Source organism: Manduca sexta, chromosome 22, assembly GCF_014839805.1.
Source record: "Manduca sexta isolate Smith_Timp_Sample1 chromosome 22, JHU_Msex_v1.0, whole genome shotgun sequence".
In the NCBI taxonomy this organism is placed as follows: domain Eukaryota; kingdom Metazoa; phylum Arthropoda; class Insecta; order Lepidoptera; family Sphingidae; genus Manduca; species Manduca sexta.
In genome coordinates this window covers 12,808,112-12,952,290 of record NC_051136.1, presented here as the reverse complement: position 1 = coordinate 12,952,290, position 144,179 = coordinate 12,808,112, and the positions used below count along the sequence as shown (strand labels likewise).

The following is a 144,179-nucleotide window of genomic DNA, read 5'->3' as shown; positions in this document are numbered from 1 at the left end:
CAATTATGTTCCCAGCACGGCGACGGACAATCTATTGTGATTTTGCCTTAGAAGACCCGCAGCGGTGAGACGGCAGATAAGTGAAATTGAAAAAGCGATCATCTTTAACCACTCGCCGAGTCGGGAATATTGTACGTTGTAAAATTATAGTAAAATTAATGCTGAAGCTTGCTTGAGTGGCAATTTTGCATAAAAAGTATGAAGTTTTAGATACAGATTAGTGCTAGTTATAACCCTAAGTTCGACTCTTAATATTGAGCTAACTAATTAACAGTGGAGAAGCGTCCACACAACCTGATTCCTACCGGCTTCCCTTTTAGGTTCATTATCGTTTGTCTTAGTTTTTGTTTTTCTATTAAATTGGCCGCGATATGTAAACTAAGGATCTTTTTGGGCTCGAGTTACCTTTTGAACAATTACACTCTTTGCCACTGCTACTTAAAGATACTTTTTCAATGCATCATTTTTACAGTCCTTAATTTAAAAATTCAAATATTCGATTTATTTATTAGCATACCTTATTGAAATCTTTCTATATCATCCGAATATATTATAGGTCAGTCGAACTATCAAGCAATACCTTGACCTATAAACCTCAGTTGACACCTCTCGGAAGTATTACGGGGTCCTACATACTTAACGATCGTTAAACTGGGACATTAGATGAATTTATATAAACGCCAATTATTATTCTCAAGGCTCCTTCACGATATCTTAGGAAACGCCAATCGAGGGATATAATATAGAATAACCAAATACAAAAGTCATACTCCCAATAATTGGTAAACAGAAGAGTATGCATTAACTGCTTTAAAACTGTTAAAAGCCTTTAAACAATCGTAAATCTCAATCTTCAATCCGAATACTAATCCGAATATAAACGAACCAATCAAATAACTCATTTGTAAGCATGTCAAAATACTATGTTCTGATTGGTCCATTTTTGACATAGATCGAAAAGCAATTGAGATCGTTTATTAAAAATAGCGGTTATACGTTAACTGGCAGAAATCATTGACTTAAACATCATGAAATAGGCTCGATTACCCGTTAACTGGCGGAAGTAATTTACTTACTCAACTTCATAAAACATGCTCTCAATACATTATCATTCAAACAACATACAACAGTTACAAATAAAGAGCACATACCGGTTTAAAGGTGAAATTTTCCGCAAGGGAAGTCGACACAAAATGTAGGCACGGATATTAATTATAGTTAAATTTTAGCCCACTATACTATAAATATATCTTTTTTATTTGTTAATAATATAATTTATTTTAATAGTTTTATAAAATATCTTATGTTTTTATTTATTTGGCAACAAACAGTCACGTACATTCATCTTACATTTATAAGAACCTAGGTTACTTATACTTATATAAATCTAATGATATTACCTCTAGTACCGAAAAGAAGTTAAAACTTATAAAAGAGAAGCCGGTATCAATCTGGTTATATGTACCCCTTGGCACAGCTACAAACTCAACAAACTCTCGCATTCAATATACCATGGTATTGATGTTTAAAAAAGGATATTGTTCTCCATAGTCAGGCAATAAAAACGACATTGCGTGTACGTACGGATCACTAAATCTCTGGTTTTCTATCAAACACAAAAATTCCTGCAACAAAACGGACTGAAAAAAAATATTGTTCCGATTTTAGTGGCCGCTATTCTAAAATTACCAGTGTGATAGGAAATAAGGCTGGGTTCCGTATGGCAAAATAATGTGTTTCTAGTTATTACTTGTGGCTTTTTTTACGTGAAAGACCATAAAAGCCCCACTTTGTTCTTTTTTGAAATAAAATATAGCTTATATGTTAATCGCGAACATGGCATATTTATATGTAAAATTTTATCTAAGTCGGTACATTGGATTTGCTTTTTACTTATAACAAACACAACCAGCTACATTTGCACTTATAATATTAATAATATTTCATCCGAATTCGTAGGGTTATTGTGTTTACTCATAACTTCTAACCACGTTCACAAACCTTTCATTAAAATTTGTAGTATGAGTAAAAGATCAAAATCTCATTATTTACTTCACGTAAACTACAAAACAATGGTTCATACCTTCGGAACCCTAAAATATAACATTCAAATGAAAACACGCTGTAAGCTACGGAATAACACGCCGTCAAAACTCGCGTGCTGACAATATGTCGCATTGGACTCTGTCGACTACATCCAATCGTTTCGCCATCGTTCCTAGTAAATGTTCTATATTTCAGTTGATGTTTTATTGACCGATATTTAGTCTATATTCTTTTAATATTGGCACGACAATGTGACCTCACAGCACCTGATAAATGGAGTACGATTTGTGACCCATTGATAAATGAAGTTTGTGTACACAGTATTGACTGAAGGGAGATGTTTATCACTCACCAGTCGACATAATTATACCGGCCTGTTTGAAATAGGTACGCAGGCTGATCCTGGATCGCGACGCACTTAGGTGGGTGTCTATGGCGGGTTTTATACTTTGTGATATGTCGATGACGATGGTCGCTTTGGAAAGATATAAATAGTAAACAATTTTGAATATTTATTTGTACAATGCGATTTCATCGCTCCTTTTTACCGCGTACGTGTAAACTTTGGAATAAATTCCCTGCATCGGTGTTCCCCGAGTGCTGTTACTTGTCCTTCTTTAAGCGAGGCTTAACAAGAGTGTTGACCTCTAGGTAGGCTTGCTATTTCTCTGGCATAACAATGTCAATGGGTGGCGGATGCTACTTTCCATCAAGCGAATCACTTGTTCGTTTGCCTATAAAGGTATTTAAAAAAACTGCTTAACTCGCCACGCAGATGGCGGTACCACGTTGCAATCTGAGGTTCCTCATAGGTTTTCACAGATTATGATACTGACAGTTGCTTTACTTAAATTGCTTATTACGCCCAAGAAATCACAGTTTATTCCACACACATATACGCCTACACACATATATCCCAGAAGGGCTAGGCAGAGGCGTTACAAGTACACCCACTTTTCACCATGACTGTTGAGTAACATCATGGTGATACATATTATGTGGGTACATAATATGTATCGCATTATGGGCACAAATCCGAGACTCAGGACTGATAGCCAAAATAACCAATATCAATGCTCGACGCGGCATTCAAACCCGCGACTTCAGAGCGGTAGCTTTACCGCCTCTGCAATACCGCTTGCCACCGAAGCAGTTTTCTTCAAAACTTCAACAATGCAATCCTCCCCAAAATTCGAACCCATACTACACCACCATAGACCCAAACATAACCGAACCATAAGTCATTACATTACGTTCATTAAAACCGCCCGAAGCCGCAGCGTACGAAAAAAGAAAGGTCCGAAAATCACACCGTTAATTAAATTATTCCCAGAACAGAATGCTTAGAACCCTGTGCTGAATTAACTAAAAATAAATTAATTTAATTAAAGGCTGATTTGAGCAGTGTAAGGTCCAAAAAGATGATCAATTTATTTAATTCTTCAAAGTTTAGGATTCAAGAGGCAGTCATTAGGTTTTCATATTTTTTGTCCTAAACAAAGCTAGGCACAAATTGGCTCTTAAAGCTCTACTATTACTAAAGAAAATGTATAATTAGTATACTAGAAATATGAAACTAGTCGTAAGTTAACATATGAGAAGCCTTTAGTTATCATAAACTAAATTAGCAATAGAAATGAAGTTGTTGATAGGATATGATATGATAGGATATGGTGGTAGGATATATTTTATATCCGCCCGGATAGCGACAACCGTACACAAGGTATCAACTCACCATAGTGGCCCACGTAAGTGTGTCGCGTTCCGGGATGAGCCTGTATATATCCGGATCCAACATGCCGGCATAATTATATCGACTGTTGAGGGATAATCATCTCTCGTCAGTCGATATTCTATTAGACCCAACTCCACTTACCATCAGGTGCAGGATCACTTTTCCGTACATACATATAAAAAAAACACAATCGATCTGTATTAAATTTTAGTCCAGGCCCAATAAAATACCAATTGATCATCCGCCCATCGATAAAAGATAGATAAGAAATAAAGATACATCACGGTATCTTGATATCGATCCTACGAAATATTTTCAAAATATTGATACAACAGTCTGAATAAAGCGTTCACGTCTTACGCGGAAATTGGATTTTTGTATGTGACATGAAAACTTGCCATTTGAATACATTGTACATACCAAGTGTGGCGGACAGAATATTCAGTGTATTTTGTTCATAAAATGTGAAACGCGAATTATCACCTCACTGAGAGAGTTATGACGAGATGAGATAGCTCGTCTATGATGGGTTATTGTCACGACGAGGCAGCCGTAATTGTGTCTAAGGGATAATTTCTTTCTATTTATACATCTACTTACCATGCATTGGAGCCAAAAAGATGAATATTTATTTATTCACTATGTTAAAACAATATCACGATATTTAAATATATAGGAATTTTCACAATATGAAATGTCTTTATAAATATATACAACATTTAAACGTTTCAGAACAAGAGTTAGAAAAAGTGCAAATAAATTGCACGATAAAAGTATACAAATACTTAACATTATAAACAATTAAACTGTCCATTAACTTTACCAACACCACAATCTAATTTCATACAAAAAACGCCTTTTAAAGCAATTTTAGTCACCATGTTATTCGCCAACGTAAAAAAAAAGCAAAATTCAAGCGTATAAATGTAGATAAAGTTTTATTTTATTTAGCAACAGTCCCCGACGGAGTCCACCTACGAAATCTTCGCTTTGGCTTGCTTAAAACAATTTCCTGCTATCAAAGTTGAACGAGTAGTTTTTAGTTGTTCGCGTCACGTAGGCCCGTCCCTTGAGTTGTTTGCTGTTAGTGACGCTGTAAGCGAATTTACTGCCAGTTTTAGTGCTGCTAAAATGTTCCTCTTTGCCGTTCTTGATCAGGATTAAATGTCAAGTTTTGAGTGATTCAAGGAACACGAAAGTTTTTCAAGGTTTAAATATATGGAGATTGTACTATCCAATATTACCAAAAAAAATGTAGAAGACGAAATAAAGATTTTTAGTCAGTGACTTTCATTCATTCACAGTTATTATGACACCGATTTCCAGGATTAATTTCACCAGGCATGGCATCATCCATTTATTAGAGGTTTGCTTACTTATTTATGTTCATATTTTAAAAATAAAACGGAAATCTGAATAACTTCGCTTGCAAACACCTTTAAAATCTATTATAAAATTTATATTCTACAAAAATATCTCGATTCCAAATACTCTACGTTACATTTTTCTAATCATACGTAATCTACACTTTATAACCTGCCTAAAAAAATAAGAAAAATCCTTTGGGTATCGTCACTTTTTAATTTAAAGATAACGCTGTCAAGAACAAATAAATTATAATATATTTGACCTCAATGACTTTTTTTCTGTTCACGCTATACACTATATTATACTAAAAAATAAACGCCGTACGTTTCTACGCTCCGTCTTAGCCCCGCTGCGTGGCGCGTGCGATCCCGAGAGACCGGCGGCGTCCACCGATCACGTCCCGGCACATACTCTGTTTATTGTTACCTAATACATGTTATTATAATATGCTGTTAGGTGCCTATAGTTGTGCAAATCAGGAGAATGTTTTAGTAGTCGTATCCATTATAATAGATGATTGGTAAAGGGTAGATTCAGCTGGCTTGCAAAACGATTCAGTAAATACATAGCCCTGGCTTTTCTAAAATTATGTGTGTATTCTTTGTGAATTATCGCTTGCTTTAACGGTAAAGGAAAGACCATAAGGAAACCTGAATACCTGAGAAGTTCTCTATAAGAAGACCTGTGAATTCTATATTCACATACCCTCAAAATTGTTATAAAGATCTTTTCATATATGCTAACTAGACCAGCGTGGTAGACTAAGGCCTAATCCCTCTCACTAGTAGAAGAGTCCCGTGCCCAGCAGTACTACTATTTAGAATACATGGCTGATATTATTATCATATTAAATCGTTGTTTAAGCCAGCCTTAGTCTCCGGAGATTTATAGAGACTCGTTTATATAAGCTATGACTAGCCTCTGTTCGCAGATTCGCAGTTTAGTAACTTGAGACAGTCGACAATAATCCAACCTTCTATTTTTTCTGAAAGGATTTGAGAATGAGTAAACCCCTAAAATTAAAGAGTTTATACCGCTTTAATTTCTCATGAAGCTTATGTTATGAGACCTCATTCATTACATTAATATCCCTTTGTCAGACATGAATTGAATTTGTTCGCAAAACGTTTAACAAAAGCAAGTGAGGCAAACAACCAAGCACTTAAGACAAAATGCAAGTCAGCCGCCAACTAACCCGCAACAAATGGAAGGCGCCGGCTCCTGCAGCCCTGTGTGGGGCTACCTGGGTAAAGCCCAGGGTACACTGTAGTTTCTTTGATTTATTTTGTTATACGGGGTCATTTTGACAATGCGTTACTAAATGAAACCACAAACTTATCTACTTGGAAACAACATTTTATAATAAGTTACTGGAGCTGTAGATGTAAAATAAAAAGGTATATGTTTCGAACAAAATAAATAATAATATAAAGTAATTTTAATTTTACGCGCCGAATGCCACTACTACTAATTTAAGAAAATTCGTAGCAGCGGCGACATCATACTTTCAGTCAGAAATACACTCACATAAACGCCAAATTCGCAATAAACTACAAAATGCTCAATAAATTTAAAAACAAACACCATGATTTTTGGTGAAAATATATGTCATTTGTGGATGATTTTTGACACAATGTCAGCAAAGATGAGTCGTGTTGCAGTAAAAATTCCTGACTCTGAACTGATAGTAGAAAATGTCACATTAACAGGGAAGGAAAACATGAAATTTTAGCACGGCAGTCGCACGGGCACGGGGAAGCCTTCTTAAACTTTTCTCCACTAATGAATATAAATAGCTAAATAAGAACCGGTGTGTACCTCGCCTTACCCGATGCCCACAATGATAGATCACGGGCGGAAACACATGCCCCGGATGGTGATGGAAGGTAGACCTGCCTCACACCACACATCTTTTCACTGCTTACTGAATACGCGGTCTTGTCTTGAGGGTTGGGTTGTGAATCGAGAAATGTTGATTCTAATGACCATGTATCAAGGTTCAAATTAAATTAATTTCATATTTACGTGGTAATATTTTTTATATACACTCACGCCATAAACCCCGAAGGAGTAAACAGAGGCGCAACTAGTGCACTCAATTTTTGCTGTGTATATTCCATCTCATGATACAATAGGAGGCGAGCCTATCGCCATATTAGGCCTTACTCCTGGTGACTGAGGTGATACTGAGCAGAAAAATCCAACTACATTTTACCCGACCCGGGATTCGAAACCAAGACCTCCGAGCAGTAGTCGTTCCGCACGCTATACAACTACGCCACCGAGGCAATCTTTTCTCAAGAATATTAAAAATGTCCTTATAACAAAAATAATATCTATGCATGCTCATTGTAATCTAGTATTGTCATTTTAAAATATTAAAATGTCGCAAACCAAGTTTAGCCTTTAAAAATAAAAAAAATAATATCAGCCCTGTATTATATACTTGCCCACTGCTGAGCACGGGCCTCCTCTACTACTGAGAGGGATTAGGCCTTATTCCACCACGCTGGCCTAGTGCGGATTGGTAGACTTCACACACCTTCGAAATTCCTATAGAGAACTTCTCAGATGTGCAGGTTTCCTCACGATGTTTTCCTTCACCGTTAAAGCGAACGATAAATTCACAAAGAATACACACATAATTTTTAAGAAAAGTCAGAGCTGTGTGCCCTTGGTTATTTAAACCTGCGGACATTCGTCTCGGCAGTCCGTTCCACACCCAACTAGGCTATCGCCGCTTTTAGCGATAGTTTAGCCTTTACATCAAGCCAAAAACCTAGCTTCAAACCGATTTCGATCATGAGATCTCTATCAAATCATGAAAAAAAAAGCTATTCGACATAGGAATCGCAACCTTAACCACCCTGTTCTACGCTACTAGACCTAAGGTCCAGTTTTTACTTATATTATGTAAAAAATACAATAAATCACCAAAGAACCTCAGTTACTCCCTCACAGCAAACTGACCCACTCGAGGTCCAGATTCGACTGACGAGAGTTGATTATCCCTCGCACGATTATGCCGGCCTGTTTAACCCGTAAATATACAAATCCAAATCGCGACACACATGAGACACTATGGCGGGCTTTATATCTCTGTATAGTCGCAATGTGGGCGAATACCTACTACCAACCAATACTTAATACACTACTCAATATTTATACAATAGCTCTAAATATTGTGGTAAATGGATTGTGATAATTAGACCTTAATAACCACTCATAAGGATTAGCAACTGTAAGGCATCATTCAGTTGTCAACTTAGTATATTAAGTAAACTGATTGAGGCTTTGTTAGCCTATAATTAGTGCTACTTAAATACTTAAGAGTAGGGGCTTAAGAGTTATTTATGTCGTCAAATGTAAAAGTAAAAACTAAATTAAAAACTTTAGAAGTTGTCGCAACAAAAACATGATAATTTTGTCAAAAAAAACAAAAACATTGTTATTGTCGTATTGCTGGTAATAAGATTTATTTTATTTTTCCAAAATGGAGTTTCTTTGATTACCTGGTGCTTTGGTCTCTGCTTTTGTATCTGCTATTATTACTCGACATTGGCAATATCACGGATAAATATACGGTGGCAGCCATAATATAAAAGAAGAAGGATAGGATCCAATATGATAATCGTTTCATCAATAAATGCAAGAAATCATGTCGATCCGCTTGAAGCATGAAAGGAGGTCGCAGCCGCGTGTCAAACCTAGTGCATGTATGAAGCATGGTACATATCGATAGAGTCCGGTCCGAGCAGTTGATAGCGTTTGATTTACATCCCGACTGAGTGATGCATGGTACACACTACGCTTACTGTAAGCAATATACATAATTGTTATACTGGCAATAGCTCAATAATGAGTTACTTCCTGTGATGTTAAGTTATAAAGCGCTGGTTGGTTTAAAAGCGAATGCAAATATTTAAAACGATTATCAAAGAGAATCAAAAAAATTTTTTACATTATATTTTTATTCAATACTAGCTTTTGCCCGCGGCTCCGCTCGCGTTATAAAGTTTTTCAGGCAAAAGTTTTCCGTTATAAAAGTCACGCTGTATAATTTCCTGGGAGCCTATGTTCTTCCCAGGGTCTCAAACTGTCTCCATACCAAATGTCATCTTAATACGTTGGGTAGTTTTTGAGTTTAACACGTTCAGGCAGACAGATGCAGCGGGGGACTTTGGTTTATAATATATTTTTGTAGAACTTTTTAAGAGGAACAATCCCGTCATACATTATTGTTGAATTACTTTAACCGTTTACGCAGCGCACGCAGCGGATGCTCTAAAAACTAATTAATACATTTTCCCCGTTTTTGCAACATGTTTCATTACTGCTACGCTCCTATTGGTCATAGCGTCATGATATATAGCCTATAGCACTCTAGAAACAAAGGTCTATCCAACACAAAAATATTTTTTCAGTTCAAACCGGTTGTTCCTGAGATTAGCCATTACTGCTCCGCTCCTATTAGTCATAGCGTGATGATATATAGCCTATAGCACTCCACAAATAAAGGGCTATTCAACACAAAAATATTTTTTCAGTTCGAACCGGTAGTTCCTGAGATTAGCTACCACTGCTTCGCTCCCATTGGGTATAGCGTGATGATATATAGCCTATAGCACTCCATGACCAAAGGGCTATCCAACACAAAAAGAATTTTTCAATTTGAACCGGTAGTTCCTGAGATTAGCTATTACTGCTCCGCTCCCATTGGGTATAGCGTGATGATATATAGCCTATAGCACTCCACGACCAAAGGGTTATCCAACACAAAAAGAATTTTTCAATTTGAACCGGTAGTTCCTGAGATTAGCTATTACTGCTCCGCTCCCATTGGGTATAGCGTGATGATATATAGCCTATAGCACTCCACGACTAAAGGGTTATCCAACACAAAAAGAATTTTTCAATTTGAACCGGTAGTTCCTGAGATTAGCTATTACTGCTCCGCTCCCATTGGTTATAGCGTGATGATATATAGCCTATAGCACTCCACGACCAAAGGGCTATCCAACACAAAAGAATTTTTCAATTTGAACCGGTAGTTCCTGAGATTAGCTATTACTGCTCCGCTCCCATTGGGTATAGCGTGATGATATATAGCCTATAGCACTCCACGAACATAGGGCTATCCAACGCAAAAAGAATTTTTCAGTTTGGACCGGTAGTTCCTGAGATTAGCGCGTTCAAACAAACAAACAAACAAACAAACAAACAAACTCTTCAGCTTTATATAATAGTATAGATTCTTTTTGTAATTGGGAATGTAGAGAATATCTCCCCACATACCCATATACTCCATATCTATATTATATTATTATGTAATATATCGAATCTAATAAATACCTTAATTCCTTTCGTAGAACAATAACTCACCCACAACGCAGTAAATAACATTTAGAGCAAAACAACCGCCAAAAATAATGCAATTACACACACAGTCATCAATCGAAAGAGGGGGTGGGAACGACGACGGACCTCGCAATTTGTCATCGGCCCCGATGACAGACGGACGGACGATTTTCATGATTTATTAAATGCATAGCTCTGACGTATTGCATTCTGCCCACGCTGGCGGCTTATTCTGTCGCAATGAATATTAATTCACTAGGATCCAGTGTAGTTTGTAGTTACAGTAAATATTTTATTGGATTCAAGTTATTGATTAGACGAGCGAGTCACTCGCTTGGATTAACTCAAACATGTAATACATTAACAGAAATAAACCAAAAACAATGAATTCGAAGTACAGGAGCCATGGTATCTATTCTACAAGTAATTTTGACAGTGCATTACAAGCACGTAACGCACCGCATCGCGTTTAAGACAATTAAATGTGCATACAGAATTCTATTTCCCGCTAATTTCACGAAGATAACGTGTTAAGAGTCTTCGAAAATAACGCCCCTGTATGTTTCTGCACCACCTTTGGTACTCCTAGATGTTAGATACAAACAGAATACCCGGTAAGTAATTATATTATACCAATTGTATTTCATCCAAACAGTTTATATCGCTTCTTATTGATACTTTATTAGCATCTCGTATAAAGTCCACTTCTTAAAGCTAGCAATTGGCTGTTCATTGTCTAGTTAGTAAGTGTAAGGAAAATTCGGAGGTAAATTTATAACTATTGAAGACAAGTTTATAACTCTTCTATGTTTATAACCTTACAACAATTTTCAAAACACACCATTCCCGACATAACCTAAAACTGTAACGCCCATAACTATCCAACCCTCACAAATTAACACGCATTCCTCGTATCTTGAATACGACTTCGGTTTAATCGCGGCATTCGGAATCGGGCTGCGGCTGGTTTATGCAAATGTTCAGGGAGCACCTTGTGGATTCCACTGTTCCTATTGCCGTCTGTTACGCTGCAATTTTTCACGTTTGGACAGCGGTTAGGTTCACGCTGATCTTGTTAGGTTTGCATTTTGATTATTATTTGACGGATTAATGAGTAGTTAATTTTGGATATTTTTGAAACATACGATTTGAATTTTGCCTTAATTTACTGCAATTATTTTAGAAATAATTTAATATTTTTTATAAAGATAGAATTGAACTCTGCCGGTTAATGACTAGTATACTTTTTTTCTATGAACAAGGCAAAGTAACTCCACTACATCTGATGGTAAGTGAAGCAATGTTCAGATTGACTCAAGAAAGGATTATTATTTGTTAGTAGATTTTCATAGACTGATCCCAGAACATCCTCTGCCATTACAACGGATGTAACGCCTTGTGTACTATGGTTCCTATCCGAGCTAATAAAAAATATTATAACACCGATCTTTTTCATCATTACCAATCGCCCACGGAAGCCAAGAAATCCATCCAAACCAAAGTTATTATACGCAACATAAAAATCTACCAGGATACCATAAGCGTTTAACATCTTTTATATAAAGACAATACATTCAAGCAATAAGCGATACCATTCAAACAAAAGGTCTGAATAAAACACTAGCGGACTGCCGGTTAAATATGCACGGGAGCCGGTTCGTTGTCCACAATGACTGTAATCGTATGTCAACACTTGAAAGACAACGTTGCTTAGCATAAGCCGCGGACGATCTAAATTTGTTGTTACTATATACCAAGTGTTCATTAACTGAACGATTTTGTTTTAGTAAGTGTCTATTTCTTGCTAATCGGATAGTTTCCCATGTTTTATTTCGTACATTATTTTATATGGAATGAAAATACGAAAAACATCTTTTTCTGTGTAATAGAAATTGGTATAAATAAAGCAGTTATTCATATTTGGAATAGTGTTGTGAGCAAATTATGGGCGTGGTGGGGTTATCATGCCGTTTCTTTCTCATGCACGCAGCGATATACCCGGTGACACTCGATGACGTCACAGTTTGCTGCTACTATTATTTGACAGCTACCCCTTCCATCAAATTTTAAAACTTTATAACTTATTTATTATTATGTGGATTTTCAAAATCCTTTTTCCGTTATGCAGTTATAACGGCTGAAGGATGAACGGCTTAAAACAGTTCACTTCTGTATCTCTTCACCATCCTAAAAAATCCCTTTCGCTATACCAAATCCATGTATTCTTCCTCTGCAAAAGTTTTCAATATCAAATCCTCTAGCGACATTACCATATACATTGCCATGACATAAGCGATATGTATTTTATATACTTGCTACTTTTAAATTATAATTCTAGACAATTTTTTGTGAAACGAGTTCCTAGTTAATATTTCGTAGTAGACATAAAACATACACTTGATGCGATGTGCAAACTATAATATTCACTTGCAACCTAAACAGATTATTCATATGAATACTGGACCTCGGACAGGCGGTTAAATTATGCACACGCTGAAGGTTTTCACAATAACTATAATCGAATGTCAACACGCGCCAACCCGTATAAAATCGGAATAACAAATTTTGGATAAGTCAAAAAAAATCGCTTAACCTTTCTCCCACGGTGTTTCGTATATATCTTCTTCTATACCGTTTTCTACATGACTGAAAGTCGTGGGCCTTTGATAGGCCTTGGTGGTGGCGCTGACGAGCTGCTTCTACTCCACCCTGTCTTCTCCCTGCCGTAGAGCATAACATGGTCTTCAAACGAGGTTTATAAAAGATTTTTCACGGTAGCCATCGGCTTGGCTGTCCCTTGACATGGTCGACGTCCATTGGCGACAGTGATCACTTACCCTTAGGTAGGTCAGCTCGTCTGTCTTTATGGGCAATAACAAAAATAGTAATATAAGTATGGGATATTCCTCACAATGCCTATTGTGTGATCGGGTGCATTGGCATCTTGCTGTGGCGTATAAAAATGTACAACCGAGTCAAAGTTATTATTGTGATTTGTTAAATGAACTGTCATGTAAAGGTATAAATATGATAAACAATTCAAATGAGTACAGTTTAAGCATGAAATATAAAACCTGTTATGAATAAATGATTTGGATATATCCAAACTGCCGCAACAGGCCGCATTAAAAAATACAATATTTTTACATGCTTTCTAGGTTTTAAAAAGTGAGTGGCCCTGAATAATACAAAAGCATTGCAGAAATGAAACCTAAGTCATAAATTAAAAAAAATACACGCTGATACAACATTTGAAACTTCGCCAAAGCCCCTACGACGTGGACTCGCATAATATAGCGAATTAACATGATTCGCTGAATACTGCAGTAATAAAATGTTAAATATAATCCCCACTTGAAGGAATATGTAGCTACTGAATTCGATTCTCAGACAGAACATTTACAAACAAAATCATAACGCAATTGTCTATGGCGCAAAATAATATTATTTCAAATAGACAACAATTTTGTTTATTGGCCTCTCTAGAAATCGACCTTAAAAGTCGGATCACGACTCTACGTAAAAAACTTTTTTTTCACCTACTTCTTCCCCACTTAAATAGAGATGCGACGCGGTACGTTTTTCCTAGATTATTGTTGATAACACTTAGTACTTATTTCTTGTTTCACCAGAGCAAACGCTAAACGTTAAATATAATATAAGGCGATCAAATACAAAAGTCAGACTCCCGAATATGGTAATAAATATGGTATTGAAAAGAATACTATACGCATTAATTGTTTCATACATTAACTGGTAGGTAACATTTATTTGAACAATATGAAAGAAGCCTTTAATGATACAAATGAATAAAACTGGACACGAAGACTCGTAGTAATGACGAACAAACAAATAAAACAGCACGCGACAGATATTGTCGAATGTTCGACCAAAGGCGACAGAATCGCTGGTGGTAGAATACATTTTATATCCCGGATAGCGACTACCTTACACATTACGACACCTTTCCAAACAGACCCCATATGAAAAGCCAACTGAATATTACAAGGATGCTTCTAACTCTATAAAAGTAACGGCCAATTAAATTACTTGTATGTTCACGGCTTAGCAAAACCTCAAACTAAATAAGGCACGTTACACCGACGCGGGAATTCCAAGTAAATTAAACTAAGACAATCCAGCGAACCTTGAACAGTTCAAAGGCACAAAATTGTAATTCAATTCGCATTACCCAATTAATTAGACGCAATTATGCTGGTCTGTTTGGTTACGTTTGATCGTGAAATCGTGTTGTATAAACATTTTGTTCCGTCTATGTATAGATTTGACGGTTTAAATCTTCTCTGTATAAACTGTGAAATTTAGCCGTCATGTCGTAAAACACTTTAACTATGAATTACATATAAGTGATTCTAAATACCAAGTTATCAGGATCTACCCAATGACGTCAAATAAAATAATTATGAGCGACGAACGGAAAAGTAGACTCTACAAATATAACCATACGACAATCCTACTAATATTATAAATGCGAAAGTTTGTGATGATGGATTGTACATATGGGTGTATGCTAGTTCCTATTTCACCAAAAAAATACTGATCGGATTTATATGAAACTTTACAGTAATATTGGTTATACATCAAAATAACACATAGGTTACAATTTATAATGATTTTGTGTAATTTGGTCATAATATAACGATACATATCAAGTAAGTAGGAAAAAAAATATCCTGGACAACTCTTTCACGCCAGCGAAGCTGCAAGCAAAGGCTAGTCAATTATAATGGTAAATTCTGATACTACAGCTATTCTTTGTGTGAAAGTACCTAGAAGCATTTCCAGACAGATACGTCCTAACGACCTTCAAAGAAATAACGTATTCCCACATAAAAGACAACAGTGCATCTCTATGCCCTCAGGTATTGCAAATGTTCATGGACGGTACCACTTACCATCTGGTGGACCGTATGCTTATTTACCTTGTATAAAAAAAACCTATGAGTTTTATTTTGTAAACGACTGGATATCGACCACAGTACTTATGTTGCAAATCCTAAGTAAATGGTTCTAACGAATTGTGTTACAGTCGATGTGTTTTGTACGGCAAGTTGATATTCTAGCAACCTATGAAGAACGAATCTTTCTTCAGTTATTATAATTGGATCACATTTTTCTATATGAACTTTGCCCTGACAAGATAATGCTGAGTGTATCATATATATAACCAGTGATCCAATTTACAATTCAAGTATAAATAAAACCTTTAAATAAAGTAAACAATAAAAAATAATACCAACACACCCAAGTTCAAAACAGAAAAGAAAAAACGGCAAACAAATAAAAAACCGCTTAGAGGTACAAGGGAATGCAATAAAAAATCAAAAGTAACCGAAAAGACCCCTGAATAATATATACAGGTGCGGGATAGAAGGGAGAGCGTTGCCACCTTCTGTCAGAACTCAAAACGCCTAAAATCTGGATTAAGGTCACTTCAAATATTTAATGTTTCGTTATTGTTGTCAATATGTATTGCGTTTGAAAATAGATTGTACGAATAAACAGAACTAAGCGATTATGTAAGTGGCGTTGTGGAACCACAATTGGCTATTTATAGTTATGCAATGGGGGCGAATAACAATATTGGACATTAATTTCTTACTTCGGGATCTTGTATATGAATATTAAACAATTACCTAGAAATCCAACACACCTAACGAGATATCATCCTAGATTGCCATTATAACAATGGCATGATGATGATGATATTATGAATAATAAACAACTTACTGATTTTAAAATCAAACTCACCTAAGAAGATTCTCATCCTAGACTGCTATTATATTAATGTCCAAAGTGTCTTATTTCCCATCGGCAGAGATTTCTAAAATCATTTTTTAAATACAAAGTTCTTTTTAACTTAAGCACGTCACTTACACGTCTCATACAAACATATTTTATAAATCGTCTTCACAATCCTTCAGGCTCTGAAATAAAAACAGAGGATCGTTACACATGAGAGGGAAGGCACTAATATTTACAAGTTACCTCTGGCACTGTTGTATATTTGATGATATTGTTCGTGTGAGTACAACGGAACCCTCCCTTAAGGCACTAGCTCAGAACATAAGAAAAGAATACGTGTTTATTTCTCGAGCGTTCCTTTTTTATTCAATTGTTTGTTACATGAATGCTGACGAGCTATTCTTTACATGTAGTCAAGTTACTGCACTGCGCAGTAATTATATTGACTCTCAATACATTTAAACCGAACAAAACAGTTGCACTCAACTGCTTGCTGATAGAAATATACAATTAGTAATATGAATATTCAGGGTAATTTCTTAGATATGATTTATATCTTTCTTGCTTTTCAGCTTCGACCGTGTGACTCAGCTTTTCTGGCATCTCAAACTATCTCAATACCAAATTTCGTCGAAATACGTTGGGTAATCTTTGAGATTGTCGCGTTTAGACGCGGCGATGGACTTTGTTTTTTAATATGTATGAATTCGTAAGGCTAAGGAGCGTATATAATTATAATATAATATCAACCCGTATCATTACAGGTATACTGTTTATATACTCTATATACTGTCCCACTGCTGGGCACGGGCCTCCTCTACTACTGAGAGGGATAAGGCTTTAGTCCACTACGCTGGCCTAGCGCGAATTAATAGACTTCACACACCCTCAAAATTCCTCTAGAGAAGTTCTCAGATGTGCAGGTTTCCTCACGATGTTTTCCTTCGCCGTTAAAGCGAACGATAATTCACAAAAAAATACACACAAGATTTTAGAAAAGTCAGAAGTGTGAGTTCTTGGGATTTGAACCTGCGGACATTAGTCTCGGCAGTCCGTTCCACACCCTGAGGAACGAAAAGCATAATATTTCAAATACTTCAATACCTCCAAGATGTAGAGTATTTACATTTTATTTATCATAAAGCTAAATAAATCCTCCCTTCAATTTAAGTACGATACCTTCACATGACAGTATTGATCGACATTTTCTGTGAACCAACATCAATATCACTTTCAAAAGTAAATATTTTTTAATTATACACACGAATTCAATCAGTTTCAAACTAGTTTAGGATTTTTTTTATATACAGATACTTTCAATTATTTACACACGTCTGATACCTGAAATATTTGAAAATAAATTGGATTCAAATTTGCCGTCTCTGTTTACATGGAGCCTTTTTTATATTCATAAGTTATTTAAATAACGGCATGCGTTTGTGAATAGTTAAAATGCATTGAAAAATGTTTGGAACAGGCCACTCGCATTAGATAAAAGGACAAAGGACGGTATATTTATAAATAAAATGTTTAGATGCATCTTTATTAAATTGTCGCTGCATAAATCAATGTACATTATAGGGGTGTTTGTGTTTACATACGAATAGGATAAATTTATGTATAAGTTTTATTTTCGACGGTATACCAAAAGGGCCTCACGACACCTAATGGTAGGACCATGTCCAAAAACATGTCGACCGCCAAAAGATAAACATCCCCGGAAGATCTAAAGATCTTCCGGGGTTGTTTATCGTTTGGCGTTTACAATTATGTCGGCCTGCTTAATTGCTTCTTCATGCTTTGCTTGAAGGATCTCTAGTTGTAGGAGAGAGGGGATACGTATGCTGGCAATCTGTTCCACAACTTATTGACCACATGAAAGTTATATTATATTCTAAATAAAATAATATAATATAACTTTACTTACCGCGTAGGCGGACAAAGTCGCACTTATGATACGTCAAAACAATTTATAATAATAATTACTATTATTTCTAAATAACACTTAAGTTCACTTATATACCGATATTTTAATTAAATTCATGCGTATATCATTAAATACTTTACTTCCCAAATTAACAGTAGCCGGCAAATTCCAGAGCCCAGAACATGGTCTCTCCGTGTACAAAATTTTATCCAAATCCGTTCAGTAACTATTCCGTTTACTATTATCGTGTAAAATTTGAATTCCCAAAATATTACCTTGGATTATATTTATTAAGTTAGATTTTCTCAGCGATGACTTTCCCTCTTTATATAATGCGCTAAAATGTAAGTCAGGAAACATTAGAATTTTTACAGCAATAACAAACAATGAAACTTTTTCATAAAGCGTTTGTTGACGAAGCAATGAACACGGGGTTAAATATTTTCTTACGTTCTACATGGTTGGAGCTATGCTTGCCTTGCTATAGATACTGATAGACTATAATCGGGAAGAATTTTTTTTTCATTATGGCTTTACTAACCAGCTTTTGCCCATGCCACTGTCTGCAAGAAAAAGTATTTCCAGGATGATAGATAAGAAGTACCCTATAGACTCAAGAATAATGTAGCTTCCTAGAAGTGAAAAACAAATCTAAATCGGTTCAATAGTTACAGAGGTTTGCCCCTATAAACCTACAAACAAACAAACTATATTAATATAAACAATACAACTGGCTTGTGGTTAAATTATTGCTGAAAAATATTATTACATATCAATTGTACATACATAATTAACACTTCATAAAAAATACTTTATTAAATTCATATAATGCACTCAATATGGAAATGCTACACACATTTCACCTGCAAACAAGCGAATCGTAAAATAAAAAATATTTATGTAGCTAATAAATAAATATAATACTAAACAGAATCATGAAATAGAAGAACTTTCGGAAAATTGTATTTTATTGCTACGGCATATTAAAGCGTATTTTAGTATAGCATAGCTTTATACGTGCAGACAATATGGAAACTTTTCAACTGTTGTTTCTCCGAGGAAACGAAGGGCTATTTAAAAGTAAATTCGCAAAACAGTCGGTTTCAATTGTGCGACGTGCGGACAGGGCTTCATGTCACTTCAGGGCTTGCTTTACAAAAAGTTGTGTTTGTGAGACGATTCCGAAAATATATATTTTATATAATAATAAGTTTTTTTTTATAAAATAATGTATTATGAACACGTTTACTTTTTAATTAATAACATGATTTATTACATGATAATTACCTCCTTCGACTGCCTGCGTGGGTGTATTGCGCGCGATACCACTACCGAGCTGAGTATCAGGGTTCGATTCCCCGATCGGAGAAAGTGATATTGGGTTTTTTCGCTCAGTCAATACTGAACTGAAATTTGTGCCCAGTATGGTTAGAAACTCGCCCTCTTTCACACTGAAACACACATTGCGAAAACGTCCCAGTTGCATATTCTTTAATATGTGTGTATTTATTATTGTGCAACCAGGATAATTCGCAAAAAATACACATACATGTTTTATTAAGTCAGAGGTGTGTGAACTTGGTATGTGAACCTGCGGACATTCGTCTCGACAGCGTTCCACAACCAACTAAGCTTTCTTCGCTTAACTTTATCAGTATGAAAAAAATAAACAATATAATTAAATATAAGTACCTAACAGTATTTTTAGTATTACTGTCAATTAAGCAACTGACCGTTACTAATACAAATATAGCCATGCTATTTAAATAACACAAACAATAGATATTTCTTTGGGAATTTGGCATTTCCCTCCACTGCAGCGTCAATTAAACTGTTCTAAGTTCCGCTTTGAGTTGTCTTGTTTTAAATCATTAATTAATATAGCTCGGTCGGTCAATATTGTTTAAAAAATAAACAGAGTTTATTATTCTTCGAGTCACTTGATGATAAATGCAGAGATCATTAAATGACACGTCAAACACTTTACGAGTTGAAAAAAATAAAATTTTAAGCATAAAAATAATTAATGTGAATTAAAAGTTAATAATAGCTTTTGTTTTTCAGTAGTTTTTAAGTATACCAATTACAATCATACAAATCCATCCTCTATCTAAATATGAATAAAAAATATATAAAATATTTTAATTCAAATGCATTTTTGTATAATGTAATTAATAATTCAACGTAACTACTGTCCAGTTTATTGCCATGATATTAATTCTTTGTTTACATTTTCTCAATAGCTTGTTGCTGCTAACTATAGGGCCTAATGCCCTCTGGCTGTTTAATAGGGCGGTTAAGAGATCCGTCAAATTAATAGCCACAATTTTGGACTTAGTACGCCGTTTTAATTAGTGATATTTTTTTTCAATCTCACTTTATTGTGTTTTCTGGTAATTTAGTTGATTTGTTTCGTTTAAAATGTTGGGGGAAATAATTACGGGCTATTGAAGTATCGGTGAACCGCATCATTTAAGAGAATACGCTTTAGAGGGTCCCAGGGTCGCCTTTGAGGCTCAGCTGATAGTAGGGATTTTTAAAATATACAGGGTCATTTTGACTAAATGAAACCACATACTTATCTACTTGGAAATAATACTTTACAATAAGTTACATGAGCCGTAAATGTAAAATAAAATTGTAAGTCTGGAACAAAATAAATATTAATAAAAAGTAAATTTAATCTGACGCGCCTCAAGCCACTACTACTATTCTAAGAGAATTCGTCGCAGCGGCCACAACATACTTTCCGTCAGAAATACACTTACGCATACGCCATATTCGCATTAAACTACAAAATGATCAAAAAATCAGAAAACTAAAACCAAGATTTTGGTGAAAATATTCGTTATTAATGGATGATTTTAATAATAATTTTTAATATCAGCAAAGGTGAAAAAGAATACGTGGTTTCATTTAGTAACACAATGTCAAAATGACCCTGTATTGGCTACACATGGCTTTGAATGTATTTCCACAAAAAAATCGCAACATTTTTACCCTTAGTTAAAGTCCGCAAACGATTTCCAAGGCGTAAGATCGTGAGGAGCATAGCATCTGCTCCAAAAAACCGACGAAATGACGAAAATGACGACCAAGACCACTGTTAAGAGTGTAACGACCAAGAAGATTCCAAGGGTAGCAATGTTTGTGATACATTTTCCAAAGTGGTAAATGGGAAATATTAAGGACTTACAATTACCATGAGATCATTAGTTTGATTCCCAAGCCTCTATTAAAAAATCCAAAATCTATATCGCACCGGACATAGGGCCTCAAGAATAGTTGACAACAAATAAACAAAAACATATTTTACATTCTGTAAAAAATCTTATTTTTCACATTAAAAAGTAAAAATATATAATTTAAAGTAATAGAAACTAAAGGTAAATAAAAGATTAAAAATAGGAATAGGATTGCCATAAAAATATTCTAGTAACATAATATATTAAAATCATATTCTAACATAATAAGCAATATGATAAATTCTTACTATGTATTAGGTATTTCCTTCTATACGAGGCTCCGTCCGTGTAGGTCCGCAAAGTCCATTTCTACCGCAAAGCAACAGTGTACAAATACTGTTGCATACCAATTTGTAGTCACTGTAATCATTTCGTATTATATGACATCTTCTAATGTATCAGGGAACGAGCGCAAGTGAGGAATCATACAACGCCTTGTAATTCAAAGTTCTAGATGATTCTGCTCCTTCGTGATCGTATGGCTCGCCTCATTACTAAGCTGTTCATTAAAAAAACATTAATCTACTAGCTATTTTAGCAAAAACTACAGCAATTAGAACGCAAAAAACAATGATTAAACACGTTTGTAAACAAACATGGCGGCCAAAATCGAAATTCGAACTCGGCAGACTGGCAAAAACTTTGCACGGTCACGTCGCTTGCGGCCAGTAATTACATTTTCATCATAAAAATTATTTTAAATTTCGCTTTGTCAACTTTTATTACTTCGATGTGTTTTTTGTTTTTTTATAGGCTGGAATTCCAAAAATCGAAAATAGTTTCTGTTTTTATGAAAACCGCTGCTGGTTTTGTGTACTATATTCAAATTAATTAATTTTATGACAAACAAATATGTATATGTATAATGATTAAAATGAAAAAAAAAATGACACGAGAGTCGGCATCGCTTTATTGTGATTGGTCAAGAGACAACATGTGATTCACGCGATTGTCTCTCGACCAATTATAGACCCAATCAAACAACACGCACTTTCGTGTCGTGTTTGTTTTGCCACATTCTAAGGAGGCTGGTATCGACCAGCTTACAGAATACCGATGTTTTTCCCAAGTTAACGATCGTAAAATTACCTCCAGCTTTGTTTTGTCCTTGCAACGATAATTTTCAAATGACTTGCCAGTTCTTATTTACTAAAATCCTTATTCGAATTATTTCGTAGAAGAAGTCCCAAAACGCTATTCTTTCAAGTCGACCGATTCTAGTTTAAGTCTATGTTTATACAACACAATGTCAGAGGTCATAGGAGTCCATTTAACCGGGAGTTCAGCCGTCTGGTAGGTTCACTGAAATTCAAAACATGTTTCAGATATTTTATTTAATTTTGTATGTAGACCACAACTTACTTATTTCGAGGCCCAGGTCGAGCAAAACTTAAGGTTTTTAACACAATTTGCCCGGGACTGGGTACCTCGAAGGAAGATTTGACGTCAGGCAGGCGGCCGGCAAAACCAAACCAAAACGTTTTCGTAAAATGTCTTGAGCCGACTCCAAATTGTTATAGGATGCCCTTATCCTTATAACAGCAGATAGTACAAGTCCTAATCTGGTGAAAGGTATCCTTTCGTCAGTCAACATTCTATATGGACCCTACTTCACCGCCACTCAGCTTACCATCAGGTGCAGTGGGACCACTTTACCTTGCCCGTTTAAAAAAAATATACCGGTATCTTTACATACATATGTCCAAGGTGACAATGACTACTTATAGAGCCATCCTCTCGTTCAAAGGCCACGAAAATAGTTTGCGAATTCCTTTGGCCGTCCTCCCACGCGCCGCAAAGTTCGCGTGCTCGCTTTGACCAATGCAATTAAAAGTTGCCCACGAAATAACCCCAAACTCCATATGACATGGAAAAGTTTTTATTTACTTGACGAATATCCGAGTTACATGGATGTCTTGAACGCCGCCGACAAACTGCGTTGTATGTTATTTATAACTAGCTCCGGCGCGGTTCAATCCACATGGGATTTAGAGAGAGAGTTTTATATAGCCTGCTATTTAGTCCAGGTGATTTTCTAACCTCTATGTTACATTTCATCCATATTTATTAAACGCATTTGGTGTAATTGACTTACAAACATTCAAACATCTTCGCAATTTCACCATTATGATAGGTATCCTACTTAGTGTAACTACTGGACATAATGAGACTTAACATCTCATGTCTCAGGATGGCGAGCGCAGTCGAAGTGGAGTGGATGAATACCAAATAATACTTTGTAATTCAAGGTGTTGGATGGTGTTTCTACTGTTTATGGGCGGTCGTATCGCTTACCATAAGGCGACCGCCAGCTCATCTCGTCATTCAAAACAATAAAAAAAATTTACCTAAATCAGCACTGGTAGTTACTTCAGTATCTAATTGGTTAATGACTACGCGTCAACTAGTATTTCCAAATCGTATCAATCTATTGAATAACTTATAGATATTCCAACTCGATCTTATCATTTGATTAATTTTGCTGCGGGTTTTAGACAGATTAATGTTCCTGGACACTTGCTGAGATTCTGCACCGGGACAGAAAAATACTGGGGCAGAATGAGACCGGCATAACATAAATATTTCGAAAATATTATTAGTCAATTTAATGTTTTCAAATTTGATGTAAAGAATAAAGTGACCAAAAAAGAAGAAAACTCTGATGCTTTTTTTTTTTGAAAATTGGTTTTCAAGATTCCATTAACTATTAAAACTTTGATTTTTTTTTTGGAATGACTATACGTTTGTTAGCCTGGCAGGGCCGGTTTTTACAAACACACCGGACTTTCGGGTGAATGCTTTAGGCACTCGAACCCTTAAATTAAGTGACCATGCTGAGGGCGACCCTCTAAAGGGTCACGGCCTCGGCTCAAGATGGTCACTCGGAGATGATGTTTGGGGACATCAGCGATTAGGACAATTAAAACTTATCTAAACAGATAGTTTTATACTTTTTTTATGTCAAAAAGTGACCATTAAAACAAATATCTTTTTATAGCTAGACCAACAAGAAAAAGCACTTTTATAATACCGACGTAGAAAGAACATAAACATTAATATCGAAATTTCGTGGTAAATCTCTTAAAGCAACAATAACTACATGAATCGTATTCCCCGAAATACCCATCAATTAACCTCAAATCCGCACAGACGCAACGGAAACCAAAATACCCCGGATATCGCTTCAAAATCCAAACTAACTTGCAAGCACCAGGAAATCATAGCTTGCCGCTAGTCACAAATGCAGTGTCTAATTGAAAGCAAACACTGGCCGGGCTGGCGAACAAAGGCGCGTGTGGAGAATCGCCTGAACTGTTAAATAGCTTCGCACAACGTCTGCTCGCCTAATACTTGGTAATGCAACGTGCGCGTAAATACGCAAATTCTGTTTTCGTATGGTATTGCCGTTTGACGCCTTTGATCCGGCTGGATGCATCTCGATTATGCCTGACGTTAAAGTCATTGCAGGCTTGCTTGTTAAATAGATTCACACGAAGTCTGCACGCCTGGTACTTGGTAATACAATGTGTACGCAAATAAACGTCTAGTTTCACATGGTATTTTCGTTGTGGCGACTTTGATGCGGTTGAATGCGTTTTGGTTAGGTCTGGCTTTGTTGGATTTAAATTATACTAACTAATTGACTGGTTAAAATAGAATATAGCTTCAAATATCGGCCGTGAGCCTGGTACTTGTGAATGCAACAATACCCGCAAACTGGTTTAACAATTCACACTTAATTTGTTGAATTTTTTACCAACTAGGGTGGAATAGTTTATACAAAGTTTAATAATATTTATATTTCTATACCGGTCAAGAGATTGGTAGTTCGGTAGTAGTTATAAATCGGTAGCAACCAAGGAAATCTAGGCTCGGCTATTTGTATGCTATCTTATTTTATAATAAATAATAAAGACATATGTCCGAACATTAGCTTTCAGTTGCGTTTTTTTTATACGGGCACAGCAGAATGATTCCATTACACCTGATGGTAAGTGAAGTGGGCTCCAATTGAATGTCGACTGACGAGCGGTGATTACCCCTTGACAGTTGCCATAATTATGTCTTTTGGAATCGGATATACACAGGCCAATCCAGGAACGCAACACACTTACACGGGCCACTATGGCTGGTTTTAACTCGTTACTTACGATGGTTGCTATCCAGGCGGATACAAAATATATCCTACCACCAGCAAAGTGTAGTGTGTTGAAGCCAGTGAGATTTTGTAAAGCCAACATTTAGTTCTGTAATCCTCATATCTAATTCCTTTGTTTTAACGCTCAGCTCCAGCTGAGCCGTTAGCAACGCGTCTATAATTCTTATGATACGACAGGCATTTTGTATTTTTTTTTTTAATCTTTATTTAAGGAGCTTGGTCGTTATTTCACGACTATATCGCTCCGTACGTCCACTTTTATCCATGCCTACTATTTTTTTATAAAATCAAAATATTTTTTTAGTAAACCCTTAGCCTTTTCCGATACTGGAATGGACAAAAAGCTATTTATGCTGCCCACATTAAAGCTCAAACTATGAGGCCCACTCCGCACACACTCCGACAAAACATGAATTACGTCATCTCTTACTCCACAGTCAGAGCAGTTTGGGGAGTTTGACGCCTGCATAAGATGCTTAAACATATTTGTCGGAATATGCCCAGAGCGGAGCCTCATTACTGCCACTAGCTCTTGTCTGCTCAAAGCACAATCAGTAATCCTTGGAGATTGTAACGGCTCAGGTTGAATCGTGCGGTACCATATGCATTTTGTATTACTGCCTAGAAACAGTTCATTTAACATAAAATGACTCTCGCAGAGAAAACGTTACAAAACCTTGCAAGAAACATATATTATTCTAACTAAATCCATCAATTGTGTCCAACGATTGTAAATTAAATTACGACGCCCTATTTTTCTTAACAATTTATGCATTCATTAAAGAAGGGACATAAAAGTGGATAGTGTTTTTTTGCAACGGCGCCTCGGGGACGAGAACGTTCGCGCAATAATACTGAATAAAACGCCCATCACAAGATGTCGGTAATAAAATGAGCGGGCACACTTAATCGGTCTGAGTGGTTGTTACAAATGCGGCACGTTCCTCTGGTAAACAGGTGAGTTTGTTTGCCTTTTTTTAACATTAAGTTAGTGGAACGGATAATTTTAAATGTAATAATTATAAATGTATTTGGAACTCTTAAATGCCAAATTAAAAAGTTTAAGGGCCTGATTCACAATCTGAGTAAATCCTACTCGTCACAGAAGTGTATAAGTCGACCAAATACACGAGTCACGCTCTTATCTCAGCTCCGAAGTAAAAGGTAACAAAATGATTACTATCATTTATACATTAGTATTAGTTGTTTAATACGATAATGTCAAATTAAAAACTTGAAACTTATGAAACAGGGCCTACAATTCTGTTTCGATTGTACGCACCACTTTAAAAGCTTTAAGTATATGTCAAGACGTATAAAATTAATCATGCAAAATTCTTTTAAATAGCTTGTATGACGATCTATTTAATAGCAATATTAAATAGGTTCGTTCCCTAATAAAACACTATGAGCAAAATTGAAATTTATAGCTTAAATTTTAAACCTATAACCCACTAAATACAAAAGTGATTAAAATCCTCAGACGTTTCAAATTTCACCAAAACCACAAACAGCAAACCCAGTAATTAAAACTTAAATTATATACGTTAAATCATTCGAATATTGAGAGTTAATACTGCAACGTTCTCGAACGCTTAGAAGCCTTCAAAACACGGACAGACAAGTATAGATGCATTAGCAGATTAGTTCCCTCGTGTGCAAAGAACGAATGCACACCTCATAAATATTCACTGGATGTGGCACGCTCGAGTTGTGGATGTTTCTGGAAAGACGCTGAGTAATACTGCCAGCGCTTTTATAATGGATTGAAGGCATGTCCAGGTGACGTAACATGATGTGGTTTCGGGAAATTTAATTCATAATTTAAAGTGGTTAGTCAAAAATTTTACTGGAGTAACATTTTTTATGAAGTTGATAGATTATTTAAGTGCTTCAGATTGTGTAAATTGTTTGTTTGGTTTGAATAATATTGCAGCCAGTGTAACTACTGGACATAATAAGACTTAACACCTCATGTCGCAGGATGGCGATCGCAGTGGAATACCAAACAATACTTTGTAATTCAAGGTGTTGGATGGTGTTTCAACTGTTTCTGGGCGGTCGTATCGCTTACCGTCAGGCGAACGGAAGGCTCGTCTCATCATTCAAAGCAAGGAAACAAATTGATCGTCTCCAATAGCTTATGTTTATTTTATAGCACACGTCAACAAATTATCTTCACTGAGTATATATCAAAATAATCATGAATATATGCGCATAAGTTTCATGTCTTATTATCATAAAAAACAAAACATAACATCAAGGTTTTTTCCTTTTCCAAATGTAAGCATCAATTATTATTATTATTATTATGTTAGGTCCCAAGTAAGAAGCGTTCAATATTATTATAAGATTTAGCATAAAACAAAATGTAAATGTCAATTCTAGTCATTCTAAATCCATGTAACCTGTTAGATATGGGACATTGAATGCAAAGCATCGAACCGGTTACATTTAGATTTCAGATTTAACAACGTTTAAATGCAAAGTTAACATTCGTTTTAACTTTGTACATTACGTTGGACGTGTTATTTAAAACTTTCTACGTGTTTTCTCAACTATATTAAACTGAAAATATGTGGGTATTATGTATACGTGCTAAGATAACATTTATGGAGTTCGATAGATAGAAATCATGTAGTAAGTTCTTTTGTATATATATACATATTTTCATCACAGAAAAAATTACCTGCTCTTTGGTCTTGAAGTCTTGAGTTTTTGATTGGGATGAACTTGGTTTAGCTGCAGTCGACTAATACTTTCTCAGGGATTTTTATCAAAAATTGCTCATGTTTTGCGTGATTCAGTGCTGTGTAAGATTCGTTTTTATATTTCTCTCCTATAAAGACCTTCATCTTATGGATTCTTACTATGCTTGCTCATGAGTGGTAACCTATACATAATATTATAAAAGAAAGTCCCTTTATCAGTCTGTCTATGTTATCGATTTTCTCAAAATCTAATGAACGGATTTTTATGAAATTTGGTATAGAGATAGTTTAAGACCCTAAAGATAGGCTACTTTCTATCCCGGGAAAATATATATCTGGACTTTGATCCCGAAAAACTCCTCCACGTGGACAAAATCGCGAGCTAGTTTATTATAATTTTACGTATTTGCTCATAAATTATGTTCGCCATTCATCACTTACCATTAACTCTCACCAATCAAAATAAATCTAATTCTAACACCTACTCCACACCCTTAAACAAACCAACACTCATCGAATCTGCACCGTACTCGAATCCGCTGGGGTCCGTAGTTATGTCGAAACTAATTAAATTCCCACACTGGGTTTATTATAGATAAAGCTAAACAGTTTCGTACTATTACACTGTTATTAAACTAAGGCACGGAGCTCACCCCGTTATTGCATTTTCGGGTTTGGAATTTAGTTATTATCTTAGAGGCTAAAGGTGTTCGAAGTTGACTTTGTTCAGTGGTTTGGCGAATATCGCAAGAAGGTTGGGAATTGAATTTTTTTGTATCCAAAAATGGCAAGTTGCACAGATAAACTACGTATCGTCTTGATTTTTAGTGTCGTTTGTATTAAGAAATGTAACTAATTATTTAATTTTATCACATGTTACTTAAAAGAACTATTGCAGTAGGTGTATGAAACCACAACACAGTGATTTTTAATTTCTGCTCTAACTCAAATTCATTTTTTTTTACCTTAGCAGCATTGGACTCTGGCATAATTTTGAACTATTTTTATGCTGCAGCTAGAAAAGACCATTTATAATTCAGTTGTTTAAAATCGACGTGAAAATATAAATACAATTAACTGATTGTTCTTCTATATAAACTATAATCATTAAATTACTTTTGCTAAGCCATACTAGTTTCATCATTAAAGTTTCTTCCACCTTTTCAACATTTTACATGAATATCTTTACTTATAGCTGCATATAGCCCTTTACACGTAGTTAATCAGCCAGCACTTGTCACTGGCAGGAATGGATCCCTGAGGTGACACGTTCCCCCTCCATCCTCGTGTGTAATTAAAATGAATTTGTATGCTGCAGAATTAGTCGTCTTTTTATTCTGTGGCAATTGTGTGGGGTCCTTGGGGAATATGAGGATGGTTTTTTATTTGGAAGGGTTGTGGAGTCTAAAGTACGACTTTTGAATAGACTGTTCTTATAAATTTTGTAATGCAATGGAAACATATTTTTTTATTTATTCATCGTAAAAGTATTCTCGATCTCGAGCAATATTTTTTTCTTATAAAGTGAATAAACAACATGTTAAGGGTGTCTCAAATATTATTCAGTCAGAGATCACCATAAATATACTGGACTAAATGTTTGTATGACGAAAATATACTTGATGTATTTTGACTGGACTATCTGAGTTAGCACTCTTAAATACTGTAGTAAATTAAGTCATTTGTAAGAGACAGAGAAAAAATTAGGTACAGTTAAAGTTTGAATAGCACATTTTAGCACATATTGCGGAAATTTTAAGGAGATCAACTTAAAATGGTCTTCAAATCTACAACTTTCAACATAGTGCGGAGAGTTTTAAACCAATTTATACACGACTGCAGCTCAGACAGGAGGTAATGAATTTATCAGGAGTTAGAAGGCAGGTAGGTCTACAGACCTACGTACACGTCCGTATATAATAGCTCGTCAAACTTCCAGGGAGCCTCTAGCAAGTAGTGACGTACCTTTCAATTATGACGTTTAGATTAGAGACGGTTTTATTAAACGATGGGCAAACTATGATAAGATTGTAGGTAATCCTTGCTGATGATATTTTAGCGGCGTAAAGGTTAACGCCACTGTAGAGGAACAGATGGTTACTTTCCTCTATGGAAGGGGAAGATTCCCAGTCAGGCAGATGTTGCTTGTGACCGGCCGCGGCCCCTCCGACAGTTCTTATTCGGAGGAGGTATATATGCTGCACGTCGCGCAAATTGTGCAAGCGTGATTCAGGATAGATGTCGCCATCTATCGTGATTGCTGTGTGATTATCACTCCAGTTGTGCATGCATCGATCGTCTTGCAGTTCCGGCGATGTTGACAAGATGGCGGTATATGCACTAACTGTACCGCCACAATATTATCAGAATCATGAATCACATTTATTTGTCAAACATAGGTACATATTACAGATCTTAAATCAATTAATTACAGCTCTATTATAATTCAAATGAGAAAACCAAAGTACCCATTACATAACTTTCAGTATCTTTGAACGTTTCTATTAGACGATGGGGAAAACAATGATTACCCGTTTATTGGTGATTCCTACTCATGATGATGATAGCATCATCATGATCGTCAGCAGTAGCCACAGGATATTCACAGTTCCATATACGCGTTTGTCGAATATTTACGTGTTGCTATAAAAACTTGCCTGAGATTTTACGGTCAGCCGCCTGCCTGACGTGCATTTTCAGATGATAATAATAATTAGCCCTGTATTATTGTTATATACATTATTATATACTGTCCCACTGCTGGACATAGGCCTCCTCTACTAATTAGTGTGATTAGGTCTCAGTACACCGCGCTAGCCTAGTGCGGATTGGCAGACTTCACTCACTCCTTAAAATTCCTATAGAAAACTTCTCAGATATGTAGGTTTCCTAACAATGTTTTCCTTCACCGTTAAAGCAAGCGATAATTCACAAAGAATACACACATATTTAAAAAAAAATGTCAGACGTGTGTGCCTTTTGAGATTTGAACCTGCATACATTCGTCTCGGTCCGTTCTTCAACCATCGCTATCGTCAGGTAGGTATTTTCAGATAAAGACAGTAAAAACATACTAGCTAGTACAGAAATAATTGTATTAATTATTCAACTTATAACTTCGAGTTAGAAGCACTCACGAACTAGAATCTATCAACACAGTTATATTACGAAGAATGGTCCACTCAAACTGTGTACTGTCATCTCCAATATCTATTAATTTTTTACTTTAAATGGAACATTTATTATTCCTATGCTAGGTTTTACAATACTTCGCAACTTCTCACCATGGTCCATGCAATCATACTTGTTGCTTCAGGTTGATTTCTTGCAAGTATAGGGTAGGCATACTGAATATCTAACCAGACATATTATGGTGGGTGTACCACGATTTTAACTACTCGTATAATAGTTGCCTTCCAATCATTTTCTATTTAATCGAACTTTTATTATAAACCAACTTAATGTGAAAATCTATTACGTTTCGTGATGAATATCCTTGTTGATTCCTTACTAGCTTTTGCTCGCGACTTCGGGACGTTTTCCAGGATGTAAGTCTCGCTTTATATTTCACGGGATAAAAAATAGCCTATAGCATTCAGGAGTAATGTAAACTCCTATTAGTGAAAAACAAATCATAATCGGTTTATTATTTCCAGAGATAACCGCGTTCAAAAAAACTCATCAGCTTTATATATTAGCATAGATTCTTTTCTATAAAGCCGGCATTTACTATTCCTCTAATAATGTACATGTTATCAGGTAACCCACTTGTCTATCTGCCGGCATATGCCTTAAAACACGTGTTAAAACCACAATGCCCTTTGTCTGCGACTGTAAACACGCGGCATTGTTAACAAAGTCCACAAGCCGCTGGTTTGCAAGTTCTGTCCGGTTAACTTCGCATCTCTAACTTGTTTACAATAACTATACGTTAGCTCCCATTCGATGTTTGAGTGTTAAAATTAAACTAGTTTTCGATCTAGATTTTGTTTTAGATAGTGTTCGAATGGGCTATGATACAGTATAATGTACCTTTCTAATATTATACATGCGTAAGTTTGCAAACCTACTTTAGAGGTTTTGGTGTTTGTTCGAAATAAAATATGACTTTTTGAATCTAAATACAAACTTAGTATAGTGATAAAAAGAAATCTGAACTAGTAATTGATACCAGTACTTCACACACGGCAGTTTGTAAAGAGTACAATCCATTTGATACGCTACACTCCTTTAGTGAATTCAACGAGCTTCAGTACTAGGAAAATTTATGTTATATTTTTTTAACTATGGAGTTTGTAAATCAACATCAATTAAACCATAAAGTCTTAACTCTTACGGTGCACATTTAAATGATGATGAAGATAGCAATTATTAGGCATAACGCAGACGCAACCAACTTGTTGGCGCGAAACACTACAATACTTTAACAATTGCTGTAGCATCTTCAGTATTTCTTACAGCGTACACGTCGCACCTAAAATATTAACTCAATCTATTCAAAAATGCACCAAATAAATGTCCATTGAAAACACTTAATCAAACCATCTCGACTTTATCTTTTCAATTCTGCAAAGCCAACAAAAAATTCCAATAGTCAAAATGACAAAACGGTCCACTTACAACCGCGTTGCTTCCAATACGCACTCAATAACCCGCCGCGGTGGGGTTAGAATATAATGCAGTTATTTGCTATCGCTGTAATAGTGTGACATAAACTTTGAGGTTATGTGCGACTTTAAATTATGATTACAAAAATATAAGTTATATTTTAAGTATTACACCGTTATAAAAATATTGTAAAACTGAAACAGTACTAATAAACATTAAACGTACATGCCTTGAGTGGTTTTTAAGTAAATTTTTAAATAAATTAAATTCACACTGATGTTTAGTTTTTTTTATGCAAAACGATGTAACATACGATCTATAATAACTACAGAACGGTAATAAGTGGTGTGGAAACTGAAATTTCCTACATAGAAATGAAACTATTTTTCGAATTTGATTGCGGTATTTTATAATTTTCTCCTGACGTTTCGAAGAACTTGCAGCCTTCATAGTCATGAAGCGGACTGAGGTGTTGGTCATCCGAAAAGTCAGTTGAAATATCTACCTACAATTTACAATACAACATTTTTAAATTGTTTTGGCTATTGACGGTCCGATCTACGCAGAATGAGCTCAATATCTTTTTGTTATACTAAATTAACCGTAATAATATTCAGTGCACTCAATGCCAATATTTGTAGTTTTAGTTTCTTTTGAACCATTGTACTCAGACAGACTAATTAAAATTCTAAGTATTTATTTTAATATTCAACTTTTAAGATTTAAGTCTACTGTGAATCCCTAACTACATTATTTGAAGTTATAAACGTAACAATTTTGTTGAACATTAAACTTGATATTTATTTTATGTTAATAGTATAGTTAACGGTCAAATACGCATATAAAGTGTTTATTTTCGCGCCATATTTCTTTTTAACGTCAGCAGAATAATCAAAAATGCAAAAGCACTATTTGCAATATGCATAAAATTTTTAAAGCTATGACCATAATATTCTTTATTGTTTTGTCAAAATGTTACTTTCTGTACTGATGATAGGGGCCTGTTTCACAAGTTTCAAATATTTTTTATTTAACAGTTATCGAATTAAACGGCTAATGTAAATAGTATTCATTTTTTTACCATTTATTTAGGAGGATAGATGACAGTGTGATTTTTGTATTTGGTAGACTTATACATTTATGTGACGAGTAGCATTTACTCAAAAGGTGAGAAACTAGGCCCAAAGGTATGATATTCTAATAACTTTAGCGATTAAATAGAAATATATACTACGCACTTAGCAGCTTAACGCAATCGATTCTTGCACCAGACATACACAAAATGGCGATGCGCTGGTCAATATTACTTTAAAATATAATTTGTTCGAAACTGGTAGTGGCAACTGAATAGAAAAATAATTTAGTTGATGCAAATGCTAACTAAAGATCGTAACGTAATAATAGTTTATTCTATGGTTGCAAAATTTTGTTATATGTTGGCCACATTCAACAGGGCGGTCTGGAAATCTTAGGGGGTGCCTGAATTCAGTAGTGGATTATAACTAAAGACGATTATGATTATGATTAAATGCCAACTAATTTTTCGACAGATTTATGCATAGTTATGTTATAGCTTATAGTTTTTTATGTGTGGTTTATTTCGCTGATTTTTGGTATATCATAAAGAAATATAAAATATTTTTCTCCCTTTCTTTCCATTAAGCAATTTTTATTTTCTCACAAACGAAAACTAATATTTCGTTGGATTGCAATAGGGTATACTCTAACCCGTCGCCCCTGTGATAGAGGAGACTATTTCGTTATTCGATCGGCCCATCAGTCAGACATGGTACATTGCGCGTCAGCGCGCAGTCTACGTTGATGTATGTTTGGAAGCACGCGCGGTGTAATACGTAACGTTGGACCGATTGATGTCGGACCACGGAACGGTTTACGACAATTTAGGTGCCGTTTGGCTTGATAGGTTTGAGGTGTAACAATTTTTGGTTTTGCCAGGATTTCTATTGAAGAGCCTAAGTCGCTGTTTCACACTTTCTACCTTCGGCAACGAACATATGTCATGAAATCATTAAGGGCACAGGAAATATTTTGGAAAAGTGTCCACAATTATATACAGCTCGTTCCCTTGTTATCCAGTGAACAGCAAATAAGACAGGCCTACATAATTCCAACTTTCAAGGTTGCAACAGCCAATATACCTCTAATGATGATTGGAATTCCGTTTCAACTACCCTGTACTACGGTTAAGGTAGTAACTTTATATTTCAAGATAAAAACGTCTTTTCTCAATCTTTATTGTTTCCTAATAAATTTCAATCCATATCATCAATTACAATCTAAGATTTTCAAAGTCATTAAGCCAAGTCATTGTAGATTTAGGATAGTCATTACCTGACCTTCCTTTGTCGAGTCATCTGCCATTCTTACAGGGATAATGCGTGAATCTATTTACCTGCTTCGTCACTTTACTTTTTGCTTCTCTGTGGCCAGCAACTGAAAAATATTTTATGATTTCTTGTTACATGAAGGCTAGATATTGAAATTATTTTTTATATTCTGACCATGAAGACTGCAAAGTCTTTGAAATATCGAGAGCAAATTATAATAAAAACTGGTGGTAGGTCTCTTATATGTAAAAGTCCGCCAGGGTATGTCTATTTCTGCCGCAATGTCTATTTCTATCGCCAAGCAGCAGTGTGTAGTCACTGTTGTGTTCCGGTTTAAAGGTCATCGTAGCCAGTGTAACTACTGGACATAATCGGACTTCACAACTCATGTCTCAGGATGTCGAGCGCAGTGGAACAGCAAACAACACTTTATAATTTAAGGTGTTGGATGGTGATTCTACAATTTATGGGCGGTCGTATCGCTTACCATCAGGTGAACGGCAAGCTCGTCTCGTCATTCAAAACAATAAAAAAAAACTGCGATAAAATCCGTAAAAATTGCTTTTGTATCATGAATAGTGATTGATACTTGGATATCCTTTTTAATTTCTCGTGACAGTGGATTACGATAGGTAATGCGTTGTCTAGTTTTACCCTCAGGTTTTACAAATCAAAATTCATTTATATTCTCGGGAATTGAAGTCAATCACTAGGAATTATCCAACTTACAGATGTCAGGTTGACAAGCGGAGAGCACTATGTAGTCATTTATAATTCATACTACATTTTAGGTCATCATTGCTCTTATCATGGATTACTACGCCTACGAGCGATTTGATCTCATCTAGTTGCAGCAACATATATAAACGCTCTTTAATCTTACTTATATAGGGTCATTGTGACATTGTGTTAATAAATTAACCCACAAACACTTCTTTACCTTTGTTAATATTGTGTCAAAAATCATCCTTGAATAACGAACATTACACTGAAAATTCCAGTTACTTTTCTGATTTCTTCACCATTACGTAGTTTAGACCGTATGGCGTAACCGTGAGTGTATTTTTGACTGTGTATGATGTTACCGCTACGATGAATTCTCTTGGAGTAATAATATTGACTTTAGGTTGTGTAAAATTATTTTTTTATTGATAATTATATTGTTAAAAACTAAAACTTTTTTATTTTAATGTACGGAGACACTAACTATTCTAAAGAGTTATTTTCAAGAACATAATTTCATTTAGTAACGCAATATCACAATGACTCTTTATAACAATCCAGCACAAAAAGATAAAACTGAGCGACCAAATATAAAAGTCATACTAAAGTACTGCAAACTCCAAACATGGTATAGATAATGAATTAGTGGTGTAATTGTCCCACAAGGGCTACATCACCTGGGGCCACGCCCCTTTCATGTTACAACGCCTCTCGTACGATCAAATGTGCTTCATTTCAACGCTTCTACATTGCATTGCATCTTTTACTCTCGCTGGGAATTTAAGAGCTGCTGAATTTGCTGGTGGTAGGATATATTTTATATCCACCCAGTAACCATCGTACACAAGGTTTTAAGACCCACGTAAGTGCTTCGCGTTTGTATATCCGGTTCCATCAGGCCGACATAATTGTGTCGGCTGTCGACGGGTAATCATCTTATCGTCAGTCGAAATTCTATTGGACCTCACTCCACTTATCACCATTCATATCATATCACCAAAACCTTAAACCGATACCATTTTTTTAAGGTTACGATTAAACACAAAGGAATATTCATTCGGAAATAATATTCAATAGGACTGTGACCGGTAAAAGACAGTCACACGAGTCGCGTCAAAAGCAAAAACTAGTCAGATTATATTAGACTGGTCTCTGATAGATAAGAACGAATCAATTAAACAAAACAAGATCAAGACCAGGCTATTCCAGTCAAAATTAAACACAAACGATACAAATATCAATTAACGTTACAAAGTCACTGGGCATCATTGTGCCTACGAGATATCTCCAACTATTCCCCAGCGGCCATCAATCAGCAGTGTCCGGCCTGTCATAACTGCGGCCTATTTGATTAATTTTGACCCATAAACAAATCCAAATTAAAGCGTGTGCGTCAGCGATAGCTATGGATTTTGAAATTCGAACGGTTCTCTTGACATTTGAGAGCATAGACAATCATGGCACTGGCAAAGCGTGATAAATTTGAAAATAGAACCTAGCTTGTTATTTATACACAAAAACATCACGCCTTTGTTACTCTCGGGTTAGGCGGAAGTGCAACCAGGACACCCACTTTTCCCCAAGTGTGTCCCGTCGTATGATGTGATAGGGGGCGAGTCTATGACCATATCAGGTTCAAAGGCCAAAAAAAAACAAATATCACTTTGCCCCACACGGGATTCGAAGTTGAGGCGTCAGTGCAGTGGTCATCTAGCTCACGTCAGTTAGCTGCACGAAATTTGTTCACAATATGGCTCTCGCCTTTATTGTTCGTTTTGAAGTCTAAATGAAGGCAAATACAAAAATTTACTGGTGATAGGTTTTGTCATATATTATATGAGAGTCCACCTGAATAGGTACCACCGCAATGTCTATTTATACCACCAAGCAGCAGTGTGTAGTCACTGATGTGTTCCGGTTTAAAACATAATAAGACTTAAAACCTCATGTCTCAGGTTGGCGAGCGCAGTGGAATACCAAATAATACTTTGTAATTCAAGGTGTTGGATGGTGTTTCTACTGTTTATGGGCGGCCGTATCACTTACCATCAGGCGAACGGTAAGCTCGCCTCGTCATTCAAACCAAAAAATAAAAAATAAAGTTGGTAAGTATCTTATCGTAAACTGACTTCACTGTAAAATTACACTTCATACACGTTCAAAAGTAAATTGCATTACAGGTCTTGACACCTTTATAGCAGCGATCGGCGATTCAGTGCAAGGTATTTCAAAACGTCTATAAACGTAAAAGTATTAGCAAGAAACGCTTGAATTCTTTTTGGTTCTTGAGAGTATGGAATATAAAAAACATTGGTTTTGTGATCCTTGATATTACCTGAGGATATTACAATATTTTCAGTGGCGTAATTAATATAAGGTTTATATATTATGACATTTATTCTTGTGAATATTTTTAAATTTTTTTGGTAGTAGGTATGGGCGTTTTTTTAAAGTACACAGAAACATTTTATTTTCGAAAATAGTTTTTATCTGATCGTAGCTGTGAACTAGTGATTTATAAGTTTCTAAAACAACGAGAATTTCGGTTGCAATATGATCAGCGATCAGCAATCCGGCTACATAAATACTAAATCGCATTGTGGAGATTTCCAGCGCTGAATCGCTGTATCGGAACGCTGTTTTAGCTGCTACGTTGCTGCATTGCGTCTTAACAATTCGTTTAAGCATTGTATCGCATTCCATACTCCGAGATACTAAGGTCTAAACTTTCAAACCATTTGTGAATGTTAAAGAGCTGATGACTGTTCAAGAATTCGACAGAATTTATTTTTACTAGCGACCAGACCCGGCGTCCCACGAGTAGCAGAGCATAGAGCATTTATTCCCAAAGTGGTCCAGCTGGACCCTAAGGGGCCCACGGGAGATTTGACGAGAGTCTACGTTAGCATGACCAAAGAAATGTATCTGGGGGTCCACGAAAATGTATCTGGTTTAATACTAAAATACTTAAATGTTGGCTTAACTTTACCTATCAATGCAAAATTTTGAAAGGGGTCTATGAGAAAAAACGTTTGGTAACCTCTGGCCTATAAGGTCATCTTGACATAACTTCACTAAATGAAACCACACACTTATCTGCTTAGAAATAACACTTTAAAATAATTCACTCGAACCGTAACGTAAAATAAAAAGTATAAGTTACTATAGTTTAGTAATTTTAATTTTATACGCCTTAGTGCCGCTCAGACTTTTCGTTGCAGCGGCAACATCACACTTTTAGTTAGAAACACACTCACGCACACGCCATATTCGCAATAAACTACAAAATGATAAAAAAAATCAGAAAAGTAAAACCGGGATTTTTTACGAAAATATTTTTAGTATTTTTGGTACAATGTTAGCCTTGTGGTTTTGTTTATTAACGCAATATCTATACCTACCTACATTTTCAATTGTACAAAACATGAATGAATTGCACATAAACCATACTCGTCAATCACTACGTCTTTCCAATGTAAAACTCCAAAAACCGTATGAAAATACGTTCGGTAGTGAATTTATTGCATTCAGACAGACGCATCCGGGGACTTTGTTTTATTTATAAGGATACTGACAATAGAACAGAGAAGGTTGATAGCATTTTGTCGTGGTAAGATATATTTTTTCCGCTCGGATAGCGAACACCGTACAAGGTGTTAAAACCAGCTATTATAAGTTTTTCGATTTCCGGGATCAGTCTGTGTATATCCAGTCCCATCAGGCTAGCATAATTGTGTCAACTGTCGATGTGTAATCATATTTCGTCAGTCGACATTGTATTGGACCCCACTTATCATCAGGTACAGTCATGCCCATATATAAAAAAGCATGTGATATTTTTTTATGTCCATTACTTTTACCAATCATTAAGTTTGCAATCCTTTCGGATCAATAATAAATGGCCAATTGCTGATAGTAGAATTCTATGCGCTGCGCATAAAATCTCTGCGCGTTAAATCGCATACCTCACTTCAAAATTGTAATCAAAGTCCCAATCTCCACCGAAATCATCTACATGTAACATTAATATCCAAACGGATCAGATATTACAATCCGGAGTTGTGAACTGACATTAGACGAACCCTTCGATTAACCCGCTGTCTGCAAGTTTGATGCCTGTCGCAGGTGACACCCAAACTATTCCAAATGAACGGGTGTAAAATAGTTTGCATTTGAGGGTTGGGAGTTGATTTTTTTGACTTCTGTTGCATATAGCGTCAGTCTTTTCCCGGATATTTTTATTAGTGTGTCTCATAGGGAATGCAATCTCGTGATGTAATATGGCCGAGATCTCGATCTCGCGAGAGTCTCGTACATTTTTCTTACGAGATCTCGCGAGATTGCGAGATTGAACGAGGCAACATGTTGTCGGCTGTGAGATGAAATACTGGTGGTAGGTCTCTCATATGTGAGAGCCCGCCTGGGTAGGTACCACCGCAATATCTATTTCTGCCGCCAGTAGTAGTGTTTAGTCACTGTTGTGTTCCGGTTTGAAGCACATTGTAGTCAGTGTAACTACTGGGCATGATATGACTTAACATCTCATGTCTCAGAGTAGCGAGCGCAGTGGAATACCAACCAATACTTTGTAATTCAAGGTGTTGGATGGTGTTTCTACTGTGTATAGGCAGTCGTAATACTTACCAACAGGCGAACGGCAATGTCGTGTCATCATTCAAAACGAATAAATATCTCGTGCTTCAACATTATTGAGTTTTATAATGTGCATTTTATCCAACTTCAGTCGGCAGGTTATTTATATTCCGGAATGCGCCAACACGTCTGAATCTTCTCAAACTGACATAAGTATGATTAGTCTAATTAATTGAACCGAACCTAATAAACCTGAGAAACACTAAATATTTTTTTTTATATTCAGTAAATACTTTAAAAATATTACGAATTTATAGTTTCTTTGTTAAATAAGTTTACGTACATAGAAATCTGTAATGATATTTAAATACAAATCTAGAAATTAAATAAGTTGTATAGAATTTTCTAGAAATGTTTGTAAAGATAGCGAATACTCTTATATCTCCCACTGGACCGCTACTCATCTCCAAATTCCATTTTCCAGTAAAGTTGATTTGTCATTTGTGACTCGTTAACAAGACGCTGGACATTTGACGCGCAACATTAATTTATTAACTTGCTTGGAGGAATTAATCTTGCCGCTGAAATTGAACAACTGTATTGGAGAAGGATGAATAAAATTTTTGTCGTCCGTTACCCATTGAGTAATGGGTTAAATAAATTCTGATTAATATTAGTAATAAACGATGAAGGAATACATCGTGAAGAAACCTGCATACATGAGAAATTCTCTATAGAAATATTAAGGGCGAATAAAGTCTAACAATCCGCACTAGTCCCTTTCAGGTCCGTGCCCAGTGCGTCACGATATTATACAAGGCTGATAATATTATTATTATTTAATATTACTAGTAGACTGCTTCACTGGTAAAGGTATAGCGTGCGCGATAGGACTATCGCGGTAATGGCTTCGAATCCAAAGTCTTTCAAAGTAATTAATTAATAATTGGATTTTCTATTCAGTATTAGCAGGGAGTCTGGAATTTGTGCCCAACCTGGCGGTTCGTTCGTATCACATCTGTTCCGGAACACACAGGGCGAAAAGTGATCGCCCTGGTTGTACCTCTGTCTATCCCTTCAGGGATAATTAAGCCACACGCCAGAAAACGCTATAGTTTTTTTGCATGTTTATATTTCCTTACAATACAAAGATAAACTGATGTTTATTATTTTTTCAAAGATATCTATATTCATTTCAAAATTAAATACTACTCTTCTATCATCCATGTTAGATCATCCATAAACCCATATACACACCGACGACACAGCGTGAATATAAACGCGCGTGTTCAACTTTAAACGTCATGTGGAAACGTCTTTACACATTATCAACTAACAAATAGCTAAACCTAACCCCAAACCAGCGTACACACAAAGTCAATACACTAAAACTGTTAAACTAAATCGCGCACACCAATGTTTTAACCCCAACAAGCGCCGAAGTGTTTTAAACAATTTGCCGAATCAAAATAAATAAGCGACCATCAGGTAAATGTAATAAGTTAAACAAAAGCCGCAGAACATAAGCACATTATATAAAACTAGAATTTGTGCTTAAATATTTTGAACTCTGTTTGTGGGGACGTAGTTGGGTAGTGTTTGGGGGTCAGTTTCATTACTGTCACATTTTTGTGTATGTAATAATTACCATAATCTATAATTATGTTTACTGGTGGTAGGTCTTTCATATGTGAGAGTCCGCCTGGGTAGGTACAGTCAGCAACAGAAGTCGTTGAACATAATTTGTTTCCAATATTTCCTAATCATTATAATTTACCATAAGTTACTGATTAATTTAAATTCAAAACAACTTGTCATAATTGAACTACAAAAGTAGCTGAACGCCGTCAAACCATTAACTGCTAAACATTACTAGCGACAATTTTTATGATCTGTAATAAATACAAATGTGGCTGAAATTAGCAAATTCTTTGTTTCATATACAAGCTTTTTTCCTATTCGTTAAATTGAACCCATCAAGCTTCAAGACACCCATCTCGCGAAGCGCAGAGCACCACGTTTTTTACTATCAAAACATTGCCGAATAAATACAACAGTCCAGAATATCAATTAAATTGTTATTTTATAACATACTAGCTTTGGCTCGCTACTCCGCCCGCGTGAAAAAGTTTTTCAAGGACAAAAGTTCTGCTTTATATTGATAAATATTACTTTAAATAGAAGAAATCAGAAATTTATATAGGTAATGCGAAATAAAATACGTCTTGTCAATACAAGACAATAGACCAGAGAGTCAGTACATTTTATTTTTTATAATTTTGACATTACATATAAAATATATGATCTAACATCCTCCCCAAAACGTAGTCCCATTTCTCGAACACATTCTTGGAATTTAATGCGTGTTGTAGGTTTAGTAAGTATGTCAGCCACCATTCTTTCGGTACCCATGTACATAATTTTTATTTCCTTTTTAGAAACCTTTTCACGCAGAAAATGATATCTTATATCAATATGTTTGCTGCGGGCACAGTACGACTCTGTACCTGCAAATTTAATTGTGCTTTGATTATCACAATAAATAATGGACGGCGAAATTCCGACATCATGTTGTTGACATGACTGCAGTTCAAGTTCTAAATTTCTTAACCAAATTGCTTCTTGAGTGGCGGTTGCGAGTGACATATACTCTGCTTCCATGGTTGATAAAGCAACGGTATTTTGTCGTCTTGAACACCATGAAATTGCAGCACCCTGAAACAAAAAAATGTAGCCAGAGCAGGATCTCCGACTATTAATGTCTGCAGCCCAATCAGAATCACAATACCCAAATATACATTTTTCTTCTTCATTTTGTTTAAATATCAACTTGTAATCCATGGTCCCTTTTAAATAGCGTAATACTCTTTTAAGTGCTTGCCAGTGTTGCTGTTCTGGTTTATTATTAAAACTGCTCAGTTTATTAACTATATAACATATATCAGGCCTCGTTCCCTGAGATAAATATAACAAGCTTCCAATCGCCTCTTGATATGGTATGTTTGTTAAAATATTTCTTTCATCTTCTGAACTGATTAATTTAACACCAGACTCACATGGCAAATTAACTGGATTACAATCATTCATCTTGAATCTTTCTAAAATTAATTTTATATAATTAGTCTGATCAATATAAATCTCATCTCTCGATAAGTTTTGCTGAATTTTCCAACCAATAAAATAATGCACAGGACCAAGTTCTTTCATTTCAAATTTACTTTTCAATTGTTGTTTCATTTCCTTTCCCACTTGTTCATTATTATAAAATAATAATAAGTCATCAACGTAAATAATAATTATCACAATATTTTTATCATTAGTGTTGTAATATATACATGGATCCACAGTAATACTTTTCAAGCCCAATTCTTTTAATACAGACGTTAGTTTCAAATTCCATTGTCGACTCGCCTGTTTAAGTCCATAAATGGCTTTATTTAACTTACAAACTTTATCTCCTTGTTCATAAGACGGTGGTTGTTCCATATATATTTCAGTGTCAATATCCCCTTGTAAGAACGCCGTAACTGCATCCATCTGTTCAATGAATAAGTTGTATTTTACAGCCAATGCCAATAAATACCTGATTGAAGTAAGACGAACTACCGGGGCAAATACTTCATTATATTCTACTCCCTTCTTTTGAATAAAACCTTTAATGACTAATCTTGCTTTGTACCGTACAATTTCTCCATTAGCACCAGTCTTCATTTTGTAGATCCACTTACATGGAATTGCTCTCTTATTTTCTGGTAAAGTTACTAATGACCACGTATTATTTTTCAGGAGTGACTCATATTCACTGTTCATGGCATCCTTCCATTCTTTTGCATTTGGACCCAAAAAGAGCTTTTTCTGCAGAATCGGGCTCATTGGCTAATAAGGCTATTAATTGCTCAGAATTATCCAAACTTTCACATAAGTAGGTACTCTGTTTATTTTTATTTCTCGGCCTCAATACTATTTTACTAGGTGTAACTTCAGTTATTTTTCTATCTGGCACATACTCAACGTCAGCAGTATCAGTGTGGTAGCTATCATCGCTTTCCAATACTTCCTCTTTATCAGTACTCTTATTCACAGTTGAACTTGGAACTTTTGGTGTATCACAAAGCGAATTGTCTGATATATCCACAGTTTGTGACAAGTTTTCAATTTCCTTATTTTGTAACTCTGATAAAGGCATAATAACACAATTATTAGTAACTGCATGCTCAAGAAAAATAGCATCTCTACTTTTGTATATTTGTTTCTGTTTTCTATCATAGAATCTGTACCCTTTTGTGTTCTCACAGTATCCAACAAATACCATTTTCACCGCTTTGGAGTCCCATTTTTGCCTCTTCTCCTTCGGCACATGTACCATGGCCTCACATCCAAAAATCTTCATATGATTAATACGTGGCTTTTTTACACAACCATTTTTCATAAGGCGTCTTGTATTCTAAAGCCTTTGTTGGTGTCCTGTTAATTATATAAGCAGCTGTAGATACTGCTTCAGCCCAAAAATATTTCTCTAATCTGGAATTCAAAATCATACATTTAGCTCTTTCTACAAGCGTACGATTCATCCGTTCGGCTAACCCATTTTGCTCTGGAGAATAAGGGTTGGTAGTTTGATGTTGTATACCAGATTTTTCCAGAAACAACTTAAATTCTGCATTTACATATTCTCGACCATTATCTGAACGTAATACTTTTATCCGTTTTTCAGTTTCATTCTCTACAATATTTTTAAATTCTTTAAATTTATTCAAAGTATCAGATTTATTCTTCATAAAATAGACATAAACTTTTCTACTAAAATCATCTATAAAGGTGACATAATATCTTGCACCTCCCAGGGAAATAGTTTCCATCGGTCCACATAAGTCGGAGTGAATTAATTGAAGTGGTTCAGATGCTCTAGTCCCAATATCTTTAAATGGCAATCTAGTCATTTTCCCTTCCAAACAAGTAGTACAGATCTGATTACCTTTTTTGGATAATCTCACCCCTTCGGCATTCTCCTCTATTTTCATCAAGTTTGTGAAATTAAGATGGCCCATTCTCTGGTGCCATAAATTTAAATCATATTCATCTACTTTCGACAACAAGGCTGACGTCTCATAAAAATAATTTAATACATACATGTTATTATGTTGCAATGCAGTGAAAATTAATTTGTCATCTTTATAAATCTGACAGTAGTCTTTTTCGAATTTAACCTCACAACCATTTTTTGTCATTTGACTTACAGAAATTAAATTAGTTGTCAAAGAAGGTACATATAAAACGTTTCTTATTTGTATTGTTTGAGGTTTACCATCAGAATCTCTTATTTGCAAGTCGACGTTACCACATCCCAACACTGCCACAGTCTTGTTGTCTGCTACCTTTATATGACTTACTGTAGAAGATGAAACATTGTGCATCCATTTTCTTTCTCTGCACATATGCCGCGAGGCTCCAGAATCAACATACCATCTGTTGCTATCCAATGTTTCTGCAGCTGAAAAAACAGCATAATAACCATTATTTTTTGAGCTATTAACCGAGCTTGTTTTCTCAGGCTGTGTTTTTTCTTATGTTGAAAATAACAATTTTTGCTTAAATGACCATATTTGTTACAATTGTAACACCGTGGGCTTTTCTTATGATATTTATCAGATGAATCCTTATGGGATTTTTGACGTATTTCTAATTTTATTATACTTGACATAATAGGCTGAGGATTCTGAGACTTTGACGTCTTGTAATAACTTCGTTTTGACAAAATCAGCGCTAACGGGCACACCAGAGCTTTCTATAGCCATAATCATCGGTTTGTAGACTTCAGGGAGGCCAGCGAGTAGCAATGTACCGAGCCACTCGTCTCCTACTACAAAGTTTATATTTCTGAGCTTGTGTGCTGCTGTCATCACTTTATTAATATAATCCTCAACACTAGAGCTATTATCTAAAGTAGTTGTTATTAATTCTCGTAATAAACCTACTTTTCTGCTGAGCCCGGAGTCATCAAAGACTTGCTCTAATTTCGACCATACCTGTTTCGCCGTAGTCGCCTCCTGTACGTGGACATAATTAATGGGATCAATTAGTAATATTAGTTTAGATCTTGCTTTTGTATCCTTTTTGGCATCATGTTTGTAGTCCGCACCCGGTTCAATAGTGTCCCACAGCTCCTCATGTTCCAAATAGTTTTTTACGGCAAATTTCCACGTTGGATAATTTTCTCTGCCAATTAACTTCGCGATAGTACCAATGGATATTTGTGAATTCATTTTTGCAGTTCGCTGAAAAACTTCTAGAACAAAATGTCGCTCGTGATTGACCGGTGAATCTCTATCTATTTTATCCCATTTAATCGCGTGACTATTTCGGTAAAAAACTGATTTAATCTTTTACGGAGTAATAATGGCCCATAACCTGATAAATATTACTTTAAATAGAAGAAATCAGAAATTTATATAGGTAATGCGAAATAAAATACGTCTTGTCAATACAAGACAATAGACCAGAGAGTCAGTACATTTTATTTTTTATAATTTTGACATTACATATAAAAGACTAATCTATGATCTAACATATATTTACCCGGGATAGAAAGTAGCGTATACAGTATAGGGCTTAAGAGTAATGTAGCTTCCTATTAGTGAAATATTTTCAAAATGGGTTAAGCAGTTCCTGAGTTTAGCGCATTCAAACAAACAAACTCTTCAGGTTTATATAATAGTATATTTTGAAGTTAATAACCAGAATTATAATTTTTTAAGTATGGACAAAACATCATAATATATTAGTAAGTAATATCATAACATTAATAGGAATAGGTTAGTTACATTTTAAACATCCTATTTTATAGAGCACTGGTCGGTTTAAGAAACAAATGTGTAAATTCAAAATTATTCTGGCAAGAGATTCTCCTTGAAGGATTCAACGTAAACGTCAGTTATAAAACTCACAAGTTAAATGTTTAGCGACTTATGTAACATTGAAATGATAACCTTAATCTGTACTCTCTTTGATAAGAGATTTATGGTCCGTTTCAATGTTCAGGTGTTTTGTAAATTAGTATCTGTTCATCGACTTTTGTTGCTGATCGTACCACCACAATTTCTTTTTCTGTCGCCAAGCCGCAGTGTGTAGTCACTGTTGTGTTACGGTTTAAAGGACATTGTAGCCAGTGTAACTACTGGATATAATAAGACTTAACATCTCATGTCTCAGGATGGCGACCGCAATGGAATATCAAACAATACTTTGTAATACAAGGTATTAGAAGCTGCTTCTACTGTTTATAGGCGGTCGTATCGCTTACCATCATGCGAACGGCAAGCTCATCTCGACATTCAAAACAATGAAAAAAAAGCTATGTGCAAAGCTAAATTACTATCTTAAATTTTGCCTTTCATATTCCTCACTATGAAATCATATGAGCGTCATTATGTCATTAAAATATTTACCATGGACAGTAATGACGAGCAATAACCTAGCGAATTGCTCATATAATAAGGTTCCATTTAAATGCAGCCTAAAACAAATATTTTGCAACATAGTTTCACACTTATATAACTAGAACAGGTATATATAAATTATTTTTCACATTATCCTGTGATTAATATAGCTTCTTGTTCCACCTGAGATATTTGTCACGCGGCATTAACCTGAACATTAAAATTTAACTGATTCTTCTCACGCGAACAACTACTAAATAATGTTAAAAACATCTACGAGTTGCGCAGTAATTTCTTTTCGTTATAAGCCTTCTGCATTTTAGGATAAGGCTCTTCAAAGGTATTTCTTTAATTGTATAATGTTTACAAGTTATGTTTGACACAGCCGATAGGAATTTTTAAAAAGATTTTGGTAGCCTCGTGATTTCGTTTACGTGAGCAAGACAAATAGAGCAGAATTAGAATAGGCCGTATAATACCTAATAATTAATGTTGAAACATTTTAAAGCGGTGCCGAAACGCTGCACGAAGCACTACGATTTAATATTTTTCATTCCAATGTCAATATATACTTTGATATCTATACATATTTTATAACAAACTCCCCTTTTCTGTCTGTATGTTATCCATTTTCTCAAAATTTACTGAATGAATTTTTATGAAATTAAGTATGAAGATAGTTTAAGACCCTGGTAAGGGTGTAGGCTACTTTCTATCTCGGGAAAATATAAAGCGGGACTTTTGTCCCGAAAAACTCGTTCACACGGGCGAAGCCGCAAGTAAAAGCTAGTTTGTTATAATCTTAAATTAAGCTGTTTAAAAACGCAATATAAAAAATCTCACGTTTATCACCATAAATTCTTCACTTTTTACTCGACTACGGCAAAGGAAGTAAGCTAATGATTCTAAATATAACAAGAATATTCCAAATCATGATAAATAGTCTAAATAGGCCAGGTATTCATGAAAGACAAAAGGTGTGGAAATCAAAGAGAAACCGAGCGGCGTTCGCTTTGTATCCTAATGGCAACATTGCAATAACACTGAGCTAACGCCTAGTGGTGGACAAGCTGACAGCACAAAATGGAGTAACAGGTAGACGGGTCAAGCGACCTAGTGACTTGTCTGCGGGTTTTGTGCTATAACCCATTATTCAAATATAAATCGTAAGTTTTTAAGCGGCGGTAGCCTAATTGAGTGTGGAACGGACTGCCAAGACGAATGTCCGCAGGTTCAAATCCCAAAGGCACACACCTCTGACTTTTCTAAAAATCATGTGTGTATTCTTTGTGAAATTATCGTTCGCTTTAACGGTGAAGGAAACCATCGTGAGGAAACCTGCACATCTGAGAAGTTCTGTTAGGAATTTCAAAGGTGTGTGAAGTTTACCAATCCGCACTAGGCCAGCGTGGTGGACTTAAGGCCTAATCCCTCTCAGTAGTAGAGGAGGCCCGTGCTCAGCAGTGGGCAAGTATATAATACAGGGCTGATATTATTATTATTTATATTATATAGTAAATGTATATGAGTCTACTCAGACATAAAATGCGCACTTATACCAATGTCTCTACGTTGATATAAGTGCGCATTTTATGTCTGAAGACGTGGGCAGAGAGACAACAAATATTGGTTTCATTTCGTAGCTGTGTCCGTCTCATATATCAAACAACTTACAGATGTTTAGCAAAGCATTACTGGACAGCGTGAAGACACGTCTATAAATTGCATATTAATTTGTGTTCTTAACACCTAAAGGCTTATAAAAAAACTAAACATTGAAATTAAACTAATTTTCGGATTCTATCGCGGTTAGTATTTTATTTTTCACCCGACGTTTCGAAGACTTTGCAGCCTTCATGGTCACGGGGAAAACAACGTAACGTCGGGAGAAAAATAAAATACTAACCGCGATAGAATCCAATAATTAGTTTAATTTCAATGTCTAACATTCGCGTAAACATAAGAAATCATTATAAAAAAACTAAAATTTGCCTCTACCGAATGTTCGTTTTCTTACTAACCCATTAAATAAACCTGCGAAAATTACCTTAAGGGGGGTATGGACCCTCACTCCGTCCCTGTTGTACCTAAATATTGTGAAGTTCCATCGGTGACCACAGCAAACTGGTGGTAAGTGGGAAGTTTGGAATATCAACAATTGTTTTGTTGCAAAGCTTAGCGCGCCGTTGGTTTTATTGTGTTACGTACGTCGAGTACAAAGTTCCAATTCAGTTAGACCACTTTAGTACTTGTACAGTCTAACTTCAATAGTGAAGTTGTGTCATATTAAAAAAAAACTTTATATGGGACTATGGGAGAGGAACATTAAAGGAAATCATGGTGAAACCTACACACCGAAGAGTTGTCTGTGAGAATTTCGAAGGAATAGAACGCCTGGTAACTTGCACTCCCACCGTGGTGGACGAAGGTCTAAATCTGAGTAGTAGAGAAGCTTCATGCCCAATGGGACAGTAGATTATAGAGCTGGTATTATCATAATTATTATTATGACCTCTGTCTTCAAAAGTGACCAGTTGGAATTTAATAACAGGTCCTCCCCGACCATAGTGGCTATATGCTATCATTAGACCAAGAAGCAGGGTGTAAAATTCACTACAATAAAAATATACCATAAAAACCGAAAAGTCGGATAAATAACCGAAACGTCGAATAAATATCCGAATCTAAAAATTTCACGTACCTTTCCGAACCAGGCATGAACCGCCCTTATGCACAAATAGTTTATATTTACCAATACCACATACAAATTTATTCAAATATTCCGCAAAACCGTGTGCTGCCGATATAATTCTATGTAAAATAACTCCAGGGAAATTCAATATCGGTCGAAACAATGTGGTGACACCTGGTCGATTTCCATAGCGGCCATCCCTAAATATTCAGTTGCGTTGATTCACTAAATTGAGGTGTTGTCTGTATCCAGTGTTGATTATTGTTTAGTTTTGTTAATTCCTGATCCGTAAGATTACTTCCTTGTTGTGTAATACTGTACATTTACGCGCTGAGCAATGCTATCAACATGCGGCTGGAAAGACACGAATATTAAACTGATGAATGAAGGTGTAGAAACAATAATGACTTAGGTAATGCTAAATTAATGATCTCTTGTGTGCCAATGTTAGACAAAGAAATAAAACTATTTTTCGGGTTTTATCGAGATTTTTTATATTTTAGTATTCTCTGAAGATTGCAGCAGACATGATTGAGAGGGACTGAGTTGTTGATCGTACGAAAAATCAATGTCCAACATCTACTTACATTTTACAGTTATACTTTTTTAATTAAAAACCAAAACATGTACCAACAAGTATGTCCATACTTGTTGGAACCTTCACATTCTCTATTTAATAATTACCTCTAGGATACGGCAGACCTATGGTCTAATAAGATCAAACACTATTACGAGTATTACATAATTTCAAAATTCACCCTGACTAAAGTAGGTAGACACTCCTCAAATTAAATCGTTCATCAACCACAATTCACAAACCGACGAATTGCGGTCGAATACAGAAAAACAATTCTAACTTTATCATTAACCACAAAAAAGGAACCATTTATCCAATCCAATTAACGAAAAAAAATCTAGATAAAAAGGCTGAAATTAAAACCACAAAATAAACACGATAGCCTTCGGTCAATTTAATTACCCGCGAGAAAAAAGGGTTTGGCATTAAGGAGACGAACGGAGGCGCTGCAACTGAGCCCGGACAATGATTAATTGTATGTGTGCTAGAAAAATGCTGGCGCCTCTACTAGAAGTCTTCGTGTGATATTGGATGTAAAGAAGATCTCTTTTCACTAACGTTACTTCGATTTTCTGATAAAAAGGATGTATTTGAAATTTAATTGCGATGTGAAGGAGTATTCCAAATTCAAATTTAATTGCATCGGCTATTTAGAAGTTAATATTAACTGTTACAATACCTCTGGTAGCGTTCAATTTGATTACTGGCCATCAGATGATTCACCTTCTCAGTTGTCTACCTTTAACTTTTCTTAACACTATGATGATTGATGATGATTAATGACTATAAATATTATCTTTCGCAATTTAAAGTATAACGAGAACGTATTATGACAAACAGACAGCACACAAAGATCTCTTATAATATTAATATCTATAGATTTACGATCATAATTCTTTCATTATAATAGAAAGATGTGAAAATTACCCATTAGTAGGGGAAAGGGCCTGATTACCGTCGAGGAAAAAGGGTTGTTATTCTAATAGCGGCCACAAAGTTTTGATTAATAACTCTTTGAGCCTGCGTTAAGTACCTGTGGACTTGGTGCAGAAACACTGTATGTGAATTAGAACTTATACAATTAATTCTATTGAAAAGTGGCTTTATAATATTTATACTCTCAATAGTATTTTGCCTTCGATAAAAGTCCTTACTCTTTGTTTAATCTTTGAATAATTTTGACTTTAACAAATTTGGTTTCGTTATAGTATTTTAAACAAAATTTAACAGTAAAGGGATTACTGTTGTAAAGAGGTTCAATTCATACCATTTACAGGAATGGGAAAGTACTGTCTTAGCAATGGTAATTTAATTGTTATCATCTTTAACAATACTATTTACAGAAATAGAGAAGTGCTATTTTAGATTTAGTCATGGAAATTTATTTATTTTAATACTGGCTTTATTGTAACTACTTTCACTCAGATTTCAATTCGATTTAGAATCTTTATCATATTTATTTTTATTGTCTTAAATTTTGTCTAACTACATAGCCTGTGCATTGAAATTCGTTGAGCCGTTACTAAATAAATATACTGTTGAAATGAAATGATTTATTTGAATCTGTAAAATGTTATACATTATTTAGATTCCGTCAATATTAACTCTACCACCAGTTCGGAAAGCAGTTTTCACCAGAGAAGAACGGGCAAGAAACTCTGGTGTTGCTCTTTTCAATCAGTTTAGGGTAAAGACCTACAGTACATGATAAAGTTAGAAGAAAAAAAAAGCAAAAAAAGTTTAGAGCAGTTCATTTATAGGCTCGTGAAATAAGGAATAAATTAATTTAATTTTTTATATGACTGCACAACCCTCTCAGGAATCATGAAATTTCTCTATTATCCTTATAATTATTTCCTCCCAGTCTCATGTATTTTATTCAAACATTTCTATTACATAAAATATTAATTCTCCATAACATCTGTAGTTGTATAAAGATAAACAGCTTACCTCAATAATTGAATCCAAGGGGTTATTCTCAGTATTCCAGATGATGTCGCTCTGCAGTCTTATTTCTCAGAAGTGCGATATTGGATTTGCCAGGATGTCCACCACTTACGTTCAGCAAGAGTTATAATTTTCTCTTTGAAAACTTATATAATTTAGTTTGAATCAAATCTTTATTGAGCTTGTTGGTTCTCCGTAGAGATGTTCTGAAAAATATTATTTTGTTACCATTTTCATTCATCACTAGCTATTGCCCTCAGCTCCGGCCGCGTGACAAACTTTTCCCGGCATAAAAAGTAGCCTATAGTACTCAGAAGTAATGTAGCTTCCTATTGGTAAAAAAATTTAGTCGGTTTATTAGTTCCTGAGATTAGCGCGTTCAAAGAAACAATCTCGTCAGCTTTAGATATTAGTATAGATGATACCAATGCTGCTTGTGAGAAGCCAGTATCAGTGGTAGGATATTTATATAAGGATGAATAGCGACCACCGTACGCCACCAACCATAATGACCCAGGTCAGTGTGTCGCGTTCTAGGATCAGTCTGTGTATACCGGGTTTCAAATAGGGCGGCATAATTATGTCGACTGGCGATTGATAATCATCTCTCGTCTACACTCTCTTTGGACTCTACTCTTACCACGAGTTGTATTGGGGTCATTTTGCCGTGATCGTGTATAAAAATTACTATAACATACAATCAAGAGTGACAAAAGTAGAAACCTCCAGATTGAAAAACAATAAAAAAAATCACAAATTTACTATACTTACGACGTTAAGGACGGCAAAAAGAAAAATCCAAAGAGATTGAACGATCAAAATCACACTGCTTCAATATTTATTTCTTTGCTATTTAAAGACAATAACAAAAATATCACTCTATACTTTTCCGATGTAAAAAGTCTCTATAAAATCCACGATTTAATCTATCCCTGTGCCATATTCCTTTCAAGCCCATTCAGAGATTTCTTCCTTAACGTCTAAAAAACATCCAAATATTTTTACAAACTTTCGCAAACATTATAACAAAATATAATAAAGTTAGGTAACTTATTCTACGTAAAATTAATAATATGATCCATACTAAAAAATGATTTCGGGAACATTGAAGTTTTATCTCCTTCTATATTAATATATACAAGAAGAAACAGACCGATCGACCAACGCATAGCCGAAATCCTTGGAAGCAAGAAATTTGCACAAAGATTAAATAAATGATGCAAATAATCACTATGATATCTTTGGGAAATCATCGTCTAATGAGTTAAAATAGATTGGCGGAAAAGGGCGATAGCAAAAGCTAGTCTGATCATTACTTTATCCCCAATTTCATTTCTTTCTACTCCTTGCTTTCGATTTGCCCATTTTACTTAAAAAAACTGACACGAATTTCATCCTCTATCCAGATTCAAAATCAATTCACTTAAACCTAAAATCGTGGGAAATAGTAAATACGATTTCAATATGAAATCTTAAGACCCAGATTACGCCGTTCAATGAAGTATTCCTTTTTGAATATGCAATGTTAGAGATTGGTTCGAATGGACTGCATAAAGAATATTATTATATTCGTTGTACTTTCATTGAGCCAATATATGGATCTGGATAACGCTATCTATGGTTTTGAAAAATTATATATGCATTGGCATACTTTTTGGAGAAATGTAGGATTTGTAGAATTATGTGTGGTTTTTAATTGAAATACTAAATTTAATGATTTTTGCAGCTAATTAAATATACACCTGTATCACCTAACCAATTGACTAAACCTAGATCTATCACTTGTTCTAAATAAAAAATATATTTTTTCGTGATGCGTATATACAGACACACAAAAATTTTAATAACTTGTTTTGGCTTCTGTGCTGTAGAAAATACTCCCATATTCATTTTTCTTTAATATCTATTATGTACAAACATCGGCGTGTTACAATTTTATATGTATAGATGAAAATTAAAGTAAAAATGTTAGCTTTAAGGATTAGTAACACAGGCAGAACAAATATTAAAATAACATACAAGCCACTTTATATCCTGAAAACTGTACAGTGAGAATTCAATCCGAGATACGACTCTCACACACGAAACAGCGAGCAAAACCTAGTGTAAACTAAAGATAAGAATTATAAAAAATCTCAACACGTTTTAGTGTTGGGGCGACATAAAAAAAATCCTCACTTTATGGTTAGAGGCGACGATAAAACGATAGAAAGGGCGTATCGAAAAGCAATAAAAGTAAAAAGGCCACTACTATATCCTTATACACGCGTTAGGGCTTGTAGGTACGTCAATGGGGATAGTACTAGGGCCTCTGATATTGATATACACGCCTGAAAATATATTGGACTTTTCGATCCTGAAGAAATTGTGAGTTTATTGCGAGTTAATGTATCAGCAAGGAATAGTATTTTCAATAAATGGGATGGGAAATTTCCAATTTACATGACCTTTATAACTTCATTCTTGTGTATTTGAAAGGATATGCAAAGGCATAGCTTCCCATAGTATTTTTGTCCCATAATTTGATGTAGAATAACTTGTTACGGCTGTCGCTTATTGGCCCGCGACGAATTCAATCCTGATTAAATTAGATGTGTCCTATAACTAAAAAAATAATAATAAAGTATTCATTTTATGTTATTTTAAATGTTATCTAATTTATGAATGCAATTGATATTACTGGACATTTTCTAATTTTATTTAATTCTATTGTGTTTGACATGTCACTATATATTACAAGAAAATTTATTTTGAATCGTATGTGAACATAAACAAATAAATACATTTTGTACGACATAAAACAGAAACATGACTGATCATTTTACGTATATTATATTGGAAAACTTGCATACTTTGTGTGTACGTTTGGCAAATGAAGAATTTTGAATCTTGAGCTGTAAATTGCCACTATATTCGTGAGTAACGTTCCATTGCTGTGTCTATTTTAATCACAATTTGAATGATCCGTGATGACAGGTAGTGCGATGCACATCAGCCGATAGAGCACGGCCGCCTCGTGCTAAGTGGCCCTAGCTGCTACGTCTCTCGACATCGTCTGCCTAACCCACGTCTATGTACAGCGCCATGATGTGGGAGATTTGGAGGTGGTATCAATTTTCAGGAGTCATTCTTGATTTAGTTGTCGTAGGTATTCGTCAAAGTGGGTTATTTTATGGTAAATGAATATGAAAGTTACCAAAATATTCATAATGTCGAAGGGTTAGAATGTGGAAATGGCTTATTAATCTTCCAAGTGTCGCTAATCATATGAAAATGAACACTGCACCTAGTCCTGGGTAGCTTTAACTGTTACTAATAAGAATCGGAAACAACACAACACCAGAAATTAACATTTTTGATAAAGAAGGTGAATATATCGGATTCAAATAATATATTCATAAAATCTATATTACATCTATTCTCGGCGTATTGTATATTCTTTTTTAAGTTGATTAAAAGCTGTATCTTTGAATTCTTAATAATCAAAAAAGTATAACATCTCCCATGCAAAGCACACATACGTTCAAACTTATGCACTTTCTTCTTCTTCAGGTACCTCTCCATTACTGAAGGTTGGCAGTAGGTTCCTTGAACCTATCCTTGTTCCTGACTAGCCGGAACAGTATTCCTCCGTTTTTATTCCAGTCCACTCCCGTATATTGCGCAGCCACGACATCCTTCTTTCTAATGCACTTTACTGTTACCCAATAAAATATACCTTCTCCAACTTCTTCGCAGTTTACGTTCCTCGTGTTCTATATCGGGTGGAGATTCGGTTCGATTATACGAACTCGAAGTCCTTCGACCCTCTTCGGCGATCATTATTGATTTAATTGCGGGGAACAATCCTCTGTCTTCACACAAGGTGCAACGTCCTGAGAACATGACAGTGCAAATAAGTTGTTACCCTCAGTTGTTACCGTTTCTTTACCAAATTTCATCGAAGGAGATAGGTAGGTAGTAGTTGGTTTCGAATGTAATTAGTTATTGTCGGTGTTTAGTAAAATTGGTATGCCTCAGAATATTTCTTATAAAAGAAAAGGCAAAATGATTAGGTTAATGATGAAGCGATCTTTAAGGTGCCATTACAAGGAATTTCGAGTTAATTTTGCGACACTAGAGTTTCTTTACCGTTCTTCTCTGGTGAAAACTATTTTCCGGCCTGGTGGTAGAGTAAAATATTTTATGAATCTAAATAATGTTTAACATTTTACATATTCAACAAAATAATTTCATTTCAATTCGAACCCATACAGGTAATCTCAATTTATTTCCGCAGTTATTATTACAGAAGTGTCTATTACAATTTTTAAAATAATATTTTTTAAAAACGAAACGCGAGCTACTTAATAGTTTTGTTCTATGGCTACTAAATTATCGATATTGATTTTATAGCTCCTTAGTCTTGGCCATAAAATAATGATATAGATACAGACGGTTATGAAGAAATGTCTAAATGTGAATACATCGCCCGTCGCGTTGGTACGATACCAACTTTTTTCATAACCAATACAAGTTCGATGTCGTACGAGTGTTCCAACGTTTTATTGCACCTCCTTCCTTTCTTATTGGATTGTTTTATTTACTGTCCTGTTATTGCTTAGATATACAGACGTATTACGTTTTCATTCTTGAATGAGGAGACGAGCAAATTTCTCGCCATAATACTAGCCTAAATTTGAGTAATAGAGATTTGAATAAAATTAAAGTTCGTTTGTCAACCTAAATGGTTGGATGTTAATTCTTGCATGATTGTGCTGTAATTGGAAAAAAAAATGGTTTATGCGTGATGGACTAGAATAATCAGGATCTCCAAATAATTCCATTAACAAAAATATTGTGACTGGGCGTTGGTTTTCTAAATTAGTAGTACCATCTAGCCAACGCGGCCCATTCATATTTTATTCAAAACTACTCTCTACCTATTACACAAACTACCAGAAAAGTCACAAAACATCTCCACAACGAACCAAATTATAAAGTTTCTCCAAAATTTTACCGTTCCAAAATAATTCCAGTAATTCCGTGTATAAACTGGAACACATTTCCACAGTCTGAATAATTCCAATGAATGCGGATGGCAAATGGCAAAGTCTAATTTATATGTCTAACGTAACATCTCACTGCTGGTACACTTTGAAGTGTGTTCTTTCAAAAAGGAAATACGAAAATTTCGTCTTGTTATTGTTAATGTGAACACACGGGCGGTTTTGACGCTACCGGTTTATTAACGCTAGTTTGAGTGGATTTTGGATTTTCTTCAGTACCGTTGTTGATGGTCAGATTTCAATCGAAACTTGTGTATATAGACGTAGTAAATAATTTTGAACTATATAGCTGTTTAAATTCACCAACACCATAAACAAAAATATTGAACCTTCTTTTTATTCACCAAGCACAAGTTTTGTCTCCCCGTCTTGTACTGGTACAAAAGACCCGATCTAAACATTAATCAAATGAAACGTTTCAACGCCCGTCTGCAACCCCGAGACAGCAAAGAAACTTTATGTTAAACCGAATGCACTCGCTGTCGGCGGCAAACGCCTAGAGTACACCGCGTCTTGAATACAAAATAGCTCGTTGCAAAATGCATATCAGGTGCATATAGCGGACCCGCCCCTAATTTGTACGTAAAAATTCAACAGACGCCAGCCGGCTTTACATAACAGAGACCATGCCAATGTTTATTTATTGGGTCGGAATAGGTGAGGTGAAACTGGAGGTTTTTCGGTCGTTTAATACCATACACGCGTTAGCAAACGTGTCTAGCCATCGGCTTTAGCCCGTGAGGAAGTGCGTTTGATTTTCATAATTTGTGGACCAGTAATTCAAAGAATTTGTAAGAGTTTTGAAGCGATTTGGATATTCATTTCAATGTTTTGATATTCAACAGAAGCCGCGAGCGAAAGCTAAAACTATCATCATCCATCCAGAGGAATTTAAAGTACTTAGGTGTTTTGGCATGGACTCTACTAAATAAAGTCGCGATTGAAACTATCAAAGAAGTAAAACGAAAAATCTTTGCAGCAATATTTTATTCAACTTAAAACATCAACATCTAACACAATGGAGCAAAAAATTCACACAAATTAATATTCCAAAGAATTAACGTTAACAATAAGACCAAAGTTCATTGATGGTGCAAGCTTTTTCGCAGCATTCGTTTACGACGAATCGCTTGCCTCTGGAAGGAAGGCCGAGAGTCCTGGCATTATGACGGGCCAGCAATGGCCAGCCGTACGGACCTTCATGCTCCTTGTAGTAAGGTGCTAATAGGGCACCTAGAAAGCAGACAAGATATTTAGATAAATGAAAAATAACTCTACTAACTTATCGTAGTTTTGGGATTAAAATCGGATTGGTTGAAATAATTAAAATCATTTTCGTTGTAGTTATTTATTACAATTATAACCCCATTATCAGCGAGAGTAGATTATATAATGAACTCTATGTTAAACATGGTACCATTGGCATAATGAACAGCAGGCCGAGCCTGTTTTTACGTAGTATTAGAGAATTAAGTAGTTTATAGGTAGTACAATTTAGTTTCCGTACAATTTTTGTTTATATAACTCACTGAAGTATAAGCAGATGTTTATATTGTTAATTGTTTTTTGTAGAGTCGTTTCTGTAGTATAATTTCAATTAGGGCATAAGTTTAGGGGAGACAATCTAGTCTTAATGTAATTTAGTGCTTAAGTATTGTTTATAATGATTGTGTTCTGTGCTATACCTTTTATTAAATAAAAAAAAAGAAATGTACGTACCATACATAGTTCCAGAATCCGATCTTTTTTCAGGAGCACCATAATCGAAGCAAAGAGCAGCTAAAGCTCTAGCTAAGGTCCTGCCGCAGTACACTTGAGGGTTGGTGTCCTGGTAGGAGATGTGACCACCAATGTGGCCGCAGCAGGTAGATACTAACGCCAAGATGGCAACCAGAACCAGAATTTGGTGATTCATCTGTGGAGAATGGAGTTTCTTATATACAATGAAGAGCTAAGACCGAAGTTCTTAGCTTCTGAAGTGCTAACAACTCTGAGGACCAATTTTTAATGACTCAAAGGGTAAGTAAGGACTAGAATTATAGTGAATCTTAATCTTAGTATCGCCTGTGAATTGAGAATCCAAGATTACGATTATTATATAATCCTTTTAGTTTTTGATCCTTGCAAAAAAAAATGATGTATATCTTCAACTTACTTTTTATGGAGTTGAGGATTCCTGAACTCACCTGATGTAACTGTGGTCGTGTCTAACAAATTCTCCCCTTTTATACCCCTACAATATATGGGTGGTTTATTAATATGCAGTAACATGTCACAATTTACGTCTTGTTCTTAATATGTTCTGAAATCTTGATATTTTCAAGTAGTGCTCGGAATATTTTCGACTCGAGATACACTTTCTTATTTATTATTTACCAGTTTGCCACGATTCTGTTTGTAAGGAAAATAACCAAGGTAAGTGGTTTGCGAAATATAACCGTAGAAATGCCTTGTGTTTGTTTCTTTGATTGCCGCAATTATTGTGGCACGCCGCCCCGACTCCGCAACATCCGTGGTATCTGTCATTATAAATGTCAACACTCTTTAACCATTTGCTGGTGGTTAATCTCATCCTGAATGGCATAGCGTGGTTAGCTAGTCTAATGGGTTATTTATTCAGTTAGAGAAATTTCTATCATATCATATCATACATCCTTCTTATTTGAAATTTCTTGTAGGTAATTTTGTTTTATATCTGCAATGCTTGAATAAAATATTTTATCCTAGTTAATTTCATGTTTTCTATACAGTGTCTGCTATTCAACGACACCTAAAAAAATCACGTCAGATTAACAACATCATTAAGGCATGAAAGGTCATCAGACATCAAATCTAGCAACACCATCCCAAACAAGATCTCACGATTTTTCCGTATTAATTTGCTTTAGACAAACAATAAAATCCTTAAAATCTCGCTATATTTCAAGACGCTAGAGACACGATTTACCGCCGCTTAATTTTTAAAGATAATTCAATAAAGGTGAATCCCATCAGGCGACAGTGTGGCGCGATTTCCAATATAGGTCGCGCTTAAGCCGTCACATAAGGTGAATCCGCGTGGAACATTGGAAGCGACGTGCCCTCCAGAAAGCAGGAGGGCACACTTCATTTGTTAAAAGTCGTTTCCACCCCGTTGCGTTGTTTAATGGATATCAGTGCTTATGACTTGAGATAAACAGCCGTGAATGCTTGATGGTTTTGAAACACGTGAAATTGGTCGTGAGTGGGATGAAGTGGAATTTTAAGGCTTTATAAAATTCTCATGAAAGCGATATATGTGCTTGATGGTCAAACATGCATCAAACCTTTTTCCCTTATCTGGGATAAATAGAGTGCTGCCCTTTACCGAGTACAATTCTAGATTATAGAATGATAACAGAAAACCCCACTGCCTGTGAGTAAATAATTATTTTATGCATTACGAAGTTAAAACCAGGAGACACCTGAAATGAATCCAAAATTAAATTGTTTGTGGGTATATTAACAAATAGCAGATACGCATTTACAAAAAAAATATATCTGCAAACCAAATTTTAAATATCACATCGTTTTTGAGACAAAGGGCCATTCAAGTTTTTTCGCCTAAATAAAACTTTAACCGATAAAACGAACTTCTTATTTCAAATAAGTAGAAATTAAAGAATAAAACAATTTACCAGGAATCGGCCAAGTTTATAAAATTTCAGATAAATTGATATTGAATCTCAGAACAATGACAAGCATAGAAGTAACACTATGACATTTGAGTGTACTCTGTCTTTGACAGCAAGAAATTTAATTGTGTTGCGATCCCTTCTGACATCTTATCGATATCGATAGATGCTCTGTCTATCGGCTATGGTAAATTCACAGACCTGCTAAAATAAACACTTTTCGGTCAGTCAACTACAAACCGTTGCAAATTGCTATTTTAGATAAAGGCTAAAAAAAAGATATCAAAACCCTGATTTGGTATTCAAGTACCAAAAAAGTCTGGGTATATATAAGCACTCGGTAAAAAGATGTTAAATTATAGTAAACTATAGAACTACCGGCGTTCTTCGAGCTAAATTTTCTCCAATTTTCATTTGCTATTTACTGCAGTTTCCATGCCTTCCCAAACGTCATTCACACAAAAATAGTTTAGCATTTAGATTACTAAATTAATGTTAGAAATGTTAGCAAATGTTAGAAATTTCGGAAGGAATGGAAACCGCTGTAAGTAACAAACAAGAAATCGGCCAGAATTTCGTCTAGGAGAAAGCCAGTACGCCTTCTGTTCTTTTCTGACTTTCTTAACGATTAAAAGATACCCAAGAGGTGTGGTTTGACAGAAGCTACTAAAATGGGACAGTAAAATTAAAACACAGCGGTATGAATCATGTCACATATTATGTTTGATAACTTATTTCAATGTTAATAAAACTTTGTCGAAATGCTTAGAGCAAACACGGTGCTGTTTTTTTCAATGTCAATTGGGACGAGCTATGGAAACGATCCATTTTTGCCTCATAGCATCATTTGTGGGGAATCTGCAATGCAAAAACATTGTATGAAACACACTATGAAAATCAGATAGTTTCCTCGACCCCAGCCTTCGCGCACGGTTTCCAAGTGGCTTTTACCACTACACCACCGTATATTGAAAGTAAAAGGCAATTTATGCAAAATAGTAAACTACAATATACTAACATCTATGTTATCGACAGAATATGCAGCACATCACTATTGAACACGACTACGTAAATTGGTAAAAATGAAAAATACTTAATAATTACTGTATCGAATGGCCAACAGCAGATTATAATATGACTACAGCATAATAAAGATTAATTAATAATACTTTTTGCACTTATGTACAGGGTTTTAAGCAAATATATTAGGTTTTTTGTTTACTCACCGATGGAAGCTGATGATTTCAGTTTCATTTTCTTTACGAGAAGAATGAGATTTACACCCCACAATAACGCAGGCCATTGCTTGTTCGTAGGGCTATATTATACTTAAACAGCACTGTGTATTTATTAAAATTAACAACAAAAATATTACAAAACATGTAGCCACTTTTGAAAAGCACGCGCTGAAGTATAACATAACTAAATTGTGTGGGCGCGTTTGTGACATTGTTTTGAGGTTGGCAAGTTGGAACACTTGACATTTTATTTGCTTTTTAATTCGGCATCATAAAGAGGACCAAAGGTAACCATTTGATAATTTTAAAGTGTACGCAAGCCGACTTTAGCAACATAATATTTGTCTCGTTCTTTTCAACGGTTTTGGCCTATTTGAAAAAAAAGGATAAGTATATGAGGGTAATTTAGATTCCTTCTATGCTTGTTCTTGTTCTGAGTATTGAATAGACCACCGGTATAAGTAGTCCTTCACAGAAGTTTTTGTGGCTTCAAAAAGTAAAACGTTCAGCCTTACAAAGAATCACTAAATTTTTTAACGCTAATAAAAAATAAAAAATGTATCAAAATTATATACTTACTAGCTATGGACTTATCAATCAGATATGTCATTCCCGTATAGTGCGTTATATGAGTATTAATGATAGTAGAAAGATGTCTTAGGTAGTACCTACTTCTGTTTTGCGCTCGGTAACCCGTGATGTCTTAATTCACAGTTATTAAAATATTATTTAACTATAGCAGAATCTATTTTTTCCATAGCAGAACGAGATGGTTTTGTCAGCCTCGGATCTAAGGGGGGGCTAGCCGGCGCCCATGCCACGGAAGGCGAATTCAGAGGGCGGCAAATTCAAACTTAGCAGACGAATACATATTAAGGTCATTCGGGGGAAGTGCGACATAAAATTTTCATAGCTGGATTCAATCCAAAATAATTTCTTTTTGTGCTGACTTAAGAATGTAATTTTATTAATTTAAGAATATTTGGTATTTTGTGATAACAACCTATAGCCATTCAAGGAAATCGGACCATAAATTAATAATATTTTGCTCAAAGTAAAAAAAATTGGTAGTAGGCGCACTTGCCACCGGAAATGGGCTAAGTGCGCTGTGTAAAAAAAACGCCAATATGAAACATTATAAAGAAAACACTAATTTTAGTCCATAGAGAAATAGGTTTTACTCGCATTGCTCTTGGATAATTTTTAATCACTCAATATTATAACAAACTATGGCTGTCAAATCAAATTCGGGGTAAGTGCGCCATATATATGTAAATCAGGGCTTGAAAACATTTTAGATTTTTTTTTTTATATATAATTTTTTGCTATGTTAGAGTTTTGTGTGCGGATATGTTGGAATAAAAAAATGGTAGCCCTAATATAAAATCCATTATATTTCTAAAAACTAAAAAAAAACATACAAAAATGTAGGAATTAACAATTTTGAATGCGTTATAACTCAATTACTTAGAATTTGGCCTTATAACATTTGATATGTTTTAGCTGCATTATATCCAGATAACGTGCCTGATCGAACAGTTGCAACCTATTCACGTAAAGTTGCTCTAGACCAAGGTATTTCAGTTTTTCTTTTGTAAAAACGAATTAACTAATACGCCCTTTTATTTAAGTCGGCTCAAAACAAAAAACATTGAGTACATCAAATTCTGCTGTTAAGTATAACATTTAAATAATAATAATTCATTTTATTAAAACTTATTGTCAAAAAAGGTTGGTTATATATGGATCAGGGGCAAGTGCGCCATACGACTATTAACTGTGGCGCACTTGCCCTACTCGACAATTTTAGGTACATTTTTTCGCATTGCTAAAAAATCCTTTATTTTAGTATATATAAATAAAATTCAGGCAGGAAGTTAAAATAAAAGGTTTAAACTATGTATTCACCTTACTGGTTTACAGAAATATGTTAAATATCTTGAAATATTTGATGTTATTTTTCAGGGGGTCATCTCGGATTACAGGTCTAAATGACACTTAAAATAAAATGGCGAATAAATCGTATTAAAATGAACATAGCCATTTATGTTTTTAGTGGAACTGTATTTCAGTTAGTAGCATAGATGTAAGATTGCGGTAATTGTATAACATCAATAGTTCTCGATTTTTTTAGGGTAGGTGCACTTACCCCGTCGGCGCACTTGCCCCACCTGACCTTATCTAAATTTCAATTGCTTAACCCAGGGAAAAAAATTAAAAAAAAAGCTAGCTAACGAGTACCACTAGTTATAATAATTCCCCCCTGCCTCCTCCCATCCCGGAAATCTTCCTAAAACTTTTCTTTCTCCTCCCTCGTTACTATTGCAAATCTAGGAGGCACTTGTATGGCATAAAAGACCCCAAGAATAAAATACATAACATTTTCTATCCCCAAAAGAAAAAAAAACAAACATTAGCAAATAGCTATAGTAAAATAGCAAAATAAAATGTGCCATTGCATAAAATTATAATGTTATGCTTTTAAATTACAGATTCTGAAACGCACTTTACATTTCGACGTCAAAATCTCAGTTGTCAACACAGACGTCAATGTCATTATCAGCTGTTTGTCTTAGTCGGTCATTTTAGAAAGTAAAAACGAAAGTCTGCTGAGAATGAGATACCGTTAGCTCACTATTCCCAACAGAAACTTAACATGGACGATCACTTAGATTACTGCTGGCGCTTACTCGAACACGCCGCGCAACAGCGTTACATTCCCGCGATGTTAAACATACTTGATGTTCTTTTTTTAAATCTCGCATTCGCGGTTACTTTTACCGGTGTTTTGATTAATTACTACGAAAAATATGTACCACCGTTTATCAAAAAGGGTTATTTGTACGGGTCCTTCGCGTACCAAGGCTCAGAGGCTAATTATTTGCAAGTTTTAGAAATACCGAAATCATATTACAGACACTTTTATCTTTTTGCGTCATTGTTTAGTGTTTCTTCGCTGTTTTATATGTGCATGGTATATTTCCTAGGTTTCGAGGTGAACAAGTATGTTATTTTGGGTTTGAAGTTTACATTAAAGGAGTATGAACCATCAGGTAATATATTCATTCTATTGTTTATATTTTTCCTTTTCCCACATAATTATTATGGTACAATATTTTTAAATGCTTGAGTATTAATATTTATATTAGAATATAATCCTACAATTCCATCAGCCACTTATACTTTTTTTATTCACGTGCCTGAATCAAATTACTCCCAATAAAATGTAAAACTAGATATTAGAGATACTGGGTCAATTATAAAGACCTACTTAGTAAATTGTTAGCTAATGAAGTTTTTATATATATTGCAGTCTGCATCTGACTCAGATCTATGAAACCAGCCTTGCTCCACTTTCAAATGTATAATGCATGCTTGTATGCATATTAATATGGAGATGATTAATTCTTCAGTCAAAATGTTTTTGGTCTTCTCTTCACTTAGCATTAGGTGAAATGAGGGTGCGCTGCTATGCTGTTGATTAAGTTATATCTATTAATTGCATAGGAGTTATAGAAAGTAACTTACTATTTCCATATAATGTGTGATGTGTTTCATATTAGTCATATAAGAGCAATTCAAGAAAAAAGCTAAGCAGTTTAGCAACTGTTTTGTTTTTGTTAATATTCCCATATATTTAGGGTTTACACAATGTGGTGGTGATGGTGGTGGATGATGTTATCTCTTGTAATTTGTAGTGTTGTTTTTTATTTTATTTTGTTATTTATTTATTCATAGTGTTAGAATATGAAGATATTATTATTATAATCAAATATATTTATTTATTCTTACTTCTCTGTTAATATGATACAGAAATGTTTAACAGTTAGCAATAACATGTGAGATAGGAATCAACATAAATTTTAAAAAATTGTTTGTTTATTATTAATAATATTTTCGTTTTATATTTATAATATCTTAATATATTGTTAGGATTTTTTCTTGACTCAACTGTCTACCAAAACTTTAATATTCAACAGTTTTATTCTTCTTTCATCAAAATAGATCTATATATGGTAATAAGTTAATATTTTTCCAGCCTCTGTTGCAACTGCTTTAGTAGCCATGATGCTGCTTACGGTGCAATGTATGAGAAGATTGTACGAGACATATTACCTGCAAGTGTTTGCTAAGAACAGCAAGATGAACCTGAGCCACTATCTAGCTGGCATATTACACTATTATGCTTGTATACTGGTTGCAATCGCCCAGGCTCCTTTATTTTCTGGTGAGATTTTTTTATATTTTTGGCAATCTTAAGATATTTTCAGGTTCAAAGTTAGTCTGCTGACTGGATAATATAATGATACAAGAAATGTATCAACCAGCATTGTGCCACACAGTTTTACTTCATACCATAGTAAAAAATATTTGTGATTTGCACAATTTTTTATATTTTTATATGATTATTTATGGCATCAATCCCAAATTGGAAATTAGGTACAAACAGAATCAAATGTGAAAAAAATTAGAACAGAATATATTTTTTAAACCAGTTTTCAAACCCAATTCATAACACTTCACATTTTATTTTCAGGAGAATCACGAAAGAACATAACATGGATTGACACAAAAACCATTTACCTGGTTGTACCTTCAGTCCTCATTTTCATGTGGTGTTGGCATGAACAGTACAAGACCAATATTATCTTTGCAAACATGCGTAAAGACAAAAAGACTGGTAAAGTTGTAACTGAGGACCACAGTGTGCCAAGAGGGAGGCTTTTTGAGTATGTGTCGAGCCCGCACAGGATGTGTGAGGTAGTGATGTACACTATATTGTTGATGCTAATACCGACCAAGACGTTCTTCTGCATTTATTTATGGGTTTTGGGTAATCAGGTTGGTATATTTTTTCATACTTCATGAAGCGAGGTACTTGCTTATTTGATAGAAAAGTCCATAGCTGCTTAGAATTATAGTAACATAACCCAGGCCTCTGAATAACAAAGCTACATGAAACTGAGCTGTGCTTGTCATCATAAAATCTTTATAATTATCATAACCTATTCAGTAATATTAATTTTTTTTTCAGTTCCAAACAGCAATCACAGCTCACGATTGGTATAAGAAGACCTTCAGTAATTATCCGCCCAACAGAAAAGCTATCATTCCATACATATTTTAATATGTCGGCACCAGCTTTTATACAATTGTAATTGTCCATAACCACACTATAAATATTTACATATTCATAATCACCCAATTTTCATATATTATAGAATGGAAAACCCAAAATTTATTATTATGAAACAAATATGTACCTGTTCAATATTCAATGAATCTGAAAATGTAATTGTTTATTTTTAACTAAATACTTAGTAAATTTACGTAAGAAAGAAAAGAATAAATACCAAGTATGCGATTTCGTGGTCCATGTAATTTGAACAGTTTGCATACATTCATTAAAATATTGCGAAATGTTTTTTTTTTCAATAGGTATTAATTATGAGGCTATAGAAATGTTTGGTTAAAGGTCGGCATTACAAAAATTTATCAATGTACGTAAAATTGACGAAATTACATTTCAAATTGTGAAAAAATTGGAGGCATTTATTAGATTAGATGTTCAAAAAGTGTATTTTGTACTATTTATTAATAGACCTAGTTTGGAAAGGATTGTATCGACAAATGTATTCACATTTACTGTGAAATACATATTTATACATATTTATAAGTCTTTCCTAATTCATCTCCCTAGATTTTTTTATCATTGTTGCTTGTAGTATGAAGAGTCAAATCTTCCTCCATCATCGAAGTTAGATTCTAAAATTAAAAATATTTGAAAACAGCCGAAGCAGCGGTCGAAAATCTTATAAATTAAAATGGAATATTCCTAGAACTGCGGAAGAACTGAGGTCACTGTACAAAACAAATAACAATTTTGTTGATCAAGACCCACAATGGAAAGCTCTTTTCAGTTATGTTATGGAACCAAAAATCTTTGTGTTAATAATCAGAACACCAGACAGAATCTTAATATATGGACAATACGTGAACGTTTTAGTAGCGATTTAGATACAGTTGCAATAAAACAAAGATTTTTTAAAAACCTGTGATTACCAAAATAACTGACGCGCTGATTGGTCAGTGATGTAGTTACTTTTTATAAGATTGTAAACATCGATATATTTATCGATATATGTACTACGTATGATATAAGGCGCGTTGGGGTAAGATCGTAGGAGGTGTAACATCGTATAAATCAAATAACTCGTAATTGAGTTATATTTTTGTTTTCGGACAACACTACCTGCGACCCCATCTTGTTCCCTACGTTCCACTAGTTCACATAAGTGATTCCGTCAAGTAAATAATAATGAGTATTTACTGTTTTTAATTAATTTTGTAGCTATATAGTATGATAAAGCAAATAAATCTTGTGACCTGTTTATTCAAATTTGTCGAAACACGTATATTCCCCGAGATCCGATCTTTACCCATACAATTATTTGTCATTAAAGAACGGATTAAAATCGTTCGATCTAGCACTTGTAAAATATCGCAAGTTTTTGTCAAAATTTATACACGAAGACGTCTGAACTAGGGGTCGCATACCGGTATCCCGGATTTCGAAAATACCGGAATACCGGACCAAATTAAGAACTTCAAAATACCGGTATTGATTTTACAAAAACCGGGATTTTCGGTATTTTATAAAAATAAAATTCAGTACAAAATGTGTCTATAATTATTAATTTCTCGAGTTTTAAATCGCAAAAATTTAAGCTGCTTGCAATTTCATTCATTCGTATAGGCGTATATTCTATAAAGAGCGAGCAAAATACATGGCTTATGGCTATATTGCTACTTTTGTTTTGTTCTAGGCATAGCGGTGTTAACTGTTAATTGTTATTTTTATTAGAACTTATTAGAAATATTTTTTGTTCTTTAAAGTCTATTCTCTTTATTCAAAGACGTTATTTATCTAAGGACGGAACATTGCTGTGATAACAAGTCTGTTTCTCAGTGCTGACGGCATGGCAGCCTTCGCAGTGCGTAGACGTAGGGCCGTTGTGATTGGCTAATATTGTGATACATCTTGAATCTAGTTGGCTGTCAGGTTAACAAAGCTGAACAAACAGCAAGCTGTCAGATAAACAAAGCTGAGAAACATAACAGGGGGAATAGATGTAAAATACAACCTGTTTAAAAGCCTTGAGCTGCCTACAATAAAGGCCTGGTATTTCATGGCAATTTCGCGAGGTTTACCGAAAGGCCGAAATTGTCTTTATTTATCCTATCTACAGCTGCGGACACACAATCGACTTGCTCCTGAGAATAAATTTGCAAATCATCAGCATACAGGTGGTACGCACATTGAAGATTTTATTTTAAGAGGTTTATGAAGATAGAGAACAATAATGGGGAGAGTATGCCGCCTTGAGGGACGCCACGGTCTATATCGCGCCAGCTAGACGAAGAATCGTCTAGGCGCACCAACTGTTGGCGTCCCTGAAGATATAACGAGAACTTATTCAGTGCCGTGAGCGAGATCATAAGGTGGGAGAGATTTGCAAGAAGAATGTCGTGACTGACTATATTGAAGGCGTCGGAGAAATCAAACAAAGCCAAAACATCGCCTTGAAATCCTCCATGCCCGCCCTAATATCGCCAGTCACTTTGAGGAGTGTAGTAATAGTGCTATGCCCAGGCCTGAATCCAGACTGTATCACAGTAGGTTGTTTCGGTGCACATCCTCAGACAGTTGCTTGTGAGCACAGGCCTCGAGCACTTTCGAGAGAAAAGAAAGAATGGATATGGGACGGAAATGCTTAGCAAGTGATGGGTTAGGGATTTTTAGGAAGAAGGATAGCAATAGCTCTCCGCCACAAAGACGGAAAGATACCAGTGCTGGGAGGCGTTAATGATATGGGACATGATTGGTAGAAGTTGGTCCAGGATAGGGATTATCATGCGACGACTGATGTTGTCACAGCCTGTGGCACTGGATTTAATGGACAGAATGACTTTTCTAATTTCACCCAATGGCACAGAAGAAAAAAGAAAAGCATTAATGTTAGGCCTGGATAGACCCGCTAAGAAATCTATGGTACGACGCCTAGTTTGGTGATCAATCATGGTAACAGATGTGAAATGTTTATTAATGTCATCCAAACCAATAGTCGCACCGTGGAGATCTATGTTTTTAACTTTGCCAATACCCAGAGTTCCGAGGAATCTCCAGATACTGGCTGACGAGGAAGAAGAAATATTACTGAGAATGTGTCGGCGTTAGCAATTTGTACCATCTGGTTACACCGATTCCTTGCAGCCTTAAAAAGGCACCAGTTCTCCTCCGAACGATAACTTCTGTACTGGCGAAAAGCCCGATCCCTTCGTCTCATCGCCACCCTAACCCCATGTGTAATTCATGGTACAGGAGGATGTTTTAATTTAATTTTCTTTAAAGGGGCATGAGTATCAAAGAGTGAAGTGACAACGCCTTTAAAAATTGCTACTTTATTGTCAACAGAGGTGGCTGCCAATAGGTGATCCCAGTTAAAGTTAGCAGCGTCTCCTTTCAGCTTATCCGCATCAATGCGACCAAAACTACGCAAATGTAATATCTTAGAAGGGAATTTGGGAGGTTTTAGGGCGTAAGACATGTAGATGAGATCATGGTGAGAGAAGCCAGGAGCGGAAAATTGACCGTGGGAGAAAACAGGGGAAGGAGCAGAGATGAGGATAATGTCAAGCCAAGTGTCGTGACCATCCATATTATGGTGGGTGGCTTGCAGTGGTAGGACATACAGTTCATCAGAATCAAGGACAGTAAGGAGTTTACAAGATTGGGAAGAGTGGCTGGCAAGTAGATCAGTATTTAAATCACCCATGATGATGTGATGAGCATATTCTGATCTTATAGATTCCAGAACTGTTTCCAGACTGGAGAAGTAATCAAGAGATGGGGGACAGTAAATAACACCTAGTAAGGTTTTCACTCTCTTGACCCAAACCTCAAGAAACAGAAATTTCGCATAAGCAGAATCATAAGCAGAGGAAGATATTACAGTTTTATATTTCAGGTCGCTACGTAAATATATAGCGACTTCGCCCCCTCTCCTGTCAACTCGATCATTTCTAATCAAAATGAAGCCAGGGAGGGGGTAAAGGGTAGAAGGAAGGTGAGGTTTGAGCCAGCTCTCAGAAATCAGAACGGCGTGAACGTTGGCTTACGAAAATAATCTCTTTTCATTCAGCCTTTAACTAATTACTAAGCTGTCATTGAAATTTGACTAATTACTAAATTAAATGTATGTATATTTCTTATTTTTCTAATATTTCTTCAAATACCGGAAATACCGAAAATACCGGAATACCGGAATTTATTTTAGGTCAATACCGAAAATACCGGTTTTGAAAAATGGTCCGGTATTGCGACCCCTAGTCTGAACTCATTAATTATGTATTTTTTTTAGTTCAGGTGAATGGGCGATTTTGTTTATTTGTTATTTATTTACACGTGTATGTACTATTTCTTCGAATATTTTTAGAAAATTTTAACAGTGTCACTCATATGATGTAAGATCGTATGCCTAGAACTATTAAAAAAATAAAGTTCGCTTCTAAAAATATCTTAAGATATTTATTAATTTTTTTGTATGTTTAATAATTACTAACTAGATCAGAATATGCTCTTTTTACGGATTTTAGAATCCCTGTATCATAGACGGTTTTAAATAGTAGTCCGAACTATACCTGTGAAGGTCCTATCTTTCTCACACATTTCTAAAAGTATGGTACTTCTTTAAAGCCTTATAAAACATTAACTGATATATAAGGAATTGAAAAAATATATAACATTTAGTATATTTAATAACATGTAGCCATATTAATGATTCATTATTATAACTTCTATAGAATTTTTGTAAAAATATAATTCAAGAACACTGTTTAACACGTCGAAAAAGCGTCCGATTTAACCCCAACGCACCTTACGTCAATGATTGTAAACAAGTTCGAGGTCGGGACCAGCATGTTCCGTTACGGACATTCACTTAAGGTGCTCTTAACAAAACGGCGCGCTAATCGTAATTTTAAAAGCTACTTGAAATTTTCTAAAGCTTTTAAAAAAAGGGAAATACATATTTCTACAATGTTACTTTAAATTTGGTAGTTACAATTATTTTATTTTGTGAATAAAAATGCCACTAAAATGGGGCAACATCAGTAATAGTATCCTAAATTACATATTTTAATTTTCAAACAACACTATTAAAAGGACCATCCAATAAGGAATATTCTGGTAGTGTAATTTTTATTTAAATACTTAGAATTGGTTTTTAAACAAATAACTCGTAACTGCATTTTCCCGCCGTAACTCATGCGCCGAAAATATGGAGAACGAATTCTCAAGGCCATTGGCTCGGAGGAGGGTTTTAAGATCACAAATATGCACTGTTGCACAAGTACCGAGAGACTACATTGCATAAATAGATAACAATGTTTAGCAATAAAGACCTTACCTATTAGTGTATAAATTATAAATCTCATTTCATCCGTTTCGGTTAGATTTCAGAAAATCGATGAAAATCCTTTCACGATCGAAATTCATCGTTCAAAATGACCGAGAGACGGTGAACTTATGCTTCGAAAATCGTAAAGGTAAACCAAATTTTCAGTATATTTTATATTATTTATGCATGGGTGACAATCCAACCAGGGGCGTAGTTTACGCCGTATCAGCCGCATCAGTAATCCGGGGCCCGCGAGCTTTAGGGCCCGTCTTGGCCCATATCTACATTAAACTAAGCGGACGCCCAAGTTGGCAAGCTACGCTACTGAATCCAACATAAGCTAGCTATAGCTACCATATTACAAACAGTATGGAGGTAACATAATCCTGACAAGGCCGAGAAGTCAGAAATTCGGTCAGGTAATGAAGAGATTCCTCATAGCAGACTATTCAACCACGTCTCTGGTTTACAGAATACGCGATAGTCATATTACATTGCAAACACTATGATAGAACTTGCTAAAGCGTGCATGATTATATGTGTAAAATAGATTTTTGATAATCAATTTAATTTTACTAGATTAATGATAAATGCGATCCAAACCTTTGTTAATGTTATGGCGGGAATCTAATCTGTCCGAATGAAGTGAAAGTCTAAGAAATCCGCTGGTTATACAGAAGGAAAATATAAACATTAAAAAACATATATTGCAGGTGAACTTAATAGCTCATTAATTATGGTAGAAAGTATTGCATAGGCGGAATGAAGGGCATAGTATAACCTTCAATATTATAAAGTAATGGATTTAAAACCAACAATAAATCAATATCAATATATTTCAAACCGTACGACAAACATCTACAATTTATTCTAATGAAATTGCACTGAGAAATCATAGTCACCTCTACACATATAAAAATTTCCTTTAACGAATTAATTTGCCCGCATCAAGAAAATAGTAAGCTTCAATAATGTATTTATTAATATAATTATTGATCTGAATATGCTTAGTCGTGCTCGATAACCTTTAGTCCATTACCCCAAGCCTTATAGAAGTACCAAAATTGGATAAAAATAAAATACCATAATAAATTAACATATTGTATTGAACAAAACACACATCTTACATTGCACACTATTCGACTTGAACATCCTTACCTCTAGTAATGAAGCTAATTATTTGTATCTTCATTTGAATAGGAAACTGAAACAAAAAATATCAAATCAGTGAATGTAACTTGACGAGTTTGCTATTCTCTTTTATTACAGTCGCATGATAAAAAAAACATTCACGTCGAATTGATAGCCTCCTCCTTTTTTTGAAGTCGGTCAAAAAGACAAAGTTATCATAAAGCCATGAATAAGGCACTAGACTTTTATACTGATCTAAGGGGTCGTTCATTAAACACGTGATGTTTTTAGAGACTTTTTAAACCCTTCCACCCCCCTGATGATATGTGATAGGGGAAGTTTTAGACTAACCTTCTTCGTACCCAAAATCACGTATAGTCTTTTTGGTACATAGTATAATGAAATTTTTAGATTAAATCGCGCGATCAACAAAAAATACGTCATACCTCAATTAGAACCCCCCCCCCCCCCCTTTGTGATATTTCGTGTTTTTTTTTCCTATCGTCTCCCCGCCTTTCAAACCTTCCGTTATTAATGGACGACCCCAAAAGTGAATGAATGAATCTATTCTAGCCGAATTTCGACCATAGCGTCCAATTTCATTGAATATCAGCCAGAAACGCCTACGGCTTTACGACAAATTCCTGACTGAGGAACGAAACTACGCCACAATTGTCAAGTATCCAAACTTCAAGGTAGGAAATATCTAGCGAGAAACTCCTATATAGTTTCCTAGAACCTGATAATTAACAAAGGAAAAATCAATGGCAAAGGACTGAGATATATTAGTCATACCTATAAGGATATCCTTGAGTCTTCGCTCTGAAGACTGACAACAGCAGTGAGAAGAACACGCACACCAGCACCAGTCCCACCACAGACTGGAACCTCCTGCGCTTGCCTTCAGCCTGGACTCTTACTGCGTCTCCCTTCACTCCGCCAGCCGCTTCTATCATAAGGATCATGCCTACCACCACGGCTCCGTCTGTGCGAAAGTTAAGGATTTTTCAAGAATTGATATTGAATTCATTTCAGTGGTTCGTAATGAAAATTGGTTATAGTTGTATTTTTATAAAACGAAAAGCAAAATAAAATAATTTTGTCCTAATTAATGAGAAATATAACTTTGAAGAAATTAAATTAGGCGTTAATTACCCAAATTATAAATTTTATGTGAACACATGATTAAATCGATTTTGAATTATATCTCTGGTAATTTGTCATAACACATGATTTTTGACATATGTTAGATCAAATAACATAAAATACAACTGAAAATTACACCATAATTTATTTATCAGCCCCATACAATAGCGTTGACGAGGACCACCAAACAATGTTATACCACTTGTGCAAATTTTAAAAAGGATACTCAAAACAGCCACAATATAACTCTCCAACACGAACTGTCCATGCGAACCGCCGTTTATGTACACTGGACCATTCTTGGTTTTGTGGAAGAACGGTGGACCTCGGATTTGGTTCCACATCTGTCCAGAGACCATGGCGAAGCACACGAAGACCGCAGCGACGGCCCACATTTGCGTGTTGTAGAGGAACTCTAGGTTGTTGCGGCGCAAGTACAGAAAACCGGCTACGAGGATGAACAGCATGGAAAAAGCGACCGCGCCGGAGTAGTTCGGCGGTCTGAATACTCTGATCTGGAAAGGGTTTGAATATTTCGATGCTTGAAAGGCAATCATATCTAAACGGCAAACATACCAAAAATTAATTATATAAATATGTTGAATCACCATTTTTTTCTGTCATTTGATCTAGGTTTTGTAGGTCTAGGACAATTTTAATAACATTAGACTATATCTTTATACAATAAAAAGCTGAATTGTTATGAATTTTCATATTAAAATCAAAACTTTAAAGCACTCTACTCAAAATAATCCTGATTGTTGCTTAGATAGTGTCCTTAGTTCATCAGTAGTGCATCTAGGCTGTGAACTAGGAGGTCCTTGCTTAGGATCCCATGCTATTATATACTTGGTGTGATTTTTTTACACATTTTCATGTTCCCAAGACCAAAGGAGTTTCATAATATTAAGACAGCCATAACAAAACCAAGCTGATTTATTGCAATATCCCTTAAGATATTGTATCCTACATTGAAGTGGGATGAGACTAAATGGAAAACCCCATAACGGAATAGTAAGATCAGCAGATTTTTTTTTAATGAACTGCTCTCTCTTCGGACCCTGAGAATAAAGCTCCCTCTATGTAGTAATAACATAGGCCACAATATTCTTGTAACTAATTTAACTTTTAATACAATATAAAAACATAAGTTAACTAGTTTAGTGTGGCATAGTGAATATTTATTTTATTGAATTCAGGTCTCAAATTAATTACCTTATAACCTTTCTCCATCTTGAGTTGAATAACAACAGTTCATAATAAACTTATCTTGCAAAAGTATTACATATATTATTGGCTTTTAAATTACAAATCAAAATTCTAAATAGTTACTTATTTCCACAATAGAATAACAATGACAGAAGATAATAAAAGCAATGTCATATTTAATGGGCATCACTTGAGATCAAAAACTACCAAAAAGTTTTTGTTTTCATAAACAAGCTGGCTGAAAAAAAATTTAACTAACACTGTTCCATACTTAGGGTCAGATCTTTAAATAGATGTATGGGAGTTGGAACTATAATTCATTGTTGTTTTCAATCAGATGGACAAGTTTGTGCAAATTATCTTAGTATCCAAATTTAAATTAAAGACAATACCTGAACATCAGTCCTGTCCTGTATCCACTTGGCAATAGCTTCAGCATGGATTCCAGCTCTTTCAAAGTCCATAGAATCAGCTGGCTTGGGTTTACCTTTGGCTGGGAAGTGCATGATCACAGGCGCTGTGTTTAGTCGGAGCTGAAATAAACAGATGACAACAATTGCCATTAGTTTAAAGAATGTTAAAATAATATTAGTATATGTAGCAAAGGGTAAAATTTTTCAAAAGGTAACCTGAGGCAAAAAACTATTGCCTTAGTTAACATATCGCATCTTATTTAACAGAACACAAAAACAAAGATAAACATAATAAACCTTACTTATTAGGTATCAAGAACTAATTTATGTCAGGCAGCTTATCAAAACTGAGCCACACCCTTTTAGCAACATGCTTTTAAAAGTATGCAACACCAGCAACACTAAGACTGGAGTAAAGTAAGTTAAATAGAGCTAAGAAACGTGTTGCATCTAATAGTTATTACTGTAGTCTAATTGTAATTAAGTAGAGTACTGTAGTTTATTGCTTCTAATGTATTAATGAACAATGTAATTGACGGCTATGAAGGTAATTCATGTACAATGGAGTCATGGAACACATCTATTTCTTTGCAATATTTAAAAAAATGATTGTATTACTTGCAAATTCTTGTACAAGTTATTGTAGACCTAAGTTAGTTTTAGAAAATAAAGTATGAAGGATGTTATGGGTTTAGGTTTGTGATTAATTCTTTGGAAGTGAAAGGCTAAAATGCTGAAGTATAATTTAACTCACCATTTGGAAAATATCAGATCCTTCATCAAAATCGACCATACCGAAGAACATTTTGTTTGAATATGAAGGAGAGAACCTGAACGAGTTGGCCACGATCAGATACTCATCGAATACATGTTGGCAGATAGCACAGCGTCTCGCAGGTGCCATTGCAGTAAACATTATTATGAAAGAGTAATCCCTTGGCGGCGATTTAACATACTCCTTAAACTTGCTGAGGTTCAAGGACACTATGGACTTCTTAGAAGTCATGTCCGTCAACTGCTGGACTTTCTCCTCGATCTGTAAATATAAAATAACGCATTTTTGTCAGAGATGCCGGTATTTATTAGTATTCTAAAAACCATATCTTACCCCTTTAGTGCGTGCCTGTGCATCTCCCTCGTAATATGTTAAGAGTATAGTAAAGATTAATAATGATTTATACTTCATTCTGGTGAAGAACTTTATCTTTCTTTGGATAAATGTAAGTCTTCTTCGTTTGCTACAAACTTGACGTTTACCGAATGCCAACGTAAAACAAATGTCAATGTATGAGTGACGTGTTCCTAAATTTACGAAGCTAGTTACAAAAAATGTACTGAAATAAAAACCAGTTGTATTATGTTATGCAAAAACAAAATTATACAGATTATTCACCTAATTTAAACCCAGCCATGATAACATTAAAAAAAATGGCTTGTAATAAGTTATGGTCTACTACCTACCCGCTTGAGTTAGATTCCTGGAACGAAAATTCCATGACGGAATTCTTCGGGTCATAAATAAATGACAACCTAGGTTACCATTTACGTTGCCGCGAAACATCGGTAAGCTCAGCAAAGCAAAATGTTAGCAAAAATTGCTCTTGTTAAATCCTGCTAAATATTTGTTACTAAATGCCGATTTGGTAGCAGCGTACTTATTTATTGTTTTGGATTACCAGTAGATGAAATACAGTATTAACAATACAAGCAAAAAAAATACGCATAGAACCAAGTAGCTAAATTTTTTGCTCTTCAATGTAGGCAACCACAGCTTACATATATTAGCTTACGCCACTATATAGTTTACACCAAATTTTATAAATCTTACAAATATAGCAACTACAAACATTAACCACTGTGTCAATATTATTTACATCAAATTATTTGTGAATCTTTCACAATTTGTCTCAGAAGTCGGGTATAGTTAGGCCTGATTTAGCAATATACCCTCAATAGCATCATAAGATAAAAATTAACTGGCGAACAATATGCACAACGAAGCATAATCATTATTCCATCGCAGCTTACTGCAACTTAAATCTAAAAAAAAGTGTTCTATTCGAATATTTATAGTTGTTTTGTCTTTGGTGTAGGTGTACTTACTTGCTTACGTGGGTTCGATTCCCGAGTCAAATAAAGTGATATTAAGTTTTTCTGGTCAGTATTAGTCCGGACATAATATGGCGATAGGCTTACCCAATGCAACAAAACACATTACACATGATAAAAAGTAAGTGCAGTAATTGTGTTCCTGTTTACTCCTTTCAGTAATAAAAGGAGTCAAGTGTTTGTACTTGTACATTACCTTCCTTGGTAATATTATTAGGTACTAAATAACTTTAGTGAAACGTAATTTCTCCCGACGTTTCGAAAACTTGGAGCCTTCATGGTCACGGAGCGGACTGAGGTGTTGGTCATCCGCTAGTGAAAGTTACAATATTTGTTGAAACATCAGGAGAAAATAATAATATAAATAACCGCGATAAAATCCGTTAATAGTTTTATTTCGATGTCTAACATTCGAGAAAAGAGAAATTATTTAGTGAAATGTGTTAACTTAATTTTTACTCATATTTAAATAAGTATTTAAATAGGTAGCTACCTACTTCTCCTTCACCTAATTCCTATAGAACTTAAAAGGTTCTTAATAGGACAATCTGATCACCAATAGCGTAAGTTCCTTCTACCTACACTTTAGTTGTTTATGATTCTGTCACGAGTTTATAATTCAATGACAAGTTTTCCTCAGACATCGTTTATAGTTAGGTTCCATAACGAAATATACTATGTACGTAAGAGATTTGGATCAATATGCGTATGCTATAGGTACCTACGGTTCGTTCAATTTTCATCACTCCAGAGGCATGCGCTAAATCTTCACGCATGCGTATCTAGTACTTAAATTATATTTACAAATACCTATGTATATATTTCTCCTCCAGTGGAACCTGTGTCAGTGGGGCAGATTTATTAGATCTAGAATGTAAAACATGCGTCTCTCAGTAGACTATAATTATAGAGATAAATATTAAAACCATAAGTAATAGTAATCAAATAAACCGAAGTATAGTGAAAAATAGAATGCGAACGGGATACGTTGCCTCTAACAATCTAATCTATACTCAAATGTATTGATTTCTGCTAACTAAAGGCATAATTATTTTAAATCTAGGTTATCCAATTAAAACCTTATTCCTATGCTCTTAAGTATGGTTCTCGCAACTACGATCAGTAGAGTCTGTGTGACATGTCATGGAAGTGGTGCGATAAGCCATGAAGAACAGACTGGCGTAACGCCTCGGCGTAACCACGGTTCATTTACGGGCTTCTTGATTGCAAGCCAGTCGGCTGTGAAATGTGAGGTTGCAGATTCGAATACTAGACATATTATAGGCATTTTTGTTAGGGGTTTGGATGTGGTGATATCGGCTCAGAGTGCCTCATGGTTCTCTTGTAAACACAATAACTTATTGTCAATAAGCCAAATGTTAAATGATAGTGGTAGGATATATTTTGCATCCGTACAGTGTAAAATCTCGCTAGAGGCCCACGTGTGTCGTGTTCCGGGATCAGCCTGTGTATATCCGATTCAAACAGGCCGGCATAATTGTGTCAACTGCCGCGCCGTATCACCCCTCGTCATTCGACATTCTATATTTATCCCACTCCACTTACATTCTGGTGCAACGGGGTCACTGCCTTGTCCATATAAAAAAAAAATGGATGAGTGCATTTCTCTCTAACGGCCTGTGGAAAATTTACCTATCCCGAAAGGTACATTTTTCCACATTAATATGGCTGGTTTGGTTGGAAGCAAGTAGGAGATATGTAGGTCTACCCACAACTCGAATATACAGCAATTTGTAGCTGTGCCACAACTGTCTAGCCACTTTCGACAGACAAATTCTCGTCATCACAACGGAATTTCCATTGAAAATTCTTCATGAAAGTGGGCGACTACAACATCTGGCATTCGTGTACCGTCTAGACCAGACGCAATTAAACGCGTGAGTCAGTGCAGACAAGGTCGGCGCGTGCGCACTTCGATAGAAAAACTAATTTTGTTGATATAAAACAAGTTTAAAATGATGTAGTGTTTAGTGGATGAGTAATTACACTATTTTTCCACTTATTAAAACAATTTGTCCAATAGATCAAATCAGCCCTCTTAAATTTTGATGTTGAATACTTTACTAAGTACTTAATTCCCAATTTGACCAAAATCGAACCTTTTAAAACAGTCACTAAATTTCAAAGACATTTGGTAATTCCACCCACTTCAGTATTATTGGAAAAAATTGTAAGAGAAACAATTGATTCATAATTTACAGTAGTTGTTTTCAAAATATTTTATTAACACAATTCATTCAATAACACCAAAGATTATAACATTCTCTAACATGAAACCTAAAATAAAATACAATTTTACCTAGGTGTACTTTACTTACCAATTTATAATCATTCAAACATCATTTCTATGAGGTATACAGAATAAATATATATTTGAAATACTTTTATTATAATAAGTCGTCAGAAATGTATTATTATTATTATTAAAGGTAATTTTATTACGACAGTTTATATAATGTCATGAAAGCATTTGCCTTCCTAATTTATTATTATATCATTATATTTTTTTTTAAATTTATCGCACCCATAATAAGATCGAAAAGGAAAATAAAACACAGTATAATCAAGTAGAAACAAAATAATATGGAATGTACAAACCATGTTTATTTACTGATTCCTGGCAATACAATGTTTGTGACTCGCTCTTAATTTGTCAACAGTCACTCCAAGAGAGAATAAGATAACATTTTAAAGGCGTAACAGTATAATGGGGATACAACACATCCACTATAACACTGAAAGCTAATAGCAAGTAATACTCAAGCCAGGTTTAACCTCATCTCAGTGATACTCTGGTACACAGTACCCGAGAACAATGGTTTCATAAATTATTTAAGATAACTCGCTTGGACTTAAATTTCTACTCTAACTGTACATTAGTTTCGCCTTAACGCTAACATAATCTATAAGTGATATCGTCGGATGGTACGCGCAAACAAACTGATATGTCGATAGGTGAAATTAATAGTTCTCCGGTCACCGAAAAATAACACTGCAGTAATAAATTAAATAAATTAGTACGCCGTCATCGCGCGGTAGCGTCTTGTTCGTTACATGATTAGGATTCGAAAATAGTGATCGTTTTATAAAATTGAAATAGAAAAAATATTTATACAGATGCCGCGTCCCAAGGCACGGCGCGGCCGCAGCATCCAGGCGGCGCCGGCCGGGGATATGCGGCCAAATGATTCGCTACCAACAACTATACAAGACTGGGATGGTCCAAGTGCTCCGAGACCCTATGCGGAGGTCGCGATGTCGCGGGGCTACCGGCGATGACGGCCTGTGCGCGCGGACTGAGCAGGCTGGCATAGAAACTCGGAGCACGGCGACGGGAGTGGTGTGTTCAGCTTACTGTTTCGTGTACAGGTAGATGGCGACGATGAGACCGTACAGACCCAATACTTCGGCGAAAATGAGGATAAGGATCATTCCGACGAACAACCTAGGCTGCTGAGCTGTGCCGCGGACGCCCGCATCACCAACGATGCCTATGGCGAAACCGGCCGCGAGACCGGAGAATCCGACGGCAAGGCCGGCGCCAAGGTGGATGAACCCTCTGGAAATAGAAACAATATTATTTATACATGACTCACGTCACTAATACCGCCTTGCGACAAAGCTTTGTCGTCAAAGTTGACTCACATGCACATTCGCCCTAATTTACGGCATTAAGGGATTTGCATTCATTGAGATTCAAACTTTAGTCAACTATTTGCAGAATATATTTTTCCCATAGTTTCAAATCTGATTACTACTCGCTTACTAAATATTATAGGTGCCATCAGTCAGCGATAATGTATTTCATATAAATTCCAGTTCAAGCATAGCCTGTCACATGTTATCTACCCACTGATCACTCTTATCATGTTTATCTTTAACATTTCTGCCATTCAAATACGAAATTTGATTGACTCGACCACTACAATTAAATTTCACCTTTAAATAACTCTTTTTAAAGTTTAAAATCATGATATTGTATTTTTCTGTTCACAATTATTACTGGTGTACAGAGGCTACATTTTATAGTAACATTGCTCCATATTTGATCAGTTGTAAAATACTATATTAGTGGAAGACTGGCTACAATATCCTTTTTTTTGAGAAATTTCTTTTGTATTATGATTTTTATACAGAAATTCTATCAACCCTACTCATTGCTAATGTTATAAATCAAACCAGACACAGCATGATATTAGAACAGTTTCCTTTGCCTAAATTAAACTTGTACACAACTTTCAATGTCCTCTAACTGGTCACAATTTATGCAACACTATGTTATATTTATTACAACATTTAAAAACTGTATTCCTAAGACATATTTGTAAGTATAGGCTTATATTAATATGTAATATGGAAATGCCTAAATGGCTACCTACATATTCATAAAAAATAAATAAAATGTTGGAAAAAATATGTAAGTATAATTTGTAAACTATAAAGGATGCTCCGATTACTAAATATCAAATTGAGTCACAATCTTTACCATCGTCTATTAGTCATTATGTTTTACATCTGCATAAAATGCATTTACTGTAATGTTTAACACATTTTTCAAACAGATAATAACCTTCATTAATAATTCTCTGGTGGAAACTGCTATCCAACCTTGTAATAGTTTTAATTATTACCGGAACCTAACTAACAATTAACATTTTATGGGTTCAAATAATTTGTTTAATTCAATGAAACAAAAACAACAACAATCAACTGACCTGTACAGGGTGTAGTTATTGGAGGGCGAGTCCAGGGAACCCGCGATAAGTACAGCCACGACCAGCCCGTAAATGGCAATGATACCCGCCATGACGACGGGGATGATGGACTTCATGATGAGCTCGGGCCGCATCACCGACATGGCGGCGATACCGGTGCCTGACTTGGCTGTGCCATAGGCGGCTCCCAGGGCTGAAAAATCAAAAACAGTATGGTTAACAATCAAATTTTAGGGTTTGATGTATGTACAATTTGTTAGTTGAAGGGTACTATGAAGTTTGAGGTATTTCAAGAGGAATAGGCAATTGAGTTGAGTTGAGGTGTTCATTTGCACTTAAGTCTTTGAAGCCTAAGCATATTGAGAGATGTAAACTAGAGGAGTTTTGTAAGTTTAGTAGGGTAAGATTATGAAGTAATAAATTGAGTGGTTACAGTATTATGTAAGTTAGAAAAATTTGAAGCTATAGTTAAAATAGGCAAGAAATATTTGCTTCGAAAATTGTACCTTTTCATTTCAACATTCCTGATGTTTTTTCTTAAATATTTTTTTACTTTTGTGACTAAAGTAAAATGTTTTTCAGCAAAGGGTTGCTGGTTGATAACTAATAATACTATTTGATTGGAAATGCAATTGATTTTAAAATCTCTGACACTACATGTCTATTATCATGTTATCAAAATAAAGTTTTACAATAGAGATAAGTGTTATCAAACACACTTAAGTACTGCATTGTATTCAGTGCAGATCTCCTCATAAGCTTAATTGAGATGACATCATAAATGTTTTAATTGCAATAATTACATGACTGTAGTACTGACATGAACAGAATTTGTCCTTTAATTTTCAAATAGTTTTAACATTTTACTGTCATAATTCAAGATTGAGGTTTTTCCATTTTAAATCAGTATTATCTCTTGATAATCATTGTTTGATTTAAGTAATACTGAATTATGTTATTAGGTAGTTCTTATTGATAACCAATCAACTTCCAGCGTAAAATATGAAATAATGAGCAATAAGCCAGTATTATGTAATTATCCATTAGTTGATTGAGGATGAATGCTTTATTGTCACCAGACATTTTAATTATGCACAGTGTTCTAACAATCTGTATTATGATTAAGGTGCTCTTAAAGAGGTGGTTACCACACAATCACCAATGATATATGCTCATCCATTGAGTTCAGGGCAAAGAAGCTAAGCATTTAAAGCACCTCCATCAAAGAAATGTAAAAAGAAGTTGTAAGTACAACTATGTAGAATAAAGCATGTGTTATCTAGCTATGATCAAACTATTTGATCAAGTGATCACATGGTCAATCACATGTCACATGCTAGGTGATCATGGGTTTGACCAAATTATGACATTTAACCAGTGGCAAGGCCTTTAAGGTGTAATCAATGGTTTCTTTATGCTGCAAATATTAAAGGAAGCAATCATGTGACTTCTAATGAAGATTTTGACTTTATTGAGTAAGGCAAACTGGGATTTCAGCAAATTGTTATATCTAGCTTTTGTGTATGATATATTATTATTGAAATGAATTATTCAGTTGTTAGGTAACCCATTGCAAAAATCTAACCAAAAGGAACAATATAGAGTAGAAGGATGTTTATTCCATCAAATATAAATGAATAGACTTAAATTAGTCTATAATATATGATATCAAGGCTGCCATAAGTACATCTAATTAGAATCACATGATTATCCATCAATTTATGAAATTCCTGCACTTTTCAATTTTATTGATTGCAGTATGTCCTAGATTTGAATCCTACTAGATCATAATCAATAATTAACCTGATTTGCTAATAAAGGGTGGAGTCATGTGATGGGGTTTCCATCCATGTTAAATTCTCTTCTTTCGATTTTCCCTTTTGAAGGTAGGGGTTTCTATTGCTGATTGTTAGGTTAATTCAAGCATGACTTAACAGCTGACTTGGTCACATGATTGTCCTGTCATGTGATTAAGTTATGGTTTCAGCTAAGTTACGACAAAATATCAAGGATACTTCATTGTATTCAGCTTTTCCTCCTAGATTTGCGATTTGAGAATGATATAGACAATAGACTTTGTTGTTACACGCCATGTAGTTTTGTATTAAACCCATAGATAATTCTCGCGTGAATCTCGTATTGTATTTTAAGAATGAGTCACAAAGGAAAATCCAGTATTTTATTGATCCAAGTAATGCATTAATTGAGTACCGCATAACTCGGAATAAATTCGTTTTCGGCGTTTGCACCTCTTGCTAACGCAGGCAAGCAGAGCTACCAACATTACACTTTAAATTATCAATCACATGACTAAGTTTCGCGCATCGGGATCGAAAAACAACGCCCTGAAAACCCTCCCTACAACCCCAATCCACCCACATACACTAAAACATTAACAGATTTCGCATAATCTGACGCGCGTACATATTTATATATTTATGTAGGGACAACGTAGAACACAAGGTGCGGCTACAACTATAATTAGTACGCCTAAAATAACCAGAATCAGACAGATTTATAGTGAACATACTTCACAAATTGTTGACAAGAATCGAATTCTTGAAGGCGCATTCCAAATCTGCAACACATTTCTGGTGATCGATAATGATTCGAGACAGCCATTTCGGCGATAATGGTTCATACAAAATACATACCGCTGAAGATAATAGCAGACGCCGCCCCCATAACTCCAAAGAAGGGTCCGTAGATTGGATTTTCGGCCATTTTATCGTTTAGTGTGGGAGTATTTACAGGTCCCAAAAACTGTGATGACTATCTGCACACACTCACTCCACGGAACTACTTTTGCACAGACAAATATGGCCCAAGCTTTGCAGACTCGATAGAATGGGTCATATGACGATTGATGTTCAAGGCAGTGCTCGATATGACCTAACTTCTGATTGGCTTTGATACGTAATATCCGAAATGCGCAGCCAATCCTGAGCTAAAGATTCGGCTGCGTTATGACGTAGGACATTGATGTGGATCGCTGGCCAGCACTTTTCTTCTGCGCATGTACTGATTAGTCTTTTCAATACTTTTTTATTTAACAAAGTTAGAATTTAACTCTTTATAGACAATTTAATGCAATTATAAAAATAATTTTATTTTTATATTCTTATTTCATCAAAGATATTACAAAAATGTGTAAATAAAAAGGAGAAAAATAAAAAAAGGAATTACATTGAATACCCTTAAATGTTACCTGCTAACAAATTTTTTCATTTTGGTATTTTTCAGAGTATTTATTTTTAAACAAATATTGTTTCATGTTTTCCAACAATCCAATCACATTCTCGGATCTATTATCCCCTGAACAGTAGGTAGAGGCGTAAATAGTGAACAAATTTTTCTCTAAATGCATTCTGTCCCATGATATAGCAAAAGTGATTATTACTTTTCCGATGCGGAAATTGAATCTTAAACCTCAGCGCGGCCTTAGTATTCGACTTAAAAGAAAGGCACCTTCATTTATTTTTGGTTTCTATATTGAAGTTGAATGGACGATCGACGATATGAGTTGGTATTCAAGCATAAGTTTATCGGTATAAAATTCTCGTCGTTAGAATATTACTCAATCTCATTTTTCAGTGAAGCCTCATCTATAATATAATAGTTTAAAAATGCAAGGGATACACTAAGTATTTCATTTGACGTTTGTGAATTTAGATAATATTTTGTTGTATATGTATGGTATTATTTTTATCATGTTTTATAATTTGTTTCTAAATGAATTTATAATTTCATATGAGAATTTATAGTAGAAAAAAGTTATTAATATTATGGTTGTTATTTGAATTTAGAGCTGGTAGCGTATTCGGAGATAAAAAGTAGGTCAATATTTTCTTTCTATGGTTCTAAAATTTACGTCTATTAAATAATTCATAAGTGTAATGCTATATAAATAATGTTATGTGTTTATTTATTGGTTTATTTGTAATATCTTTTTTCCTCTCAAACTTTTTATTTATTTTCTGTTCTGCAAAGATTTTCATAAAATTTGAATTTTAGCATAGCAAATATTTTTTATCTGTGTCTTACAAAAGCTGACATCGCCTAATAGCAGTGACTATATTTTGAATAATGTTATAAAGACCAATTATTATGATACGGAACACGCTATAAAATTCTTGCTGTCAAACTTCAAAGTATGTTTTGATTTTTAGTGTCAAAAAGTCACGTTGTTTTGCTTTCGCGTGGGAACTGTGAACAATTATTTATATTTTATATCAATATTACGTAAAATTTAATAAAAAAATAACACAAACAAAAGTTTATTAATGATTTTAAATATCGTGCCAAGATGAAGTATCATTATAAGGTAAATTAACATTCAAAAACTTTGAATTTATGTTCTGAAGTACACACATACTTGTTATAACTAAATTAGAATATATTTAAAGCCTTTTTAAGTACTATTAATTTATATTATACTACTGTTCGATGGAGGAATATCGTAAGACTTAATATTTTATTTAATACTTGTAATATTTTTATTTTTATCATACATAACCTTTATTCTTAGTTTCAAAATCTTCTGGGCACTGTGTACCGAAAAGGCGACGTGTTATTCTCCAATGACGGCAACTGCGTCATCAGTCCTGTCGGGAACAGAATAACAGTGTATAATCTTAAGCAGTAAGTACAAACATTCTGTTTTTAAAATGAAATGAATGACAAATGACTTTTTATATAAGAGTGATGCTTTAATTTGTTTTCCTTATAATTAGAATGGTTCTGCTCGATACGTTGTGCAGTTATATCAGAAAAAAATCTACATAAAGTAACAGCTTTATTGGTGTGCTATAAGTCATCAGTGGACTAAGTTAAAACTAGTACATGTCAAAATATAGCAACTTTAAAAAACATATTTGGATTGTTATTTGTTTCAGCTGTGTTTTTTAACTCTTTCCCATGTGCAAAGCCACACGGAAAAGCTCTTTTTCTCCTTTACCCAATACTGAGAGTAGGCCTCATGCAATGCACGCCAGGTTATTCTATCCAGGGCAGTCCACATCCAGGTATGTCCCACACCTGGACCAGGTTGTCGGTGCACCTCATTGAAGGCCTGCCCGGTTTCTATGACCAGTTCTTAGTCTCCATTCAAGAACTGGTTTACACTATAACCCATCATTTCTGCAGCATATGTGGTATGCCCACATATAAATTGAAAGACCTAATTACATAATAAACTTGTCTAAGTACATTCTTTTACTTAAACACCATTTGTATATTTGTTTTAGGAATCAAAGCAACACATTGTCATTTGAGAGCCACTATAATTACACAGCTGTAGATGTTTCTCCAAATGGCACAACACTGTTGGCTGTTAATGAAAGTATGTATATTTGTGTAGTACTTTACTTTTTAGTGAACATTGTTGTAGATTGTAAGACGATTATATCAACAACTGAAGCAGGTCGATAGAAGATCTCAATCAGCATAGGTTTAATCTCCATGCATGTTGCCCAAAATTTTGTATTTTGAAAGTTATTTTTATAGATGTAATTTTTTTATGAGAGGTGAATTTATCACATAGTCCATTGAAATGTTACATTTTTTAGGCCTTACCTTGCGTGTCTTAGAGGACGCAATTTTATTTTTTTTGAAGTGTAGGGGGGGTCAGTCTAAAGCTAAAACCAAGTTTGTGGGGTCGCCACCCTTGTCCCACGGCCGCCATCTTGAAAATAGGGGTTGAAATGGTTTTTACAATGTATCTCTTAAACAGTTTATCTGACAAAAAAATATATAAACATTTTTTGTTGCAAATTAAATTCTCTACATCTTTGGTCTAGTAACTTTTTGTCGTAGAACTATAAATAAAAAAGTTATAAGTGAAAATGTTAAGAAATTCAATGTTAAGCAATGTCCATTGCAGCGTCATCAGAACGTGTGTTTATAAGGTTCAAAATACTTTTTTTTGTACTCTCATTAATACCCAAATACCCAAGGGACCATTAGGGAACAAAACAACATCTGCCTGCTATTATTATTATTATTTCTAACCTCTCGTATTGTAAGAATAGCTGATAATATTGTGTTGAAGTTGTCGTTTAACTTATATCTTTTAGTTGTGCTACATATTTCTGTACGTGCGGATGTATTTTATTCTGTTTTTAATTGTGAAGGCGATTTCGAATGATTTTAGACACGATTGTAACTTTAGTGAAAACTACTTTTTTTATTAGCATTTTGATTTTTAAAAGTCTTTTAAAGCACAGCACAACTAAAAGATATAAGTTGAACGACAACTTCAACACAATATTATCAGCTATTCTTACAATAAGAGAGGTTAGAAATAATAATAATAATAGCAGGCAGATGTTCTTTTGTTCCCTAATGGTCCCTTGGGTATTTGGGTATTAATGAGAGTACAAAAAAGTATTTTGAACCTTATAAACACACGTTCTGATGACGTTGCAATGGATATTGCTTAACATTGAATTTCTTAACATTTTCACTTATAACTTTTTTATTTATAGTTCTACGACAAAAAGTTACTAGACCAAAGTTGTAGAGAATTTAATTTGAAACAAAAATGTTTATATATTTTTTTTGTCAGATAAACTGTTTAAGAGATACATCGTAAAAACCATTTCAACCCCTATTTTCAAGATGGCGGCCGTGGGACAAGGGTGGCGACCCCACAAACTTGGTTTTAGCTTTAGACTGACCCCCCCTACACTTAAAAAAAATAAAATTGCGTCCTCTAAAAAACGCAACCCCAAATGTAACTTTTCAATGGACTAACATTGTTATTAAACTATTGGGTCTACAGTTGTAATTTTTTTGTTAGCCCTTTTCATAACAGTTAGATTCAGTGTTTTGTTAATATTTAAAATAAAATTATGGGTAATAATAAAATAGTAGTTATTTCAATATATTTTGTGTTGTAACTATAAATTACATTTTTTTTTTAAAACTACTAATATGTTTTTTTCAGAGGGTGAAGCGCAAATGATTAGTTTAGTAACATGCACCGTAATACACAGGTATAAGTTCAAACAAGCTGTGAATGCTGTTAAGTTTAGCCCTGATGGTGCGTATTTCGCTGCTTGCTGTGATGATACAGGTAATAAAGAATTTTATGTATTATACTTGCACAAGAATATAATATTATGTAAAGTTATACTAATATTATAATGCTGAAGAGTTTGATCGCGCTAATCTCAAGAACCACTTAACTGATTGTGAATATTTTATTATTAATAGGAAACTAAAAAATATTTTTCCTGGAAAAACTGTTTTCATACAGATGGAGCTATAGGCAAAGGTAGTGATTTATAATTGCATGATATTTTTTTTCACAGTATTCATTATGACAGCACCCTGCACATTCACTGGTGAATTTCGTTCGTTCATAATGAAACGGGTTTACAAAAAAGCCCATGATGACGTCACCTGCTTAGACTGGTCGTCCTGCTCAAAAATCTTGGCAGTAGGCTCCAAAGATACAACAACCAGAATTTACACTGTTGATTACCTAGATAATATAAATACGTACACACTGAGTGGGCATACGGATAAAGTAGTGGGGATATTCTTTGAGAAGAAGAGTCTAGACTTAATATCGGTCAGTAGAAACGGTCAAGTGTGTTTATGGGAAGCGTCGATAGATTCGGATGACCTCGTTGTATCGGAAGTTCAAATATCATTAAGGAAGAAGCGGAAGATAAGAAAGGAGGAGGAAAGTGAAGATGAAGTCAATGAGAAGGATGTTATTGAGAAAGATAAGGAATTTGAGGTATTTATTTTGTGTTCGGAAGATTTTATAATAGTTGTATATGAATGAATCTAGATCGTAAAGAATTTTAAATTTTTTTTATAGTAGAATATACCTTTGTTCGTCCTGAATGAGATATAAGATGATTTTTATTCCACCTAACATAATATTATGATAAGAATCAACTTAAGTAACATTTAAGCTATTATAATTCTATTATTCAAGGAACCCGATGACCAAGAGGAAGATAAAGTAAAAAGAGAAATAGCAGAGTATGAAGAGAAAAGATTAACTTATGCAAAACTGGGCCGGCATTACATTGGCGACGCGATACGTATAGCCGACAGGAAGGTCAAACTCACAGCAGTGCAGTACCACAAGGAAACCAAATTGTTAGTTACAGGTAAATGTTTGTTTTTGTACTTTACTTCTTTTCTAATGTTGTTTATCTCCCCTCTGCTTTTTTCTTCTTATCTTTAAACTTTTGTCCTATTCGGTCTTTAAAATGTTTTTTCTTTTTAAAATATTCTTTGCCCTTAGAAATGTTAATGTCGGAAAATTTCTTACACATATTAATTTCATATTTTTTTGTATTGTATTAATTGATTTCATTACACTTAATTACAAGTAAATAGGTCAACTAAATCAAATATCTCTTGTCCAGGTTTTTCTAATGGCATATTCTTTCTACATGAGATGCCGGATGTGAATCTCATTCACACATTGAGTATATCAGAGCACAGGATCAGCAGTATCGCAATATCTTCGCCCGGAGACTGGATAGCGTTTGGCTGTCCCAATATAGGACAGTTACTTGTATGGGAATGGCAGAGTAAGTAACGTTCAGATGTTTTTTTGTGACCACCATATCATGTTCCATATAATAGCCAGTGTAATTTTTAGGTTATGATTTTTTTATGGTTGTGGTAAAGTTTAATTACTAACATTGTTTTAAGAAATATTGTTTTCTTTACTAACAATATAAGTTCTATGTTACTCGAATAAATAAAAAATAATAATAAAAGTCACTCCTCTACACTCAATGGTATGTGTAGTAAGGTCCCAATAGAGTAGCAACTAACGAAAGACGATTATTTTTCATTAGTCGACGAAATTATACAGCCCTGTTTAAGATTGAATATATACAGGCTGATCCCAGAACGCAATACACTTAAGAAGCTATTGAAAGTTTTTTATTATATTGCTGCAGTTTTTTGGCAGCAGCTTCGCTGTTGTGAATAAGGAACAAAAAATCCTGCTGAAAAATTATCTGATATAGCGTGTATGTAAGCATTTCGAATATTCAGTATTACCATCATCAGTCTACAGCTGTCCACTGCTGAACATAGGCCTCCCCTAAAGCGCGCCACGCTGCCCGGTCCTCCGCTCTCCTCATCCAGCGTCCACCGGCGATCCTACGAATATCGTCGGACCAGCGGGTCGGAGGTCGTCAGTATTACCATCGAAGCAAAACTTTTTTTCGGATTTTATCGCGGTTTTTTATATTATGATTTTCTCCTGACGTTCAGAAAGCTTTGTAGCTTACATGCTCACGTCCTGTGTGATTTTTCGGACAACCAACATCTAACATTCGCGTAAACATAAGAAATTATTATTCAATATTAATTTATTTTCCAGGTGAACAATACGTAATGAAACAGCAAGGCCATTCTCTAGACATGACATGCGTGGCATACTCTCCTGATGGCCTGTATCTAGTCACAGGAGGGTACGATGGGAAAGTGAAAGTGTGGAACACGACCAACGGCTTCTGTTTTGTCACCTTCAGCGAACACAAGTCAACGGTCACCAGTATAGTGTTCAGTGCGAATAAGAAGTTTTTCGTATCGTCGTCGCTAGATGGCACTGTTAGGTGTTATGATTTGACAAGGTAAGATTTTTTTTTTATATCGACTAATCGCCGATTTCAGTAACTATCAATCGAATTATTCGTTCAATCACAAAATGGATTAATCAGTTTGTCTTTTTGTGATGATTCATCGTTTGTTTAATCGAGATCGGATAGAAGATTGAAATTGGGATCGTTTATTTGCGGCGGTAAATTTAAGACAAATTGAATGTTTTTAACTAAATTAACATTGCGTCTATTATGTTTACAATTTACATGCATGAGAATTATATTTACTTATTCATATTCGGAAAACAAACAGAACAATATTAGCCAAAAAATAAACAAAGATTAAATATCACACATTCCAGCAAAGTTTCCACAATAAGGTAGCACATGTTAAGCCTAAAAGTGAACAAGCATGAGTACAAAAACAATAAAAGTTATAAAAAAAAAAATTGGAACCATGTCAAATGCCACACATTTTTAAACTATATTTTAACGTTACTTATATAAAATAAAATAATAAAATAATTCCTAACATCCTATACACTCCAGGTACCGTAACTTCCGCACTCTGACATCTCCGAGCCTGGTGCAGTTCAGCTGCGTCGGCGTCGACTCCAGCAGCGAGCTGTGTGCAGCGGGGGGACAGGATGTCTTCGAGATATTCATATGGTCCATTAAATTTGGAAAATTGTTGGATGTGAGTATAAAACATCACCACTTTCTAGTGTAGGATCAAATAAATTATTTTTGTTAGGTTCCATGGGATTGTTTTTTTTTTGGGTTAAAATGTAGTTTACGTTGTCTGGTCCGTAAAGTGTGTTAGTCTTAGAAAGAAAATTAATCTGTTGCTATGGTTACATAAAAAATACACGTCGAATTGAGAACCTCCTCCTTGTTTTGAAGTCGGTTAAAAAAAGGATAAATGATAATTTTTTTTATATTAGAAAAAAAAAACACATATCCAAATAAATATAAAACCATATTCCCATTTGTGCAGCTCGGACTGTACAATGCGGGGCTCTTCTAACAGGTCGGTTTGGAATTCTTTAGGGGATATATTCAACATCCTTTCCTGTGGCTATGATAATGCTTTCCATTCCAGGTGCTAGGCGGTCACGAAGCCCCGGTCTCGTGTTTATCATTCAGTCCCACGCTGGCCAGCTCTCGGCTCGCCTCGGCGAGTTGGGACAAGACCGTGAGACTGTGGAACTGTATAGAGAGTGGTACTGACTGCGAGACGCTGCGGCTGACGTCAGACGCGCTGCAGGTCGCGTTCAGGCCCGATGGCGAAGAGGTAAGGTCATCATAAAAATTTAAGTCTGCAAAAAAAAAATATAAATGTGCTCCATCTGCATGAAAAAAAATTCATTATAAAAGTCTTTGTTTCATTTGTTTTTCTGGGCTGAAAAATAACCTATTTAATAAGCACTGATATGGCCTATCTGCGTGTAAATATTTATACAAGGTCTTTTATCAAATTTGTAAGATTTTTAATAATTGAATGACTGAAGGCATATTTCATATTGGAAAAACTTACCACAAACACTACAGAAGTAACGTTATTAAATGCTATTAAACATCTATAACAAATATATGTTTTTAGTTAGCAGTGTCGACGTTGGACGGCAACATAACGTTTTTCGACGCGACGACGTGCGAGCAGACCGCCAGCGTGGAGGGACGCAACGACCTCGGCGCCGGGAGGGCCGACACCGACCTCATCACGCCGGAGAAGATGCTCAAAACCAAGTATGTATAACCTATCCTTTTATTATCAGTATAGGTTATCCGTTAAACGGAATAAAAAAATATATTTTGCGTTTTTTTTTTAATTATTATTTTTTCCCAACTTTTTGAAGACTGCGGAAATCAATACATATCCTGATATTATTGATTTTGGAATTACTTTAACGACTACTAAATTAGTGATGTAACTTAAAAAATAGCATTTTTTTTATGACACATAACATTAATATAAAATATTCTTAATTCATGATATACTAATTTTATTATGTTTATAAGAAATTGTAAAATAAAATATATAAATATAGTGTCACTGAAATTTGGATTCTAACAGGCTTTAATTTGGATTCTCCACTTCACCTGATTATAACTAACTAATTCCATCTTTGATACTAATTATTTCTTCTTTGACAGGGCTTTCACCACAATATGCTATTCTGCAGATGGATCATGTTTGTTGGGAGCTGGAAACTCAAAACACGTCTGTCTGTATAGTGTTAAAGAGTCAATACTTATCAAGAAGTTCGTCATCACGCAGAATAGGTCTATAGATGCTGTGAATGTGAGTGACCGTTTGTTGACAAATTTTTACTGAAAAAACATTTTTTTTGTTTTTTTTTTTTTGCAATTTGCTGTCAGTTGGCAATTATATAGACACGTAAAATATTGTTTTACATTATTATATGTTTTTATATTCTGTATTTTTCTCAACGTAAACATTAAACTTCAATATAATATTGTTTTTTTTTAATATTAATTCAATTACGATGCTTTATTTTTAGGACTTCATAAACCGACGTTTGCTGACTGAGTTCGGCAACATGGCGTTAGTGGAGGAGAGAGGAGACCTCGAGGGTGGTGACGTCAATATCCGGCTGCCGGGAGTGGCGCAGGGAGACATGGCCGACAGGAGGGTCAAACCTGAGGTGACGATATACTCAAATAAAAAAGTTAAAATGCTAAACCGATTTTGACGGAGTTTAGTGTGTGTGTGTGTGTGTAATTCGTATCTTGGAGAAAAGTAGATTTTAAACTGCAAGAGAATGTTTACAACACAGGTTACAGTTTTTATTTGCATATATATTAATACTAGCTTTTGCTCGCGGCTCCGCCCGCGTTATAAAGTTTTTCAGGCTAAAGTTTTCCATTATAAAAGTAGTAGTTTCCCGGGAGCCTATGTTCTTCCCAGGGTTTCAAACTGTCTCCATACCAAATTTCATCTTAATACGTTGGGTAGTTTTTGAGTTTAAGACGTTCAGGCAGACGGACGCAGCGGGGGACATTGTTTTATAATATATTTTTTAGAACTTTTTAAGAGGAACAATCCCGTCATACATCATTGTTGCATAACTTTAACCGTTTACGCAGCGCACGCAACGGAAACTCTCAAAACTAATAAATTGTACCCGTATTTGCAACATGTTTCATTACTGCTCCGCTCCTATTGGTCATAGCGTGATGATATATAACTTAGAGCACTCCACGAACAAAGGGCTATCCAACGCAAAAAGATTTTTTCAGTTTGGACCGGTAGTTCCTGAGATTAGCCATTACTGCTCCGCTCCTATTGGGTATAGCGTGATGATATATAGCCTATAGCAATCCACGAACAAAGGGCTATCCAACGCAAAAAGAATTTTTCAGTTTGGACCGGTAGTTCCTGAGATTAGCCATTACTGCTCCGCTCCTATTGGGTATAGCGTGATGATATATAGCCTATAGCACTCCACGAACAAAGGGCTATCCAACGCAAAAGAATTTTTCAGTTTGGACTGGTAGTTCCTGAGATTAGCCATTACTGCTCCGCTCCTATTGGGTATAGCGTGATGATATATAGCCTATAGCACTCCACGAACAAAGGGCTATCCAACGCAAAAAGAATTTTTCAGTTTGGACTGGTAGTTCCTGAGATTAGCGCGTTCAAACAAACAAACAAACAAACAAACAAACAAACAAACTCTTCAGCTTTATATAATAGTATAGATCAGCCCTGTAGTATATACTGTCCAACTGCTGGGCAAGGGCCTCCTCTACTACTGAGACGGATAAAGCCCTAGTCCACCACGCTGGCCCTGTACGGATTGGTAGACTTCACACAACACCTTCAAAATTCCGCATGCATATTAATTTGCAAATAAATCCAACTTAAACTGCAGAAAATTAAATTTTTCGATCTAATAATAGAGGCTTCAATAACTTTGTGTTTGGTGTTAAGATGCTGTTTGTTTATAGGTGCGCGTGCATTGCGTGAGGTTCTCGCCTACCGGTGAGAGCTTCGCGGTGGCGGCTACAGAGGGACTCATGATATACAGCCAGTTCGCAGGCATCGATGGCACTTTTAGGTGGGTAATGGGCAATATTTTTTTGAAACGAATCCTTAGATGCTATCACGGCTGTATTAATTGTATATATAATGCAATTATACTCTTTTGTGAATCTAATCAGTGCTGTGTTTCTCACATTCTAACACAGCGTATGCTCAGTTGACAACCTGTTTGTCGCGGTATGGACATGTCGTCCAGAAAAAAACACAATGTTCAATGTATTGATTTCTTATGTTTACGCGAACGCTAGACATTAAAATTTAATTATTTTTCGGATTTTATAGCGGTTTTTATATTTTAATTTTATAGAACAAAAGCAAAAAAAATAAAACCGCGATAAAATCCGATAAATTGTTTAATTTTAATGTTTGAACAATGTGTTACCCTACTCCAACTATAGACGTTTCTTTCTTTTCAATCTAACATATGAAATTTTAAGATTTTTTTTCGGGAACATGCATAAGTCGATTGACCTACTTTAGCATTGTTTGTTTCTTTTGATTTGTTCCATAAAACTACGGCAAGATGGGTAAACATTACCCCTACTTAATATTTGGTATTTGTTTTAATATCACTTCAAAATATTTTGAAAGTTCGATAAACATCTAATTTATTCCCTCGTCCAGGCCGTACCGTTTGGAAGCGAGTTCGACTCCGTACGCGGTCAAACAGTTGTTGAAGGAAGGAGCTTGGGGCTCAGCCTTAACCGGTGCTGTTCAGCTCAACGAGCTGGCCATCATACAGGAGTGTGTGGAGACCGTGCCGCCGACAGACAGTAAGTTTAACCGACGTTTACAATAACGATCCAAATTTGATCTTAGATCCGAGAATGGATCAATCAAAATAACTAATTTGTAAGGATGTAAAAAAGCTTTGTTCTGATTGGTTCGTTTTGAGATAGATTGAAAAAGCGATTGAGATCTTTTATTGAATATGGCGGTTAGTTGTTATAAAATATAAACGACGTCTCTATAAATGGTTTCTACCGTAATTGTTTTCTCCTAAATAAATAAACAATATTTTTTTTACGTACGCCCTAAACTGCCTAAACTATTTTTATCATCTCCATCCAATGGTTCTCTGGTAGAGATCGCCGCGAGCGATAAGACCGCCATTTGTACCACCAATGTTTTAATTATTTCCACCGTCTGTATACGTATTTGTCTTGTTTCTAATATTTACAGTGTACAATAAAGTTTTAAATAAATATATGTGCGGGGCATACAAGTTGAATGGGGTGTGTTCTTGTTAATACAAAGATTTCCTTTTTTTGTTATGTGTATTGCAAAGTGGCTTCACTGCACCTGATGGTGAGTACAGTGGGGTCGAGTAGAATGTTTACTGACGAGAGACGATTACCCATCGGTAGTCGATATAATTTCGCCGGCCTATTGGAACCTGATACAGGCTGATCCCCCATCCACCGTGGCGGGTTTTAAAACTTTAATGTGGGTCGCTTCAACCGCAACATTATTTCCTACAAGTTAGAGACATTACCGCCCTCACAACCACTATAACTCCTGTAAGCCAGGATCAGCAGTAGCACGCATTTTATGACACCGAGCGGTGAAGCCCGGTGAGTCTCAGGGAAAACTAATATGTCATTACCCCGCAACGAAATTAATCAAATAGAAAGATAGGGAGGAGTTGGAAATATTAATTGTCCCTACATAGCAGTGAGAGAATGAGGGACACAAATAATGTACGAAAGATGCATTTTATTTCAAGTATAGGAGGTTTACAACTAGATAAGCCAGTTGTAAAGCACCACGGATAATAGTTAAACGAAAGGCTCTTATCACATGAGCTGCTAGATTTGATTTCTAAATATTCTACAAGTTAACACTCCACAAAAACATATTTCGTTCCACAGTAAACCTTACAGTATCAACACTGGACGATGACTACGCGGACCGCCTCCTGGGCTCCATAGCGCGTCTCCTGGAGGACAGCAGACATCTGGAACACCTGCTCCTGTGGGTGAAGGCGCTGGTATCGGGGAACAAGAAGAAGTTCCCGCCCAGCGTGCTGCTGGCGTTGGAGAAAGTGCTCACTGTTAAATATTCACAGCTGAGTAAAATGTGAGTATATTACATTTTTTATATATTTCTTATTAATATTTCGAACATAATAGGCTGCTTTATTTAAATTTTCTTTATTAAGTTTATCAAAAATTTACGTCGTTTAAAATCTAAAACATGAACAACGATCAAAATCCGGTAAAAATTGAACAAGATATAATGTTATGAAGAAGCTAAGTGACAAAAAATAGTCGCTTAGTACTATCTTGTGACGTCATAAGGGGTTTGACGCGTGCGAAAGAAAGAGAAAGCGTGTTATCCCCACTACGCGCCGACTCCTGCACATATAAATTTTTAATTATAGGTATGAATTCCGCCCCATTTTTTACCGAATTTAATTTATTTATTTAGTAAGTAATTGCTGCAGTTCAGTTTTAATTACAGGCTGTCACAGCATGAACATATTATTACATACCAGTAAACGATTGGCTGCACCATAAGTGCAGTATATTCTAAATATAAGACTGAATATATAACTAGATTTAGGTTTCAACAAGCGAATTCAATATTTTCTTTTTGAAAATAGAGAGTCATTAAATATGTCAATACAATTAGATTTTTCTACAATTCGGTTATATAATCTGGATAGGCGAGGTACAGGCGAGTGACTACCAAGGTTTGTTTTGCTGAATCTACAATTAAATAAGGGACGTGGATATCTAAAAAGCTCTATTGGTGGACAATAGAGCTTCTTTTTCGTAATCGCTATTACTTATTGAATATTTGTTAAACCGAACATAGTAAACCCTATTGTGAGGCCGGCATAACTGTGACGACTTGGGAGGGATAATAGTTTATCTCTTCAATCGACCTCATACGTCGGAAAAAAATTATAGTATAAAAAATCCGAAAACAAGTTGTTATTTGGATGCTATTGGTCTTAATAAAAAACGTAATTATATAATCTTTTTGAGACATATATTTCTTTAATAACATATAACACCTAAATATATAAAGCACTCCAAAGAAAATGTTCACGATCAACCAAAATGTCGTTTCAAGTCACAAAAGTCGGTTTACTTTCAAACCTAAAAATGAAATAACACTATACGACTATCACTCATATGTTATGTGCATGATGTATCCATTAACAACTCTAGTCTATTGTACGATTTCAAACGCCCAACTATTAAATAATCCTTGCAATACTCCGTAACTCGATAGATAAATCTACAGACAAATCTAAATAACCACAACATTATAATTGTGCAAATAGAAGTTATGTTAATTGTATTTTCATATTTGTACACGAATTATTGTAACAATTTGTGGCTGGATTTTCTTTAATAAATAAATAAATAAACATAGAGAGGAAAATGAAAAAAATAATAATATTGAAAAATATTTTCTTTAACACAAACGATCTATACAATGTATGAATTTTACAGTAATGTACGAAATGCACTAGGCAAGCCTGTACCGTGGGTTCCCGTGAATGATTTTTATTGTTAATAGCTTTTGCCTGCGTTTTCGCCAGCGCAAAAAAGTTTTTCTGGGACAGAAAGTAGTCTATACCACACAGGAGTAACAAGGCTTTGGTAAAAAAAAAATCAAAATAGGTTTAGTAGTTACTGAGATTAGCGCGTTCACATAAACTCATCAGCTTTATATATTAGCAATGTCAAAGTGACCCTGTAAGCAAGGTTTATTAGTTTTAGTGTTATTTTTTTCATTTTCTAGTTTAGTCTGAATGTGGTGTGTGTAAGTGTATTTCTGACTAAAAGTATGAAGTTTCAACGACAAATTCTCTTCGTGTTTCCTTAGGGCAAATAAAATCCAAAATAATTTTTTTATATTTTTTTTTTAATTTGATACTTACACTTTTTTACCATGTATCTATGGTTACAATAATTTTATAAGGCGAGTTAAAAAGACAAATATGGTTCCATTTATTAACTCAATGTCGAAATAACCCTGTATGCAAGGTTAATACTATATTAATTTCCAAAATTTCCTTATCATTATTCCCACATGTGAGATCTTGTATCCGGGCGGACGGATGCCGATTCCTATAGTTATTTATGTGTGAAGTGTGATGGATGCGAGTTGTTATCGTGATGCGTCGATGGATCAGTCACACGTGACACGGTGATAACGTGAGGTGATGAATGGCTTCGAGACAGATTTATTGAGCCTTTGGAGCTGTTGGGAGTTGAAATTTAAATAATAGTTTTTTTATTGATACATTTACCAAACATATTTGCATTACGTATTATTTTGTGTAGATACGACTGCCAACAGATAAGAAAATGAATAATTGTGAAATTTAGGTAGATATTGTAAATGACTTTTTCGAGGACCAACACCTCAGTCCGTTTCAAAAGGCTACAAAGTCTTCATAAAGTCCCGTCGCGTCGGGAGAAAATTAAAATATAAATAATTGTGATAAATAATTTTTTTTCGATGTGTAACATTCTATTTTAGTATTATAAAAATAAAAAAAATGTCTGAAAGTCTTCGAAACATCGGGAGAACATTAAAATATATAAAACCGCGATAAAATTCGAAAAATAGTTTTATTTCAATGTTTTTACCTTTGGTATGGTAATAATAAATGACACTTTATGTGAACGTATATTCGAAATTTCTTCATTTTCAATATCGCATGGCAACATATTGTTGAAGCAAATGTTTCGCTTTTCGCCAAAGTTGACCATAGTTCCTATTATACGTTATACAACCTTTGTTCCTGTAAATTTAAATTTCACACGAAACTTTTGCCTTATTAAACCATTGTTGTCCAAATATCAATGGCTTCTAAGTAAACTATCGTATGTGGAAAAAATCCGATGTTCACATTTTAGCGTTTCGTTATCTACATACTGTTTACTACCAAACACATTTAATTCAAAAGGATAATAAACGAAAAAAACACTTCATTAACAATCATTTCTAACATTTTTATTGGTTTTGGTAGTAAACAATACCTACATAACGCAACGTTGAAAAAGTGAATATCGCTATTTTTTCAGATACGATAATTTACTTAGGACCCATCGATATGTTGAACCTTTCACAATTACTATATTGAGTAATTGGAGCAACCTTATTCCAATCGACTTTAGAGCTATTTTAAACCCTCAAAACCCACTCATCACAGACAGTTATCTCCTTGTTCGCGGTATCATTTGTCACGAAATCTCATGTATCCTACTGAATCAACGTGCGACGTTAATAAGGTCAAGTGTATGATACCGTCACTGATAATCTGTAGGCTCGCATTATGCAATGGATAGAGGGAGACGAACAGATGTCCGCATAGCGGCGTCTCGCTTTCGCATTGATATTGAATCTCATGATTGTGATATGCCGTGATTTTCCGAATACAGGTTTAAGTTAATTCATGGGTATTGTTAATGTATTAACTGGTGGGTGGGATGTACTAAATTTATAGTTACTTATGTAACATACGCGTTGAGAAAGACCTTTATACATGTATACTATTTCATTTTAAACGAAAGAGTATTTAAAATGTATATTTCAGAAGAGTAAATAGGGAGTCAAATTTTGTAGAGATAGAGTTGTTTTATAAAAGGTAATTAAACTTTTATTTTTAAATATAATTTAGTCGTATTTTAGGTAATATACCTACTCGCTCAAGGAGCAGAAAGAAGATATACAATAATACAACTGAATTTTGATTTTTAACTTTATATTTCGTTCGCGTATAAAACTGAAAAAAGTATGGTGTTAGCTTCTAAAGAACTAAACTCAATCATCCAAGAAAAATGGAATGACTTCCGATGTATAAATCCATAATATTTTACACCCAAAATTGCTGTTAGAGGCTAATTTACATTGGACTGGTGTAATTTTTTTTTTAATTGCTTTAAATGACTCGACGATCACGCCGTTCGCCTGATGGAAAGTGATACGACCGCCCATAAACAGTATACACACCATCCAACACCTTGAATTACGAAGTATTGTTTGGTATCCCACTGCGCTCGCCATTCTGAGACATGAGATTTTAATTATATCCAGTAGTTACACTGCCTATACTACTGCTTGGCGGCAGAAATACGGATGAGAAATGTTATAGTTATTGACAGGGATTCAACTAGCTGTAAAGAGGATAATAAAACCTTCCGTACGGGTAAAGGAACTTTAAACGGCCTAAATACTCGATCCAAAACCGCCCAGTCGCTTCACCCGTTCAATGATTCTTGGCTCGCTGTATGCGATATCTAGGTCGCCTGGACGGCGTCTAGAATATTTTATGGGACTCTCTTATTGCGTAAAGTTCTGTAAATCAATGTTGCAAAGGAAAAATATCGGTTTGTTTTTTGAGGTTAACATTTTTAATTTGGATCAAGGTTGTGGTTATGTGAAAAATATAATTGTAATTATTTTAGAATAGGTGTTGTTCGCGGTTTCGTTCACGTTAAAAGCCTTTGCCGCTACAAGTCTTTAAATCAATGTAAGGACTATGCCAGTGCCAGCTATTAAAAAAAAAATTAAAATGATTTATTATTTCCTGCGGGAGCTAGTTGCCGGGATAAAAAGTAGTCTATGTTTTACTTAAGCATATAAGTCTATGTGTGTGCCAAATTTCATTCAAATCCGTTCAACTGTTTCCGAGTTTACTTCTAACAAACATCCAAGCATTATCACTAAGTTTCAGATTAATAATACAATATTGAAATTATGATTTACTTAGAAGTTACATAGATTAGGTACGCGTTGGTTCATCGATAAGTAATTTTCAGAGTAATGCTATAATATCCAGGCTATTTATGCCAAGATGCTACAGCCAGTATTATGTGCCAAGAGGTTCTGTAACGCCAGCGTGACGTAACGCGAATGGCACGTTTGACGTGCAACTATGTTTAGCACGGAACCAAGGTTGGTTGCTAACACACGGAATTTATAAAATATAGCTCTTTAGATCGATCACAAAAGTTATCAATTGAAACATTGACGTATATTATATAGACACGAACGTCCATATAAAATATTTATTCAAAATCTGAACTAAAATGGCAACCAAAACGTCACTGTTATAACCTATTTATTCACTACAACAACAAATAATTTTACTTATTTGATTAATATTTTTTATTCACATCCAAGTCTGCACTTAGACTAGCCTTTTTATATTATGAGCGCACTCCGTACACAACCGCAAGCATCAATATTGACACCATACTAAAATCAGTGTGAAGGGATAACAATTCAATTCAGATGAATACACTAACCCCCTTATTCATAGACATTTTTTATCGAACGACCGAGTAAGGCTGTGTTAACAAGTTTGTTTCTCAGTGCTGACGGCATGGCAGTCTTCGCAGTGCGTAGACGTAGGGCCGTTGTGATTGGCTAATATTGAAATACAACAATAATAACCAATCACAACGGCCCTATGCCTATTTCTCAGTGCCGTTGGGCACTGAGAAACAGGCTTGTTATCACAGCTTTACTCCGTCCTTAGATAAAAAACGTTTATGAATAAGGGGGTAAATGTACATATATATCGATGAATATACAATTTCTGAGCGTTGCGATTAAAGTTCATTCCCGCCACCGCCCCAGAAATAAGATCTTTAATAAATTTACTTTAAATGGGTTATAGACGTATTTTATATTAGCGTATTGATTCCCAAAGTAGTTCACGGGGCCCTTAGGAGTCCACGAGAGACCCGACAGGAGTGTGCGTTGGCATTACAAAAAATTGGGTTCACATTTCCTAAGCGAGGGTCCACGAAATTGTATCTGATTTTGATAGTAAACAATTAAAATGTTGGCTTGACTTCATATTATGTAGGTAGATATTATAAGAAGCTCAACGACTGTTCCATGTAAACTTGCAAATTCTGAAGAATATGGTAGAGATTTATTTATTTATTTAGCACTTCATACACAAATGTATACAGGCGGACTTAATGCCATAGGCATTCTCTACCAGTCAACCTTAGGGTGGTGCCAAGATAATCAGCAAAATTTTGAAAATAGTCTATGAGAAAAAGTTTGGGAACCTTTGTACTAGCGGTTTTGAAGAACGCGTACTCGGCTTTACGTAGGCGAAACACGACAGTCTTGTTCGTGTTCTTTGTTCATACTATGAAAAACAAGATAAGATGTAATTGCAATGAGTAAAGGAATGGTAAACTAAACGTTTATCTCATGTTCAATTTGCCACACGTAAGCAACGAAATGAGTTACAAAAATTTCAAATCGGTTGGATCGCTGACGGACTTGCTCGGCGAGTTTAATACTCGCCTAACTTCGAAAAGTCAGAGTCTTGGGTGTTGAACTTGCGGTCATTCGTCTCGCCAGACAGCACATTCCCCAGTGACCAATTGTGCAGTTCGTTAATATAATCAAAATAGTTAATATTTTGATAATATACATACACACATCACGTATTTATCACCGAAGGGTATGCAGAGGCGCAATCAAGGCACCCACTTTTCGCCAAGTGTGTTCCGTCCCATGATGTGATTGGAGGCGTGCCTATCGCCATCGGGCACAAATTCTAGACTCCGGGCTGATACTGAGCAGAAAAAAACACTTTTTCCAACCCGGGATTCGAACCCAGGACTTCAGAGTGTTGTACCGCGCTTGCAGTCGAACTACGCCACCGAGGCAGTCAATATGCTTGTTTAATATACAAAATCAATACCCGCACGTGGACTTAGGGATATTTAGGACAGACTCGCCCACACAGCGGTCTAGGGGGAAACAGGAGAAATGTTTACTCAGTTAAGTTTTATAATGCCTGCCTACGCACCGAACCAGAGTTGTAGTTGGGTTTGTGAAGTGTCAATATACGTAACAAGTTATACACGAAGTTTTAAACTTTAGTAGTATAGAATATATTTTCAACTACATTTTACAGGCGAGTTTGCCCATTTTGCTTGCGTAAGGACGCCTTCTAATTAACTGCGCTGTTTTATAAATTAACACAAACGACGAAAAAGTAAAAGACGTAAGAGCGTCTGCAATTTGTCGTGCAGTGGTGCGCGGCTGCAGCGCGGCGTCCGCGCGTGTGTTTTTAAGATTTCTCAGAATAAAAGTAATATATTTAAAATATAACAGAATGTAGCACTAAAATAAAATAATAATGGGTTTTATTTTAAGACTATTAAGTCTCCAGTATTAAACTATTAAGTCTTTACAGATAAAAATAGAAAAATATAATTCCAAATGCAAATCGTTCGTGACCTAGGATTCCCATCGTGGGCGGTACCTGTTCCCTAGCTTCGGAGCTGTTCACACGTGCTGTATTATCTAATGCGATCTCATTTGCTTTGTTGGAGTAAACCATTAAGTTATATCCGATGGAAGAAGGAAACATTAGAATATTGTTTTAGATATTTTTATACGGAGAAATGTACCTATGTACCAACGTATTTAAGTAGAAATAGGCGTGTAAAATATTGTTTTTGACATTTAACATAATATGTTTATAATAGCTTAATATGAATAAATATAATGCTTCGTCAAAATTATATGCCTCCCATGATGTAAAGAGGACGAGCCACTCACAAGATCGTGTACAAATTTGAATTTCGGGCGACTGAAGAGTACCTTTTCAATTAAAAACTCTTCCAAACATCAGTGTACCTGTGTAGCCTACCCGTGGCTCTTATCTCTATCCATTCGGGGATAAATCAAAGTGCCTTGCCTTAATTCCCGAAGGTGCAGCTAGATCCCACGACGCGATAGTGGGGAGCCTATCGCTATATCAGGCACACATGCCACACTCCATACTGATTCTGAGAAAAAACAAAATCACTGTGCCTGACCAAGAGATCGAACCCAAGACCTCAACACTGCAGTCGTATCATGATACAACTTCGTCACACAGGCAATTTTACTCTTTGTCTAACTTTCTTACATTGTTTAAGTTAAACAATTTTCAGAACTAACATAAATGACATTTCACTATTCGAACAATCGAAGCTCCAACTAACTTATCAATAGTTTACGACAGATCACAGCTGAGTTAGCTTTAGAACTTAGCTTTGAAACCACTGGGGTTGTAATTCTTTGTCACAAACTGCGTGGATTCCCCGGGGTTTAGCAAAGAGGAATCTATTAAATCCTTAAGGATTCAAATTTTATATGGCGTTGGTTATCTAAGATATTTACTATATTCCACATTTAACTGTCTTTATTTTTCTTAACGCCCTTTTTAGGCATAGTATAAAAACGATTAAGTTAATTTTTACGAAAACAAATTGCAGGCGTACGTTAAATGCACGCAGTAAATACTTTACGTAAGTTCATTTACAAAAACAAATTGCTGGTTAGTTGTGTAGGTATAACGCACGCCGTATTTACTTTACTAAATCAAATCCAGGACTGAGAGGACCTTCCGTTTCTCAGTATATTTACTTTGGCATTAGAGCGCAGATCTAGCTACCAGTAAACAACTTATGGTATCACATTTTATAACACAAATATGTGCGGGCCTTGAAATTTTCAAATATCATATTAGTTCATGTTGTATGAACTAGAAATTGTATCCTCCATCTATCTGTATATTTAAAATTTGTTTTAAGCCGATTTCCCTCATGAAATATCTCTCTTTGATATCTCTTAACATGAGGGAGATACGGCTTCAAATTTATTTTGTGGCAAATGACAAAAATGTAAAACTGAGTCTTATAAGTCAAGTTTTTATTTAAACTTTATTTCACTTTACATTACTTATGAATTTTTAAAGTATCTGCCTAGAAAGAATCTCCATTGGCAAAGAATTGAAGATATGAAATGTAAAATTTTGTTTTTTGGCTATCCTGTAATGATGACGTTTTTCCTTTGTGATGCCCAGCTGTGCCCGCGTGGAAATCAGTGTGTTTTCCCGCGTAAATCCCGACCCACGAGATTTTTTACAACCACGCGACCTCTTCAGCAGAAGTCGTTATATTTCAGTCAATTTAGATGAAACCGTAATGTATTATTAACCAAAATCTTTCTCAAAAATTGCATTATCTTTTAGTAATAACGTACAAAATGCGTTGGTTCGTGAGATAGCGCAAGATTTCAAAACCGATCTGCGTTTCCAAAGTTCCGCCGTCATGGCGCTGCAGGAGGCCAGCGAAGCTTACCTGGTCGGTCTTTTCGAAGACACGAACCTTTGCGCCATTCACGCCAAGTAGGTTTTGAGAAAATCGATCACATACAGACAGAAAGCTATTGGAGACTTTTATAATATGTATAGACTTTTGCACTATACAATCGCGCGGGATCTAAATCGTCTAGAGAATTCAAGCAAGGCTTACAGGTCTTAACGACACCGCTCGAATCGATTACAATAAAATTTGTCTAGGCCCATTTGAACGCTTTGGGGACTTAGGTCGGATTTTATTGCGGGATGTTACACTTGGACGTGTTTTCAATCAGTGATTAGAATATTGATTGTTTCTGTAGTGTTTGGGTTGAATTAATTATTAAATGTACTTTCAAAATCTGGTTGGTCAGGAGAATATATTTATTTGGCCACACATTATCTCAGGATCGAAGGGGAGTTTATGCAAAAACACAATTAAAAATTACAATATATTACCTAAAATATAAAACGAAAGGAAATGCTCAGACTATATTTTCATAGCTAGAACGGCTATAGGTGCTTGGTTGGCATTTAAAGAGAGGAGATTGGGAATGATGAGAAAATTATAATTTTGGTAAGCGTATAAAACGAAACGCTTTCAGCTTATGTTGTTCTTTTATTATGATATATAGAAGATCTATCATAATATACGAGTATAATATGCTACAGAATACAAGAACTTGTTAGGTTAACATTACAGCTCAATTTATCAAACATGAAACATTAGTAAATTTATATTATCTTGTTACAGATGCGACTTCAACAAGTACACGATTAAGTGCATCAAGTCCGTGGGAGAGATCGAAGTGAAGCCTGAAGTAGAACCGATGGATACCGACAACGAGTCCAGCGGGCGCGGAACATTCTCAGACACTGATTAAAATATTCCAAATTCAAATTAAATGTGTTTTTTTTTTGTGTTTTGGCTGTGGGTCTTTTTATCCTAATAAATACTGTTACATATTAAAATAGGAATTTGAAAACTCATCTGTTTTCCTCAGGGTTTTATAATGGTCACTGGATTTTTATCAGTGCCACTTCAAGTATATGATAATGTAGGAAAGCAGAATAGATATCGATGAAATATGAAAAACAGCTGATTGACAGATAAACGAGATAACTGATCGCGACAGCCGTCCAAATAGATTAAACCAAGTTCCAAATTTAAATGAATTATTTTTTTTATTTTGCTCTTGTGGCAATGTGTCTGTTTATCCACAATTAATTGGCTGTAAAAGTGATAATGTTTTCTTAAACTATTTTTACAAATTGAATTAAGTGGAGTAGTTGTCATTGCAAAGTAAATGACTTTTTGATTAAATACATAAAAATAGTTGAAATATTTTACTTCAATTAAGATGCCTGCTAGAAGTTTTAAACCAGGCTATGCATGCCATAGAATTGGTACAAAGATCAGATTTTTGAAACGAATATTTTTTTTTATAAATACTGCATATTGTCGGCAGTAATAAAAAAATACACAAATGTCATCACATTAATTTATTTTAACAACAAACTGTACACATAACTTAGACTTAAACTATTGCGTGAAATAAACCGCCTTTTCCGAAACCATACAGCGAGCACACCTTTACAAACAAAAATTAACGCATTTTATCATTAACCATAGGGCCTATTATGAAGTTGACAGAGTTGCTATTGCGTGGCCACGAAATAAGCGAGGTTGATCGCGCGACGGTAATTGTAGCGACAATCGCTAATATAATCGCTGCGGCGAGAATTATCCACCGCGCTAGTTGGGCGTACGAAAGCAGCGCGTGGGCATCTCTGAGCTCTTGCTGGAGATCTGGTGTCATTACTGCCCCCTGGAAATTAGAAATCTTATTAACTTTCCTTTTCGCCAGTAATATAATAGTAATTTCAGTCGTAGGCGCTGGGAGGGGGGTGCAAGTAGGTGCACGTGCACCCACCTGCCTAGAAAAAATCACAAAAAATTATGTCAGTGATCAAATCTGCAACAATGGGAACTATCAACCACAGAGGTTCGTTTATGATAAAGCATGTTTAAAAATCCGCGCGATTTAATTTTTTTAAAAAAAACTATGATATCAGCCCTGTATTCTATATTGTCCCACTGCTGGGCACGGGTCCCTTCTACTGCTGAGAGACATTAGGCCTTAGTCGACTATGTTAGTCTAGTGCGGATTGTTACAATTCACACACCCTCATAATTTCTATTGGGAACTTCTCGAATATGAAGGTTTCCTCAAGTGTTTTCCGTCATCGAAAATAAGCGATAATTCACAAAGTATACACACATAATTTTACAAAAGTCGAGAAGTGAAATTCTAATTAATATGGGTAATTTGAGATTGGATTTCGAACATTTATAAGACTGACTACTAACCTCTTCAATCCAAAGCATAGGGAATAGTCCAGTAGGCACGGCCTGTAGTTGAGGCACTCGAGGAATATTCCGCAGTTCGATGTTGAACTGTAGCCTCTTGACTCCTTTCAGCACAACACCAGTCACCTACAACAAAAATTAATTCATGTGCTTATTGACTGATGTCCCACGAGGTGGACAGATGACCTCCTAAAAGTGGCAGGAGGTCGCTGGATGCGGGCCGCTTATAATAGTTCGAAAATGGACATCTTTAAGGGAGGCTCATGTTCAGCAGTGGACATCCTGACGCTGATGATGATGATTGTCTGATGTGTACCAGGGTCGTAGTTAAGACGCCTTTCTACAATTGTTTACGCTAATAGAAAACAAAAAATGTAGGAGAATGAGATATTCTAGCGATAGAATAATCGATCGGATGTCCTTCTTATATATTTTGTTAATATTAACACCAAGTTTAACACCAAGAGATTTTGACGCGAGTTTTCACACAGAGGCACACATCATCACGCATTAATTCCCGAAGGAGTATGCAGAAGCGAAACCAGGGCACCCACTTTTCGCCTAGTGTATTCCGTCCCATGATGTGATAGGGGGCGAGCCTATCGCCGTATCGGGCACAAATTCCAGACTCCGGGCTGATACGTGAGTTTTCATAACTCTCAATATTTATACTCTAATATCCTTTGAACAATGCTGGTAGTACTTTTAGTGATAACAACCAACAAGACGAAAACTGCATTCAATAATTAATTCCTAAATCTGACATTCGGGTACAACTCACCGGGTCAATATAAACGTAAGTATTATGCTTTTCCTTGTCAGGTTTGACGCCATCCTCGAAGTATTCCAGCAGCTCTTCGGAAGCCAGGTAGAAGTGAGGCAGCGAGGCGATGGCCGGCGCGCCCTGGCACGGCATGAGGTTGAACACGCCCATCAGAAGGCAACCGTCGTGGCTAGCGCTCCAGTCTCTAAACGAATTGATTGTGTTATTCATTTACTGGTGCTAGGATATATTTTATATCCGCACGAGTAGCGACCACCGTATACAAGGTGTTAAAAAGTGACCCACGTGTGTCGCGTTCCGGGATCAGTCTGTATAATGGTTTACTTTTAACTGATTTCGAGGAAATTTGGTATAATTTAACATCCTGGGAGGGATATAGGCCAGTTTTTATCTCGAAAAATCTTCACGCGGACGGAAGCGCAGGCGAAAGCTAGTAAACGGTAATGAATTTTTTTTCAGATTTTTTGTGTAATGTGTAAATGGTTGGGCAACAAAAGAAGACATTGGCCTTTTTAACATTTGTTTTAGCTATTTGATAATAACTTTGTAAGGTTAGAAAATATCTTATTTTCAATATATGCATTTTAATGTTATTTATTTCGTTAAATGATTTTTACATTTTGTGGTATCCATTATTCAAGCAGTTTGTCATTTAAGAGTTATAGCCCGAAATAAGCAAGAAAATGCTGTCCATTTATATTCTATTGTAAACAATTTCGATTCTTTTACAACTGTTGACATTTTACTTACATTGTATTTTTCATCACGTTTTAGGATCCAAATAACTGTCAAAGGCGATACATTGTGTTCTGGCGGAGTTATTGACCTTTGTTAAACAAATTCAAAACCCCTATATATTTTTTACTAAGGTCTTACAATGTACTGTGGAATTTTGCATGTATTTGGAAGATAAAAATTATAAAAATTGAGCCACTTATGGCTAAAAGTGTTATTGTTACTGAGAATTTCATAAAACTTGTTCTTATTTAGCTTCAACAGTAATTCCTTTTTCAAAGAATTTTGCTTCTTAATATTACATCGACTTTAACTGACTGCTATGGGACGAGTTACGTAACGTTGCGGCATCCATTGCGTAGGAGCGGAGTATTAGGATTAAACGAGCTAAATCGAGAGATTAAAAGGGTAACATCATGGGTGGCCATAACGGCTTTAATATGAATTAATCCATTTAACCGACTTTCCACCACGGAGCCTAATCTCAACGGAGATCAGCCAGGTACAGTCGGAAATATATACCACAAATGGATAACACAGTCGCGTTCTCTGTTCCTTCACTGTCATAGTCGGGTAAGACGGTAATCCGACATGATCGGAGAGAAATCAGACCCAGGACCAATGGTATTATAATATAATCTTATAAAAGATATGCGCAACCAGCGTTTCTAAAATATTCCCATGAGAGATATCATGACAAACAAATATTATTTTCTTTATATAACTACCAGTTATTTTTAGAATTTAAAATGGCACGTGAGATACCGAAATTACTTTGGGGTATGGCATTGAACTAGCTGTATCCGTCTATCTTATTGAGCTATCGTTATATACTTACTTCTTGCAATAGCATTTATTGTCAGGATTGGCGCTCTTGGAAGCGAGCGCCGACGAGGAAATTTCGTAATAATAAGTGCTGATATTGAAGAGGGTCGCTTTGCCCGCCAGGCTGGCATATAAGGACCTGGAATATAAATTAAATTCCTAATATAGAATTTACGATGTAAAACTCTTTTACTACATTTTGGCTATTTGGTGTTTTATAGGCTGAGTTGTAAAGGAGCCTATTTTAGTTTTATGTTGACGTTAGGAATCTATGTATGAATGATTTAGACACTTCTTAAATATTCTGTTAAGGAAATTTCTTATAGCGCAATAATCTCCTTCTCATAACTGCTATAGCAACTTTAATTCAACAAGTGAACTTCCAATGGCACCCATTGTTTGGAGCCAAGCTGGAGTGAGTACACCAGATTCCGATCTCCGTTAATAAATTAATCAAACGGAAGATAAATAGAGTGGTAAATAACAAAACTTACTTCTACAGAATCCTCGACATGTTTGGTTATTTATACCTTATTACAATAGAAATAGTGCTATTTCTCGCTTACCTGCAAATCTCGGGCTCGAAAGTGTAAAGCCGTTCAGGTACATTGTTCTCGTCAATTGGGGGGAATATCGAGGCGTCAGACCCATTGATGCGGTTGCAATATTCGTCGCCCCACGCCGAAACGGACTTCTTCTCTTTGTACGACACTATGTTACCTAACGCGAACACGTCTTCAGTACCACGAACCATCTCGTAAGGTCCAGTTTCTGTTCTGTTTAGCTGTGAAATATTAATATATATTAACAAAGGTAATGTTTGTTGGGAAGTCTGGCAGTGGCGGCCTTAGCCGGTATATAGGTATAGATTTTTCATGTCAGGCGGACCTCATTCGATTAATATGCCTCGGATACTTCTCGGTGAAGTCACGCCACTGGTCCTGGTTTGGTTATTCTTGTATCCACCATTAGTTTCACAAAAATTCCGGTTTTATTTCGTGATATTTTTTTTTTGTAGTTTAGTGTGAATATGGCGTTTGCGTGATTGTAGTTCTAACTGAAAGTGTGATATTATCGCTTTGACGAATTCTCTTAGAATGGCAATAGGGCGCGTAAAAAAAATAGACATTTATTTTGTTCAAAACTTAACCTTTTTTATTTTAGATCTACGGTTCAAGATACTTATTGTGAAGTGTTATTTTTAATAAGATAAGTATGTGGTTTCTTTTAGTAACGAAATGTTCAAATGGCTATTAATATTAATAGGTATAGGCAACAAACAAATCATCTTACATGTGAAAACATTGAGAAGTAGTATCCGTTGACTCCATCTTCAGCTGGTCGCATTGTAGGTGGACTGTCGGCCTTCAACTTAGCGCATACTAGACCTGGAACAAGCGGTACTTCTTATAAATTCTTTGTACCAAGCAGCACTCATTGTTTTATGCGTTCATGGCAAAGCTCCACTGCATTGCAGAAGCGGAGTAAACTCCAGATAGCTTGTTAACTGACGAGAGACGATTACCCCCGGTCAGTCGATACAATTATGTCGGCCTTTTTGAAACTGGTTATATTCAGGCTGAACCTGGAACGCGACACTTACGTGGGTATGGCGGGTTTACGGGATGCAAACATCCTACCACCAGAGGTATGTTAGTATAATTGGGCTACAGTTTGATACATTGTGGTCAAAGTATTTACTGGAGATTACCAGATTGAATCTTATTTTAACGAAAATAGTTTCTGCAGAGCCAAGGAATTAAATTTTATAGGGTATGTTGTTACTATAACAGCTTAAGATCAAGCTAATGGCTTGTGGTTCCATTAGGTTGTAGATATAAAAAATAAAATACTCAATACATCGAATTACTGAAAAAGACTGCGCAAAAACAAGACAGAATTTAATCTACCAACTTCTACTTCATCGGTTTTTCACTCATTGTGCCGTAAAGATAAAATTTAATGCAAATTCATCTATACTTATAATAAATCTGTAGAGAGGTCAATTCTGTACATGAAATATATTTCCAAAATAAGTATCAGGGGATGATTAAGGATCGATACTGATGCCAAAGATGCAATTAGTAAAATTTTTGTCTGTCTGTCTGTCTCTCTGTCTGTCTGTATAACCGTTATAGAAACAAAAACTACTCGACGGATTTTAACGAAACTTGGTACAATTATTTTTCATACTCCTGAGCTGGTTATAGTATACTTTTCATCACGCTACAATTAATAGGAGCAGAGCAGTGAAGGGAAATGTTGGGAAAACGGGAGAAGTTACTCCATTTTTTAAGCTTCCGTCGCGTGTGCAACCTTAATGGTTAAAGCTACACAGAAATCACGTATAACGGAAATGTTCTCCTTAAAATTATATAAAAATATCCCACGACAGCATATCTTTTATGGTTGACTCACAATAACACGTGTAACTCACGATAGCTTAGCAGTTCGAAGCTTTCTCATTATATTTGTCTACTCTTACGTTTATAACACTCTCAGTCATCCTTAATTTAACATTATTAATCAATCTATACTTATAATAAATCTGTAGAGGACCACCTGCATACCACCATACATTAAAAAAACATCCCGACAAATTGAGCACCTCCTCCATTTTTGAAGTCCGAAATCCACGCGGCGAAGCTGCGGGCGGAAGCTAGTAAATAAATAAAAACTCATTTTCGGCATCCTCTTAAGAAATAACACGAATGAAATAAAAATATTTGAGTAGCGCCTATTGTTTCGTGCGCAGTGCTTTTATTATTAAGGTTTAGTGTTATACTATTTTAAGAAAATTATACTTTTTCGTGTACTTAAGTAAATATATTTTTATTTTATTTTATTTAAAATGTTCGTATGGAGTAAGTTTCCACTTTAAATGGAGCCCAATGGAGTATATATGTAATAGTGATTTCCCAAACCAATTTACAATTTGTTATCTAAATCTTAGTAACAGAGATAGCTTACCGTGTTGAGGTCTGTTACAAAATTGTTTAGGGAACTGCTTTGTTTTACACAATTCCTCAATCCTTTATGACCTCGAAACTAAATTTTATCTCTAATTAGAGTCTGAGACGGGTCCAATAGTTAAACCATGAAGATATAAGATACAAGAAACCCATTTTATGATACAAATAATACTAGGAAAATACAACTCCAATTATTTTATGTAAAAACTTTCGACGCGTTTTTTCCCGCGCAAAACTTGAACATTAATCCGTTTGATCAACAGTCAAGGTTACCTATAGAGTATGATAATAACTACTCCGTGTAAAACATTTTATAATGGAAATAAAAGGAGCACTGGAGATGTTTTACAATTCAAATACAAGACGAGCTTGACTGATGCTGCTGCCCGTCTAATGTCCTTCGGGAAGATTTATATTGGCAATAAATCTTGTAAAAGTGGACTTCCGTAAGCAATTTTACATAATAAACACTCAAAGCAAGTTGACTTCTGCAAATTTTCAAGCTTGCAGGAGTTGTGGCATGTGTGTGTATAGAATTGCATCTGGAATTTTTGTAATATATTACTGCAAGAACTTGCTAATCTTAAACTAGCATTAGAATGTGGCATATAAGACGCGTACGTCCGTCGTTTGATTATGATTGGTTGAGAGACACGTGAGTCTCACGATGGTCTCTTGACCAATCATAATTAAACGACAAGGGCGTTCGTGTACAGTTTCTTACGCCACATTTTAGGAGGCAGTGTAATTATTAAGCATGGCAGTATGTTGTGTTCTTGGCGGAGATATAAGTTTTGACTACGAAAAAAAAATATTAACCAGGCACTAGCCTAGTCAATTATTTACAATGTTCAAATGTCAAGTACAAATAATACGCACACGGTGTAATTATGTTTCGTATTGCGTTGTAACTATTTTCCTTGTTGAGATAATATCTAGGGCAATAGTAGAGTCAACGAGTACGTGTGCATTTGTTACCTTACCTGCATACCTATATAACATATAACGTGTAATTCCTTATTTTATTTAAAAGTTTGCTATGCAGTCGATTACATGACTACCCAATAAAAAAAGCAACATCCAGCCATACTAGGATATAGCAAACTAAACACGTCACGAAAGTCCGCGTCGTCCGATCGTGATTGGTGGAGAGACCAACGCGTGAGTCACATGTTACCCTCTCGTCCAATCACAACAAACGACGCTGACGTCCGTGTCGTGTTTTATGCCATATTTTAAGAAGACTGGAATTTGAATAACAAACCACGGCGTAGCACGTAGTTGCAATCGTTACTTGCAGACACGTTTCAGTTATTAAATTAGTTCCAATGTCCTTCGAATTGAACACGACGGTTCAGTGTTTGCTCGTTTGGAAACAGACATAGACATTGCAATAGTTACTACGCAGCCGGACTCTTGCATACAAGAGCTTAGAGATATTCCATCAAAAATAATAAAGTATTAGATTCCAAAAAACGTATTTATTTTTCGTAATTTAATACCGACATTAAGTACACGATAGTCTATTTGAGAACGGTCTGCAATTTGAAGACCTAATGCATACACTTCTAATTTATCAATATTAAGTGTATATTGTTTATGAATTATCGTTTGCTTTAACGATGAAGGAAAACATCGTGAGCAAACCCACGTACCGGAGAATTCTCTAAAAAGCATTTGGAGGGTATGTGAAGTTTACCAACTCGAACTAGGCCAGCTTGCGGATTAAAAGCTGAACCCTAGTAATAGAAGAGGCCAGTGCCCAGCAGTGGACTGCATATAATACAGGTCTGGTATGATTAATATTACTTCTTATAACCCACCATTGTATAGATAACAAAATGGAATAGGTATTATCACAAAAGAAAACACGTATATTTAAAATAAAAATATTTGTTTTGCTTAACAACAAAGTTTAATATCTGTCCCGAATGATTTATGACATATACGTGCTTCAATCTCACTACACGTTAATAAAAAACTTGAACGAACAACTTAACATGATTTTTTGCTCTATTATAGTTTATAATTGTCGTTGATCTTGAAATTCCAAGATTAAAGAAACCGGTATAAGTTCATTTGAGGTCAATGTATTTTATGATTATTTTAGTTTTTGACAATTAGCTGGCGCGTGATTATCTCGTTTTGAAATGAAAGGTCGTGGATACAAATGCTTGATTTGGATCTAAAATTTTGGGTTCAACGATCTGACCAAATCTTATACCTCTGGGCTTCGATAAATGACGGGACCGTCCCTGCGCCATGCCGTATTGCGGCCCCTCTCTGTACCAGGGTATAAAGATATCCCCAAATGCAAATGTATGCCTAAGGCGTTTACAACATCATGCCTCCCGTTAATCCCAATTCTCTCACGAGAATGGGGTCTCTATCGAGGGGGTATCGTGGCGGAATTCTTCAGATGCCCCCGAATCATCATTGTTTTCTGGTTTCGAAAACGCACAATTGTATCGCCTGCATAGGGAATATAATATTTCAATTTGTACTCTATCTAACGTCGCCTCACTTACCATCAGGTGCAGCGGAATCGTCAGTTGTATTTGTATAAAATAAAATAGCTTAGCTTTGTCTTACTCAGGGCGGGACTATCTCCATCACAATTGAGGAACACGCCGTCGAACAGCAGGTCCTTGACCTTCACCCTCATGAAAGGGTCTGTTAGATTGCTGAAGAACTGCTCTAGCGCTCTGTTCACCATAGCCACGGCTGAGGGCATCATCTGCTCGATGGTCAGCAGGGCGGCCTGGGAACACAAATAGGGTAATATAGATGGAAAGTAGAAGATATGTGTAGTGGATATCTGGCATTAGAAATATGATACGCTGTAGATATATTAGTTTAGATAAAAAGCGGCGATAGCCTAGTTGGTACGTAGTGCAACGGACTGCCGAGACGAATGTCCGCAGGTTCAAATCCCAAGGGCAAACACCTCTGACTTTTCTAAAAAAATTATGTGTGTATTTTTTGTGAATTATCGCTTGCTTTAACGGTAAAGGAAAACATCGTGAGGAAACCTGCATACCTAAGAAGTTCTTTATAGGAATTTCGAGGGTGTGTGAAGTTTACCAATCTGCACTAGGCCAGCGTGGTGGACTAAGGCCTAATCCCTCTCAGTAGTAAGAGAAGCCCGTGCCCAACAGTGGGGCAGTATATAATACAGGGCTGATGATGATAGGATATATTAGTTGATGAATATATTTTTATGGTGAAGATTTCAAATATCGTAATGACAAACATCGAGTTCGCAGGATACACACAAAATGAAATATTACATTTTACAATTTCATTTTTTTGTTTTTAAGATCTTTTCTTTATAATATGTCCTTTTAAAATTAATGTAGGTATGTAAAGTTAAGTTAAATATATTTATAAAGGTCGAATGCAAAACTTTACTGTATATCAAAAAAAAAATACAGTCATTTACTACAATAACAATTTCATGGTGCAGTTTCCTCATTTTAAGAGGTATCATAATTTTTTAATATTTTTATAATGTCGATGTACAACAAAATTTTTAGTTCAATGGTATAAGGGTGTATTTGCAATAAAATTAGAGTGTAGTTTTGCCTCTTTTAGACAATATTTTTTTAATGTTTTTGCGTCTCCTCTGTACTATCTCAATGCTTCTAATTTTTCTGGGTCTTCTATTGCCCAGTTGAAAGTCTCAAACGCCTACAAAGACGTATAATCGCCCACGTTAAGAACCTATGGTTTACAGCATTGATTCCTAAAGTGGTACAGGTGGACCCCTAGGGGTCTACGGGAAACTCGACGGGGGTGTGCGTTAGCGAGACCAAAAAATGGTACGAGGGGTTCACTGGAACCAGTAAAATTTTTAAAGTGGTCTAAGAGGAAAAAAAAATGTTTGGCAACCTCTTCTGAGAGATATATAATATGTCATAGAAAACCAACGTAAACTGACATGTCCTTTTGTTTTCACAGTACGATATCTTGAATCGTATATGCTAGTTATCCTTTGCGCCCGGCAGTGCATTTATGATTCTTATTTTTTTTATGTTGGTTTACCTTATTAAGTTTTTTGTTTTATACTTTACATGTCCTGGTGCTTTGCAGATTTACGCAATAAAGTAATATCTTTTCCTTACGAAGTTTTCCTTTATCGTCAGAGAAAGATAAATATCAATTGAAAAAATATAGAATTTTTCGCAACACAAGTATGGTGGTACCATATACCGACCACCGTACAAAAGGTGTTAAAACCCCCATAGTGATTCACGTAAGTTTGTCGCTTTCCGGGATCCGTCTGTGTATATCCAGTTCCAACAGGTCGGCGTAATTGTGTCGACTGTTCAGGGGTAATCATCTCTCGTCAGTCGACATTCTATTGGATCCCAATCCGCTTACCATTAGGTGCAGTGGGTAACTTGCCGTGCCCGTATTAAAAGAAACTTGCGATCAGTGGATATTGTAATTAACACCCAGATGTAAATGACAGTTGTAACCGTTGTTTATAATAATAATAATATCAGCCCTGTATTATATACTTTGCCCACTGCTGAGCACGGGCCTTCTCTACTACTGAGAGGGATTAGGCCTTAGTCCACCACGCTGGCCTAGTGCGGATTGGTAGACTTCACACACCATCGAAATTCCTACAGAGGAACTTCTCAGATGTGCAGGTTTCCTCACGATGTTTTCCTTCACCGTTAAAGCGAACGATAAATTCACAAAGAATACACACATGATTTTAGAATAGTCAGAGGTGTGTGCCCTTGGGATTTGAACCTGCGGACATTCGTCTCAGCAGACCGTTCCATACCCAACTAGGCTATCGTCGTTTCACCGTTGTTTACTTAAAAGCAATACATTTAACTGAATCACCGCAGCTAGCGGTTTAGGGTCAAAAGGTCGCGAGTTGAATACCCTAATATTTTGAGTCTCAGATGAAACCGCTAGAAACCGCCAAAGTAAATCTTCTATTGTGGTCGACGCTGAGTTTATACTGTTGAAAAGTTAATTATATCGGCACTTAAGAACTGTTTGAGATAGGTTTAATATCGACTTGGTTTGGTTTAGTAGCAATAGTCACACATTTGTTTCGGTCTAGAACAGCCGTACTTAACCTTTTTAAATGAGCCACAAAGACGTCTTACATAGTGCCTCGAATCACTACGTAAATTTAAATTCTGATTTAAATTTTTATTCTTTAGTTTTATTTTTGCTTTGAATGACGAGACAAGTTTGCCGACCTGCCCTTAGCAGTAAAACAGCATCCAACATCTTAAATTACAAAATATCCTGAGACATGAGATGCTAAGTCTTATGTCCAGTAGTTACACTGGCTACTTAAATGTCTAAAAACTTAATTAAAAAGGGTTTCATAATTTCATTCTTATAGAGTTAGCACACATCTCAAGCGATCTAGAAAAAAAAAGAAAAATCTTAGTGAGATTTTTGAAGTCAGGTAACGTGGCACTTCTCACGTGGCAAATCTCAGGGGAGCGCAGGAGTCGTCGGCAATACGCCTACAATCGTTATCGCTAATAGGAAATAAAAATGTATAGGAATAAAATATCCAAGCCATAGACTTATCGATAGGATACGTCATTTGACTGCCTCGGTGGCGTAGTTGTATTGCATGCCCGGTACAATAGCGCTCTGAGGTCCTGGGTTCGAATCCCGCGTTGGGCAAAGTGATATTTGGGTTTTTCTGCTCAGTATCAGCCCGGAGTCTGGAATTTGTGCCCGATATGGCGATAGGCTCGCCCCCTATCACATCATGGGACGGAACATATTTGGCGAAAAGTGGGTGCCCTAGTTGCGCCTCTGCATACCCCTTCGGGGATAAATGCGTGATGTTATGTATGTATGTACGTCATTTCTATCATAGTTAACGATTGAAAATGAAAAAAATGAAAAATGAATAGAAAGCCATCTTGTTTACGGCCTCTGTGCATTCGAACCTGTCTTAATATTGCTGATTACGTAGCAATGAATTTTACTTACTATTATAGTAATAAAAATTAATTCTATATCTAAATGCGTTTAGCAGTCACAGTCTTTAATGTTTAATATATCTAAGTAAGGAAGAGCGGAGTGAAGTAACATAAGTATATTATATAAACTAGTTAAAAGGAAAGTTCAAATTTGGTTTTACTATGTGTATTTTATTAGATATGGAAATAATATTATTATTGTTATTATTACTGATGCAAGGTACTTGGCGGTAGATTTGTGAGGCCTTTTTATCCAATTGCCGAAGGAGAATGTTTTTTGTGCCCCTTGCAAGCGTAAGGCCTTGGACAGTAGCCTTATTCGCCCCTTTGAAGTCGCCACTGTTTAACCGAACTATTTTTTAAAAAATGTTTCATTAATAGGCAGCTACATTACTCTTAACTGCCGTAGGCTATTTTTATCCTGGGAAAATAATGCACGTGGGCAGAGCCACGAACTATTGTTAGTATCTAATACTTACACTGGATAGTTTTATTACAATTACATGAAGTGAAAACAAAATAACGAGCGGCGGGAAATTTCTTTTTTATAATCACTATTTTTTGCAGTTTAGGCCACACCCCGAAAACGTTCGCTGCGAGGTCATAAGGGATTGGTACAATTCGTACAGAATTTGCCTCGTCAGGGACCAGGGAAAAAACGGGTTAACAAAAACACGTTTATTTTGCTGGGAGGGTACCGGATGTATTTTACTCGCGGATTTATTGTACATACGATAGAAAACTTGTAGCATGTTTTTGCATACGCCGCAAAATGAATACATAGTTCGTGTGATGTTTATCTCTCATATTTTTATACATCAAGGGACCAGTTTCCATCAATGTCATTGATCTATATGAAAAATGTCAAATAACTCGTTTATATAAATATAAATCAGCCGCGACAAGGACAAGTGTAAGGGCGTTACTAGAGAACAGCTCGACCCGCTTAAATGATTATTTTCTGTTGTATTCTTAATTATTAAGACAAGGGTCGAATCTAAGAATAATTTTGAAAAAACAACAAAAAAAAAATAACATGTAATGTTGTCAATTTGGGTGATATTTTTTAATGAAAATATTTTTACATTCACGCTAATCTCCGCAATCACCTAATCGATGTTAAAGATTTTTTTGTGAGAATTTAGTTCTAACTTGACTCACAGGATAATTTTGAACGCCGAAATAAAGCTAGTTTTCTATTTTAATTATTTCCTGATGTAATTTTGGAGCCGATAGGTGGCGCTGTTGTCGAGACCTTAAAGATGAAAGGTAGTTGGTATGACATACGGTCTATTACAGGATAGCGTCTGCCAGGCAAGAATAAACAATAATAATACTTAAACAATAATAACGTAAGCTTGAAGATCACGTTCTATATGTCACTGACTACTTGATACTACTCGCAAACCGGCTCACCGTTGCGGTCGATGACATTTGAAATAGGCAGAGATCAAAAACAGACAACACGTAAATTTTCCGTCGCGCACTTTATCTATTTTACCGAAGAGTGTTCTGGTTTTATTTATTTATTTATATTTATTAAAAAAACAAACGTTACAATATTACATATATAAAAAAATAAAGTAGGTAACACACAACCCAACAAAGTTTCCAGACATTTTGCACATAAAGAAGACAGCGGATACAAATGAAATAAATATTAAACAATTAATATACAAATTAGTCATTGATAAATTAGAATTTATAATAGCCTTTTTAACTGATATTAGTGAAATATGAAAGAAGTCAATGTTTGAAAACTTTTCATTACTCATTGAGCATGTTTTACGAATAAACTCAGTAGAAATAGAATTAGTTATGTTAACTGCATAGAATTAGTTATTGATGACATTGTATCTAGTGTTAATAAATGAGGCTTAACATCAGCTGTCTCGTTGGCACCGAGGCAGAAGGCTGTACGCCGAGAAGTCCTAGTTTTGATTCTCAGGTCGGATGGCATTTTTTTGTAACACGTTTCCTTTTGACTACAACACTTACCATATAAGGAAAATTGATGACAGTGACGTCATCGTCTTCAGTCAATCCATTCGAAGCCTCAGGGTCGAAGACGAAGTTTTTCTTCAGCATGTATTTGATTGTGTCATTGGGCCCGTATCCCAGGACTGTCCGCTCACGATACTGTCTGGCAAAGGAAATATGAATTCAGTTTCACTTTTAGAAATTATATAACTAAGGACATCTTTAATCTTACTTATAAAGACTTCGCAAAACTATGCTTAGTTAAAACACAATTTTACTCGATCGGTGTAAGTCAAAACCCGCCTACTTGCGTCTTATAAGGTTTATAAGTAAGAGTGATGTTTAGGTAAATTTTATTCGCAGGTTAACGAATTACAGTTTTGTATTAAGTACTCTTATTTATTATTTATTTGAGAGCTTGACTTTTGGATTTGGTCGCCTTCTATTATATAGGACCATTAGCTTTTCCCTGCGGCTTCTCCCGCGGGATAAATATTTTGCCGGGATAAAAAGTAGCCTATAGCAGGAGTAGTGAAGCTTGCTATTAGTGAAAGAAAATCGGCTTAGTAGATGCTGAGATTAGCGCGTTAAAAAAAACAAACTCTCTTTATATATTTGTATAGATTAGTGCAAATTCAAACATTGTGACCAAGCCCTTAGCTATTGAGGTGTATAGTAAAAAGGAATCTATTGGTATTGAGAATAGATACGAAATATGCTAATCATTCTAATATTATTTAAACTATTTAGTCTAAGACCATTCAATTTTAATCAGTATAGAATGAAAGAAAACTTCCCTTAGTGATAAAAATAATTGGCTGTTAAAAAATAATTCAAGAGTATGAGGGGAAATGAATAGATACCAATCAAAGCGGATTTATGGAGCGACACAGGCGTGGGCGACAAAGCTTAAATCAGCAAGTAAAAAAATATTGGAGTGGAATAGGATACCGGACTCATTTTTGTTCTTTACTATTATCAAATATTTACATAATATAAATTATAACACAGAAGGAATTATTAAAATCCGGTAAAAAAAATCAACAAGTTATAAGTCTTTGAATTTCGGTGGAAGGGGTAATTAACAAGAAACAGAAAAGAGACGAAATATCCACATGTGACGTCATCGGGAATTACGACGCGTGCGAAAGAAAGAGATGAAGCGATATCCCCACATCGCGCCCACTTCTGCACGTTACAATATTTTAAATATGAATTACTCGCTCATTTTTTAACCAATTTTTATGCTGTTTTCGCAGACGTGCTTCTTTTTCGTATTAAAAGCCATTACATATAGAATAATGTACAAAATCAAGCATAGGCCGGTCCCCTATTACGTGGCTACTTCACTAATCATCCAACTTGTTTGAATTTTAGTAGCATTTTTCGAATCCAGAAGCAACATTAACGTCTATGATAAATAAATTATAAAACAGTCGATAGAGAAAAATACATCATTAAAACAATAGGAATAATTCTCATTGTTAGAATCAAGGCCGTTTAGTTTATGTCGGAGCCACACTTATCGAGAATTTAGCGAAATTAATTAAAGACTAGTGTAGCTAAATCTCGCGATATTGACAGTATGTCGACGTCTTATTTATTTTAATGCGCATTAGATGTTATAGTGTTTGTCAGTAAATATTACTTATCGAGCAATAGAAAATTTGACAGTGAATATCATTCATTGATTTCTTATGTTTACACCGAATGTTAGACATTGAAATAAAAACTATTTAACGGATTTTATCGCGGTTTTGTATATTTTACTTTTCTTCCGACGTTTCGAAGACTTTGCAGCCTTCATGGTCACGGGGGGGACTGAACCTCGGGAGAAAATAATAATATAAAAAGCCGCGATAAAATCCGTTAAATAGTTTTTATTTCAATATCATTCATTGACTTTAAAAACAGGTCGCATAGCTTAGCTCCATTCGCGACTTATGTGTCGTTTTGTCAGTGACTTGCCTTTCCTTTTTTATATATTGATGTGTAATATTATCTTCTGACGGCCATAAATTTAGTGTGGCCCTACCATTATTGCATGCCATTATTTCTAAGAATAACCACGATTGCTGTCGGATTTATAATTTATGCAAGTTATAGATAGGTACGTAATGAATTTTCCTTATTGGAAAACGGTTTTAAGAAACAAAAACATTTTTATTTATATGTGCACGGCAAAGTAACTTCACCTGATGGTTAGTGGAGTGGGGTCCAATAACATATAGACTGACAAGAGATGATTACCCCTCGGCAGTCAACACAATTATGCCGGCCTGTTGGAACCGAATATACACAGGTTGATCCCGGAACGGGACACACTTACGTGGGCCAATATAGCGGGTTTTAAAATCTTGTGTACGTTGGTCGCTATCCGAGTGGATATAAAATATCCTACCACTAACAAATAATTCTAGTAGTTGTGTTGTTACTGTGTAGGTACTTGCATTGTAACTTGTGCGGTCGATTCGTTCCTCAGATGTAATGCAAACTAGTTTACGTTTATAAAAACACATAAATGCAGTACATTCACGGATCTTTCTTCAGATGTGATCATGATAAGGTAACGTTTCAAAAAACACAAATGCAATACCTTCACGGCAGTACATATCGCACTATCGAAGAACGGCGAATTAGCGACAAAAGTGATAGATTGATGTATTGAGACAACCGAAATGATCACCCCTTTCTAAATTAAATTTGTTTGTTCACTGACGAGTACTGTAGTTATTTAACTGGAATTGATTTTGTAAAAGAACATACTGCAGCGTAGCTATAAGTATCCTGCAGATATATACATATATATCCCTATACATTCAATTTTGTTTGTTATGTTTCTAACACTTTAAGCTCCTGTCTAAATACATGAGTTCAGTTACACTTTAGTTTATGTTTGAATGCCACCTACCCGTCCCTCATCACAATATATTACAGGGCTTATTAAATCTTCAGCCTCTATAGAACTGACACGTAACTCACGTTTGCCTCTCCATCAATCACAATCATCACAATCAGACGACATGGACCTTCGTGGTTGTTTAGTGGGGTAAAGGAAGACGTAGCAGTCGAGGAACAGATGGTTGCGTTCCTCTTATGGAAAGGAAGATTTCCTCATATTTTTTTTCTTTGAATCGTCTAAGGCCTTCTATATTAATTTACAACTCTACTGCCACTAGTAAAAAATATGCGATTTAATATCACCAAAATTTCATTTAAGTTAGTTAAAAGGGAGATTTTTTGCTACTCTCTAGAAGCCTCGATAGTTTTCCTCCTTACTTGTATACATAAGGTCCGATTTCCTGCAGTATGGGTCTCTCTCCCTCGTTGATGCCGTCAGCGTTGGTGACGTTGAAGAAGTAAACCTTGAAGATTAGAGGTATTGGCAACTTGACCCACTTATCGTACATCATCGACGAGTTCTCCAGCTGGATGCTCTGGAATCGGAAATATTTGGAATTGTAATAAATCCAGTTATTGAATTTGAAAGAAAAGAAAGGAAGACGTTTATTGTTGGAAACAATAAAAACAATTTTAACTAAAAGATAAAAATTAATATAAACTTATACAAATTCTAATTATTGCATCAACAATAGGCCCCCTTACAGCTATGTGCTGCAGTAAGTAATACTGCAGCGCTGGTTTTTAATAGGAAACCCGGATGACGTACAGGCGCCCAGTCGGCAGATATATATATAAAAAAATTATAACTAATAAAATATTTGTGAAGAGTTTGTTTTTTTATACAGACAGAAATTTAACTAGATGAAAAACTGATCTTTTGAACGTATTTAGTATCTATTAATTTCTTTCGAACTATATACTCTGGTAACCACTTTAATACTAGAAGCGGCTTTGTTTCCAGCAGTGGTAACATAATTCAGGTTGTCTTGTCTATCTGTATGTTATAAGTCAGCCTAAGCACTTTTTTTTCTTAGTAGGTAAATGAGCGAGCGGTCCGCCTGATGGTAAGTAGCATCTGCCGCCCATGGACCTTGCAATGCCAGAGGCACAGGCAAGCTGTCGATCGGGAGGATCAACGCAACATTTCAACGGTTTCTGCGTATACTTCTAATAGAATATTTAAAATAACAAACTGTTACGTTAAATATAAAATAAGAAGATACTTAATATGTTTGATTAAATCATTGTTATCTTGTCTTTTTGTGAACATCAAGAAGAAAATCCAATATTTAAAACGTAATAACACTACTAACTGCTACTAATTTAACGATAGTTCGTGTCAAGAAAAATAAATGATTTACGTACTTAATAACAACTCCGCCATTTGATTTGACGTCAAGATCACTTAGCATATTTCCTGAGAAGTCTTTGATGCGCCTCGTTAGAAATATCATACACTATCAGATGACTAGAAGATTATTTAATACCAGCTTTCGTTATCCGTAAATTAAGGTTATAATGAAATGACAAACGCATAAGGTACGGTAAGGTGGCATGCACACCATGCAAGTGATCTCATCATGTTTTTTTAATTTATTTATTATATGTGAAAGGCGAAGGAACCCTACAGTATCTGATGGTAAGTGGATAAGGGTCCAATAGAATGTCGATTGATGAGAGATGTGTAACCCTCGACAGTCGACACAATTATGCCGGCTTGTTGGAAACGGATATACATATACGTAGCCCACTATGGTGAGTTTTAACACCTTGTGTACGGTGGTCGCTATACTGGCGGATTTAAAATAAATCCTACCACCAGCAACGGGAATGATTGTCCATATCAGAAATTTACTTACAACTGCATGGTCCGAGGTGCCTGGGAATTTGGCACGTTAAGTGAATTTCAATTCAAACAGGCATAATTGTGGATAAGCGAGGGGTAAATTTTTTGTTACTCGACACTCTATCAGGAGCCTACTTTACTTGACGTCACAGATAGTGGAACGACAGCCCAGCCCGTACAAAAACAAAGAATTCATCTGTCAATCTTTTCCAAGCATATATATGTACTACGTACTAGATTTGGCGTTCCGAACATTCACTGTGTTCAACTGAATTGAACTGCAATCCATTCAAACTGAATTTAGTATGGTCAATATTGACAGCTTGTGGTTGTGTACGGAGTGGCGCTCATGATATAAGAATTCGAGACTAAGTGTAAACCTGGATTTGAATAAAAATATTAGCTAAATAAGTAATATTATTTGTTGTTCAAGTGAATAAATAGGTTATAACAGTGACGTTTTGGTTGCCATTTTAGTTCAGATTTTGAACAAATAGTTTATATGGACGTTCGTGTCTATAGAATATACGTCAATGTTTGCAAGATATTTTAATATTATGAACGTTAGTTGTAAATATGTTTGGATGTTTGTTAGAAGTAACCGCAGAAATACTGAAAAATATTTGAATGACATTTTATAACCTGTTTTGAAGTATAAATGCAACTTTGTTCGTCTCTATGTTAAATATGGTGGTATTTTTTATTAACGTAATGTGTTACTGCATAGTCGCCAAATGACAACAATTTTACATTAATTTATACCCTATTATTCTCCGAAGCAAACGTCGGTTTATGTGTAAGCCCTTAACAACAATTACGTTAAGATTGCGTCGTATAATCGAATAAATTATTTGCCTAGTTGTGAGGTCGTGTCTATATAAATATTAATAGCAGTATTTACGATAATATAGCTTTAGAATCTATTATAATCTGAGCTCGAATGATTGCCATCTGTGTGTCGGCGGCGGGGAAGCAATCTGTTTTAACCGATTTCAAAAAAAGGAGGTTCTCAATTCGATTCAAATTTTATATTGCTAAATTAAGATTGAAATTTTCGTGTTAGTAAAATTTGAATAAACAATAATTCATGGTTCCTCCTTTATGTATCTTGGGATTATTTGATGTTTTTTACCATAAAAAGACTTGGAAGCATTTGATATATAAAATTAGATTTGTATATCAAATATAACAAAGGACATTGTAATAGAGACACAGCTATACTTGCAACTCAACTTATTGTTTTATTGAAAAACCAGTGTAGAGACCGAAATGCCCTTGTTAAGTCCAAGCCAATAAAAAAAGGGAATTTGATGTCTTGCGATAAGCAATATTCTGCATTATATTGAAGTAAGGTCAGGGGGGATATTCCGTCTATACAGGCGAATCCGTCTTTTTGCAATTACGGGCGTTCTATTATAAAATAAAATAATATAAAAATTATATAAAACTAAAATTAGTTTTTTTTTTTTACTTTAATCTACCAAAATGTTAATTAAATTGATGTTATTCCTAGTCTAATAGTATTGATTGCAAATTAAAGTGATGTGTACTTTAGGAGATGCACAGAATCGACAATTTTAGTTTTATTTTCAATAGAAAAAAAAAACATATTATAAAAAATTTAAGATAAGATAAGATATTGAACAATTATGTTTAATTTTCTATATGTATTGTTAAATTTAAACAAATAGCTGTTAAAAATTCGGTTAGCGTGCTATTTTTATAGAGGTTGGGCTTAGATTGGTGAACTGTAATTTGTAAAATCTCAACTATATGTATCCCTATTTACATAATTTGACTTAATTGTCTTGACGTTGGTCTTTCGGGCTCCTAAATAGTGCCTAAATGCGGGTACGAAAAATTACTATTTTGTTACATATATATATGTACGTGTATACACTAGCTTGGTTGAACTAAAGATTTGAAAATTAATCTCATTTAGAAGCTAATTAATTAAGCAGTTATCTGATTGTAGCGCAGCTTCGTTATCTCTTACAGCCATTCGATTAAAGTTTACTCGAACAATAAACTACAAAGTAAAAACAGTTTAATTAATGTTCTGCTTTTTAATTAATTAAATCGAATTTATTATTTTTATTTTGTTTTTCATTGTACTTACATACTTATATTTTAATCTTAAAAATATAAATTATTTGTAAAATGTTTTATTTTACTAAATAAATAAAAAATTGCTATTTATTTAAATTATTTTATACGATCAACAGGACAGCATAAAAAATTAACGTCCTGCGGTATTATATGTAAAATTTGATTTCTGAAATAATATAATCTATGAAGAAAAAATTATATGAGCGAAGAAAGTATGAAATCATTTAATTGTCTAACTATTTACTAATTAATAATCCGATACATTATTTAAAGCATTCCTTTCGACTTCGTCAATTCGTCGTGCATGAGCTGTCTATTTCTTCGGAGATACAGGTGTGACCTTAATATAAAATAACACATATACATATAACATGTATGTCAGGTCTTGGAGTAACCGGTTTACATTTTTTTTCAGCCTTTGTCAACGTCATTGTTTACACAGCTTAAAAATATGCTTCATTCGCCTTCTACTTAGACCGCGTGATATGAAGAGTACGTTTAATTTTTTTTATACAGCCAAGGCGAATTGTCTCCGATGCACCTAATGGTAAAATGTCCAATAGAATGTCGACAGACGAGAGTTGATTACCCCTCCGCAGTTAACACAATTATGCCGGCCTGTTGGATTGATATATACAGGCTGATTCCGGGACGCAAAACATTTCCATAAGCCCCTATAGTCGGGTCCAAACTATTCTAGTTTTGAAGACATGCGCGCCACCTCTTGTAAGTTAACTATACTGGCTATAATCTTCCCGCAAATACAAGCAATAAGTTCACAAGGTTATATATCAAGCGGATGCAACGTGTAGCAGCGGTTAAACACGCACAAACATTGATTTATTTAGGGATCTCCAACAAATTATTGGAAATTATTGTGACCTGGCGAACTTCGTACCGCGTAACAGTCCATTCTTTAATTTTTTATTTTGTCACTCAATTGTTTTGCCTTCCTGGAAGCCCTCCACTAACACTTAAACTTTATTGTGTGGTATTAAAGTTCAAATTGACTTTTAAGTATTATTACGAATCTTTTGTATGGGAATATAGAAAAGTGTTGTTCTTAAACTTTTTTAAGCAATTTTTTAATTTTTCTCTTCGTAAGAACCATCTTCGTACTTTAAGGAATATTATAAAAAAAGAATTAGCGAAATCGGTTCAGCTGCTCTCGATTAGCGCTTAGCAACACATTCAGCGATTCATTTTTATATTATAGATAAATATAATAATAATAAAATATAATATGTTACGCAGCAATCACGATAATAAGTTATTTAGTAAAAAAATACGAAAGAATTATTAAAATTATACTAGAAGTAAAAGATAACAGTAATTATTAACGAGAAGAAAAGAAAATAATGATCAATCATAACAAAAAAACGTTACGGAGAACTTGTTAGATGCCAACATGTTTGATACATATTAACATTGATATTATTTTGTATAAAACTAGCTTTTGACCGCAGCTCCGCCCGCGTCACATATTTTTTCCAGGATAAAAGTAGCGTTTAGCATAATGTAGCTTCCTATGAGTAAAAGAATTTTCAAAACTGTTGGTTAGTACCAGAGATTAGCTCCGACAAACTCAAAAACTTTTTCCTTTTCATAATATTATGTATATTTGTATCATCGTATTTGTTGAGGTTGCAAAGACAATATAATATGAACTGGCAGCATAATAGTATCTATTTTAATTATTGTATTTGGAATAAATAACAATTGACTGTTTTACTAAGCGCTTTGTGCTAGCTTGTTACGGTTGTCTTCTAACGTGTAATCTATATATACATAATAACCTCCTCCTTTTTTTTGAAGTCGGTTAAAAATGAATTTCTATTTCCCTTGGTCACGCCATTACGCGTGAACAGCTGGACCGATTTCACAATTTTTTGTTGTTGTGTTTGTTATTGTCAGGAGAAGGATCTTATGAAAGAAAAAAATAAGGAAGTTGAGCGGAACGTTAGAAAATTACTTAAAGTTAATTTTAGTGATTGACAGAATGCGCGCTGCAAATTCATAGTTAACACGGGACAACGTCTGTCGGGTCAACTAGTATATTAGAAAAATATATGTTCTTATTCCACGGAAAACCTATTTTACTTTCACGCTTGCTCTGAAAGGGCGGCTTGAAGCCCTAGAGTATTGACGTATAACTGCCCTTAAAGTAACAAGTATGTATATTTTGGAACATAATAATTATTATAATAGCATTGTGAAAAGATTCCTCACTTTGAATCCCTAACCGTCGGTGGCTTGGGTCTTGAGCTTCGCCATCAGGGGGTGATTCATTGTTTTATATTTTATATACATTGTTTTTTTTTTAATAATAGGTATAAAATGTAACAAAATGTGACTTTAACAAAAAGAGGAATAAAATTGTCAATAGTATCTGATAAAAAATAAACTAAAAAAACATGTAAAAGTAACTTTTAAACTAACAGATAGTAATATGTTGACAGAGTAGGTATACATTTTTAAATAATTTAACACTTTCTTTCGTTGCACCTGACAAAATAAAGATGTATCAATCCTGACATTATTCTTGCCTTCAAAATGGATTTCAACACTGGTTTCTTAATCCCACTGACTAACTAACTTACTTAAGTTAGAAATAGATTTTCCGGTCATTATTTACTCAGATTGTCGCATTCGAGAGCCCTACCACGTAATAAATCATTTAGTGATCCAATCCCTTCTAGCCAAATTTCGGCCTATTCTCTGCAATTTATCAGAATTATATATCTTTGGAGTTACCTTGCATAATATGCTCTGTCATGCTTCCATAGGATGTCATAAAGAATTTGAGTTCTACGCTTATTTGACTGACCATTTTTTAAGATTGGTTGTTAGTAAAATGAATTGAAATAGATACTAATTTCTACACTCATGAGTGTGCTAAGTTTTGATCTATAAACCGCTCTTCTTGCTTCTTAATGTTAATATATAAATAACTAGTTGGAGTTCGCGATTCTGCTTGCTTTAAGGATATTTCCCGCAATAAAAGTGTGATCTGTTCACATGTCGATCCAAGTCATGGTCTACCTTTGTACCTTATTTCATCTGAATCTGTCTAATATACACTCGGCTCTTCGGCCATATATTTTAATACTAGTAAGATACTAATAATAGGGCCCAGTATATACTTCACTTACCTTCTGTATTCTGGTGCTGATGATTTTCGGAAACCCCCATGACGCCAACACGATGGCCACAATCAAAAACACAACCGAACCGGTGAAAAACAACTTGGAATGCTTCGCCAACATTTTATAAATATTTGTTTCGATATTACACTTAATTAAACATTTGTAATTTTAAAAAAATAATTCAATATTGATAAAAACAAAAATAATTTAACATTAACAAAAACAAAAATAAATTTACATTAACAATTAAATACAAAAATGTAACATTAACAATTAAAAACAAAAATACAGCACGACAAGTCCGTTGTCTTAGATCTCTAGAAGTCGATTGTGTACTTCTACACAAGCGCTAGTATTTTTCCTTGTATTTTTTTGTTTTATAGACGTTATTAAATAGTAAAACGTTTAATTAATCTGCGAATGCGACGCAGAGTGAAGTCCAGAAGTACAAACGTCAAGCGACGTCGAACAACATAGTTCGGTGTTCCGTTAAATTCGCGAACTCTAAAACTGCTAAGGTGCGTTGGGGTTAAATCGGACGCTTTTTCGACGAGTTAAACAGTCTTCTCGAATATTTTTTTTACAATAATTCTATAAGAGCTATCATAATGAATCACTAACTTAGCTATATGTTATTAAATAAACTAAATGGTATATATTTTTTCAATACCTTATATATAACAGTTAATGTTTTATAGGGCTTTAAAAAGTACCATACTTTTAGAAATGTGTGAGAAAGATAGGACCTTCACAGGTATATATAGTTCGGACTACTATCTAAAATCGTCTATGATACAGGGATTCTAAAATCCATAAAAAGAGCATATTCTGATCTAGATATTCATTTATAAACATTCAAAAAAATTTATAAATTTCGTAAAATATTTTTAGAAGCGAACTTTGTTTTTTTAATAGTTCTAGGCATACGATCATACCCCACATGAGTGACACTGTAGATATTTTAAAAAATATTCGAAGAAATAGTACAGACACGTGTAAATAAACAATAAATAAACCAAATCGACCATTCATCTGAGCTAAAAAAAACACCATTACTGAGTTCAGACGTTTTCGTGTATAAATTTTGATAAAAACTTGCAATATTTTACAAGTGCTAGATAGAACGATTTTTATCCGTTCTTTAACGACAAATAATTGTATGGGTAAAGATCGGATCTCAGGGAATATACGTGTTTCGACATATTTGAATAAACAAGTCACAAGATTTATTTCCTTTATGATAGTATATACCTACAAAATTAATTGAAAACAGTAAATACTCAATTAAAATTAGGCAAATTCATGCATGGGGTTAATCCGGATCTGCCAGGGAACGACAAAACACCGATATTCTGTTTGTTAGCACCGTAAACATTATTTACTTGACGGATTCACTCATGTGAACTAGTGGAACGTAGGGTACAAGATGGGGTCGCAGGTAGTATTGTCCGAAAACAAAAATTATAACACAATTACGAGTTATTTGATTTATACGATGTTATACCTCCTACGATCTTACCCCAACGCGCCTTATTTGGCGACTTTTTGAACTTTATCGAGGTTATGAATAAAATTCATTAGAACAACAGGTGTGTTTGTTTCTTTCCGTAAATGCTGAGGTTTTTATATTTAAATTTGATTTAATGGCTTATTTAAACTCTAAATAGTCTTGAGTTGAGTTTAAATTTAAATAATATTATAGTCACTGATATATAAGTACAACAAGTAAGCCATACATAACATTCGCCACAGTACTCAGGGAGTATCATATTTTTATGGAACATCAAGATAGTAATGCTATACATAATATTTATTAATAAACGTTTTTTTTAACTACAGATAAAACATTTTTATTTTATTTTATTGATTTATTTAAGGACCTCCAACAAAGGATACACGGCTTATAATAAATACAATGTCGTAGTATTGGTATAATTAACAATGTGACGTGCCTCTTCAATTACAGGAGACCACAGCATGCAACTTTATATATTAGTACAGCGGCAAAAATAATAATATTTGTTACTAATATTATTTAGGTATATAAGTAGAAACTTAAAGCAGACAAAAGGGGTAAAACGTAATAAGAAGTGACAAACATAACAACATTTTATGTTATTACATGTGGTGGTGAATGTGATTAATTATAAATATTAATTGTGAATACGTAATAGTTGTAGGACTTGTTTCCTGTACTTAGGAAACAAGACTATTATTATTAGCTATTGAAGATTATGCTTAAGATTTAGTTTACGTGTTCCGCGTCGAGTGCCTAGGCGTGCGCTCGTTGGCGCTGGTTTGTTACATCAGCCCTCTGCCAGAACTAACTTAAAACAATTCTCCACCATATCCCGTTTGTCCATGACATACAATTCTATTTCTGGGAAAGGGGATGTGTTTGTTGATAAATTGTCGTATTTCAAAAAAGTTGTTGTGACATTGTTGAGAGATCAAGGTGTGTAATGTCATTTTGCACATTTTCCGAATTTTATAAAAGTCTTTATTATTTTACTTATAATTTGTTCATTGTTTTTGAATATCATAAAATCCCCACCTTTTTTTCTCTCTTTAAACTAATTTAAATTTAATGTAGTTACTACATTTATTTGTAAAATATTACGCATTTATGATGTATGACTAGTTAATTAATATTAATATGTGTGGTGTTATTTTTTTTGTCAAAGCATGCTGTGACACCTTAAAATGTTGTGCATTTAAACCTATCATTACTGTTATGTTTTATTGGAGCTATTTATAATGTAACAACTACTGGTTGTCCTAATTATAAATAAATAAATAAATAAATAAGATTTGTCAATATTTAAGGTTTTTAATACCGTAATACCGAACCTTAGAATACTTTTTTCCTTAAAACATGTTTGTATTTGTACTCACATACGTTTTTGTCGTACATTACTTTTTTACTTAACTTTTTTGCTACCTTACTAAAGGTCATAGTAGTGAGGTGGTAATTGACAGTGGGCTAACGTCCTGAATTTTATGATTATTATTTAATATCACATCTTTGATTAGTTACGCTACTAACGTTGGACTGTGAACCGTGAACTTCTAGGTTCGATTCTCAAGGCATTTTATGTGAGTTTACGATGTGGCAAAACTTATCTTGGCTCGGGAATATAATTTGCGTCTTATATGCGAAAGGCACATCATCTTCCTATAACGGTACGAATAATTGACGAAGTGGGGAAACTAGTTGCGTCTCTACCTAACCCATCGACAACAAAAAAGCGTGAACTTGTGTAAAAATAACTTCTCTTACAACGTATTTAAAGTGCAATGATATGTGAACTATTCGTTCTCAGGTTCTCAAGTACTTGTTTTATTGGCTGGCTTGTTAAATACTTGTTTACATTTAACTTTATACTTTAATAAAAAAAGACATTTAAATCGGTGGAATTACTGACTGCCTAGGTAGCGATGTTGTATAACGTGTGTGGTTCAAAACTCTTTGAGGTTCCGGGGTCGAAACCCGGGACGGGCATAGTGATATTAGATACATTTCTGGTCATTATCTGTCACTATTATAACATGGGACTAAACAAACTTGGTGAACAGCGGCTGCCTTACACCTCTGCTTGTCCCTTTGAGGATAAAGGTTGTAAGTAAAGGTATGATGTTATAATTGGGCATCACGAGATTTTTTTATTAGGTTTGCAAAACTGGTTGTACACAGTATACAGAGTTTTCAAGATAAAAATTATTATATTATGTTCATTGAGTTAACATATATTTTTGTGGGAAGTTAAATGGAGTGCCGTCTGTTTTAATAAAGATACTGAATACTCTCAGTGCCTTACTACAGGGTCATATAAGAACATTTGTTGTGGGCTCCTCAGGCGAAGCGAACTTAAGAGCGTTCGGTTGTCAAAAATTGCTTAGCAAAAATAGACTTTATTTCGCGTCCGTTAAAGTCGGCCTAGAAAGGCTGTCGGTATCAATTCATCAGTTAACAGTCAAGTTTTGTGTTTTAACATAGCTACATAGGGCCCTATAGTTATACTAGGCTAGGCTTTGCTGGTGGTGGGATATATTTATATATAATTTACAAGGTATTAACACCTATAGTGGCTTATGTTAGTGTGTCTAGTTCTGAGATCAGCACTTGTACATCCAGTTCCAACAGGCCGGCATAATTGTGTCGATTGTCGAGGGGTAATCATCTCTCGTCAGTCGACATTCTATTGGATCCCACTCCACTTACCATCAGGTGCGGTGGGGTCACTGCCATGCACGTGCTAAAAAGCTCAGAGGTCCTGTATCATTGATACGGCTAATACGACAATGGCTATACCCCTGATACTGCTATTGTTTATGGAAAAAGTATAGCTATGTCAGACAAGCGACTTACTGCTCTATTCATTTACATAATAATAATAAAATTTATTATTGTTGGGTCACAGGTCAAATTTATGACACCTATTTTATAAAAATACTAGCGACGCGCCCAGGCTTCGCTTCGTGCAATGCTGACTATTTAATGGATGTTATTATTATACATATAAACCTTCCTCTTGAATCACTCTATCTATTAAAAAAATCCGCATCAAAATCCGTTGCGTAGTTTTAAAGATTTAAGCATACATAGATAGGGACAGAGAAAGCGACTTTGTTTTATACTATGTAGTGAAATGTTGTCGTGATTTCGAGTCGTTTGTTTTAGAAATATTTGTGTGTTAATGAATTTAGGCTCACAAAGTTTTCAAAATTAGGAAACAGTAAACTATATTTGGTAATTTCTGTTAAATTCTGTCTTGTATAAATCGTAATATTGTCGCCCTATTCGCCAACAGAATTCTAGTTTTCCCAATCAAAATAACCTAAGTTTTATTTTTTTAAGTTTAATAATAATGTGAGAAATCCGGACCGCAACTTCTAAAACTAGATATTTTTATTCCAATCTAAAAGCAAACTGGAAATAAGGTAGAAACGCATAAAAACGTGTAATCTTGGACTTTGTTAATAATTATTTCATTTGATGGGAATATTTATTCAATTACCATTGTTTATAAAAAAATAGTTTATAATGTAAATGTAAGATCTTGATGTTTACATGGCAACTCTAGGGTGTAGCAACAGAATTGTATGATTTTTTTTATACGGGCACAGCATAGGGACGTCGCTGCAACCTGGTGGTAAGTGGAGTGGGATAGTCCGATAGCGTGTCGACTGACGAGAGATGATTACCCCTCGGCAGTTAACACAATTTTGCCGGCCTGTTGGATTGATATATACAGGCTGGCTCCGGGGCGCAAAACTTACGTGAGCCCCTACAGCACGGATCGTCGGCCTCCGTAGGCGCGGACCGTCGGGTGACGAGCATTGGGTAGCTCGTCGCCCGAAACACCCCAACGGCCCGTGTGTTCGGCGCGTAGTGTTCCACGCGCGCCTCGAAGAGCAGTGTCAGCATAATTTGCGGGGCCCTTTAGGGCCGGTGCCTGCCTAGGTCTCAATGCCACCGGATCTTGGACCTAGGCACATAGGCAAAGGATGGGAACACCGTAGGTTCTTAGTCAGTAAAAGTCTGACACGCCCTCCCGCCCATCCCAAGGCGGGAGATAGTCAACTGACGATTTACATACGTAAATAAAAAAAAAAAAAAAAAAAAAAAAAAAAGCCCCTACAGCACTACCTATCGGGTCCAACTATCCTAGCTTTGTCGACATGCGCGCCACCAATTGTAAGTTAACTATACTGGCTTTAACTTGATCTATAACTAACTTTGTCTCTCGGCTGTCAACACAATTTTGCCGGCCTGTTGCAATACACAAGCCGATCCAGGAAAGTGATACATACGTGGGTCACTATAGCGGGTTTTAGCACATTGTGTACAGTGTTCCCTATCCAGGCGGATATAAAATATATCCTACCACTAGCAAACGACTATAATATTTTTAAGGAAATGAAAATGAATTGGTCGTTGCCGTTTTTATGCATTGTACCTGACAGTATGGTTAACACGGTGAATGTCGGTGGTGCAGTTGCGCCTCTGCCTACCCATTTGGTGTTCAAAGTTATGTAAGTCGGTACATAAATTTCCGCATCGTGGAATTTTATTCAGGGTTCCGAACTTTTCTCTGTGGGCCGGATATTATGTATGTATTTATTCTGAATATTTAAACTAGAATTTCAAACAAAATATTGAACATGTTGACAAAATACAAAAAACATACATGTTGGCATTTGTGATTTTGGGTGAAAATAAAACTGGTTTGATGACGTATTGCGGTATGACGGCAGTGCTGAGGTTTTGGATTTGATTCCGGGGTCGGGTAGAAAGAGACATTAGGTTTTATACTCAGTATAAGCCCGGAGACTGGAATTTTTTACTGATATGCCGATAGGCTTGCCCTTATCACATTATGGGACGGAATGAATTTTGCGAAAGTAGGTACCGTAATAGCACTTCTGCTTACCCCTTCGGGGATAAAAGCTTGATGCAAGTGTATATTTTTGTTAGAAAAATGTATTGCTAAAAATACCGGTTTAAAAAACCATGACTATGTTTATCTAAAATGATTTAGGCAAACCTAACATAACGTAACTATTAAACACAATTATTGATACCCAACCTGGGATTCGAACTAAACAATTTTCAACCCGAATTTATTGCTACTGCCCCTAAAAGACTATTGTTTTTGTTTTAATAACATCGTGGACTAAACTTATGCTACGGAAATATACGCACTAAAACACTTGTCTGTTTGAGTGTTGGTTTGTAATCGACTTTACCTTGTGGATTCATGAAATTTATAAAATATTTGTTATTTATCACTAATGCAATGATAATGCAATATATATAAAAATGAATCCCTATTTCCCTTGGTCACGCACTCATGCGTGAACGGCTGGACGGATTTCACTATTTTTTGTTGTGTTTGTTATTGTCAGGAGAAGGTTCTTATGAAAGTAAAAATAAAAAAGATTGCGTGGAAAATTTGTAATTTTATGAAAACTTAACGAAAATAGTAATTTTATATAACTGTGAATTGCTTGAAATAACTGTCAGCGATTGACAGAATGCGCGCTGCAAATTCATAGTTAAGACGGGACAACGTTTGTCGGGTCAACTAGTGTATAATAAATCTTACTTAGTGTTATTGTTAAGTTTCTATACTATTGTTTTCAGTCAAACTTATTACACAATTGTTTTTTGTGCCAAATAAAATAAAAAAAAATCATTGCTACTTTGTACCCTAAAGTATACTTTGAAACAATGGTGCATGTTTGACACACGACTAAATGCAAAGTCACCTCGTGTTGATGTAGGACATGTCACATGGGATGGTGTTTTTAATCTAATCTAACAAAAAATAACATCGGTAATAAATAACCCAAAAATATGCACAGACAGATTTTTCGCATATATATATAAGTACGTAAATTGCAAAGTATAAAAACTACAAGAAAGATAACTTTATATATATATAAAAACGAACTATAACAATGACTTGTTTACACGAATGTTAGATATTAAAATTAAACTATTTTTCGGATTTTATCGCGGTGTTTATATATTAAGTTTCTCCCGACGTTTCGAAGACTTTGTAACCTTCGTGGTCACGGGGGGTAGTTTAATTTTAGCGAGCTATAATATACTGAATGTGAACTAATTCAGTGTCCTTAGAATGAGGCAAAAACACGACAAGACGCCGTATTTTATTTTGATTGGTTCATAGACTAACACGTGACTATCGCATTGACCTCTCGACCAATCACAAACCAATATTAAATGACATCGACACGACTTGCAATTTTTTGCGAAATTCTAAAGAGGCTGACCGAGTTTAAAATTTTACAAATAAGTTTGACCTGACTATGTGCCTTAACTAAAAACTCAGGTAACCGTCCCCTTTGTAATAAAAAATACATAAACTTAATATTACATACACAATGGCTAATAAACAAATAAAAATCAACAACCACACAGTTGAATAAAAAACAGTGACGTGAAAAGAAATATGTTCAAAAATAATAGCACACGCCTTATATAAAAAAGATGAAATATATAAATAATACACTGAATTAAAACACTCGATGCGCATTCAACTGCGCTCGGTTTCCTTTCCCTGACTGATGGAACGATACCGTGACAATACGGCAATTATGGCGGCTAATAACGCCATATCAAGATCACATGTAATGGTGTTTTGGATCACGTTTAAACGCTATTCAAATTACACGGACGTTGGTAATCAAAAATAATATGCCCCGTGCTTGAACTCTGGTAATTAACTTTGGTAATTGTTGTATTTTTGGGTATATACAAGAATAGAGCTTAATGTCTCTTATTGCCACGGCTAATGCGGCCAATAACGTCTAAGTTTGATGTGTTGTTTTTTATCATGTATGAATTACGTAACAATAATATCTTCTCGTTTTGATAATACTTGATATTTTTGATCGTTAAAACTCTGGACAGTATTAATGCAATGCTCCAATAATTTTAGCAACTTTGTTGTATTAGTATTTAATTAATGTCTTAGCACTAGTACCTAAAAATTTAAATTGTTTCGAAGGTGTTCAAAAGTCCTCATAATTTCCTTTACTCACAACCTTTGTATGCCTATGCGCAGCACTTAGGTGGGTCAGAACTGCGGTAATTATGAACAAATTGTGGTATGTTGCCAGTAGTATTGTGTGCTGGAATTCCATTAAAAATCTAATTGATAGATCTCTAACTGATAAATATGACATGCACGTATTAAATATTAACTGTAAACAATTTGTGAAGGTGATTCTGTTTATTTTAAATAACTGTAATATATAACGAAATAGCAGTCCTGCAGTGTGTCCGACATAGCCCATCGGATTAGCAAGTTGAAGTGGCAGTGGGCAGGGCACATAGCTCGCAGAACTGATGGCTAATGGGGCAAAAAGATTCTGCAGTGGAGGCCACGATCTGACCAGCGCAGCGTCGGACGTCTACCCACTAGGCGAACAGATGACCTCATAAAAGTCGCAAGAGGTCGTTGGATGCAGGCTGCTTACAATAAGGCGATCTGGAAATCTTTGGGAAAGGCCCATGTTCAGCAGTAGACAACGCCGTTGATGATGATAATTGGGCTATTGCTGGACACAAGCCTTCATTACTGAACAGGATTAGGCTCTTAACCATTATGCTAGGGTTGGCAGACTACATCCCATTATTTTAAAAGATATGTAGGTTTCATTATTATTATTCTATTTTCCTTCGCTGAGAAAAAAATTAAAAGCAGGTACATAAAAGGTGAGAGTTGAATGTGGTTTTGAAACTGCAATTGTCTCGGCATTCCATTCCACTCTCGACTGCGCTATCACTGATTTGAATATGTAGAGTACCCGCATGTTATGAAATATATAATT

The 144,179-nt window shown here is 35.2% G+C and overlaps 5 protein-coding genes and 1 long non-coding RNA gene across 7 annotated transcripts; 2 read left to right on the top strand and 4 right to left on the bottom strand.

Annotated features, from left to right (window-relative positions):
• Positions 1-60,453: 60,453 nt before the first annotated feature.
• LOC119190165 lies at positions 60,454-61,987 on the bottom strand. Its single transcript, XR_005112796.1, has 3 exons — positions 61,944-61,987; positions 61,593-61,730; positions 60,454-61,057 (listed from the first exon to the last, which is right to left on the bottom strand). It is a non-coding gene; the product is annotated as an uncharacterized LOC119190165 (long non-coding RNA).
• A 3,747-nt stretch (positions 61,988-65,734) lies between these two features.
• On the top strand, positions 65,735-68,853 carry LOC115441984 (polyprenol reductase). The gene is made up of 4 exons (XM_030166921.2): positions 65,735-66,231; positions 67,218-67,406; positions 67,716-68,020; positions 68,214-68,853. Exons 1-4 carry the CDS (start codon positions 65,835-65,837, stop codon positions 68,304-68,306), a joined length of 984 nt encoding a protein of 327 aa, XP_030022781.2. The 5' UTR covers positions 65,735-65,834; the 3' UTR covers positions 68,307-68,853.
• A 5,872-nt stretch (positions 68,854-74,725) lies between these two features.
• LOC115441983 (tumor suppressor candidate 3) lies at positions 74,726-78,847 on the bottom strand. The gene is made up of 6 exons (XM_030166919.2): positions 78,646-78,847; positions 78,292-78,573; positions 77,517-77,657; positions 76,142-76,430; positions 75,565-75,754; positions 74,726-74,842 (listed from the first exon to the last, which is right to left on the bottom strand). Exons 1-6 carry the CDS (start codon positions 78,721-78,723, stop codon positions 74,827-74,829), a joined length of 996 nt encoding a protein of 331 aa, XP_030022779.2. The 5' UTR covers positions 78,724-78,847; the 3' UTR covers positions 74,726-74,826.
• Positions 78,848-82,227: 3,380 nt separating this feature from the next.
• Positions 82,228-87,366, bottom strand: LOC115441985 (V-type proton ATPase 16 kDa proteolipid subunit-like). The gene is made up of 3 exons (XM_030166922.2): positions 87,037-87,366; positions 84,383-84,575; positions 82,228-83,226 (listed from the first exon to the last, which is right to left on the bottom strand). The coding sequence occupies exons 1-3, from the start codon at positions 87,104-87,106 to the stop codon at positions 83,019-83,021; spliced, it is 471 nt and encodes a 156-aa protein (XP_030022782.1). The 5' UTR covers positions 87,107-87,366; the 3' UTR covers positions 82,228-83,018.
• Positions 87,367-88,196: 830 nt separating this feature from the next.
• On the top strand, positions 88,197-110,090 carry LOC115442011 (periodic tryptophan protein 2 homolog). 2 transcript variants are annotated; one of them, XM_037441434.1, is made up of 17 exons: positions 88,197-88,215; positions 88,911-89,023; positions 89,629-89,723; positions 91,329-91,457; positions 91,696-92,129; positions 92,334-92,511; positions 92,773-92,940; positions 93,747-93,999; positions 94,516-94,663; positions 95,069-95,260; positions 95,570-95,715; positions 96,124-96,271; positions 96,492-96,635; positions 97,942-98,051; positions 98,660-98,808; positions 99,907-100,114; positions 109,924-110,090. In XM_037441434.1, exons 4-17 carry the CDS (start codon positions 91,343-91,345, stop codon positions 110,051-110,053), a joined length of 2,523 nt encoding a protein of 840 aa, XP_037297331.1. In that variant the 5' UTR covers positions 88,197-88,215; positions 88,911-89,023; positions 89,629-89,723; positions 91,329-91,342; the 3' UTR covers positions 110,054-110,090. The 2 variants fall into 2 exon arrangements, with proteins under 2 accessions (XP_037297331.1, XP_030022820.2); XM_030166960.2 differs by lacking the exon at positions 88,197-88,215 and adding an exon at positions 88,468-88,706.
• Positions 110,091-110,657: 567 nt separating this feature from the next.
• LOC115441987 (sensory neuron membrane protein 2-like) lies at positions 110,658-135,214 on the bottom strand. The gene is made up of 10 exons (XM_030166925.2): positions 134,823-135,214; positions 128,091-128,248; positions 124,830-124,974; positions 119,449-119,617; positions 115,178-115,272; positions 114,451-114,668; positions 113,898-114,023; positions 112,322-112,508; positions 111,541-111,666; positions 110,658-110,998 (listed from the first exon to the last, which is right to left on the bottom strand). Exons 1-10 carry the CDS (start codon positions 134,934-134,936, stop codon positions 110,777-110,779), a joined length of 1,560 nt encoding a protein of 519 aa, XP_030022785.2. The 5' UTR covers positions 134,937-135,214; the 3' UTR covers positions 110,658-110,776.
• Positions 135,215-144,179: the final 8,965 nt, after the last annotated feature.

What these genes read in the sequence shown, in the direction of transcription:
- LOC115441984 (XM_030166921.2), top strand. Translation starts at nt 65,835, where the DNA reads ATGGACGATCACTTAGATTACTGCTGGCGCTTACTCGAACACGCCGCG. An exon ending in AAAGGAGTATGAACCATCAG is followed by an intron (nt 66,232 to 67,217) that starts GTAATATATTCA and finishes ATATTTTTCCAG; the next exon opens with CCTCTGTTGCAACTGCTTTA. An exon ending in CCAGGCTCCTTTATTTTCTG is followed by an intron (nt 67,407 to 67,715) that starts GTGAGATTTTTT and finishes TTTTATTTTCAG; the next exon opens with GAGAATCACGAAAGAACATA.
- LOC115441985 (XM_030166922.2), bottom strand. Translation starts at nt 87,106, where the DNA reads ATGGCCGAAAATCCAATCTACGGACCCTTCTTTGGAGTTATGGGGGCG. An exon ending in GTCTGCTATTATCTTCAGCG is followed by an intron (nt 84,576 to 87,036) that starts GTATGTATTTTG and finishes TTGATTTTTCAG; the next exon opens with CCCTGGGAGCCGCCTATGGC. An exon ending in AATAACTACACCCTGTACAG is followed by an intron (nt 83,227 to 84,382) that starts GTCAGTTGATTG and finishes TTCTATTTCCAG; the next exon opens with AGGGTTCATCCACCTTGGCG.
- LOC115441987 (XM_030166925.2), bottom strand. Translation starts at nt 134,936, where the DNA reads ATGTTGGCGAAGCATTCCAAGTTGTTTTTCACCGGTTCGGTTGTGTTT. An exon ending in TTCGAGCCCGAGATTTGCAG is followed by an intron (nt 114,024 to 114,450) that starts GTAAGCGAGAAA and finishes TTTATATTCCAG; the next exon opens with GTCCTTATATGCCAGCCTGG. An exon ending in AATAAATGCTATTGCAAGAA is followed by an intron (nt 112,509 to 113,897) that starts GTAAGTATATAA and finishes CAATTCGTTTAG; the next exon opens with AGACTGGAGCGCTAGCCACG.
- LOC115442011 (XM_030166960.2), top strand. An exon ending in AGGTGTTATGATTTGACAAG is followed by an intron (nt 94,000 to 94,515) that starts GTAAGATTTTTT and finishes TATACACTCCAG; the next exon opens with GTACCGTAACTTCCGCACTC. An exon ending in AATTTGGAAAATTGTTGGAT is followed by an intron (nt 94,664 to 95,068) that starts GTGAGTATAAAA and finishes TTTCCATTCCAG; the next exon opens with GTGCTAGGCGGTCACGAAGC.
- LOC115441983 (XM_030166919.2), bottom strand. Translation starts at nt 78,723, where the DNA reads ATGAAGTATAAATCATTATTAATCTTTACTATACTCTTAACATATTAC. An exon ending in CACAGGCACGCACTAAAGGG is followed by an intron (nt 78,574 to 78,645) that starts GTAAGATATGGT and finishes TTATATTTACAG; the next exon opens with ATCGAGGAGAAAGTCCAGCA. An exon ending in GATCTGATATTTTCCAAATG is followed by an intron (nt 77,658 to 78,291) that starts GTGAGTTAAATT and finishes TGTTTATTTCAG; the next exon opens with CTCCGACTAAACACAGCGCC.